Source organism: Schistocerca cancellata, chromosome 2 (assembly GCF_023864275.1).
Source record: "Schistocerca cancellata isolate TAMUIC-IGC-003103 chromosome 2, iqSchCanc2.1, whole genome shotgun sequence".
Taxonomy (NCBI): Eukaryota; Metazoa; Arthropoda; class Insecta; order Orthoptera; family Acrididae; genus Schistocerca; species Schistocerca cancellata.
In genome coordinates this window covers 694,102,257-694,246,435 of record NC_064627.1, presented here as the reverse complement: position 1 = coordinate 694,246,435, position 144,179 = coordinate 694,102,257, and the positions used below count along the sequence as shown (strand labels likewise).

The following is a 144,179-nucleotide window of genomic DNA, read 5'->3' as shown; positions in this document are numbered from 1 at the left end:
GGATTTCCCCATTTGTAGCCCATATCTTCGCTAGGGTAATCCCCTGTCCGTGTCTGCTCCACTTATACACCTCTGTTACAGTGTCACGTGCCCGCAACGCCACCAGGCGGCATGCATCATCGCAGTGGCCAGTGGTCATGATTTTTGGGCTTATCAATGTATATAGACTACCCAACGTACTCCGTATATGTTTTCATTTCAGTCTTCTACTCCTTTCCCCTCTCTCTCCCTCTGTCTGTCAGCTCATCTCTCCTCTCTCAATGTCCTCCACCGCTCTCTCTCCCCTTCTCTCTGTCAATCTCCTCCCTCCCCTCTCTCAGACCACCTCTTTGTCCTCCCTCTCTTTGTCGATCTCCTCCTCTTACCATTCTCGTCCATTTTCTCCTCTCCCCTCTTCTGTCTCTCTCGGCTCCTCTTCCATTTCTGATCATATCCCCTCCCCCTCTTTATATGTCTGTCTCCTCCTCCCCTCTGCTCTCTCCATGTTATCACATTTACCCAATATGTTGTTGGATCTCACTCCCACAGTATTTCTTTCCAAGACAGTAAATAGTATGTTGCACCAAGTTTGGTTGAAATAGATCCAGAGGTTGAAAGGTGGCTACACTGTGTCACAGCGCCAGAGATTGCGCAAAAGATTATTATTCCGCCGCCTCCACTGGTGCAGTAGTAGTTCAGAGGTTGCCGAGGGCAGTACTTGTTGAGAGGATGTCGAGAGCAGTACTAGTTCAGAGGATGTCGTGTGCAGTTGTTGATCTGTTGGGTGAGATAATAGATGCTGTTCGGTTGGTGTAATGTATAGATGGAAGATGTTGCAATGATCACAGTGTATTTTTCGTCAATATATATGAAGGTAAAAAAAAATTTATTTCACATTTCCTTAATGAGAATACCTCTTGGTCACAGGTTCAGTCAACAAAGCATCTGGCTCGTGTTCATGTATTAGAATTGTAATTCTGATTTCTATGTGCAATTATAGTATTTCTGGTTTTTCAATTAGTTCATTGTAAATGGTGTTTAAAATATCTTGTCGTATTGAGGAAGAACCGTGCCAGATACATGTACGTTGAATCATACTTCCACACACAGAACAGTTACACTTGTGCTTTGTTCTTTCGTAGCTTTTATAGTTGCAGGGGACTTAATTAATCAAGTGTGTTAACGGAAATTTCCTTTCATTCTTTATTGTTATTTTATGCAGTCAGATTGCGTACTAATACTAGTCAAGGCCAACCGGTTACGAGACTTTGTAACCGGACACACAGCTACTAAAATTATTGAATAATAATTAAGCCCCCATGCAAGGTTCAAATGTAATTTACACATATTTAACATATTTCACACATGTTTATACACATATTTCACATGTCTCCCTATCGAATGTCGCCCTGCAGTTTCGTTTTCATGGACTTCAGTGTTTATGATGCCATATCTCCTGAACAATGTGTCGCACAATGATACACGTTTGCCGTTACATCTAGCGGTGTATGTGAATACTGTCTGCGAAACATATTCGAATAGAGTTAGTAGTATAGAAGTAATAAATTAAATGGTCATACCTAATGCGGCAGTTTAACTGGATGCACAGCGAAAATGTGGTTAGCGGTAAACTTTTTCCTTTCATCAGCTTGTGGGGGCTTTCAGCGAGAGAAAGTCTCGTAAGTGCTTAAAATTACGTGTAAAGTTAACTGGAAGTCACTAAGTGCTCTCATATAGCGGATGAATGCAGTCTAGCTAATTGCTCGTCGTGAGCTTCGCTTCTTATCACCCCACCCCCTCTCGTCTGATAGGTACATGGTTCTTAATCCCCACCATAGCTTTTTCCAGACAGTTTGGTGGAAATCAATCCAGTGGTTCGGGAGGAGATGTGGAACATAACCACACACTTCCACTTTTTTAAATATAGGATGATAAGAAAGGTTCGATCCATTTTTAAAAAAATAGTACATAACTATAATTCATATTCGTGGCAACGAGTTGTTTGTGCCAGAAACAACAATTCTGAAAGGTTTGGCGTTACTCTAAGGGGAAAAGAGTACCAAATTAAAGTACTTCACAGATTACTCAGTTCGCCAAGCTGTGTGTTACGATTTGAGGGAAGCTGCACACAACGAACACCTCATGGATCACATTTTTCTTTCTGTTGAGGCCCCATTCCACAACTGCAGAAAAGTTAACGAACAAAACTGCCGCATATGTAGTAACGAGCAACGCCACAACTGAATGACAAAGAGACACACAAAAAATAAATACCTCGCTTGGATACACAAAGACTACTGTTTATGGATCCTTCGTTTTTGCGGAAGAGACATTTACCGCAAATATGTACCATGATATGCTGGAGCATTTTCTGAAACCAGGGCTTCAACAAGAAGACATTGCTGACACCATTTTGTACAAACAGGAAGAAACAACTTGTAATTTTGCTCTCGTAGGAAGAGAGTGCCTAAATCGAAGATTCGGTAAAAGATGGATATGCAGAGGTTCAATAAGATTGTGGCCATCATGTATACCTGATTAGACACTCTTGGGTTTCTTCATCTGTGAATACAAGAAGACAAGAATGTACAAAAAAGAGGTAAGAGATATCCAGGATCTAGAAGATCGATGTCGGGATGCAGTATCGGCTATTGCACAAGATATTCTTCGGAATGTATTCAGGTCTGCTCTTCAGCGATGGGAACAATGCTTTGAAGTCAGTGGAGGCCATGTCGAAGTGCGATGAAAATGTATACATAGATTGAAAATAAACATATGTGATATTATATAAATGCATCTATTATTTCGTAAAAATGGATCGGGGCTTTATGACCACTCTGTATGAATGGATTAGCGCTTTCCTACGCTGAGAGGTACTGGATATTCTTCGTGTATTTTAATGTACCTGTATATATATATATATATATATATATATATATATATATATATATATATATATACAGGGTGTTACAAAAAGGTACGGCCAAACTTTCAGGAAACATTCCTCACACACAAAGAAAGAAAATATGTTATGTGGACATGTGTCCGGAAACGCTTACTTTTCATGTTAGAGCTCATTTTTATACTTCTCTTCAAATCATATTAATCATGGAATGGAAACACACAGCAACAGAACGAACCAGCGTGACTCCAAACACTTTGTTACAGGAAATGTTCAAAATGTCCTCCGTTAGCGAGGATACATGCATCCACCCTCCATCGCATAGAATCCCTGATGCGCTGATGCAGCCCTGGAGAATGGCGTATTGTATCACAGCCGTCCAGAATACGAGCACGAAGAGTCTCTACATTTGATACCGGGGTTGCGTAGACAAGAGCTTTCAAATACCCCCATAAATGAAAGTCAAGAGGGCTGAGGTCAGGAGAGCGTGGAGGCCATGGAATTGGTCCGCCTCTACCAATCCATCGGTCACCGAATCTGTTGTTGAGAAGCGCACGAACACTTCGACTGAAATGTGCAGGAGCTCCATCGTGCATGAACCACAAGTTGTGTCGTACTTGTAAAGGCACATGTTCTAGCGGCACAGATAGAGTATCCCGTATGAAATCATGATAACGTGCTCCATTGAGCGTAGGTGGAAGAACGAAACTAAAATAAGCTCTAACATGGAAATTAAGCGTTTCCAGAGACATGTCCACATAACATCTTTTCTTTATTTGTGTGTGAGGAATGTTTCCTGAAAGTTTGGCCGTACCTTTTTGTAACACCCTGTATAGAGCGTGTAGAGGGCGCCACCACTCGTCACGTGTTGTGTGGCGCCCTCTACACGCTCTATATGAACAGGACCTCCACGGCCTAGCAGCCAGTCGTAGACTCACCTCAGATGATGTTTCCCAGCCGGCCGCGGTGGCCGTGCAGTTCTAGGCACTTCAGTCCTTAACCGCGTGACTGCTACGGTCGCAGGTTCGAATCCTGCCTCGGGCATGGATGTGTGTGATGTCCTTAGGTTAGTTAGGTTTAAGTAGTTCTAAGTTCTAGGGGACTGATGACCTCAGATGTTGAGTCCCATAGTGCTCAGAGCCATTTGAACCATTTGATGTTGCGCGCAGCTGGCAACGAAACGTCAGGGAGAAGTATTTCAGGCCTCTTAGCCTGGAAGTTTTTATTACTGAAGACGCCGGCCGTGAAAGCCTACACGCTATGATTACATATTAGTTGTTACTAAGTATAGTATCTCTCGGGTTTCAATACGATTGTTTAATATCAGTGTCTGCGTGAAGTGTTAGTTTGTCATGGTACGCATCGTGAATAAATTTGTTCAGGTGTAGCGAATTTTTGTGCATAATAAGCGAGGAACCCCCGTACCTAGCAATCTAAACTCCACTCATTGTTCTTACATGTAGCCCACTTCAATGATCTTTCCCTGATATATTCAAACGTGATCTTTTGGTTTCTCGTTCCATAATATGCGTCCGGTAATTTGAACCTATCCTTTGTATGGTACTGGCCACCATGTGGTTTTGATTCGGTGTTTTACTTTTATTTTACTAACAGAGTGTACATCTTCCTGAGTATAACAACTCCCTGTATAGATGATTAGAATTATCTGTAAATCGGTTTTGTTGAAATTGATGTTGCTTATTTGACGGAGTAGCTCTGTCTTTCCCTTACCCCTCCATTATCTTCCTCTCTAGTTCCATGGTATTAATTATCCCGAATGTATCGAATCCTTCTATGCATGAAAATTGGTCCCTGGGTCATATTGAATTAATTCTTTTTTGTCAGGTGTGGCGAACTTAGGTTTCTCCTACTCATTGTATAATTCATTATATGGAATGATTCAGCTTTATTTGTTTAAGTCAACTAACATAGCATCAAAGTCAATAACTCTTGCTGGCCAGTTTAGTTAATTAGATATAGACTTCATTGTGTAAGGGACCTTAATGAGCGTATGTTTATTCGTAATGTAGGGATGGCCTTCGATGTGGAGAAAGAATTCTAAGTTATAGATAGTCAGGTTAGTCGATTCACGTTTCTCGCCCTCTCCACCCCTACCGATCTTGCTGTATATGTTAAATGATTATGAGATCACATTCCCAAAGAGACCCCTTAGATAGTAAGAGCATCCGAGTGGCATCTTGGCTCTTAGTATGACAAATTAAGCCACAGAGGAATGCTTGCTACCATATGATCGTACAGAATTCCAAGCGTTTCATCACGATTGCCAAATATTCTCGGCAATCAGTCAAAATCATTTAATAAGGTGAAAGCGGAGCTTCCAATAGCAGGATAGTAGAATGTTACAAAGAGTAGAAGCCACCCCTTTTCGATCCCATGTCTGAGCTTAAGCATATGTTAGTAGGTAGGAGCCACTTCTCCTCAACTTACATTAATGATAGCGGTTTAAAAACAGGAACATACCTTTTTTATCAGTTCTAGAGAAACTGCTATCGCTGCAGTTTATAATTTGTTTAGAGAATTACTGTTAAAACAAATCGTACTTCGTATCACTTGCTTTTAATTCGCATTCGGAAAAAAAAATCGTCCAACTTTTTCTTTTTCATTCAGTTTTTTACTGGCTACGGCTCTCATTTTCTGGAGAGTCGAAACATCATTGTGAAAGTAAAGGTAAAGTCTGTGGCGCAAGCCCAGGCTCGGACACGTCGAGTGCAGCCTTTATATTCGCCGTGGCTTGAGGAAGAGGGAGGGCGGCGAGAAAAATCCAGGGAGAACAGGCTTGGTGGACCTGGGACATTGTGGAAGGACTGGAGAGAGGAGGTCCTGGGTTCCATTTTAGGTAAAAGCAAGTTTTTAAACAAAGGTGCGTGTTCTACGAGCATTCCCGTGAAGCGTAGAATAAAGCACACGAGACTGGTAATCACTAGACCGAGTTTTGTTTCGGTCATTCTCTTTCTGATTTTTTCCGTTCAGTTAAAACATTTAAATATAAAACTCATCAAATATCTGCTAATTAACGCATCTAATATATTATACAGGTCAAACTCTATGCAGGGGTGCAGTGCCATCACGTTGTAAGCTTACCAATAGCAGCTGAATATTTCTATATAGCATTATACACAACAAACCGAGGCTAACTATGGAGCTGTTTAAACAAAATAAACCCCAGCAATACAAATTCCAGGTGAAATAAATTTCTTAAAGAAAGGGCTGTGTTCTAGGCGCATTTCCATGAAGCGTAGATGACACGAAGCACACGAGAGTGATAACAGCTAGATCGAGTCTCGTTTCCGTCATTATTTTTTTGGTTTTTTTCCGTTAAGTTAAAATAGCTACGTCATTTCAATATAAAATTCTTCAAATATATGATAATTAACATATCTAATCATCATTGTTATGAAAAATGCTCATCTTATTATTTTTAATCATATTTCTAATTATGAATTAAGTTTTCATTGCAAACAAAAATTCGCGATTACCAATGTTTTATAAAAGGTTGTTAACCAAGAAGGTGTAATTTAAAAAATTACAAATTGAATTTCTTTCTACCTTTTGTATTTTACGCTTCACGTAAATTTTCTTAGACCACGCACCTTTGTTTAAAATTTGATTCTGCCAGGATTCGAACTGGAGGCCAGCACATATCACCCGAGCACTATACCACACAGCTACACTGCTTTACATTAGCGCGTTAAAATGGTCGGGAAACTACATCCTCGATTTTCTCGGGTATTTATGGGAGTTGCATTAAATTGCTTTGGGAGATGCATATTTGGGTTCTAAATTTCACGTACCATAAATATAAAAAATTACAAAAATCCCATTGCTGCATGGTGCCCTTGTCAGATAAAGTGAAAATTCCAATACTAGCCGTCGGCTTTCAATAGTGATGTGGTGAGCATGGGACAGGAGACATGAACAACGTGGCGACCATAATTGGTCATATTAGTGTTTGTGTTCTGGAACATAAATAACATAGACAGTTATGATAACGAGAATTTACTACTGTGGGGCGGCGGGTGTAATAATTGTTATTATAAAATGTAGAATGTTCCTATTATTTATTTAATGCTGTTGTTTGCCATTCTCAACACTATCTCTCCAACTACAATATTGGTAACCAGAAAGTGATTAGCAAAACGTGAAGCCTGTAATTAGAATTCCTAGTGCCCACTTCATCTGAGAAATACACTTACAGCTACAGCTTATAGCTCTGCGGAATTAGGAGATTGTCTGGGATTCATAATCGGAAACGATTCTCTCTAAAATGTTCACTATATTCTGAAAGTCACAGACCAAAAAAGAATCCACACAATCCAACTACCAGAGCAGTTCAGAGTCTAATGCGCTGATGCAACTATAACTGTTCAAATTAAAGGTTTAAGTGAATGCTCGCCATAATTTGATGATAATGTTCATCAAACGCCACGCTAATATTGTAGAATGTCTGTCCCGCGGCGGCACGTGAAAATACGACATACGCAAACTGAAGATAGATCATTAAAGTCATCCCAGATTTAACACTTCACTCTAAAACGATTTCATGGTTACGCGTATCCCGAGTAACTTATTATGGCATCCGAGGCTGTTTATAGCAATGATACCGATGCGACGCGACTCCCGGCACAGATGGTGCGCTAATCAGCGTCTGGAGAGAACTGCGGCCTCACTCTCTCGCGCAGCGTTCTTATATATAAAACCGCGGTGCGGACGGCTAAGTCAAATATTTTGGGCGAGAGAATTAATTTAATTACACTGCATGCAGTAGACGAGCTCTGAACTTGGCCTTTGGAGATACGCTATCGCTATAGTTTTATAGTTATTCAGTTGAAACTTCTCACATCTTTATGATTATAGCGGATCTCCCTTCTACTTAAATTTAAACATCCTAGCCTTATTATTCACCTACTTAATCTATCTTGCTTCCTTAATTTCTAAGACAAATACCAGAAAATCATGAATTTCAACTAAAATTTTAATTTGTGAGATCCAGAAGACTGTTTCTACTAAATTATTATGAAAAAGGAATCTAAATAAAAAATTTTAAGTTTCTAGCTCTTTTCTGTTGCGCCAATGAATTTTACAGAAAAACGTCCAAATTTCGAAAATGGTTTAAGTTATTGAACTGATATTCAACACATATTGATTTAGTATTACTCCTGACATGCTAGAAACGTTTCAGGTTATTCACTAGATTTTTAAAGTATTGCACAACATTTATGACGTCAGAGCTAGTTACAGCGGACTAGGCTGGCACACAATGGAAAGACTGATGTGAATTTTATACGGCGTGAGTAGGCTGCTTCCCTACATCACCCTCTACTTATTTTTTTTAATGTAAATGGGAAAAAGAAAGGAAAAAAAATTAATTACAAAAAGGGAAGCAAGAGTACAGCTTAACTCCCTATGAAAATTAAAATTTAATTGTAAACATATAGAAATATTAAAAGAAAACTGATTACCTACTTCAATCATTTAAATTTCTGGCATGTTCACTGCTTAATAAGCAACATTATCACTCAAAATTTAAGCAAAATCAATGAAACACTTCGTCATACATATTGCCTTAGACAGACAAACACATAAAATATGTAAAATTATGAATATCTTAAATCCATGAAATACATTTTTACATACACAAATTCAAAGAAAATAACACAGTTGTTCATGATACATAAACAGATAATTATATCTTAGCAGTCTTTTCTAAACCTGAAAGAAAATTTCACAAATCATGACAATTTCATTTTTACACACGTGGTTGTAGCCGCTTTGGCTGGCGTTCTACACTTCCATTCACAAGGGTAGAGGAGGGGAAGTTTTTATGGAGTGCGTCCTTCACGTTCACTCTAAATTACATGGGGAAAGGGGAGGGGTCACTGTGAGTTGTGTCCAAGTCACTCCACGCTTTCACACAGCTACCAGGCTGCCATTATCTGGTTTGCCCTATAGAACAAACAAAAAGAGTGCCTCAGACTCTGTTCACTTAATATCTAAGGGTGGGTCACAATAAAATGGGGATATACACATTTTACCTTTCAGTATGTTACTGGAACAGGACTTTTTCAATTTTGCTCTCGCGGTTACTTAAGTGTCATAAAATCGATAAACAAATGGCTCAAAACGCCGTTAGTCACGTACTAGAGAAAATTTATGCTCAAGGCATACAATCATAAATCCTATTTAATTTCAATTTATTATTTCTGGGCCGGAACACTGAACCAATGCTCGGTACATTCCTGACATCTGTATTTTATTTACTTAGCTGACTCATCTTCGATTACCTTATTCTTAGCGATAGTATGAGTATATTTGATTAGTAGTTGTCTTCTCAGCTTCTTTGTACATGTGAGTAACTTGTGGTAACAGTACAGTTCTGAGTGTTCAAAACACACTACGTTTAGTTGACTACTTAATCCACTTATTGGTCCTCTGCTGCTGTGTCAGTTCCACATCTGCAATTATGTACTTACTTCATCGAAGTGTATTTATGCTAAGCTATAAATAATGTTTCACGTCTGCCATTATGTTACTCAATTATGTTGCTAGTGTATGTACTTATTTACCACTCACTCTATTAACATTTAACGCATAGGATAGCACATTTATTTCATATCTATAGTGTATTGCAGCTGATCAGTTTGCTCACGTGGCAATTCTTTTCCACTCGATAGGACGCTAAAACCACAGGTAGTCTCTCTCGACCTACCACTAAAATGCATTAAGTAATTATGGACGAGCGTAATGCTAAATTCCTTAAACCTATAGGACACCATGAGCTACTCTGTCTCATCTAACATAAAGGTACCTATGGTCGCATTCATGCCTCCAACTCATAACCTCAATACCTGTAGATGTGTCACCGCACACCCAACACCAAAATAATGGCCAGCTCCAACCTTATAAATACTTCAGGGACGTGTCCTTCACGTCTCAACCACAAACACTGTTCGATTCTATTACACTGCCATTCCTTGATACACAAGGTGAGTTCATTTTTACAACTTATCTGCATATTTTTCGTAACACTAAGCAATCTCTTTTACTATTAATTAGTTAGCTCTACAGCATACAATAGGTTTCACTGCCACTTCAGATCCTGCTTGTACACGAATTCGTATATCTTTTTAAATTACTGTTGGTGGACCATTTCCAATAAAACAACAACTTTGTACTTACAATATTACCAGGGTTCTATACATACTTGTTACTCAAATACCTTTGTATCTTAATTACATCATACTTCTCTGTTGTTTATGTCACTGTTAGGTTTGTCACACTAGGATTTTTTTTTCACTAATCGGTGGATAGAATGGTTACAGAACTCATGGCTTGATAGCCATGACGGAAAATTTTTGTATTGCAAAGAAGGAGTCGAAACTTGGGTGGATAGGAAAGATAAAGAATGAGTGTGACTTGAAAAGGAAAGAAGATCTCACACAGCTGGGACTGCACAGCTGCCACACTGTGTAGAGGTTACAGAACAACCTCCTCCCTACAGAATTCATTGGTTTATTATTGGCTTGATAACCATAACGAAAAATTTAATGTGTGGGAAAGAAGAGGTCGAAATTTTAGGTGGATAGGAAAGTTGAAGGATGAGTGAGACCTGAAAAGGAAAGAAGATCTCACACAGCTGGGACTGCACAGCTGCCGCACTGTGTAGAGGTTACAGAACAACCTCCTCCCTACAGAATTCATTCACTACCTATGAACTTCATTAGGTCGATCACGTTCCTGAGACCTAATAGCTTTTTACTCTTGGGGTACGCTAGCCTATATGCATGGGCATGTGTTTTTCCTATGATCCTGAAAGGTCCTTGGTATTTACTAAGATTAACACCTTCGTCCCAATATCTCCTATTTTTCAGAACTCGTATAGGCAGCTCCCAAGTTTCATCATTAGTTACTACATGTTTATCAATAAAAGGTACCGTAATTACTCCGGTTATCGGCAAGACCATTTTTAACTGGCTTCTTTCAAAGTCAACAACACTCTGATATTTCGACAAGAAATCTATGCCAATTAAAACCTCAATACTGAGATTGTTTACAATTAAGCGTGGATGATCAATTATATTACCATTAATATCAAAGGGCAGCAAAGCTTCTTGCTTTACCGTTTTTGACACCTTGCCAGTAGCACCAACTATTCTTAGTCCTGATACCCTCATTACTGTAAGCTTGTCTTTGCCAGGTAATGCATCAAAGAAGGACTGAGATATCGCACTCACTTCACTTCCACTGTCTAAGAGACAACGTACATATTCACTATTATTATAGGGTGGCTTATTCCAGTTTGTACAGGTGGTTCCTCAAACTCATCCAATAGTTCCTTTTGGATTTGTCTCCAACTAAAGTGATCGACATCTGTCTTTATTACATTTAGGTCAAAGTGGGTAAGGGTTTCCTGAATTACATTTTCAGCTGCCTTTTCCAGTCGGTCTATTAATTTCAAATCGAAACACCGCACGACTTCATTACATTTAGTTTGCTGAACATGACCCAAATTGCTGTAGTCTGAGCGATTCTGCACCTCCAGACCGGGCATAACACTAGTTACAGCTAAACCACTTTCACTATTATCGTCGGGTTCCTTCTCAAGTGACACTGGTCACAGCTACTGGGTTCATCGACACCCAACAGGCTATCCTCTACATTCTCACTTACCTCCTGTCCTAAATCTATTAGTACAGTATCAACATCCTGCACAGGCACTTTAGATAAGAGCACATCATCCTCATCGTAAATATAAGCATGAATTTCTTCTGCTTCTTCACCTGACAATTCAGTATTTTGTAGCTCTTTCCTACCGTTACACTGCTGCGCCTTCTCTTTCTCTTCCCACTTAGAAAGCGTCTCTAACACGGTGTCTATCAAATACTGTGAGTGATCTAATATTTCTGCTGTATCCTTAGATGCTACCGACCCCTCATCCACATGTTCAGTCTGAGTATTCTGATCTGTCTTACCAGTTACTGTAACTACTGGCTTAGGAAAAATAACCGCCTGGTGAGCGCCAGTTTCCTCATAGACAGGAACTAGTTTTCCTGCCTCGGCCTACTACTGTTTCCTTTATTTCCATTATAGTTAAGTGGCACAGCATTGCTTTCCGCACTGTTGTTTACCTGCATAACTTTGTTTGGAACAAAATTACTATCATTTGGATGCCATTGTTGGTTCTGATAATTATTTCTCCAATACCCACCTCTCTTAGGATGACGAACACCTACTGTTCTGATGTTTACATTGCCATTCTGCTCGTTCTTGAATTACCACTAGTGTTATTAGCATTTCTGTTATTATGTGCTTGCTCCTCATTGGTAGCAACACGCTCTACACGCTCCAAATATTCAATGAAACGATCCAGATTGTCTCTAGGGGCAGATATAATTCTTGTTTGCCAATACCATGGCAGTTTGGCTTCAAGACCTAGTATTATCATTTCAGGTTTTAGCTTTTCGGCCAAATGTGACAAACGTGAGATCCATGACTTGGAAAACTCTTTAATAGATTCCTTGCCTACATTGAAGCGTTTTCCACTCCACAATTCTCTCAACACTTCATTTTGCTTATTGCTAGACCAATACTCATTAATGAAAGCTGTTTTAAATTCCGCCAATGTTTTACACTTCAACACAACATCAGCTGACCAACGCATGGCGTCACCTGCTAAATGGCTTCTAATAAATGAGATTTTCTCTCGTTCAGACCAAGTTGGTGGAATCACATCTTCAAAATCGTTCCAGAAATCTAGCGGGTGGATATTTTTATCTGGATCGAACCGCAAGAACTGCCGACACCCGATAAAAGAGGCGTTTGCAGCTACAACTTGTTGCACTCTACCATTACCAGAAGTTACTGAAGCTACTTTACTCTCAATGTTAGCAATGTTAGTACTAATATTTTCTACTCTCATTTCAACATTATCTACTCTTTGCACAATATGAGTAGTATCCGTTTTGATTACGTCTACTTCTGCTAGACATATGTTTACTTTTATATTAACATCTTTAAACCTATCTGAGCACAGTTCAGATTCCGCCTCGATCTTTTCTGTTAACTTGTGCTCCAGCTTTGCATCTTCCATTTGGAAGTCTTTGCGAACCTCAGCAACTTCGGATATTACTGTTTTATACATTTCAGAAAATTGTTGAGCAACCTTTTTCTTAATATCCTCATGATTGTAATCAATTTTATAATTCAAACTGTCCAGATCCTCTTTCAACTTATTGCAGCCAGTCTTGAAGGAAGTTTCTAATTCAGCTTTATTGGATTCTAATTTATTGTCCATTGCCTCAAACCGTTTATTAAGATTAGTTTGGCTGGCCACAATCTCATACTTTAATTCAGCTGTAATTTTAGCATTACTGGCTGACATTTTTGCATTACTGGCAGCTATTGTTTGTAATATTACATTTAAATCAATAGCCTCAGTATCTTTGGGTTGCTCACTAGCTGGCTTTTTATCACATTAAGGTGACGAAAAACCAGCTCCAACACCAGAATCATCAAAACGAAATGAAACATCTGATTGATCAGTCATATCAAACTTATCCTTTTTAAACTCTACCACCTCTGTTGACTGTTTCGTTTTGAACTCATCAGGTAAACTATCATCCAATAAATTAACAATTTCTGATTTCTGCTTTACTACAGGGGTCTCTATTACTGAATCATTGCCCCTTTTCACACTACTGTCGGGAGACAATGCTTCATATTTTACTTTAACATTACTATTTTCATGCATATTTACACTTGAATCGTTGTCTGGAATTACAGTTCCATCAACAGACATAGGTTCTGATTTAAGTTTACCCTCGGTTTCTTCTGGCAGTTCCATAGCCCACAGTCTTTTAGTGTAGTTTAGTAAAATTTCACTTAACTTAGTTCATGCTGCACGACGTATGGCGTTGCCGGCGCGGCGTACCAGGATTACTGATGCGACGTGGCGCGTTGAACTGCAGACGGAACTTTGACGGCTGCTGTGTGTTTGCGTGGCGCGCAACTGCAGGCGCGGCTCCGGCTGCTCCGGCGGAAGATGGCGGTGAGGCGAAACTGGCTTCTCGCGATGCCGGCAGCGCCGCTAGACTCAGTGCCAGCTCCGTCAATCCAGATGCGTTGTTAAGCCAATTGCGTCGTCCACATGCACACGTAACACTATCACTGTTCTATTACTCAGTTGCATGTCGCATTTCACTTCCGAATCCGAATATTTAAAAATCACTTTCACTTTTACTCAGTTTGTTTCCCGGCCGATGCACCATATGTGAGGTGGCGGGTGGAATAATTAAATATTAAATGTTCCTATTATTTATTTAATGCTGTTGTTTGCCATTCTCAACACTGGCTCTCTAACTACAATATTGGCAACCAGAAAGTGATTAGCAAAACGTGAAGCCTGTAATTAGAATTCCTAGTGCCCACTTCATCTGAGAAATACACTTACAGCTACAGCTTATAGCTCTGCGGAATTAGGAGATTGTCTGGGATTCATAATCGGAAACGATTCTCTCTAAAATGTTCACTATATTCTGAAAGTCACAGACCAAAAAAGAATCCACACAATCCAACTACCAGAGCAGTTCAGAGTCTAATGCGCTGATGCAACTATAACTGTTCAAATTAAAGGTTTAAGTGAATGCTCGCCATAATTTGATGATAATGTTCATCAAACGCCACGCTAATATTGTAGAATGTCTGTCCCGCGGCGGCACGTGAAAATACGACATACGCAAACTGAAGATAGATCATTAAAGTCATCCCAGATTTAACACTTCACTCTAAAACGATTTCATGGTTACGCGTATCCCGAGTAACTTATTATGGCATCCGAGGCTGTTTATAGCAATGATACCGATGCGACGCGACTCCCGGCACAGATGGTGCGCTAATCAGCGTCTGGAGAGAACTGCGGCCTCACTCTCTCGCGCAGCGTTCTTATATATAAAACCGCGGTGCGGACGGCTAAGTCAAATATTTTGGGCGAGAGAATTAATTTAATTACACTGCATGCAGTAGACGAGCTCTGAACTTGGCCTTTGGAGATACGCTATCGCTATAGTTTTATAGTTATTCAGTTGAAACTTCTCACATCTTTATGATTATAGCGGATCTCCCTTCTACTTAAATTTAAACATCCTAGCCTTATTTATTCGCCTTCTTAATCTATCTTGCTTCCTTAATTTCTAAGACAAATACCAGAAAATCATGAATTTCAACTAAAATTTTAATTTGTGAGATCCAGAAGACTGTTTCTACTAAATTATTATGAAAAAGGAATCTAAATAAAAAATTTTAAGTTTCTAGCTCGTTTCTGTTGCGCCAATGATTTTTACAGAAAAACGTCCAAATTTCGAAAATGGTTTAAGTTATTGAACTGATATTCAACACATATCGATTTAGTATTACTCCTGACATGCTAGAAACGTTTCAAGTTATTCACTTGATTTTTAAAGTATTGCGCAACATTTATGACGTCAGAGCTAGTTACAGCGGACTAGGCTGGCACACAATGGAAAGACTGATGTGAATTTTATACAGCGTGAGTACGCTGCTTCCCTACACTACGTTGGGAAAATATAGTTCGAATTACAACCATTATAACCCAACGATGTGTTAATAAGAGAAACAATTCTTAGGAATAAATCTAATAAAGTTCCACAGCTGTAGTGAAGATAAAACCTAGCACATCGGCTTTGAGCCGTGTCGCACTACTCTTGTGGTGGTAGATGTAATACATCAGTCTGAGATTAAACATTATCTCTGGGGGATCAAGTAATGTTTTGGAAACTGCGTTTTGTTAGTTCTCGCAGTTTTTGGCTGTGTGTACTGGTATCGCTATTGGGCTTTCTATGCTGCTATCGTGGATTTTTTTCTGTATTTCTGTCAGCGTTTTAGGTTGAGCTGTATAGATAAAGTAAAGTTTTCGATACAGCGTTTCGATTAGTTTCCTCAATTTTTGGCGAAATATGTCGGTATCGCCTTATGGGTTTCTGTATTGGTACCTCTTTTGAGCTTTCTGGACTGCTATCAGCCTTGTAAGCTGACATACAGATTAAATGAAAATGTCGATATTACTTTTCGTTAAGTGTCATAATTTTTGGCTAACGGTATTGTTATCGCTTTTTGTATTGCTATAAGTTTTTGGCATTTTATATTCGTATTTGTCTATTAAGCTGAACTACAAAGGTCAAGAGATGTTGTAAGTAGGCTGCTTATATTTTCTTATTGGCAACGTTACGTAGCGCTCTGTATGAAAATCACTGGCTGTGCTGTGTGCAGTCTGTGGCTAGTTTGCATTGTTGTCTGCCATTGTAGTGTTGGGCAGCTGGATGCAAACAGAGCGTAGCGTTGCGCAGTTGGAGGTGAGCCGCCAGCAGTGGTGGATGGGGGGAGAGAGATGGCGGAGTTTTGAAATTTGTAAGACTGGATGTCATGAACTGCTGTGTATATTATGATTTTTCAACACTATTAAGGTAAATACATTGTTTGTTCTCTATCAAAATCTTTCAATTGCTAACTATGCCTATTAGTAGTTAGTGCCTTCAGTAGTTTGAATCTTTTATTTAGCTGGCAGTAGTGGCGCTCGCTGTATTGCAGTAGTTCGAGTAACGAAGATTTTTGTGAGGTAAGTGATTTGTGAAACGCATAGGTTAATGTTAGTCAGGGCCATTCTTTTGTAGGGATTTTTGAAAGTCAGATTGCGTTGTGCAAAAAATATTGTGTGTCACTTTCAGTTTAAGCACAGTCATGTACAATTTTTCAAAGGGGACGTTTCATATGTCGATCCTTAGCCGAGGATACCTCACTGGAATCTTCTGTTTTTTTCCTGTAGTTTGTATAATTAGTGTAGCTATTGTTTATTGCTAGCGCGTAATTGTAGAGAGAATCTCCTTCGTAATTGCAGTCTTTCATTGTTGTACAGTAAAACAGTTGTGGTACGCATGTAGATTTGCACCAAGTATTTCGCAGCTGCGCTTGCAATTAACTAGATATTATTTTCAGTGCTATGTTAATGTGTTCTCTTATTTTTGCTCTTCAAATTGTGCTTTTCTGTGTTATCGTGTGAAATATCGTGACAATAATGGCGTGTGAAAAACGTAACACTAGGCTCCAAAGTAAACTGAGAAATAATAGTGACGACTAGCGTAGCTTATCAGCACCACTGTGTAGTGAATTAACAGACATTCGAAGTAGTAATTTGGTAATTGTGCATAGGGAAATGGAGCGGGCGGCAAATAATGGTGTAGACAGTGAAACAGGTAGTGAACAGGGAAGCATTATCGATCGATCGGTCGGCAACAGCTCGCCTCAGGAATCCGAAATGACAGAACACAATATTGCAAATACTGTAGACTTAGGTTTTGCGTCCTCACCGTTTTCTCAAATGAGTCAAGACACATTTTCTGCTTGTCAAAATGTGAATGTTGCCGGTGAAAATGCACTGCCACAAAGCATAGAGAAACAGATTCCAGACACTAATACATTATTATTGCAATTAATGCAACAAATGAAACAAAATCAGAGACAAACACAGCAAAAGCTTCAAAAGTTAGACACAATGGAACAAAATCAGAGACAAACACAGCAAAAGCTTCAAAAGTTAGACACAATGGAACAAAATCAGAGACAAACGCAGCAAAAGCTTCAAAAGTTAGACGCAATGGAACAAAATCTTCAAAAGTTAGACACAATAGAACAAAATCTTCTTAAGTTAGACACCACACTTGAACAAACACGTGAAGATTTAACTACTGAGTTACATAACATTGAATCGAAATGTCAAAAAGTCTGTAATGACGTAAAAACACAAATTTGTGAGCATTTTCACCCTATTTTTTCGCGGCATGAAAATGCATTACAGAATCACGAAGCAGCCATAAAAGAACTGCAAACCATTGTTCATGAAAATCATGAGACCTTGTTAGCTAAAATTGACTCAGTTGCATCTACCGATTCGGTTACGCAACTTGCAAAAACTCAGGAAAACTTAAAGGACACAGTAGATTCGATTTCAACACAAATGGACACTCTGAAACTTGGTTTAGAAAAACACACTGAGGAAATGTGTTCACTATCGGAGAAAGTAGCCGAATTTTTGGATCAGTTCACTAACTTATCTACAAAGGTAGATGATGATCTGAACGACACAAGACCCGTAGCCTTCACTGATACAGAAGAGTACAAACAAATTAGAAAATTCAAACAAAATCAAAATTAAATCAATACACAATACAAAAGAGAAATCCGGGAGGTACAAGATCAGTTGACGCAGGTAATACAAGAATTACATATTTCAGAGGACACTCGTGCTCCAGTATGGGAAGAGGGACATAGAAATACAGAACAACCACAAAATAATAACACAGGACACTTCGGAAATTATGAAAGAAATTGGCAAGGCACATTGGATTTTGAGATGGGATCGCCGAAACGAAGTAACAATGAGCGATGTGCGACTCGCCGACACGATGATTTCGACTATAAGCTGTTCATTACTACACGTAAATTCAAAACATTTAAGAATTCTGACAACGACATTCATCCACAAGCATGGCTTCATCAATTCTCTCATTGTTTTCCTCCCAACTGGTCATCGGAGCACAGGTTAGAATTTATGTGTGGCTACTTGGAGAATGAACCAGCTGTAAGAATGCAATCGGTCATTCACGATTGTCACAGTGAAGGAGAATTTTATCATGCCTTCCTCTCAGCGTATTGGTCTCAAGATACACAAGACCGAGTAAAACATAGCATCATAATGATGAAACATTTCGAACAGTCTGAATTTTCCAGTCTTATGAAATATTTTGAAGACATGTTGCATAAGAATCAGTATCTTTCAAACCCATACAGCCCCTCAGAACTCATCCGCATTTGCTTAATCAAACTGCCTGAACATTTACGACATATTATTTTAGCAGGACGTTGCAAAGACGACATAGAAGCTTTTCAGGGACTGTTAGAAGAACTGGAAATTGACACAGACTATCGCGGAACGCGAAAACAGGAGCACAACAATTACAGGTAACATCTGTCACAATTCCGCGATGACAGAAATAATACACGACAAGGCTATTCTTACAACGTAAATCGTGACCAAAACAGACACCACCCGTATGACAACCGTTGGCAGAGTAGTAACAATTACAGAGGAAGATCGCATTTCCGTAGTAATGAACATGACAGAGCTAACAATAGAAACAGACAATATGGGAACCAAAACAATTATTATCAAGGGAGACAGAATAACTTCAGACGCAACGGTCCACATCGCAGTAACGATTCCAGGAGAAATTCTCCACCACATGACTGACAAACAAGAAACTATGTAAACTACCGACAAAACGACAGACCTGAATTCCATCAGAACTGGCGAGCTTCAAACAGGGCAGGGCGTTCTCGTCAAGGTGAATTTGTAGAAGTTAGATCTCCTAATCCTAATAACGACGCGCGCCAACAAAGAGACAGACAATGACTCACACGGCAGGCAGCCACGTGCGCCCGCTGACTCAGCGAAAAATAACATAGACGCCAACCTTGAGAAATATTTTAGCATTCTTTACCGATGTATACAACATGATAATTGCTTTGAAGTTGAAACTCTGCGTACTAGGAAGAGTAAAGGATTGCACCACATTTCACTTGTAAAACCGTTTATTGAGAGATAATCTGTTTTTTTAACTTAGTGTTTGCTATAACATTTTTCACTTCACACTACTAGTACAATTTGTCAGACTTAGAATCTGTTAACATGCAACAATGTTTGAAGTTAAATATCCAGTCAAGAACCAAGAGAAATTATTTCAACAGAAATTACGAATGCATTGTTATTGCGAACAGGCGACACAGTATAATTGTGTGTGTACATTCTTGCTTGTTAGTTGCACGATTACATAACGACTATAAGGCTCACATACATAGAACATTTACCAGTACTGCTAATGAGATTTTAATGCAACATTTTGCTTTACTTGAAACTACATTCTGGATTTAAAGAACTTCCTGTGAGATACCAGATGACACAGTGGTTAGTTTATGTGACAGCTACACGATTTTATCACCACGCTACTAATGAGTGACAATTTACAATGTTGCTTTTGCGGTGTTTCTGTTTTATATCTTCACAGTTTTTCTGAATTATTCTGGAAAGTAAAACATGTTTTAGTAGTAACTTTTGTGGTATAGCTACAATGAGACAGCCTTTTCCGTAGCACAACAATATGTTACAGCACAGTACTTTCTACATCACGGCAATAAGCGTAATTACTAAGATATCTATACGCAAAGCATTTCACTTTTGTTCATCATGAGGTAAGTACATTGACTTCTGCAGAACTTAGCTTTCGGAGGACGATAACTACGACACTTCCACAGAAATTATCTTACAACAAGACACACAGTTTAGCACTACAGTACACGTATTTGAGTGATTAATTTTGTTCTTAAAACATTTATTTTCAATGATATTTGAAGTACAATGATACAAAGGTTTTCCGTGATACATTTCATTCCATTACTGTAATCTGTAACACCTGAGGGTATAATTACATTAATCCTCAGGGGGGTACACGCCTACTTTGTGTATCATGTGTTTGGCAAGCACAAGGGGCCCTAGCTAATATGGTATTTGCTTACACAACTTTACACATTGGTACCATATTTCTCTAACACACAATTACACAGCTATCTGATCATTTAACTGAGAGAGACAAACTTATTTTACTACGGCAGTGACAGATGTTTACGTAATTACACCGTTGGATAACTTCACACTTACGAAATTGTATTTTGTCTGTACTTTGCGAACTGTTCATATTTTTTTTCGGACCCATTGTGATATTATGAGAGCTTTGAATGATATATTTGGTAAGGGATCATTATTTTTAAAGTACATTTGAGGCAGATGACACTTTTGACATGAGCAGAGAATTTTTTTTTAAATTATTGAAGGAAGCTACGACGATTTTGAGAGTTGACTGAGGTGTTAAGATGTTATTATTACGATGACTATGTGTATTATGCTGTTGCGGTATGTTTATGATCAATAAGCGGATGCTATATGAGTTATTTGATTATGCTATGTATCTGTTATGATGAAATAGTGAAGAAGTGTCGACGAATAAGGTAAAGAATAATGAGCAGTGGTTAGGGACTCTGGTTTGTGAAAAAGGTTGTTGGAAACCAAGAATCGTACTTTAAGAGTTATGAAATGTATGTAAATGCATGAATGTATTACAATGCCGACGAAAATTTTTTGGACACTGTTATATCGATAGGATTTTGTTTCTACAGCTTTGTAACGCAAATTCTTGACCTGTGAAATATTTTTATATGAGACTGTCACTGTAGCGGAAACTGCTGTCGTAAATATTTCGGTAAGAAAGTTAAGTGACCACCTTCACGTAATGCATCGTGGGCACCCAGCTGCACGACAGACGCCTGGAATAAAGCCATTAGTGTGTGCCTTTCAGAGGCACAGGTGGAGAAGAAAAAAAAAAAAGAGGCCATTATCCTCGCTATTGAGATTCCTTTGTAGAAAGCATTGTAAATACGACACCCTCAAACTTGAAAACATGATTACACTGTAGAGTTCTTAATTTATGATATTTACTGAAATGAAATGATGAGAAACATTTCATGTCTATTGTCTTGCTAGTTGAAAGTTGTTTACTGCATTATGAAATGCCATATGGCTAGTGAATGGCGTTTCATGCCTTGCTTTGCCTATTTTGTTTAATATCTAGTTCCTAGCTGCATTGCAGCATTGGTTAAAATAAAATTTTATAGATGTACTAATATAAATATTTTATGCCTACTGATCCAGTAAATAACCATTTTAAAATCTACTTCAAAAAAAACGAGGGAGTACAAAAACACATTTCCCTTCACAGGAATTGCATACATAATTTTTGTCAATTACTGAGTAACTTATTTAGCAGTGTAATTTAAGGTGATGCATCGCTCTAGTGTTAAGATGTGACATAGATATTAAACATGGCCATTTTTACTGTAATATTTTTTCTGCTTGAGCTTTGTCATGTTTAGAAATAAGTTATTGCATTTGCTGCTGCTGTTTGCCAGGCATAATGTTACTGAATTTGACTTTGTATTACGCTGTTAAGCCAGTTTTACTACGGATTTATTTTTCTTGTTTGCTGCACAGTGCCTTATATTAGTTGTAATATTGCATTTGCTTTGCTAATTTATGCTGCTTGTTTTGCCATTTGTATTTTTTATCATTGCTGTTTGTGTTAATTGTTTTGTGCTGCTGCATTGCCTCTTTCCTTAGTTTAGCATCTGAACTCAGTAGATTTAAGTTAGCTTAAGATGGGGTAGGCTATATGAGAGAACGAGTTGTGATGAATTGGAAGAAATGCATTGAGAAGCTATAAGAAAATGGTTTGGCCAAAAAAAAGTATTTTGAAAGAGGATATGAGCAAAAAAGTAGGGTTTAGGGACAACAGGTTTAGGTAGGATTTTCTTGGAAATAAATAATAGGTAAGATAATGGAAAATAAATAATGAGGTAAGAAATATGTGAACATATACATACAGAAAGCATGCTTGGATAGGATTTTTTTGGTGGAAACAAATGTTGAAATAAGACGAAAGATCTATGGAATGAAGTTTTGGGGTGGACTGCAGTACCAAATGTCACACTGAAAACAAACCCTGTCCTGTAATTTTGTGTTATTACACGATGTGAATTTGTTTTTCCTGTCTTAATGTGTTTAGCTAATAAGAGTTATGTTGTAGAATTTTTCTGATAATATGTTATTTTCTTTGTAAAGATGTTTAGACATTATTTATTCTGTTCTGTTTTAATGCTCATGTGTGAAGTTGATGTTTCGAAAGTTATTCTGATCTTTTATGTATGTACTTATGTCATAATTCCTGTAACACTGATGTATATGTTTATTTCTATTCTTTTGTAAATCCTGTGTTACTACAAATGTTATCTGTACTGTTATGTTCTTTAATGATGTATTTTGTACCTTTATAATTGTATTCTTATGTTATAAAATTGTAATTGACACCGGTTCATCAAATTAAGTAACTTGTAAGTTACATTTCACTGCACACGTTTCTGTTGGTCGTAGTATATGGACAATATGTGAGAAGTATGGACTGATAGTGTTTGCACGTGTGTTAATAATTCAGCAAGGGACTGGATAACACCATTGCTGGTTCGAAGGACATTTCAAAAAAAATTTTGTGAGTGCACAAGTGGTGGTTCATGGATTTATATATTATCCACAAGACACTTCAGAGGTGATTGTGCACCTGCACAGTCAAACAGATGGCTGCTGGCCATCTCTCCAAGGACTACAGTCGGTCTGCATCTTTGATGAGCCACCAATACCATTATTTCTACAAGGACTACAGTGGGTCTACACCTTTGATGACTCACCAGTACCATTATTTCTACAAGGACTGCAGTGGGTCTGCACCTCTGGTGGCCCACCAATAACATAATCTCTACCAGGACTACAGTGGGTCTGCTCTGTGATGACCTACCTACCTATATTCTTCGAAACTTCGACTGACTCTGCTGTGGGTTTGCTCTGTTGTGGCCCATTACATGTCTGCATGTCGAGATTCAGCACTATCTTTCCATTGGAAGGACAACACTACTTCTTCAAGACTGCATGGAAATCCACTACTTCCGTGTGCATTTTCTTTTACTGCTCAGACTTTGAGAAAAAAAACACTGCAATTTTACTGTGATGAATGATCAGGACTGTCTTTATGGACTGTGAGAAAATTTTAGCTTTTGACCAACATTGTATCAATAAGTGTGTGCATTTGATTTCTTTTTTATTGTAATTATGAAAAATTTTATCAAATCATTATTGGCCACTGCCCAAAACAATTTGTAAAACTTTTTGTGGGGAGCATGGGGGCTATGCAAGTAGGCTGTTTATATTTTCTTATTGGCAACGTTACGTAGCGCTCTGTATGAAAATCACTGGCTGTGCTGTGTGCAGTCTGTGGCTAGTTTGCATTGTTGTCTGCCATTGTAGTGTTGGGCAGCTGGATGCAAACAGCGCGTAGCGTTGTGCAGTTGGAGGTGAGCCGCCAGCAGTGGTGGATGTGGGGAGAGAGATGGCGGAGTTTCGAAATTTGTAAGACTGGATGTCATGAACTGCTGTGTATATTATGATTTTTCAACACTATTAAGGTAAATACATTGTTTATTCTCTATCAAAATCTTTCACTTGCTAACTATGCCTATTAGTAGTTAGTGCCTTCAGTAGTTTGAATATTTTATTTAGCTGGCAGTAGTGGCGCTCGCTGTATTGCAGTAGTTCGAGTAACGAAGATTTTTGGTGAGGTAAGTGATTTGTGAAAGCTATAGGTTAATGTTAGTCAGGGCCATTCTTTTGTAGAGATTTTTGAAGGCAGATTGCGTTGCGCTAAAAATATTGTGTGTCACTTTCAGTTTAAGCACAGTCATGTACAATTTTTCTAAGGGGACGTTTCAATGTTTTCCATATCTGCTGGAGTAGAGCGCTCTAATTTTGTGTTTTTGCGTCTTTCAAACCAGCCATTATATCGTACTTTTCTGATTGCTTCGTTTTGTATATTTTACAATTATCTTTAGTTCGTGGTTGTTAGTTTGTTCGCGCCCAAAACCCCCAACTGCCGAAGGTTGCCCCTTTAGCTTCAGAAATTATTCAGCGTTTGTACGATTCTATGTTCGATATGTATTATTCAGCATCATGCGAAGAGGTAATGTTATTGACCGCCATCTTGAAATGATGTTTGCGTTTCATTTTGGGGCTTGTTACGACGTCACTAGTGAAAGTCAACAGAAATTGTACGAATTAAAATAAATCAGAGTTAACGTTGGAAGATACACTTTAGCTATATAGCTCTAGTGACGATCGTGATACAGACTTACGCAGGTATCAGGAGTGAATCGAATCGATTGTGACAAGAAGAAATTTAACTTTTCGTCGGATAGAGCTGAGTAGAGTCAACTGCTGTATGGAGACCACGACACACATATCAATCAAAAAATAGCAGTTATAAAGAAATCGAATTTAGTATCAGAAAACACAATTAAGCAACATACCTCAAGTTGGGACTTGGATACCCACGTTCAGCTACAACGCCGAATTTTACTATATAGCTCACACATGTGACTTAACCAACTGTCATAGATCCAGAATGCAAGGTGAGCCACGGTATGACAGCCTATCATAATCGGTTCAACATTTAACTGAAAGAAACTCAAATGTATTTAATCAGGACAGCACAAAATTGTCAAATATAAAGATACTACAGAAATAAGAATTACAGTCATAGGCTATTCAGCAGATAACTACTCCTACGTACCATTACCGTGCACTATTCAGTGTCCCCTCGACGATCACCAGTGGTGTACGGCCAGTGTAGGAGATCGCTCCCCACACCATGATGCCGGGTGTTGGCCCTGTGTGCCTCGGTCGTATACAGTCCTGATTGTGGCGCTCACCTGCACGGCGCCAAACACGCATACGACCATCACTGGCACCAAGGCAGAAGCGACTCTCAACGCTGAAGACGACACGTCTCCATTCGTCCCTCCATTCACGCCTGTCGCGACACCACTGGAGGCGGGCTGCACGATGTTGGGGCGTGAGCGGAAGACGGCCTAATGGTGTGCGGGACCGTAGCCCAACGTCGTGGAGACGGTTGCGAATGGTCCTCGCCGATACCCCAGGAGCAACAGTGTCCCTAATTTGCTGGGAAGTGGCGGTGCGGTCCCCTACGGCACTGCGTAGGATCCTACGGTCTTGGCGTGCATCCTTGCGTCGCTGCGGTCCGGTCCCAGGTCGACGGGCACGTGCACCTTCCGCCGACCACTGGCGACAACATCGATGTACTGTGGAGACCTCACGCCCCACGTGTTGAGCAATTCGGCGGTACGTCCACGCGGCCTCCCGCATGCCCACTATATGCCCTCGCTCAAAGTCCGTCAACTGCACATACGGTTCACGTCCACGCTGTCGCGGCATGCTACCAGTGTTAAAGACTGCGATGGAGCTCCGTATGCCACGGCAAACTGGCTGACACTGACGGCGGCGGTGCACAAATGCTGCGCAGCTAGCGCCATTCGACGGCCAACACCGCGGTTCCTGGTGTGTCCGCTGTGCCGTGCGTGTGATCAATGCTTGTACAGCCCTCTCGCAGTGTCCGGAGCAAGTATGATGGGTCTGACACACCGGTGTCAATGTGTTCTTTTTTCCATTTCCAGGAGTGTATATGAGAAACAAAAACTTAACATGGTATAGCAGACTTCCGCCTTTCTAAAGGAGTTTGTTATCTAAAGGCAAAATGTTACTCTTGTTGTGCCTCTGGCTGACGTGAAAACAATAGCTGCTGTATCAAATTTAGCAGGGATTGACGGTAATGGCGTTAGAGAGTGGTTAGAAATAATAAGAAATTAGTAGATTTACAGTTAATGTAAAGCATCCTAAAAAGGGGGTTCATTTAAGAGAAGTGTACTCATTCTGTTAGTAGAACGAATCAAGAAAATATCAAGTATTTGCAGTCACTCTGCACTTGGCTGCAAAACTGAGATGATATGACTGTAACTGATTCTCCTAAGATCAGTGGGAAATTCAGCAGAGTAACACTTGCAGCTTCATTACATACCACTGACAAATTGGTTAAAGTTGTGTGAATATTAGCTCAGTCATTTAGGACTGCATTGTGTAATGTTAGGAACAATCCAGACAGATTGTTTAGAACAAAGATTTAGAAAATACGGAAGAATGGGTGGTTATAATGCAGTGTCTCAATTCAGCCAGTTGTAGGATCTGGAAGAAAACTAAAGGTTACAAGTTTGTAAAAGTTGCTGTAGCAGAAGCATTAAAAACTGAAATGGACTCTTGTAATTCAGTAGTTATTAGATTTCCTTCTGAATGTGTGAACTTTAAGATGCATAACAGATTAACATCTGTAACACGTACAGCCCTTTTGACGACAGATTCAGCAGCAGTGAGCAATCTTAACATTTTGAATTGTGCACGTCTGAAATATCCCTCTCGATTCTCAACTGTAATTGGAATCTGTATTTATCAAATATTTCAGACTCTTGTTTCAAACAAATGTGAAACAATATTAGCAAATCGTGTCACGACCAATGTAATTTTGAAGTCATTAATTTTTCATATGTTGGAATTACAGTACCTTCAAATAACCTGTGAATATGGTAAATCTGTAATGGAAGTTTCTGGCAATAGCAAAGACACTTGGGTGAATGTACTATTAAACAACTATTTTAAGATCGAAATCAACTCTTATATTGAGGAAAAAAATCCACAAAACCACAAAAGGACCTCAATCTTATGTAGCTGCAAAAATAATTTTAAGAAAGCTTCAATATTTATGTAACTGTAATGACAAAGGGTATTTAAACACTCGAGCATTGTCAATCATTATTTTTCGATACTATCGCGATAGGTAAAAGACGAACAGGTGAAAACTGCATTAACAAGTAATAAGTGTTTTATTTGCGTCTATAGGTACCTATACCGATTCGAAATGCATCTTACTGACGGAATTCTATGGTTTATCTTTACTTGACGTGCAGGACCACTCTCGGGTAGTTAACGGTAGCTGTGAGCGTATACATATCATGAGTCAACCAAAACATTGGTTGTCGTACCCCCTGTCTGGAGGGTACAAGTATTACAAAAATATAGCTAATCCTCTAGTCTACTAGAGTCATTTCGAATCAATATTGTCAAATGACAATATTCATAAATGCTTATTAGCTTTTCCTGGAGAGTTGCGTTTCTGACTAGTTCATCTCTTACCTGACATCCTATAACCGTTTACTGTTCTGTAAACTGTATTCGATATTTCGTCATATGCATTTTATAATTTCTTTTTTAACGTATGCATCTGTGCAATATTAATTCATATACTGACACGAAAACTAATTAGGAAATATTTTAACGTAATATACATGTATCCTATATATGACAAATAGAGTGCAGTGTAATGACTGTCATTGTACATTTGTTGTTAATTCCCAATGCATACCATTTAAAAGTTCTTTAAAATATTGCGAATTTAAAACCGTATAAGTCGTGATTAATTTTATATTTTATATCTGAAAATACAACCGCACTTGAGTGGAATATGATTGACGTCTGCTTACGAATCTGCCACCTCATCGCTGAATCAAAGCGTGACGTCATCAAATCTGTCATACTAAGTTCTCGAAGGCAGTGAGAGAACTAACGACCGCGATGTCCATACTACGCAACTAAGAGGACGAAATCTTAGAATTTCCGCCGATACGGAAGAGACAATATCTTGTTTCTCAAACACTTTAGGGATTTTAAAAAATAATTTATCTTTAAACCACCGACAGTACGATAGCAAATAATTCTATAAAGGGATCCAGTGCAAAATACGCACAAAGAAGTGACGTCACAGCAGCCATTAACAGTGAAACAAATCTAGTATCGTATGAAGAGCTAGCCACTAACATTACACCACTGGTCAAAGCAGACGACTAATATCACAGAGTCATCTGGACCCTTTTACTCTAAAGCCATATCAGACAGTGTGTATGTAAACGCGTATTTACCAGAAGAGACCATCCCTCGGTTCATGGGTCACCGGTCGCAGCCGATCCGTCGGTTGCTGTTGAGTCGTCGGTGTGGACGCCGCCCCCGACGACGGGAGGCAGCAGCAGGGCTTGCGACTGCAACCACATGGTTGGTCAGCAGAAGCAGGGAGATTTGCCGTTGCCTGGACACGTCTCTCGCTGCCATCGGGAGACGTCTGCAGTGTGCAGTTCAGCGTTAGAGAGATCGGGGGACTGCTGGCCGTGCCGCCTCCTCCACTGGCGGCGCCCTCGTCCCCTGCTGGGACGACAGCGGTGGCCGCCGCGGGGGCGGCGGGGACGCCCGTGAGTTTCACAGGCAGCCGCCTCCCCCTGCATTGTGGCCACATGCCGCTCGCCGCTTCGTTGTCCGGGAGACTGCACACAACGCTGTTCTTCAACTGTTTCCACAGATTAATTTTGTTCCTTTCATGCGACGAGTTAACCAACTGACTGACAAAACTTGAGCAGATAGACAAAACGATTAAAAACCGTAAGCCTACATTACACAAATATACACGATACTGAAATGTAGACAAGTTGTGTATCTACCGCTACGTATTTGCTGTATCTTTCGATAACAGTTTAAGGAAAATAATGCGCAATACCAGATAGCAGTTGGCAACGAGAGACGCTGATACAAAAGACTGCAGAGCCAATAACAGTATTGGGATCGAGAAACATATCATCGTGACGTTACCTTTAGGAAGCTACACGACGGTACAAGACTATAAGTCACGAAACACCCACCGTTTTTCTCGTGGATGTTTTTCTGCACCTTCGCTACTGAAGCGCCGTCAAGCGGCTGACGTGTAGAAGCACTCAGCAAAATAATAGTATATTCTGAATTTTAGGGACGGGCAAATCATTTAGTGTCCGATATCAGTTATCGCGGTTAAGTTATTTTTCGGTAACGGTTCTTTATAGCGGTCATAAATAACTGTCAAAGATAACTTGTACGTACTGTGAAATGATGGAGGTAAAATAAGAAGGGATTTGTCATAACGTCACAAACTCGAAGCCGACGTCCGTCATCTCACATAGTCGAAAGCATTAGGTTCATCGCATCTATACCTCCGTGTTCCACCGCGGTAATACTTCCCTGTGATCTTCTCTGATATCTATCACCTTTCGTGGTCGTATCCAGTGCTTCGATTTTGTGGAGTCGCAGTTATTTCGTAAAAAACGCTAGTTTGCTTCGTTTACGGGTGTCCAAATCGATCCGATCGTAGTCTACAATTTAAAAGAATCACATTTTATTCGTAAGTTTAGCCGTTCAAGCAAACATACATGGTATACATGAATTATGGGTGCGATATTTACGTTTAATCTATCCTTTGTTTCTCATCGCCTTCTAAACTGCAAACGCTCTGACATCCGAGCCACACCGCATCAAAGGTCTCGTCCCCGCAAAACACACGGCTACATGACCGCTCCGGTTGTTGGTGCAGCATCTAATGCCCTAAATTCCTCCCGACGATAATTATGCATTGTTCACATTCCCTCTATCCCTCCCTCACGTGTCTGTGAGTTCTGTGTGTGAATGTATGAATGTGTGTAAGCATGCGTGCTCCTTGCTTCCTTAGCTTTGGCCGAAACCTTACGTGAACGCTCATGCCGTTGTGCCCGCCTGCTGCTCGGGGTGTGAGTAGCAATCTAACCGCTGCACAGTTATTTCCTCGTGAAGTTTGTTTAAGTAATCTACTGCACTTCAACAGAAACAATTTTGTACATAATTACAATACCAGAAGAAAAAAAAGGACATTCATTACGCCAAACTAAGGGTGTCTTAGCACAAACAGGCATTCACAACGCTGCAATGAAAATTTTTATCACTTAGCCAGTGATATAAAATACCTGACATTTGAAACTAAACTGTAAACGTTTCTCTTTGATAACTCATCCTGTTCCGCAAAAAGACTACCTACTATTGTATTATGTAAATGGTGACGACTAGGAATTACTAACGTCTGTCTGTCTTTAATTAAAAAACTAAAAAAACTAATAAATGATCAACATGGAGGTATATTTATAAAAAAATGATGTTAATATAAAATGACTCTTTCGAGATCATTAAGATTTACTGTGCAAATCTTACGTGGAATATGAAAGTAAAGTAACTAACTTTTGGTGTGTCACAAAGGACGATGTAGACTTCTGTACTTTGAAACCTTCAAAACGAAATTTAAGAGCAAAATGAAGGAGATAATCACAGTAGACGTACATTCCAATTGTGATATGTTCGGTTATTCCTGAAAAACTGAGGTTCCGAGAAAAGAAGCAAACAGGCTACTGTTGGATAAGTAGGCCTACATGTTACGCAGGTTAGGCTATCATTGCTAAAAAAAAAGTCTTGAATATATGTTAAAGCAAAATATCCATTTTACGTGGTCTAAGCGTTTGAGACCACTCCCTTCATCACATTTATAGTATTGTTTGATGCTGGAACATGTTTAAAAAATTATATCTTTTTTTTTAACTTGTACATTGCTATTATTGGTCGCACATTGAATGACGCATCATAGGAAAGATTTCAAAATGAGAAGATATGTAAGTTACCGTACAGTGAAACTAACGCACTGACAGTCTAATAAAACAAGAACTTTATTCTGCATGGAGGTACATCTCTATGCAGTTCTGTTTCTTTGACATTTCACTTATCTAGTATAACGGTTACTAGCAACCTGTAGTATTCCTATATCCTTGGAAATAACCAGTTATTCCATCAGTTACTTCCATGGTAGTACGAATATCGGAAGGTCACTGCGATTTATTAATGAACAGATAGTGCGAGACCGAATTACAAGTACATTCATCGGTAAATAGATGGCTAGTACTGGCAATTACTCACCCAGTTATCTCCATGGAAGTACGAACGTCACATTTGCTGGAATCATGCCAACTTCTTTTAATAAATTCTTTGCTGTTGTGTCCGCTATGAACAAAATGTGTTCGTAATTCGTGGTGCGACAGAGCGAGACCAAAAGGGAAGTATTAAGTACGACGTACGCTGAAAGATGGCGGGCGGTATTGGCAATTATTTTGAAATAACAGCCTGATACCTATAACTGCTTATTTCGCTAACTGTGAATACTCAATAACCGGTTATATATTCATGTTAAGTTACTTTTTGCACCTCTAGTTCATATGAAGAAACACACTCAAAATGAATATGACGTCGAGTTTCGGAGCTTATTGTGATGCTATAAATATGGATAGGCAGTTTGACAGAGAGTGCTCTCAGTAGCAGAAAGAGGTGGAAACCTAGGTAAAAACCAGGAGAGGTGGAAACCAAGTTATCCGCCCCATCCTTTGTTGTGCCAGCATCGCTTGGATTTCCGCCCCTCCCCGGTTCTATAAAGCCCTCCAAATCCTCGAACGCCATGCACTCCGCCTCGCCTTCCGCATCCGCCTTCCGTCCCCCACGCGCATCCTCTATGACCTCATCCCCTTCCCCCACCTTCTCCTTTTCCTTGAATGCATCCGCCCACTATGTATTGTCCGCCGCCTTGATCCCCCTCACCCTCTGGTGTCTCCCTTCCTCTCCACTCCCAACCAGTTGCCGCGCCTTTACCGTTGTGTCCCTCCCTCTCTCCATCTCCACACCCTCCATCTCCTTTCCCAACACAACTTCCACCGCCTACCCCTCCTGGAAGATGAGCTTCGCCCTGACATCTACCCTTCCTACCAACTCTAACCCCCTCTTCCTGCCTCCTCCTCAGGGCTCCCTCTCCTCCCCCTCCCTCCTTCTGAGCGGATTTCCCCTCCTACTCCCCCTCCATCTCTTGTGCCTTCTTTCAGTGTCTCTGCGCTCCCTCCTGCCCTGTCTTCCCTTTTCCTCTCCCGCCCCATGTGTCTCCTGCCTCTTTGTGAACCCACGGTTGCCCCTCCTCTCTTCATCCCGCCGCTTCCCCAGCTGCCCCATGCTCTCCCCTCCTTTTCCATCCTCTCTGCCCTTTCCCTCGGCACGTCCCATCTGGTAGTTTTATTCTTCGTCGTGTGTGCTCCAAGTGGGTTTTAAGTGTGTTGTTTCGGAGTGTTTTTCATACTGTGGCCAACTTTTAACCTGTGCATGCGCATCCAGTGTCTTCTCTGTGTTTTAACAATCGCCAACTGTGCTTTTTAACTTTCTGGTGACTTTTTTGACTGTCCCCAATGAACGTCTACATGTCAGTGTATTTTTACCTCCATTTTCTCCCCTTACTCTGTTTTATGTTCCCCTTTTTTGTCTCCTTATGTATGTATTATCTTATGCTTGTTTTAGTTGTCATGTCACTCGGCTGAAGAGCGGCGGATTGTGCTGCTGACAGCCCTCCCCTGCCCATATGGGGCAGGGGAATGAAATCACAATAAAGAAAAAAAAAAAAAAGAAAAGAAACCAAGTTCATTGTCAGCACTTTTATTTGTTCATTGAAAAGGGAATTAGGCAAATAATGGACTATTGTTCTTTGTCAAGGATAGAAAACTAGTAATATACAATTAATAGATGATAAAGCCACGGTAGCCGAAAATCACAGGACCTTGGGTTTGTGCTAGTTGTAATGAAACTTGTGCTAGCTGTAGCTTAAGATGTGCACATAATTAAGACGAAAGCGTCATAAATGGACGTCCTGCAGCCGGGAAAGCAAATCTGGAAGGGATATATACATTTTAGTACCTGGGAAGCTGAACAGATAAGCGTTGTACGGACACGCAAGACATAGAAGCAAGGACAAGGAAAAAAGGTATTTTAAAGGCACGAAGATATACTCATAATCAGTTTTTTTTAACTTAATTAGGACACAATTAATTTATCGCTGTTTGACCTACGTGATTTGAGATCATACGACTAGGACTCGGCTACGGTGAACCGTATATATTACATTGCACTCAGATTTTGTTTATGTGTGTTAACATTGGCAGTTTTCCGTATTATAAAAATTAACGTCCTTTAGTGACTGGGAAATATGGAATTAACAACATTAAAAATAACAGTTTCTCAGTTGATATCGTGTGCCCTTCTGTTATTATATGCCAACCAGTTGGAGGAATAGCATCGTAGCAGCTATGAAAAGTGTAACATTGTTGCTTTAATTTGCTATGTAAGCTGAACTGATAGACAATAAAAGTGGGTTAAAAGCTGTGAGCTGTCTGGGGAAGTTAATCTTACATTACTGAGCAACTGTTTCACCAGGTATCCGGTTTAGCTTACCAAACTCCCAACCAGACTAACATGAATTATAATCTTTTAATAGGCATACGATAACTGGTGATATATATATATATATATATATATATATATATATATATATGAAAGAATTTAAATAAAAAGAAATACATCAGTTTATATTTTGAAATTTATTTTAACATTGATCATTAAAATTTCAGTACATTAAACGTGTGTCATAACTAAGCTGGTGCCTTATTTAGGACTGTGAAAATGTGGGTTTGTAATCTTACGGAACACAGCAAATATGGAGCCAAGATTGGGAGACTGCATACAACACTGCATTCATAAAGTAACACACGAAGAACGTTGAAACATATGCAAGAGGAAATTAACCACAACCAACCGATTCAATTTTCACCCAAAGAAATTACATTCGTAGCACAATCCCGTCCGTCAGGTAATTACCACACACTGGTATACTAAATTCATACTAACTCTCTGTGAAATCTTCCCAAAAAGAATAGCTGAGGGCTACTTTGATGATTACACCACATGCTTCACGTGGTCAACTTGGTTTACACAAAGCGTGTAACTCCACAATAATTTTGATAATTAAAATAAATTAGGTCGAAAAGCAATTTACAAAAGAAAAACCTTGAACTGGTTACTGACGTCTTACTATTAACCTGATGGGTCAAACAATTATATAAGCACGTGGTAGTGGTCTCACAAAGTGCACCCCACGTGGGTTGAACATAAGGTAAAGTTGCTATATTGAAAAATATTGTCAAGACGAGACGTTATAATCTCACGCACATTCGCATTTAAGATTGATGAACTTAGTTAGAGTTACTGATCAACACGTGGTTCCACTTTATTCACAAAGTAGTGACAAAGCAACTACCGGAATATATTCTGAACTTCACACGCAAATTACACTGCGTTGCAATTTAAGATAACATTAGATATTTTAAGGCTAAACCTGAAATAAAGGTGATTAAATTTTCAGTTAGGCTGAACTTAAGAAATCCATTGTGCTACGGACTTAGCAGACACGCGCTTAGCCGGAGATCTTACCACTTCAGACACTCGCCACGGACAGACAGACTTGGTCCCTTCCTGAGGGTGGCTCCCCACTACAAACGGAAGTGGCCTGAGGGGCAGCTTCCTATACCAACATGACAAGGGACAGACAGGACCATACTAAGGATAGAAACCTCTTTGCTTTTAGAAAGCGTAGCTACCTGTTCCGACGTTGGTCCTACTATTCTCTAGCAGACAGGCTTGTCTGCTACCCTCAAGCATGCAACTAGAAATACATTTGCTCATTCATCCTCTCACACAGAAGGGAAGGGGGATGACAGTATCTTATCATATACAGTATATAAAAGAAAGCGGATGTAGGTTCCGTATGAGACTGTGTGACATGAATTACATATAAACTGTGTTTTAAAGTGTAGTAGTGTGACAGATCATTCTTGTTTATGTGTAAAAGTAACACGTTCCACTACTCAGTCTCCTCCCAGATAGTCAGAAACGCCACAGTAAATTTAGAAGAGGAATTTATGCCGTAAATGACAACAGATTTAAGAAATTAACATGAAAGGAATCCAACAGAGACCGTTCATAACTTCAACGCTCCGGGAAAAGACTGTGCAGGGAATTTTCTGGCCATGCTAGGACATTCCCAAGCAGGCTTCTCACACCCTACTTAAACCAAAAATGTAAAGAAAAGGCAAAAGGTCACCAGCTACTTGCTAGAACACAATAATTTCAACACATCTTTAGAATCTACCAATTTCAAAGAGAAAAAAAACAATCTGTGACACCTATTTAAAAGATAGTGTAGACCTAATTCGGTCAGCAAGTAAAAACAATGGTTCCTGTGTCATTAATATGAAAACAATATCTGGTTGTTACCCTTATGGAGTTCACCAGTATTTGCTCATTGCAAGAGCCAATTGATCACAGGAAAATTTATGACTGTTTATTAACAAGTAAATTTTATGAAAATAGCAAAGGTGCCACAGCAATTAAAAAAAACATGAAAACAACATCAGTATTATAAAGCAGAACATTACAATGCACAATCCGCAAAAGCAAAAAAAAGATAAGAGAAAAAACATGTTTTACAAAGTGGTTATCGCAGAAAAAATTCTATATCTTATAAAACTAATAATTTGTAGAATTAAAATAACTATGTGGCACTAATTTAATCACTCTACTATATTTCAATTAGTTAGCAAACAATGAGCACTGTGTCATTATACTGAAACTACAATAATTATGTGATTGTTACCCTTAAGGGATTCCTCACTATAAATATGTCCCATGCAAAGGCTAATCGATCACAGTCCAATGAGAATGAAAAGCTATCTGACTGATAAACGAAGCAATGCCACAGCAATGAATTTACGAAACAAAATATCACAAATGTAATACACCACACAAGAACAAACATTGATCAATAAAATAGTACAATAGTCAACATCTAAAAAAACACCAATAAATAAAACACCTGCAAAATACAAGAGTCAAAGTGTAAAAAAAAAAATAGAACACCTGCAAAATACAAGAGTCAGTCTAATAAACACCAATAAATCGAACCCCTGCAAAACACACGAGTCAAAGTTTCTCTGACAGAAACACACGTATATGCATTGAACTAAGAACCGTATAATCACTGTTCACTGACACACTCAGTAGTTCCACTGTTCCGAGGCACAATATAAGGGGAAGGGGGCGGGGTTTGTCGCCGCAGCTGTCAGTAGGGATTTTTGTCCATCTGTTGCATCCAATCCCGCCATCTCTGCCCTCCCATGAAATTTCTCTTGGTAGCCCGTGTCACATACATCTCGCTTTGGTTCCATGTTTGTGTTGTCAAATTCGTGCGATATCCTCGATTGACACGCCAGGTTGATATTCCTGGGCAAGGATGACACTTAATGGCTCTTCTTTGTGCCACCCTTAGCTACCAGAGAACATCGAACTATGATTTACTGTCGCTTGACAGTGGGCATCCGCCAGGAAATGTTGATAGGCATCGTTGAAGTCTGCCAGTTTTTCTGGACAGTGCGTGTCAAAAGGCTCCACGACCCTTGTGTCGTTACATTCTTGAGTTATCCTCAAATGGCTCGCCGGTATGATATTCCTGGGCAAGGATGACACTTAATGGCTCTTCTTTGTGCCACCCTTAGCGATCAGAGAACATCGAACCATGATTTACTGTCGGTTGACAGTGGGTATCCGTCAGGAAATGTTGATAGGCGTTGTTGAAGTCTGCCAATTTCTCTGGACACTACGTGTCAAAAGGCTCCACGCCCCTTTATCCCCTGTCTTCGGTCGTTTCACCACGCCCGTCTCGCCACGGTCGCGTGCTTGTGGTGCGTTGCCAGCAAATGGATGTCCGCGCGGTGGACCGCTCGCCCATCTCAGTTCATCGCCTCCAGGAAGGGTCGCACGCTGCGGCCGCTCATTAGCTCCAGGTGCAAGGGAAAGTGTTTGTCATGTGCCCTTCTTTTGTTGTCGACCGCACTCCCGAAGTGGCCCAGTTGACAGCGTGTCCTGCTGGGAAACCCGCCTGTTTACAACTAGTCCGGCTGCTCCCGCTGTCTCGTAAGAGTTTAGCCGGTTCACTTTCACGTTCTCAACTGCATTCACAGAAATTTTTCATCATACTTATGTGATTACAAAATGTCATACATAATACCACTTCGTATTGTCTTTCACAATTTTTAAGAATGAAAGTGAGACTTAATTTTTTTTAATAAAAAAAGTTACATGAATTGACAATATAAAAATAAAAGTTAAATGACTTGACAATATAAAAAAATAAAAGTGAAATGACTTGACAGTATAAAAATAAAAATTAAATGAACTGACAATATAATATTTAAAACCACATCACTAATGTGGTTCACTTACGTTTTAATAAATCAAATGCTACTTATTAATTCACTAAAATGAATAGGATTATGCCTTGTGCAAGTATAGGTCAGGACAGCATAGGGTTCACATGTTATTTACACACACCACATGCACACCTGTTGTCTATTCTACAAACTAACTACCCATAAACATGCATTACTCAACATTCTACTTGTATCCACTACTAGTTAATCCAACAAGCTACTTCAATGCTACTTCAACAAAGTGTTTACACCACTACAACATTGTTCTAATTCGTCCTCTTCCTGACGCTCGCCGCATATGTCTTGTCACATAATAAATATGGAGAACTTTCCTTAAACATACACAGTAAAAAGAACAATGGTTATTTGCACGCCACAACATTTATACCAGTTGACACACCTGATAAGAGACTCGCAATTATACATTTATCATACTCATATATTCACACATAAAACAGTAAGAAAATTTCATCTAAAATTACGTTATCACAAGAATTAATCATATAGATGACTCTGAGAACGGTAAAAATATCTGCATCATACAGGTTATACTAACTTTTCTTACCCATTTTGCTGCGATTTCGTTCCTTCTTTAAGTTACCTTTCGCTTCCAAATCAGTTATTTCGCCTGTGGTGGTTATTCTGGATTCATATCTCATGAATGGCAAAATTGTGGTCTCCTCTATTCTGTAAAACAGTTTCATCTTAACATATTGAACTTACAACAGACACAAAAGTTCCGAATCCTCCTGTAGTTTAAATGACAAATGTTTTGCTTCATCCTTATTACCTTAAACCAAGCTTTCCTTCGGTTTAATAATCAAAATTATTTAATCATCCTCTACCTTCAAGAGGGAAATTTCCTCAGTACACATCATATAGGCTGCAGTGCATCCCACACCAGCGGAAACAGTAAGCTGTAATGCTCACAGCATCAGCAAAACACATAAACGTCTCTTTTCTAGGACAAGTATTAACGCAGAATAATTTTTCAGGCTCTGGCTCAACATCAATCAAGACTACAGAAAGGATCCATATTTCTGTTCCATTCTCCATTTGCTGAAAAACTGCTCGTATTTGACTACCACAATAATATTTCAGGGCACGTAAATTACACAAACCACAATTCTTCTTTCACCTTGAAGGGAATCAATATACTGACGAAATCCACAGACAGCACTTTACATACTCATCTATAAAGAACAAAAAAGACATATATCATCAATATTAACATATCATCGCATATTGGGAAGCCATTGGTTAAACAATCGTATTATCACAGCCTGTTTTCAAGATTCTAAACTTACTCATTCCTTTCTCAGAGTTCTCCTACCTTAAAATATTCATACAGCACGCATACAATAGTAAGAGATCCTCATTTATACTGACATATATACACTCCTGGAAATTGAAATAAGAACACCGTGAATTCATTGTCCCAGGAAGGGGAAACTTTATTGACACATTCCTGGGGTCAGATACATCACATGATCACACTGACAGAACCACAGGCACATAGACACAGGCAACAGAGCATGCACAATGTCGGCACTAGTACAGTGTATATCCACCTTTCGCAGCAATGCAGGCTGCTATTCTCCCATGGAGACGATCGTAGAGATGCTGGATGTAGTCCTGTGGAACGGCTTGCCATGCCATTTCCACCTGGCGCCTCAGTTGGACCAGCGTTCGTGCTGGACGTGCAGACCGCGTGAGACGACGCTTCATTCAGTCCCAAACATGCTCAATGGGGGACGGATCCGGAGATCTTGCTGGCCAGGGTAGTTGACTTACACCTTCTAGAGCACGTTGGGTGGCACAGGATACATGCGGACGTGCATTGTCCTGTTGGAACAGCAAGTTCCCTTGCCGGTCTAGGAATGGTAGAACGATGGGTTCGATGACGGTTTGGATGTACCGTGCACTATTCAGTGTCCCATCGACGATCACCAGTGGTGTACGGCCAGTGTAGGAGATCACTCCCAACACCATGATGCCGGGTGTTGGCCCTGTGTGCCTCGGTCGTATGCAGTCCTGATTGTGGCGCTCACCTGCACGGCGCCAAACATGCATACGACCATCATTGGCACCAAGGCAGAAGCGACTCTCATCGCTGAAGACGACACGTCTCCATTCGTTCCTCCATTCACGCATGTCGCGACACCACTGGAGGCGGGCTGCACGATGTTGGGGCGTGAGCGGAAGACGGCCTAACGGTGTGCGGGACCATAGCCCAGCTTCATGGAGACGGTTGCGAATGGTCCTCGCCGATACCCCAGGAGCAACAGTGTCCCTAATTTGCTGGGAAGTGGCGGTGCGGTCCCCTACGGCACTGCGTAGGATCCTACGGTCTTGGCGTGCATCCGTGCGTCGCTGCGGTCCGGTCCCAGGTCGACGGGCACGTGCACCTTCCACCGACCACTGGCGACAACATCGATGTACTGTGGAGACCTCACGCCCCACGTGTTGAGCAATTCGGCGGTACGTCCACCTGGCCTCCCGCATGCCCACTATACGCCCTCGCTCAAAGTCCGTCAACTGCACATACGGTTCACGTCCACGCTGTCGCGGCATGCTACCAGTGTTAAAGACTGCGATGGAGCTCCGTATGCCACGGCAAACTGGCTGACACTGACGGCGGCGGTGCACAAATGCTGCGCAGCTAGCGCCATTCGACGGCCAACACCGCGGTTCCTGGTGTGTCCGCTGTGCCATGCGTGTGATCATTGCTTGTACAGCCCTCTCGCAGTGTCCGGAGCAAGTATGGTGGGTCTGACACACCGGTGTCAATGTGTTCTTTTTTCCATTTCCAGGAGTGTAGAATAGTAATAGATAGATAGTAACACTGAAAGCAGAAAATCGGAAACAAGGCTACTAACAGCTGGGGACCTCGGTTTGCCAGACCCATAATACCCACAGATCGGATATTCCCCTGAGTTTTGCCTTAATTCAATACAGATCTTGCTTCTCTCAGGAGCGATGCTTTTCAATTTACACCAAAAAACCATAAAAAGCATTTCACTCGTTTACAAAGCAACCTTTTATCTTCACATTTGAACCAACCTAAATCCTAATTGCACAAGGAAAAAAAAAACTACAAACATCACTTCAATCAATCACATAGGAACATCTTTATCAGTACTTCTACCAACATATTATTCAAAATGCATTTATCACAAATGTAAACTAATCAATTGTTTCCCTTCATCGTCCTCTCTACTCCTCACTGCCCTTTCTACTCATTTGCCATGTCGCTCATTTGTTCCGATTGGGCGCCTTCTGCGCTGATCGTTTGTCATTGCCGGTTTTGTTCATTTCCATTTGCTGGATTATGTCTAGGGTTAGCCGGCCGAATTTCAACATCATGAGGTGCTCCGCCTACAGTCCTATTCTCAGCGTATTCATCGTAGTATCGATACTGGTTGCCGCACCTGTAGCGTTCACGATTTTGTCCACGTCCTCGATCATTTCCGTTGTTCCACCTGTGTTCGCGACTGTTACCCCAGTTTGTATACGGCCGGTTCCGATTATTGTTCCGTTCGCGTCGCGACGACCAGTCACGCCGTTGATTAGTACTACGGCCACGACTGCGATCGCGCTGCTGTGCCCTGTAATAACTTTGTGCCTGATTAGGCAGGCATTCTGCTGTATTATATTCCAACTCTTGGAGAAGTGTCTTAAACGTTTCCACGTCCTCTTTGCATCGTCCCGCAAGAATGACGTGGCGCAAGTGCATCGGCAATTTGGTGATGCATGTCCTAATTAGTTGCGCAGGTCCGCATGGATTGTATAGAAATTGATTCGCCTGCAGCATGTGGTCGAATAGGCGTGCTGGGCTGCCGAAACCAGACTGGTTCAAATTTGGCAGCATAATTATGCCATGCTTGACCCTACCTTGTGCCGCTTCCGACCAATAGGCGGAGAGAAAGGCTTGTCGAAACTCCCGAGTGGAGTTGCAGTGACGCGCTGCCGACCTCATGCGAATCGCCGGTTCGCCTTCCAAATAGCCACACATATATTCTATCTTATGTGAACTAGCCCAGTCGGGGGGAAGACAGAACTCAAATTGCTCGAGCCATGCTCGTGGATGTATTCCTTTTTGCGAGTTTCGAAATATCTCAAACTTTCTCACCATAAGGAAATGTTTGAAATCAAATCCCCGCATTTCCTCCCGGCGAGGCCCTTGAATGTTTCTATTTTTCTCATGTCTGTCCCTCAAAATACATTCCTCCCTGTCGTCAAAATCTCCCTCGTGGCCGGAGTCCCTCTCTGCACTGTTTGTACGGCTATTTTTAGTGCTATTGGCGATTTCGGAATCACACGCCATGTGGTTTTCCAGATGCGCCACGCGTTCTTGTAATTCGCCTGTTACAGCTTTGTGCCGCCTGTTCACTTCGAACTGTCCCTTCTGAAATCTAAGAAGCGAACGCACTTCTTCGGTCTCTGTGACCGCTACCGGTGTAGTATTGTTCACGCTTTCCGTCACCTTCATCACTAATGCCACAGTCTTATCATGTATTTGTCTGTTGTTCTCCGCCCCAGTCTGCTTCAATTGTTCTACTTGCTGTTCCAGTGCGTAAATCGCTTGACTGTTGTCCGCTACTGTGTTGCTAACGGACATGGGACAATGCGTTTCCGCCTCTTGGACCCTCGAGAGTACCTGCTGGTGTTCTCTTTGGCATTCTTCTCTCAGCGCTTGGAAATTCCTAAGTAGCTGTTCTTCGCTCTCTTTAGATTCCACATCGCGACTCCGTTTGCCCTGTTCTAAGGCTTGCAGATGGTCATCGATTTGTTCAAATGTATGGCCTAATTCTTTCATAATATCACTCTTTATTTCACTTGCCAGATTGTTTATTCTTTGTGAGATATCATCGGACACTCTCTGCATCGACTTGTCAACTTTATTTGTCTGCTGGATTAGTTTTTCGTCTATTTGTTCGCGTAGCTCTCGGATCGATTTTTCTGATTTCTGCGTCATTTGTTCGCCTAGCTCGCGGTTCGATTTTTTGGATGATTCTTTCTGTTCTCGGAACGATTTTTCTGATTTCTGCGTCATTTGTTCGCCTAGCTCGCGGATCGATTTTTCAGATTTCTGTGTCATTTGTTCGCCTAGCTCGTGGATCGATTTTTCAGATTTCTGCGTCATTTGTTCGCCTAGTTCGCAGATAGATTTTTCAGATTTCTGCGTCATTTGTTCACCTAGCTCTCGGATAGATTTTGTGGATGATTCTTTTTGTTCTCGGAACGATTTTTCTGATTTCTCTGCGTTTTCTTTATTTTGTTGCAATAAGGCTTTCATGAGTTCTGCCAAATCAATTTGGTTAGTAGGAGGCAAATTAATTTCTGGCTCTGCTGTGAGCGCGTTCGTCCTGTTTTGCATTTCATCTGAAGTATTTCCCATTGCATTTTCGGAACCGTCCGACGCGTTAATATTCAAAATCAAATTGTCCCCTTGGTCCATGTTGCTTAAGTTGTCGGACCGCTTACTTTTAGCTTGGTTACGTGTATGCATTAGTTCAATTTATACCCGGTACGCGACACACTAATCAAAATAAATGTATCTCCCAAAAATTACGACAGTCACACGAAAGGTACCCAACATAGTACGCACTTTTTCACACGCAAAACAAATTTATATCTTTGATCGAAGTAAATGCAATTTACAAGCGAGAAAAAAAAACACACACTCATATAAAACACACAAATATAGAAAACAAAACAAGACAAACAACACAACGCCGATCAACAACGCCGTGAATCTTTTGAAAGTCTGCTCAGAAACAACGCAGAAGTTGTTTGAGCGCTGTAGGGAAAAAAATTAAGATTATACAACGATCGCAATCTAACGTTTCAGAGATTCAAGAGTCTAGCGGAATCGCAGAACAGGGTCGCCATGTGTAACGTTGTTGCTTCAATTTGCTGTGTAAGCTGAACTGATAGACAATAAAAGCGGGTTAAAAGCTGTGAGCTGTCTGGGGAAGTTAATCTTGCATTACTGAGCAACTGTTTCACCAGGTATCCAGTTTAGCTTACCAAACTCCCAACCAGACTAACATGAATTATAATCTTTTAATAGGCATACGATAACCGGTGATATATATATATATATATATATATATATATATATATATATATATATATATATATATATATATATATATATATATATAAGAATTTAAATAAAAAGAAATACATCAGTTTATATTTTGAAATTTATTTTAACATTGATCATTAAAATTTCAGTACATTAAACGTGAGTCATAACTAACCTGGTGCCTTATTTAGGACTGTGAAAATGTGGGTTTGTAATCTTACGGAACACATCAAATATGGAGCCAAGATTGGGAGACAGCATACAACACTGCATTCATAAAGTAACACACGAAGAACGTTGAAACATATGCAAGAGGAAATTAACCACAACCAACCGATTCAATTTTCACCCAAAGAAATTACGTTCGTAGCACAATCCCGTCCGTCAGGTAATTACCACACATTGGTATACTAAATTCATACTAACTCTCTGTGAAATCTTCCCAAAAAGAATAGCTGAGGGCTACTTTGATCCTTACACCACATGCTTCACGTGGTCAACTTGGTTTACACAAAGCGTGTAACTCCACAATAATTTTGATAATTAAAATAAATTAGGTCGAAAAGCAATTTACAAAAGAAAAACCTTGAACTGGTTACTAACGTCTTACTATTAACCTGATGGGTCAAACAATTATATAAGCACGTGGTAGTGGTCTCACAAAGTGCACCCCACGTGGGTTGAACATAAGGTAAAGTTGCTATATTGAAAAATATTATCAAGACGAGACGTTATAATCTCACGCACATTCGCATTTAAGAGTGATGAACTTAGTTAGAGTTACTGATCAACACGTGGTTCCACTTTATTCACAAAGTAGTGACAAAGCAACTACCGGAATATATTCTGAACTTCACACGCAAATTACACTGCGTTGCAATTTAAGATAACATTAGATATTTTAAGGCTAAACCTGAAATAAAGGTGATTAAATTTTCAGTTAGGCTGAACTTAAGAAATCCATTGTGCTACGGACTTAGCAGACACGCGCTTAGCCGGAGATCTTACCACTTCAGACACTCGCCACGGACAGACAGACTTGGTCCCTTCCTGAGGGTGGCTCCCCACTACAAACGGAAGTGGCCGGATGGGCAGCTTCCTATACCAACATGACAAGGGGCAGACAGGACCATACTAAGGATAGAAACCTCTTTGCTTTTAGAAAGCGTAGCTACCTGTTCCGACGTTTGTCCTACTATTCTCTAGCAGACAGGCTTGTCTGCTACCCTCAAGCATGCAACTAGAAATACATTTGCTCATTCATCCTCTCACACAGAAGGGAAGGGGGATGACAGTATCTTATCATATACAGTATATAAAAGAAAGCGGATGTAGGTTCCGTATGAGACTGTGTGACATGAATTACATATAAACTGTGTTTTAAAGTGTAGTAGTGTGACAGATCGTTCTTGTTTATGTGTAAAAGTAACACGTTCCACTACTCAGTCTCCTCCCAGATAGTCAGAAACGCCACAGTAAATTTAGAAGAGGAATTTATGCCGTAAATGACAACAGATTTAAGAAATTAACATGAAAGGAATCCAACAGAGACCTTTCAAAAGGTTGTATCTCTCTTTGCCTATAGAGTTTCGCAACAGTTTGTCGTAGACAATGGCGGTACAATAAAATATAAAAATGCACAACATGATATAAATTTTCGTATATAAAATATGAGCTGTGCTATTTGGTTCCAACCTAACCGCCAACTCGGAAATCGCTGGATTCCGAAGAAGTTACGCTACGCATCATACACGTCACATATTAATGTCTCACTGCTACTCAATGTTAATCTATTTTTCCACGAAATAATATTCCAACAAATCCCATTGTTCCCACATTTTCCGCAAAAGCCGCTACATCTGGGACTAATCAAAACAATTTCGTATGTTATCTGGAAGAGACCTAATCACAGCCCTCGTTGCCAGCTTCCCTTCCGTCCGGACTAATAATGAATTTTTGCGTACTGACTTGTATGTCTTCAAAAGCGTTCGAGATACGACTACCGAGTTTTGTTTTGTGATTTTCGAGACGGATGCGACTAGGGGACTGTCAAGAGAAAGAGAACTTTTAATTATGCGAACTTCGACGTCAAGAATAGGCTCAATGCAGCGGATCTTTCCTGCTTATGTGTGTAGATTGGTAACGCTATAGTTTCGGCAGCCAATGGGAAGCGAAATGGTCTTCCTTTCATTCGGATGTACGACATTAGTACTTTTCTCTCGAAGAGAACGATTTATGTATTGTTTCATTTGTAGGACAACTGGCTCTCTGCAAGGGCATACCCCAGGCAGCAATCTTTAGCCTCAAGTTACACATAATTTATTCTCATGATCTCTAAGAAATTATTCCTCCAGATGTTCATATACTGGTACTCGTGCGTTGATGATATATGCTTGCACCCATCTACGTAGTTCCACGGAGAATTCCGCAGTCGGAAAGCTTGTGGAGGCAGCAATAGAAAAGGATGGTTGATTATGTGCAAATGGCCTTTAAATTTCTTCTTCGAAGTCTTCAGTTATCATTTTTTCATGAGGACATGTGCATCGTAATAAAATTCATGCAAGTAGTTATTCATACAATTTGAACCGTCAGCCAGCTCTTGGGAATGTGGTTCGATTCCAGATTCAGTCAGATTCCTCATATCATATACACACACCAATAAAGGTTTTGCATCGCCACAGTTCCCAGAACTCCTTCAGACAGACGTTGACTGTGGGTATTGCATCACAGACACAGTCAATTTGACTGTTCAGAGATGTCACTAAACCCGCCCAACGATGTAAACAACCGTGCATGAGCAGCGACTTTTAGATGAAGAGGGTCCGACAGCCGGTAAGTTCCAGTCATTCCACCAGGAAGGAGGTACACGGCTCTTGTTGTCTGTAGTTCAACCATGCCTAGACGGTCAATACCGCGGTTCGATCACGTCCGCATTGTTACTTTGTGCCAGGAAGGGCCCTCAACAAGGTAAGTGTCCAGGCGTCTCGGAGTGAACTAAAGCGATGTTCTAACATGGAGGAGATACAGAGAGACAGGAACTGTCAATGACATGCCTCGCTCAGGCCGCCCAAGGGCTACTACTGCAGTGGACGACCGCTACCTAGGTATTATGGGTCGGAGGAACCCTGACAGTAATGCCACCATGTTCAATAATGCTTTTCGTGCAGCCACAGCACGTAGTGTTACGACTCAAACTGTGCGGAATAGGCTGCATGATGCGCAAATTCACGCCCGACGTCCATGGCGAGGTGCATCTAAGCAACCACGACACCATGCAGCGTGGTACAGATGGGCCCAACAACATGCCGAATGGATCACTCAGGGTTGGTATCACGTTCTCTTCACCGATGAGTGTCGCATGTGCCTTCAATCTATCAGCCGTCTGAGACGAGTTCGCAGGCAACCCGGTCTGGCTGAACGCCTTAGACACACTGTCCAGCGAGTGCAGCAAGGTGGAGGTTCCCCGATGTTTTGGGATGGCATTATGTGGGGCCGAGGGTCGTCGCTGGTGGTCATCGAAGGCGTCGTAACGGCTGTATGATACGTGAATGCCATCCTCCGACTGATAGTGCAACCATATCGTCAGCATATTGGCGAGGCATTCGTCTTCATGGACGACAATTCGCGTCCCCATCGTGCGCACCTTCAAATACTTCCTTCAGGATAACGACATCGCTCGACTAAAGTGGCCATCACGATCTTCAGACATGAACCCTGTCGAACATGCCTGGGATAGATTGAAAAGGGCTGTTTATGGACGACGTGACCCGCCAACCACTCTGATGGATCTACGCCGAGTCGCCGTTGAGGATTGGGACAATCTGGACCAACAGTGCCTTGATGAACTTGTGGATAGTATGCCACGACGAATACAGGCATGCATCAGTGCAAGAGGGCGGGACCCCCATTATTCCGGGGGCGATTGCACGTACCGATAAGCGGTGTTCGGCGAATCATAGCCGACTACGGGACACATACGTTGGTACATGCACAATAATCTCAACGTTTATATTGACCGAGATAATGAGGCAAGTACATGTTTTTTTTAAATGGGAAGCTATACTTTTTTACCATCATTCGAACGCTCTGGAAAAGGCGCGTATAGTGATGTAACGCATGTTGCCATTGTGATTCAAACTTTGACGCTGGGAAATATTGTACAATTGAAGGTCGAGTCTGTCGGAATCGGCTGCAGACTGTAAACACGCCTCGCGCGACACGCAGGCCGAGTTGCCGTGCTCTATGTAGCATGCACGGCCTTGATATGTAGGTAAATCTTCATCCGCCCTCCTCACGATACACCTTAGGTACAAGGATGGCAAGTCGCGTTTAGTATTTATCTGTGGCACATGCTGCTAGCTAGTTGCATATCAAAAGGGGATTATGGGAACTATGCCAAATGCATGGCCATTCCCAGGTTGAAATGAATAGTTATTGTGTGAACATAGCAACCGCTTTGTCACGCAGTTTCTCATTTAATCTTTGCCCCCTTCCTGCCTACATGTCACATCTGACGCACTGTAAGCCGCTGATAATGTTACTGATGGATGCGCCATGGGAAACTCTTCACCGGGTGACGCCTGAGTGTTTCTGTGGGGCAACAAAGCGTCTGCTGTGAAACTATTGTTTCCACAGATAGTATTGGAGATAATAATTAGAGAGAATACACATTTGATACGATAATCATTTTATTCACATTCATATGCTGACCACGTCCCACCAAACCATACGACAGAAGGACAATCTACGTGGTATACGCATTGTCCACACACGTTAAATTTATACTTCAAGGATGTTACTGCTCATTGACACATATCGTTTAATAATACATTGGTACCTACTGATAACCTCCACAATTCATAGTGTTCTTAACAAAACATGACGTTGTACTTTACTTAAGCATGTACTCAAACGGTTTACCCTCGACGTTCCAAGAGAATGCGTAACAGACGATAGGTCAGTGGATGATATGGCGGAGCAAGCTGTGACGATTCGGCGGCGCATGTCATCTGGCGTTGTTGGGGCTTCGCGGTAGACCGCAACTTTCAGTGTTCCCCACAAAAAGAAATCAATTGGAGTCAAATCGGAGGACCTGGCAGGCCACCAGCATTCCATCCAATCCAGCGGTCAGGAAATGTCTCGTTCAATATTTGACTTGCAATACGTGAGGAGTGAGCTGGGCAGCCGTCGTGTTGGAACCACATACACAGGAGCTCATTGAGTGGTATCTCCTCTAGCAGAACGGGTAGAATGTTCCTAAGAAAGTCTCCATACTTATTTCCATTTAATACTCCTGTAATGTAATAAGGTCCTACGATGTAATTTCCTACAATGCCAGACCACACGTTGACGCGCCATGGCCTTTGGTGCTGTACCTGACAGTCAGTGTGGGTTCTCAGCTGCCCAGTAGTGCATGTTACGTAAATTTACATTCCTGCGATTAGTGGATGTTGCTTCGTCGGTGAAGAGCACACGTTTGAAGAATGTACTATCATCTCGCAGGCGTCGCAGAGCAAACCGACAAAATTCCATAAGAAGTTCGAAATCGCGTCCTTCGAGTGTCTGATGGAGTGAAAGGTGATATGGGTGGAACTTATGCCGGTGCAGAATGCGCACGACACTCATCTGGCTGACCCCACATTCCGCGGCAGTACGTCTCGTGCCACAATGAGGATCTATAAACGTCATGGCCAGAACAGCGTCTTCGTGGTCTCTGTCGGTCGCAGTCTTCTTCGTCCTCCTTTTTTTGCTGTTAAAGCTGCATGTTCGCAATAGTGTAGTAATCATTCTTGAAATGGCCTAGCGAGTAGGACACCGACGATCAGGATACATATCCCTGTGCGGCGCACGGTTTCGGCAGCATTCCTACGACATTCGCCGTACAGAAGTAACATGTCTAACTTCTCCTGATTTGTGTACATATCTGGAAGTAATGTTCCAGCAGTAACTACGCCTGGATAGGAGACGCACGTCCTACTGGTTCAACGTCGCACGACCTACTAGTTGTACGACGCGGCCTGCTTTCCGGGTCGCGCGAGGCGTGTTTACAGTCTGCAGCCGATTCCGACCGCCTCGACCTTCACTCGTTCAGTATTTCCCAGCGTCTTTTAAGCAAAGTTTGAATCACAATAGCAACATTCGTTACATCACTATACGCGTCTTTCCCAGAGCATTCGAATGATGGCAAAAAAAGGACAGCGTCCCATTTAAAAAATACATACTTGCCTCATTATCTCGGTCAATATAAACGTTGTGATTATTGTGCATGTACCAACGTATGTGCCCCACAGTCGGCTATGATTCGCCGAAAACCGCATGCAGATACGTGCAATCGCCCTCGCAATACAGGGGATGTTATGTCTTACGCGATTCACCATTGTGAGTGGTCCATGAATATGGAATTTATAGCTAGCGTACTCGAGCAGATTTAATTTCGGTGGATTGCTCACGCGCTGCGTGCGATATGTAAGCTACAATAGAATCGCAGACCAGAGAGCGTACCTGCAGATTTGAAGGAGGAAGATATCCTCGACTGGGGGCGAAGTACTAGCGCGCGAGGCGCTTCACCTTCTGGCATGACGGTTTGGGTAGAAAATTTCATGGCTTATAGTGCTGCTTGACTTTGTGCATTTTTCCCTTTTCTTGTGATTTTTTATTTTTTATTTTTTTTATTTTTTTTATATTAAAATAAAAGAAAGATTAAAGGATAGTGAGTGGGACAGTGAGAGAAATGGAAAACGAACGGCCTAAGTGACTGGCCGGTGGTTTCAGCAAGAGTCTCCGCTACTGTGGTGATGGCCTCGCATGGTTTACGTCACTAAAACTGGGGGCGTTTGTTTTCGCGTTGTTGACGTGCAATGGGTTCCATGGCTTCCTGAGCTTCGGGATCCACCTTCCTCCTACCAGACCGGAACTCTTCCTTCACCCATAGGTCTACAACGTCTACTAGGTCGTCCCATTGAGAGGGCGTGAAGATGGGGTGTGAATTGATCAAGGCTAACTCTTTCTTCGTGAGTGCTTCCATCAACGCGTCATGGTATCTGTATGTACGAAGGGGGATCGGTCGATGGGGGAGGGGAGGTATAGGCTGGTCTGGCGGGGTAAAGGGGTATGGTTGATCTGAGTAGGGGTATGACCCGTTCTTCAGTGACGCGGCAATGTTCTTGAGGGTGACCTGAACGTTACTCACTCCAGGGAATGGTAAGTAAAGCCTCCTCTTCTTCGTTGGCTTCTCAGCTTGCGAGGAGTCAGGAGATGCTGTAGCGCCCTTGCTTGCAGCTGCCACCTTGGAGGGGGGCATCCCAGGTGGCACATCGTCAGTTTCCATTGGCGCCGCCTCCTGCATTGCTGCAAGGGGCGGAGCGGCGGTTGTGTGCGTGGCCGCATCAACCCCCCACCGGTCGACTCACGGGGGGGCCGGCGGCGGGAACTGGCGTCTTCTTCTTGATAGCCCGCAGATCATCGCGCAGCTGCTGGAGCTGGCGATGCACAGCTGCGAGCTCCTCCTTCAGTGCGGCCCTTTCGGCCGCAAAGGCGGCTTGGAAGCCGGCCATAGCATGGTCGGTGGCGGCTTCAAGGCGGTGCGGCTCGCACCCCTCGCTGGAGAGGGGGGGGGGGGCGGGGCGGCCGTCGTGGCGTTTGACACCGCCGCAGGGCGTGGTGCGGCGGGCAGACGGCGTGACTCGCGGAGGTAGCCGCAGCTACGCGAGTTGGCGGCGTGTGGCCCGCCGCAGTTCGCGCAGCTGCTGGCCACCCCACGAAGCTTCGTGCAACTGCGGGTGTCGTGAGCCGCCGCGCACTTCAAGCACGCGACGGCGTTCTTATACCCGCGCGCAGTATGCCCCAGCTGCTGGCAATTCTAGCACTGCAGGCTCTTCCTGTTCCGCTGCGTTCGCTTGCGCTTTGGATGCCGTTGGCGTCCGCCGTCGAACCCCATCGCATGAATGAGGGCTTCCAATGCGGCGGCAATCTGCTTCCCAGCCATGGCGTTGCGTGCGCGGTGACGATGTGAGTCGCGGCGAGTCGAGCAGCGGAATGTGAGACCAGAGAGCAGTGTTGTCAGCAGTAGTAGTTGTAGCTCGGTCAGTAGTGGTAGTGGCTCGCAGTCTGGCGGTTGGGTCGGTCATGGAGAACGATGGCAGTCCCTGAACGATGCAGTATAAGGCAAAAGCAGCCATGCGCATATGTAATTTGTAACAACTGATTTTGTACTATTGTTATATCAAGTCTCATGTAAACTTTTTTTAACAAAATCTTTTAATAATAATCTTTCTTATAAAAATAACTTTTGACAATCATTCATCTGAATTTAAAGATTTTATTAATTTCTCTTATCCATGGTCATCTCGATTATCGTAAAGAAAAATCAGTTGTTTCTTTTTATACATGACAAATCTAGCGGCCATCATTGCACTGGACTGTGCCAGAAAAATTTCTTGCGACTTCATTGAGGTAAGAATTTTCAATTTATTCAGAATGATTTTTCAGGGCCATGACGCAGCATTGTTGACGTCCAGATTTACCAGTTTCGGTTCACAGTCAGTTAATTATTGGCAGGTTATGTAAAAGTCACAATTTTTATTGAGAGGTTAGTCACATTATTATTCCAAGGTTACGGAAATAATTTTATATGTTGGGAGGTTACACTGGATGTGAATGTTATAGTTATTTAAACGGTTGGGAGTTTACACTTGGCGACATCCGGCCAGGATCGTATTTTGTTTGTGAATTTCTGAGAAGTAGTCTGTTACGTATCTGCTCTTAATTACCTAATGTTAAATGTAGTTTGCATCTGGAGCAACGTATTTACTAATTTGTCACTCCTTCTTTCACAGATCATCGGCAATTTATTGCGAATTGTTGTTATTGTATTTGTTCCATTTCGCTTTGTCTTTGTTTGATTTTGTGCTCACTTTTGCCTTGTGAAAATGCCGCGAAAAACTGCTAACAGTATCGCGATGCCTAATGAGTGAAAAAGCGGACTCGAGTAATTTGACTGATAATACTTGCGACGTGTCATAATGATAATCCTCCAATTACAGATAATCAGTGCGTGCCGACCACCAGTAATGATTTTAATCTAAATGTTGAATAAACAAATTCTATTACGTCCACAGTAAATTTAATGACAATTGTGACGCGGCACGTTCCGCTACAATGAACGCTGCCCAGTTTGACACACCTGATTTGCAAAATTTACACAGTGAACAGATAAATGCTTCTCACAAAGATGAACAATGTACTCAAAATACGTCAGATTTATTTGATTCCGATGTAGTGACCAACAGTGCACATCCAATTAGCAAACCTTTTCGTGAATCAGACAATGACCAAATGCTTACACAAAACGTGACAAATGTAGATACACCATCACACAGTACTGAGAATAGAGTCGCTAATTTTGGCATGGATCAAGTTGTGGCATTATTGCTACAACTCAATTAAAAACATGACAACACTTTCCAACAACTTAATGAAAAACAAGACAACAATTATAGACAACTTAATAAAAAACAGGACAGGTCGATCAAACAAATTAATGAGAACTTTAAACAGATTAATGAACAGATTACAGCCGTTGCCGTGCAATGTCATGATACTAAAGAACAATTACGTGAGGAAATTGAGGCTTGTGCTAGGAATAGTAGTGAAGAAATTAGATCCGTTGCACAAGAATTACATAATACACATGCAGCAACAACAAAATTACTTAGAGATGAAATCAGTGCAGTCGCTAAACAATTTTCAGAAAACGCAACACAGTTATGTGTCGAGTTTAATGGCAATAGCCACCAAATGCATGTGAAAGAGTTATATCTGTCTCGAAAAGAACGCGGCGAGTACTGTATGATCTGTCCTTAGTTATTGGAGTAACCAGACAAGTTTTACGAAAATAGGAGATGAAGGGAGAAACGTTCTGTTACATACTCAACATGATTCGTGGTGACATTAAAAGGTAATAATATTACGAACACTTCGCTTTGCTGTATTTATTTGAAGTTGTGTAGAAGTCTTAACAAATCTCTATTTGCAGTGGGAATTGTGTCAGACATAAGGGATATAAAAATGAAAAAAAGCTGACATACTGTGCCAACTTTCATTCCATAATGTCATATGGGATTATTTTTTGTGGTAATTCATCAGCTAAAGTTTTCCGGGCACGAAAACGTGCAGTAAGAGTTATATGTGGTGTGAGCTCAAGAACATCCTGCAGAAGCCTGTTTAGGGAACTAGGGACACTAACTACTGCTTCCCAATATATTTATTCCTTAATGAAATTTGTCATTAAAAATATATCACTTTTTCAAACCAACAGTTCAATTCTTGGAATCAATACTAGAAATAAGAATAATCTTCACAAGGATTTAAATTCACTTACTCTTGTACAAAAAGGTGTGCATTATTCAGGAACACACATTTTCAATAACTTGCCAGCAGCCATAAAAAGCTTAACAAGCAATGAAATTCAGTTTAAGAGAATCCTAAAGGATTTATTAGTGGCCAACTCCATTGATGAAATTCTCAGTAGAACCAGATGATTTATATATAAACTTCTGCACAATTTCAGTGCAGTAATGTAATCATTGTAAATAAGTGTGTGTTTGTGTGTGTATGTGTAAGTACAATCTGACTTCCGCACCATTTCAGTGCAGTAATGTGTCATTGTAAATAAGTATTATAATAAGTACTATTACATGTTTATTACCTTATAAATAAAAAACTTTTTTGTTTTAAATTCAGTGCATGTGCAGTGATTCCTTCATATAGTGTTCATTAAAAAATGACTATCGTTCTACTTGCGACCTGTGGAAGCTACATTAGCTTATTTGTTTCAGTTGTAAATATTTGTCATGTATTATTGTTTTTCTGACATGTTCTACATCGTGGAGGACCTCCTCACTACGGATCAACTGGAATGAAAGTAAATCTAATCTAAAAACGTCAATTAACCTTCACGAATACCTTTCAGCATACGTGTGAAAGACGATTTTTAGAATAAAATACTCTGAACAAATAAAACATTGAAAAGCAGAAACATGTAGACCACATTTGCAAACCACTTCATATAACAGAATTACCACAACAGTAGCATAAAAACGCTAATAAGCAGTAGTATTAATTTGTAGACACCTAATGACACCTACCGCAGCCCTAAAAAGATCAACTTTATTAGCTATATAAGCCACGCTTTTCACTTGAACAAATTATTTTTTGGAGTCATAGAATAAGCCTAAAATTTCCGATTAAGATTTTGCATACTTGTTGTTTCCTGTAAGCCTGTAATTTCAGTCCACAAATTCCGAAAAAAAATCATAATTTTTTTTTTCCTCAGGATGCCAGAAACTCATTCTTGCTTGGACTGAACTTCTCAAGTTCTCATAGCCCATATTCTATATGTGAGAACGTCGACGGATTTGAACGAAGAAAACAAACTGATGTGAATTCCACCTATTGTCGTCCGAAGTCTGTACAATCTGACGATGAGATCGGCTACGGGGTGACCGCGCATGTCGTGGAGTACTGATTTGCAAAAAAACGGCCGTCTTCGGCCGATGGCGGTCGTCGGCGGAATCCCTCGACATCGGTGCCACTGTGTGAACAGCGTTTGCCGACAAGAATCGTATTGTAGCGCCTTAAACTTTGGAGTAGATCTACATTTACAGATGGTCCGCCATTTCATACACTGTAATGCACCTGTTACGTTATCCGTGCCGCAGCAGAACTGTGTCTGGAAAGTGAAAACCCGGAACATTTATTAACGTCTCACAGTGCGCAATTCTTGTGGCGCAATGGTCTTATTGTTAGCGTAGGACGACATGTGTAACTGGCCATTAAAATTGCTACACCACGAAGATGACGTCCTACAGACGCGAAATTTAGCCGACAGGAAGAAGATGCTGTGATATTCAAATGGTTAGCTTTTCAGAGCATTCACACAAGGTTGGCGCCGGTGGCGACACCTACAACGTGCTGACATGAGGAAAGTTTCCAACCGATTCCTCATACACAAACAGCAGTTGACCGGCGTTGCCTGATCAAACGTTGTTGTGATGCCTCGTGTAAGGAGGAGAAATGCGTACCATTACGCTTCAGACTTTGATAAAGGTCGGATTGTAGCCTATCGCGATTGCGGTTTATCGTAAAGCGACATTGCTGCTCGCGTTGGTCGAGATCCAGTGACTGTTAGCAGAATATGGAATCGGTGGGTTCAGGAGGGTAATACGGAACGCCGTGCTGGATCCCAACGGCCTCGTATCACTAGCAGTCAAGATGATAGGCATCTTATCCGCATGGCTGTAACGAATCGTGCAGCCACGTCTCGATTCCTGAGTCAACGGATGGGGACGTTTGCAAGACAACCATCTGCACGAGCAGTTCGACGACGTTTGCAGCAGCATGGACTATCAGCTCGGAGACCATGGGGGCAGTTACCCTTGACGCTGCATCACAGACAGGAGCCAATGCGATGGTGTACTCAACGACGAACCTGGGTGCACGAATGGAAAAACGCCATTTTTTCGGATGAATCCACGTTCTGTTTACAGCATCATGATGATCACATCCGTGTTTGGCGACATCGCGGTATTCGTCATCGCCATACTGGCGTATCACCCGGCGTGATGCTATGGGGTGCCATTGGTTACAGGTCTCGGTCACCTCTTGTTCGCATTGACGGCACTTTGAACAGTGGACGTTACATTTCAGATGTGTTACGACCCGTGGCTCTACCCTTCATTCGATCCCTGCGAAATCCTACATTTCAGCAGGATAATGCACGACCGCATGTTGCAGGTCCAATACGGGCCTTTCTGGATACAGAAAATGTTCGACTGCTGCCCTGGCCAGCACATTCTCCAGATCTCTCACCAATTGAAAACGTCTCGTCAATGGTGGCCGAGCAACTAGCTCGTCACACGACACCAGTCGCTACTCTTGATGAACTGTGGTTTCGTGTTGAAGCTGCAAGGTCAGCTGTAACTGGTCACGCCATCGAAGCTCTGTTTGACTCAACGCCCAGGCGTATCAAGGCCGTTATTACGGCGAGAGTTGTTTGTTCTGGGTACTGATTTCTCAGGATCTATGCACCCAAATTGCGTGATAATGTAATCACATGTCAGTTCTTGTATAATATATTTGTCCAATGAATACCCGTTTATCATCTGCATTTCTTCTTGGTTTAGCAATTTTAATGGCCAGTAGTGTATTTCCTGGAGTTCGTATGTAACTGCAAAATGGTATATTATTTTATAAAAATTAGTATTTCGTGCTCTTTCATTTTTTATGGATAGATCTACATCTTCAGTTATACTGAGCGAGCCAGCGCAAAGTGTGTGGCAGAGGATACTTTTTATTGAAGCATGCCTGAAAGTCTGTTCCTCTTCCGAGCGCAGGTGGAGCGTGCGAAGAATAACTGTTTGTACAGAGCGGGGTAGCTAAAAGTGGCAGGAGAATAGAGTTCCAAGGTACAAAGAAACACCGCAGAGGAAAGGAAATACAGTATTAACATGACTATAGCGCATGTCGAATGTGTCCACCAATCATCTTTTGGCACTTTTGGGCCCTGGTCAGCAAGCTGCCGTAGGTAATTTAAGCTGTACAGCTGAAATTGCTGCAATTTCATCTGAAATATTCAGCTGCAGTTCTTGAAAATCATGAGGGTTGTTGCAATGTACCTTCGACTTGAGTGCTCCCCATACAAAATAATCGCACTCTGAAAGATCAGGTGACCCGGGTGGCCTCTTAGGGTCGCGACCAGACTGACCTCTGCTGACAGCTCTGTCAGGCGGGAAGATTATGTGAATGTGCTCCGAGGTTCGGCCGGCTGTATAGGCGGTTGTTCCATCCTGTTCAAATCAACTCGTGTGATTTTGTGCATACATTCACGTCAAATCGAATCCACTCAGTTCCACTATTATATGCCCCATCCTGTACGTCTCTGTGCGAACTACTGTTTGCCTCATTTTATCAGGGATGGAGACGTGGGCGGCTGAAGAATATTTCTAGTTTCTGCGCAGATAGACGGGTATGGCGAGGTGTGCTGCGTTTTGCTTCGAGTTGCGCTAGCTACAATTTTTTAACATTGCTATTACGCTAGCACACGAGTCGGACAATACCGTAACTTTACTTACAGCCCCTTTCCTACTGATACTATTGTCAGCCCAAATAACCGATAGTGACTGACTGTGAGCGTAGAGTGTAAGTAATGTAAGCAGGCCTATTTTTCAAATGTTTTTAGTTTGAAAAAAAAAGCGCAGCTTTTCTACACCCACAGATTTTGTTACACACTCGTACATCAGAACGGTTGTGCAGACGTGTAACTCGATACCAGCTATGCTCGCACTTCAAATAAAGTGCGAACAGCATCAGCTGAACTGGATGCAGAAGTTAAGTGTCATGAGGAGAGACCAGTGGAGAACTCTCGTACTACATTTTTGTACATCTTCCCTTCATATAATAGAAACAAAAGAGTAAATATTGCTCAGTATGCATCTGTACACCGGCCGCTGTAGCCGAGCGGTTCTAAGCGCTTCAGTCCAGAACCGCGCTGCTGCTACGGTCGCAGGTTCGAATCCTGCCTCGGGCACGGATGTGTATGATGTCCTTAGGTTAGTTAGGTTTAAGTCTAGGGGACTGATAACCTCAGATGTTAAGTCTCATAGTGCTCAGAGTCATTTGAAGCATTTTTTGCATCTGTAACTTACATCATTCACTAAAACTAGGTATTTATTAGCGAATAAATGTTGTCAGTTATCGAGGAAATAAAATGTCATTCTACGTCTAGCTAGAGACTGGTCAGTCTTCATTAGTTTTTCTATTCATTTGTTAGATAATTTACACTCGATGCTTTATCTTTCACAGTTGTTGAAAGTTTCAAGTTTCGTTAAGTAGTTTCTCGAATAATCCTTTCTGACAACTGCGTTACTAACCGGTCATATGCAATTGCAACGTCAATACCCTCAGATTTCGAGGCCTAAGGTACTATGTTGACTCTTTCTAGTACTTTGTAATGAACAACACTTCGTTACATCTCTTGCTAGTCACAATTATGTTTCTCAGAGACTAAAGAACGTCAGTGAATCTCTCGTTAAGTGTGAAGTTGTCATTTCTTCCGCATTGGGTTTATTGTCTTCAGCGTTACAGCGGAAGTACTCAACGTAACAATCCTATCACCTGTTGCCAAAAAATTTATAAACTTTGCCAGTTGTCTCGAACGTTCGAATCCTACTTGACATCGATCTTTGACGTGGCCTGTGGCGTAACTGGGGCCCAGTCCAAACTTCGACTTTGTCCCTCCTATCTCCACCCACACCCTTCGGTCCCACACCTCAAATTTTTGTTATTTTTGATAAATTATCATCATCACTTACACCGTTTATTCGTTGATTCAGATCAATGAAGTAAAGGAAACACATTTCAGTAACTCTATTTTGTACGACGCAATTCAAAACATGTCACCGAGAAAGGTGCCGCAGTGGTTAGCACACTAGACTCGCATTCGGGAGGATGACGATTCAAACCTGCGGCCAGTCATCCTGATTCAGGTTTTCCGTGATTTCCCTAAAACGCTTCTGGCAAATGCTGGGATAGTTCCTTTTAAAGGCCACAACCGATTTTCTTCCCCATCCTTCCCTAATGCGATGGGACTGATGAGCTCGCTGTTTGGTCCCCTCCCCCCCCCCCCCCCCCTCCAAATCAACCAACCAATACACAGACGAAATTTACATTGGTTGCAACAATATCGGACCTCGTTTTTTATTGCCGATCATTGATAAGCCGTAACGAACAAAATTGTTGTTGTTGTTGTTGTTGTGGTCTTCAGTCCTGAGACTGGTTTGATGCAGCTCTCCATGCTACTCTATCCTGTGCAAGCCTCTTCATCTCCCAGTACCTACCGCAGCCTACATCCTTCTGAATCTGCTTAATGTATTCATCTCTTGGTCTCCCTCTACGATTTTTACCATCCACGCTGCCCTCCAGTACTAAATTGATGATCCCTTGATGCCTCAGAACATGTCCTACCAACCGATCGCTTCTTCTAGTCAAGTTGTGCCACAAACTCCTCTTCTCCCCAATTCTATTCAATACCTCCTCATTAGTTATGTGATCTACCCATCTAATCTTCAGCATTCTTCTGTAGCACCACATTTTGAAAGCTTCTATTCTCTTCTTGTCTAAACTATTTATCGTCCACGTTTCACTTCCATACATGGCTACACTCCATACAAATACTTTCAGAAACGACTTCCTGACACTTAAATAAATACTCGATGTTAACAAATTTATCTTCTTCAGAAACGCTTTCCTTGCCATTGCCAGTCTACATTTTATATCCTCTCTACTTCGACCATCATCAGTTATTTTGCTCCCCAAATAGCAAAACTCCTTTACTACTTTAAGTGTCTCATTTCCTAATCTAATTCCCGCAGCATCACCCGACTTAATTCGACTACGTTCCATTATCCTCGTTTTACTTTTGTTGATGTTCATCTTATACCCTCGTTTCAAGACACTGTCCATTCCGTTCAACTGCTCTTCCAAGTCCTTTGCTGTCTTTGACAGAATTACAATGTCTTCGGCGAACCTCAAAGTTTTTATTTCTTCTCCATGGATTTTAATACCGACTCCGAATTTTTCTTTTGTTTCCTTTACTGCTTGCTCAATATACAGATTGAATAGCATCGGGGAGAGGCTACAGCCCTGTCTCACTCCCTTCCCAACCACTGCTTCCCTTTCATGTCCCTCGAGTCTTATAACTGCCATCTGCTTTCTGTACAAATTGTAAATAACAAACACAAAATAAACTCTTCATACTTTCGTTGCTTTGGGTTATTGGAATGAGGTGAATATCTCCATCAAAGAAACAAGGGTGACGTAACAATGAAAGTATGCTTTGTGAAACTACTGCTCACACTTCTTCTTCTTCTTCTTCTTCTTCTTCTTCTCCTTCCTCTGCTCTCACTACTGTTACTACTACTACTATTATCACCACTACTAGTATTATCACGACTACTAGTTCTTACCCCTCTTGCTTCACCTTCCCGCTTCGACTGTAGTTTTACTCTTCTCCATTTCTTTCGTCTGTCACAAAACTGCTCCAACAACCCCTCACAGAAAAAGGAGCCATTGCACGTGCCCAGGCTGCCACACACTAGTTACAGCACTGCTCTGCACAAAAGATGCTAATGATTTCCAGAACCATCTTTGATTTTTTAGAATAGCGAAATATTGCGATTGACTGATCAATTTTCCTATTTTTCCAATTGTCCTGTTTCTTTAAAGTTTTCCTTTCTTTTCTTCGCGCACTGTGGACCCCCTGTCGTTGGCAATCTTGCAGCATTGCCTCAAGTGTCACAGCTAACCTACATCCCGCTGTTACAAAACACAGTGGCTGGACAAAAATACGGAGACACCGTGACATAAGCATGCTTGAACATATCTACATCTACATCTATACTCTGCAAACCACTGTGAGGTGCATGGCAGAGATTACGTCCCATTGCACAAGTTATTAGGGTTTCTTCCCGTTCCATTCACGTATGGAGCGCGGGAAGAATGATTGTTTGAATACGTGCAGTATTTATTCTAATCTTATCCTCACGATTTCTATGTGAGTGATACGTAGTGGAATGCAGCATATTCCTAGATTCACCATTTGACTTTGTTAATAGATTTTCTCGGGATAGTTTAAGTCTGTCTCCAAGACTCTTCCAGTTCAGTTCCTTCAGTATCTCTGTGATACTCTCCCACGGATTAAACAGTCCTTTGATCATTCGTGGTGCCCTTCTCTGTATATGTTCAATGTCCGTTGTTAGTCCTATTTACTATGGGTTCCACACACTCGAGCAATATTCTAGCATGGGTTAGACAAGTGATTTGTAAGCAGTCCTCTTTGTAGATTGATTCCACTTTCCAGTATTCTACCAATAAGTTGAAGTCTGCTGTCTGCTTTACCCGCGAGTGAGCGTATGTGATCATTCCACTGTATATCCCTACAGAGTGTTGCACCCAGGTATTTGTATGAGTTGGCCGATCCCCACAGTGATTCATTGACATTATAGTCATAGCATATTGCTTTTTTGCGTTTTTTGAATTGCATAATTTTACATTTCTGAACATTTAAAGCAATTTGCCAATCCCAGCACCCCTTTGAAATCTTATGAATACCTGACTGAATATTTGTGCATCTTCTTTCATTATAGATCACTGGATCATCCGTAAATGAACCTGATGTTACTATTAATGTAGTCTGCAAGGTAATTAATTTATAACATGAACAGCAAGGGGCCCAACACAGTTCCCTGGGGTATACCCGAAGCTACTTCCCCATCTGCCGACGACTCTCCATCTAAGGTGATGTACTCGCTTCGGCGGTACATATACTAAAATTGGAACAACAACAACTCTAAGGTGATATGTTGAGTCCTCCCTACCAAGGAATCCTCGATCCAGTCACAAATTTCACTTGATACCCCATATGATAGTACTTTTTGTGGTACCGATTAAAATGTTTTTCGGAAACGAAGAAATACTGCGTCTACCTGACTGCCTTGATCCAAAGCTTCCAGTATGTCACGTGAGAAAAGTGTGAGTTGGGTTTTACATGATCAATGTTTTTGGAAACCATGCTAGTTGGCACTGAGGAGGTCATTCTGTTCAAGATATCTCATTATGGTTGAGCTCAGAATGTGTTCTAAGATTCTACAACAAATCGATGTCAAGGATATTGCACGGTAGTTTTGTGCATCACTTCTACTACCCTTCTTGTAGACGGGTGTGTCCTCTGCTTTTTTTCCAAGAACTGGTCACGGTTTTTGTCCGCGGGATCTACGATAGATTATAGTTAGAAGAGGGACCTACTCAGCTGCAAATTCGGTTTAGAGGCTGATAAGGATCCCATCCGGCCCTGGAGCTTTGTTCAGTTTTAACGATTTCAGCTGTTTTTCAACAGCACCTACACTAATACTTATTTCATTCATCTTTTCAGTGTACGAGGATTAAACTGGGACAATTCTCCTCGGTTTTCCTTTGTAAAGCAACATTTAAAAACAGAGTTCAGCATTTCAGCTTTTGCTTTGCTACCCTCAGTTTCAGCTCCTGTCCCTTCACCAGGGACTGGTCACTAAATTTGGTGCCACTAACAGCCTTTACATTAGACCAGCATTTCTTAGGGTTCTGTGAGAGATCATTTGACAATATTCTGCTTTGGTAGTCACTGAAGGCTTCACGCCTTGCTCCCTTGACAGCCAAACACGTTTCATTCAGCATATCTCCATCTGTAGCTCTGTGCTTTGTTTTACATCTATTACGCAGTAATCTCCATTTCTTTAGAAGTTTCCTTACAGTGACTGCACAGCATGGAGGGTCCCTCCCATTGTGGACTGTTCTACTAGGTACATTCTATCAAGTGCATGATCATTTATTCTTTTAAACTTGAGCTATAGTTCCTCTACATGCTCCTACCCTGTGCTGAAAGTTTCAATTTCCTCATTGAGATATAACACTACTGATTTTTTATCTAGTTTACTGAAATATATATCTTTCTTCTTGTTTACATTCCTTTGCTCTTTGGTAGTGATTGTTGCCACAACCGTGTCATAGTCACTGATACCAGGTTCGATGTGGACAACCTCAAAGAGGTCAGGTCTATGTGTTGCCATTACATCCAATATATTTTCACCATGAGTAGGTAGTTTTGAGAGGAGGCATTTAGTAATGTCTCGCAGGATGTCTTATCACACCTACCACTAACAAAACTGTACTTTTCCGAGTTAATTGTTGGATGAGTAAAGTCTGCACCAGTGATTACAGTATAATTGAGTACTTACGTACAAGTAAACTGAGATTTTCTCTTAAGTTTTCGGTTACATCAGTAGACAAATCTGTTGGGCGATAGAAGGATCCAGTTATCATTTTATGCTCACCCCTGATACTGAGTCTTGCGCAAACAATCTCACATGCAGCTTCAATCTCTATCTCATTGGATTTGAGTTTCTTGTCTACTGCGACAAATACACCACTTCCATATTCCATTTACCTATCCTTTCGAAATACACTTAAATTTTTCCCAAAAATCTCAGTGCTATCAAGGTTTCAACCAGCGCTCTGTACCTAGTGTTATGTGAGCTTCACTGCTTTTCTGCGCGCTTCAAACTCCGGCCCTCTGTTGCGAGTGCTTTGGCAGTTTACCATTAGGATTTTAGTACTCCCACCTGTGGGATGCATTTCTTTCGGTCTTGCGCTGATACTTCTCGCTTTCTTACAACTATCGTTATCTAGATTGGATGGAGAATCGCCTAATCTAAAAAAGCTTTGTATACCTCCAACACACAGTCAGCTACGTGAGTAGCAGCCTCTGGTGTGTAGTTCACACCTGACCTGTTTAGGGGGACCCTACAGTTCTCACCCTATCGCTCAAGTCCAGTACGTCACAGCCTAGCTTGACACAGAACATTCAAAGTCTCTGGTTCAGTCCTTCCACTCAACTCAGGGCCAAAGGGCCACTATCAGTTATGGGAACAATGCTGAAAATTGTGAGTTTCGTTGAAACGCCTTGCACAAGGCTGGTCTTCTTAATCTTCTCTGCCAGTTGCTGGAATGACTGGAATGAGTAAAGTCTGCACCAGTGATTACAGTATAATTGAGTACTTACGTACAAGTGAACTGAGATTTTCTCTAAAGTTTTCGGTTACATCAGCAGACAAATCTGTTGATCTACCTCAGAGCCCAGTTGACAGGCTTCATTTGTTCCAATGTGCGCCACAATCAGCTGTTGGTTGCAACCTGTTCCCTCAGAGTTGAATGAGACCCCCAGGCACACACACACTGAGTGCACTTGGTGTCCTTTCCTGTACCTTGCTGCCATTTTCCTAAGGGGTATCGTCATTCACCACACATTTGAACTGTTGAGATTAACGGACCCCTACCCTTTTGTGTTTGCTTCCTCTTCACCCTGGACAAAATAGGTTGCCCCAAAGCAGGTGAAGTGAGTCCCACTGGCTGAGTTTCAGTTTCAGTGAGAGACAGCACCTCAAACTTGTTCGTTAGAGAGATCATAACTACACCCTTAGTCCTCCCTGCTTCTCATTGATCCTGTACAGGACATCTAGATCTACCATTAACACATCATTTGAAGTCAGTCAGGTGAATAATGACAGATCCTGTACTTTCTGTAGAGGAGATAGGATCCACAGGTGAGGAAAGTAATTGAGGTGTCTCTGGTACAGGTATCACATTACGCGAGTCTCCAGAGCTCTTCAACTCACTGCTTCGCAGCAGCTGCCAATCGTTTGACAGTAGTCAGGGCGATTTACAGCTGCTTACAAAAGTCAGCCAATTCACCTCGTGTTCGAAAACAGCATTCACAGTAGGGCTGCATTTGGCAGCGAAAAATACCTTTCAATTAAGCCCGCTCGTTATCGTTTAATCTTCTGAGCCAAAAAGTTACTAATTCCCGATAAGAATTGAAGCAAATACACAAAACGACATTTCTATTAAGATAACACAAAAACCTGTGGTAAAAGTTACTAGTTTCCCAAAACCTTTTTAGGTTAATTATAATTGTTTGCAAACTCGAATACAGAGTTAACTTACGATAAACGCAGATAATATAGTGGGCTACTTCTCTTTAAGGGAAAACTAGACGTAACACGACATGTTAGAACATCTGCTACAGTAACTAAATAAAAAACGCCAATCTACTACTGATTGCTCGTATATTATGCAAAGGACAATGGCAACTTCTGAAAATTCTCAAAAACGCATGTTTATTTGCGCTGATATACAATGAAATTCCGGGATTATGTATTCGCTGGCAGAACTGTGAACCACAAACTCCGATTTGCTACGAAATAAATTACATATCCAAAACACACGTACCAGTAACTTACGAAAATATAGTTTTTTAACTGTCCCAAAATTCTCAAAATTAACCTATTTCTCATGTAATTGTTCAATAAAATTAGAGAACTATTGTTTTCAACGAGGATAGGTCTAGTGTTCTAAAAAATTTTGGTAGAGCATAGGTAAGTTAAAGACTGTAATTGACGATAATGGTACGAGTTTATCGGTGCACTTGTAAATGTTCAAAATGTCACAATACGTCATAATACAAACGGGTACTGATACAATCAATGAAATATTGTGTTTGTACATGTACACTTGGTCCCACGCAGAAGAAGATTCCGAAGCTGGCTTTTATACGAGGGTGGGAACTTAAATAGCGGCAACTATTTCTTCACAATCGATACAAAAGAGTTACATGTTTGCACCTATTACTGTCCTTCAAAGAGTCACCCGCGTTGTGTAGAACCCGTTGCCAGCGATGTGGAAGGCGTACTATACCGTTAGCAGAGTCTGTTCTGTTGATGGTGCGAATGGAGCGCATTGTCGTGCAAAATGATGGGTGGGTTGCACAGAAAGTGTCGCCGCTTCTTTCGCAAAGCTGGTCACAGGTGATGCTCCAAAAACGAACAGTAATACTGTGCATTGACGGTCTGTCGTGGAGGAACGTAAAGGATAACACCATCACATTAGTACACGAGAATAACCATAACTTTCACCATACTGGGGCTCTGACGTACTTTCGACTCTTGCAGCGACCCATAATGACGCCATTCGTTAGATTGGCGTTTCAGTTTTGGCTCGTACGATGTGACCCACGTCCCATCCAAAGTTACGATACGGCGTAAGAAAGCCTCTCCTTCGTGCTCGTAGCGCTCCAAGTGCGTCTGAGCAGCGTCGCAACGCATCCATTTCTGCATTTCCGTCAAGTCACGCGGAACCCATCGTGACGCAATTTTTCGCATGCCCAGGCGTTCCTTCAGGATGCGAAGCACAGTCGTATGCGCTAATCCGGTTTCGTGGGAGAGCTCACAAATCGTATGGCGTCGATCACTGTCCACCAACGCGGCAACAACATGCACTTCTTCTTCAGAGACGCTACGACGACCTGCCCGATGCCTGTCTGCCACAGTTTGCCGACCTTCGTTGAAGGCTTTTACCCAACGTGCCACTGTTCTATATGGCAATGCCGATTTTCCACACGCCTCTTGAAGTCCCTGATGACACTGTCGTGCTGTACAACCTCTGGCACATTCAATCTTGATCCAACTCCGTTGTTCCTGTTTCGAAAACATAGTGACACCGTTACTTTAGACCGCTCGCTCACAAGTGACTGTGTTCCCCTCGATTGAGCGCACGCCGGTGACGTGGAACGGGCGAGTCCATTTGCTCGGAGGTAAGGTAGGTATGTCAACAACATGTGCTATCAGAAACAATAGTAGATTCCATTGCTTAGTGTCTCAACAGCAGTGTTGCCCACTATTTAAGTTCCAAGCTACGTGTATAAATAACCAGGGTATTGCACGGATTTTTCAATTGGCTGAGTCTGTGCAAACTTCAACACTGCTGCGCCGAAGAAGAACACAGCAGCATGAGTTTGGGCAATTCATTGCTCCTCTTATGGTGGTAGCCGAAGTGTTTGGTGGGAAGCGAAAAACCATCGTCTTCTAAGTTACAACGCGGACGAAAGTGAGTGGTGCGAGACTGTGACAGACAGTCAGTGAAGGTTGTGGCGGAAAATAAGAGAACGACAGCTACAGAAGTCGCAGCAGAACTGAATGTCACATTTGCGAATCCTGTCAGCACCAAAACAACAAGAAGGGAGCTCCATAAGCTAGAAATTGCAGGGCGAGCTGGAATTCTAAAACCACTCATCAGCGATGCATCTACATCGACATCTACATCCTTGAGTACCTCTATCGGTTCTCCGTTCTATTCCAGTCTCGTATTGTTCGTGCACAGAAGGATTGTCGGTATGCCTCTGTGTGGGCTCTAATCTCTCTGATTTTATCCTTATGGTCTCTTCGCGAGATATACGTAGGAGGGAGCAATATACTGCTTGACTCCTCGGTGAAGGTATGTTCTCGAAACGTCAACAAAGGCCGGTACCGAACTACTGAGCGTCTCTCCTGCAGACTCTTCCACTGGAGTTTATCTATCATCTCCGTAACGCTTTCGCGATTACTAAATGGTCCTGTAACGAAGCGCGCTGCTCTCCGTTGGATCTTCTCTATCTCTTCTATCAACCCTATCTGGTACGGATCCCACACTGCTGAGCAGTATTCAAGCAGTGGGCGAATAAGCGTACTGTAACCTACTTCCTTTGTTTTAGGATTGCATTTCCTTAGTATTCTTCCAATGAATCTCAGTCTGGCATCTGCTTTACCGACGATCAACTTTATATGATCATTCCATTTGAAATCACTCCTAATGCGTAGTCCCAGATAATTTATGGAATTAACTGCTTCCAGTTGCTGATCCGCTAAATTGTAGCTAAATGATAAGGGATCTTTCTTTCTATGTATTCGCAGCACATTACACTTGTCTACATTGAGATTCAATTGCCATTCCCTGCACCAGGCGTCAATTCGCTGCAGATCCTCCTGCATTTCAGTACAATTTTCCATTGTTACAACCTCTCGATATACCACAGCATCATCCGCAAAAAGCCTCAGTGAGCTTCCGACGTCGTCCACAAGGTCATTTATGTATATTGTGAATAGCAACGGTCCTACGACACTCCCCTGCGGCACACCTGAAATCACTCTTACTTCGGAAGACTTCTCTCCATTGAGAATGACATGCTGCGTTCTGTTATCTAGGAACTCTTCAATCCAGTCACACAATTGGTCTGATAGCCCATGTGCTCTTACTTTCTTCATTAAAAGACTGTGGAGAACTGTATCGAACGCCTTGCGGAAGTCAAGAAACACGGCATCTACCTGGGAACCCGTGTCTATCGTCCTCTGAGTCTCGTGGACGAATGCGTACATGCCAGTAATAGGAAAACTGTGTACTGAAACCATAAAACCCGGTCTATTGACCAATGGAAGAAAGTCGTTTGGCTGCATGAGTCTTTTTTCACACTGTTTCCAACTTCTGGCCCAATTTATGTCTCAAGAATAAAATATGAAGAGGATTCGGTGATGATTTGGGCAGCCGTATCTTGGTATTCCACGGGCCCCATTGTTATTCTGCAACAACGTTACACCAGCAAGGATTATATTGCCATTTTGAATTGTCGGGTCCATCCCACAGTACAATGTGAGTGCCCCAATGGTAATGCCGTGTGCCAAGACAACAGAATTCCTGTTCAAACAGCACACATCGTTCAGGACTGGTTTTGTGAGCAAAAGGTTGTATTGTCGCATCTCCCCTGGCTACCACAGTCACCAGATGTCAATATTTTGTGGCCTATTTGGGGCCGTGCTTGATTAGCCGAGAGGTCTAAGGCGCTGCAGTCGTGGACTGTGCGGCTGGTCCCGGCGGAGGTTCGAGTCCTCCCTCGGGCATGGGTATGTGTGTTTGTCCTTAGGATAATTTAGGTTAAGTAGTGTGTAAGCGTTGGGACTGATCATAAGATTCCACACACATTTGAACATTTGAGCCTATTTGGGAAAGAACAGTATGTGTCGCTGTCCTCCATCATCGTAAGCTGAACTTGCCACTATTTTGCTGGAAGAATGGTATAATATTTCCTTGAAAACCATACAGGAGCTATATGTATACATCTAGAGGCGACGGGAAGCTTTTTCGAACGCTAACGTAGGCCTAGTAGGCATGGTAATGTGCTGTATTTTTTGTGTTCTCATATTTTTTCCGTCCCTTGTAGTTTCATTAATTGAACTGATTATTTTCCGTTTATCCTCTAAGGGTAAATAACAAATCACTATGAGATGAAGTCTCGACAATACAATGGTCCGTGCAGCGCCCCACGCCGTTGCTCAGCATCAGTTCGAGACGAGAAATCCGCGAATGGAGGAAGAGCACAGAGCGCCGACAGCAATCAGAAGGTGAGCCATCAACAGACATCTGAGTTCTGCTAATCCACTTACCCAAAACACAGACATCAAATCTATTTCATCTTTCGGGTCTAGTGCAGCAGGGGATACAACCCGTCGGCTTTGAACAATGACGTCATTCCTTAGTCATAGATCGTAATGTCTTCACTTCGAGGCATAGATAATAAAGCAGTTGTGTTCTAATAAGCACTATCATTAAAATAATTGAATGTAAATCTAAAAGCGATCGCTTGATATTGGGTGCATCATTAAACGTGTGACTTCATTAACTTAATTATTTGTTTTTTATTCGGACGGTACTTAATATTTTTCGTAATGATATTGAGGTAATGTGGATTATTAATTTTTTGTTATAGAAAGCTGTTATGTTTCAGTTTCGTTTCTTTACTGATTGCTTAATGAAGTAGGATCAGTTTATTCTATCTCGTGAGATTTTTTTTTTATAAAAAAGCCAAAACACTCTTATTACGTACTGAAGGGAGCTAGAACACTAAGAAGAATCGCTTCTCGGCTTTTGACAAGATATTGCTTAATAAAGTAGGATCAGTTTATTCTATCTCGTGAGATTTTTTTTAAAAAAAAGCCAAAAAACACTTATTACGTACTGAAGGGAGCTGCTTAATAAAGTAGGATCAGTTTATTCTATCTCGTGAGATTTTTTTTTTAAGTCAAAAAACACTTATTACGTACTGAAGGGAGCTAGAACATTAAGAAGAATCGCTTCTCGGCTTTTGACAAGATATTGCTTAATAAAGTAGGATCAGTTTATTCTATCTCGTGAGATTTTTTTTTAAAAAAAGCCAAAAAACACTTATTACGTACTGAAGGGAGCTGCTTAATAAAGTAGGATCAGTTTATTCTATCTCGTGAGATTTTTTTTTTAAAGTCAAAAAACACTTATTACGTACTGAAGGGAGCTAGAACATTAAGAAGAATCGCTTCTCGGCTTTTGACAAGATATTGCTTAATAAAGTAGGATCAGTTTATTCTATCTCGTGAGATTTTTTTTTAAGTCAAAAAACACTTATGCTTTTGACAAGATCAATGTTTATCTCTCTCGCATTCCTTTGTTTCTCAACATTCTCCTCAGCTCTTTCATCTCTAATACATAGTCTCTGGCGACTTGTGACGTCATTGTTCAAAGCCGACGGGTTGTATCCCCTGCTGCACTAGTCCCCATCTTTCCGTGGACGCGCAAATCTTACAAGCATGTGTGTTTTATGAATATGAAGACTTTCGAAACAACAGTTATATTCAAAGTAACTTCATTTTGTGAAACCAGTCATCCAGAGTGTTTGTCACAGATTGTCTAAAGCACCTCGTGTTGGAGAAGCCTAAATTTTTAAAAAAATTCTAATTACAGGAAAACCGGAATATTACAAATGATTTATTCTTCTCTGAAGTTTCTGTTCTAAGTGCCCTTCTGCATTCACTAGTACAAATAACGTTCGACAAGTCGAGTGTATCACGGTGGGACTGGCCCCCGCCAAGGCTGCAGGCGAATAGTGCGCACGAAACCGACCAGAAAAAATTCAGTATAGGAAATGGCTTAAGAATTTATCAGAAGAGGTACGTTATTCACCTGTCTCTCTTGCTACCATCTTCTGCGTACGAGAAAGCCCTAACTGCGGCTCAAGGTTGTAAACTAGTATTTTGTGACCATTGCCTTTTCTACAGTGTCTTTTCGCCAAAATAGTATCATCTATCGCTATCAGAATTCAAGTGGCAACTGTGCGCGTGTTTCATATGACAGCCGCCTAAACAGTTTGCTCATGCGCAACAGTGGAGTTTTTGTTACTAGTTCGACACAGTATTTTATGATTCCAAAGGCCGACGCGTAGGTGCCGAAGCGTATACGCTATATTTCGGAAGGTTTCCATTTTTTCTAGATTTCTGCTGGTTGATGAGTGAAGCCTGAAAGTAGGCAGAAAAGGTGGAGAGTATTTGTAGTTTACTGGCCCCTTTGAAAATTGATCTTCTTCTGTAACTAATGTTCATATGACTTACGAGAATGCAGTCGAGGAAAGTGTTCGGGAAACGCCAATATTCCGACAAGTGGATAGCGTCATTATGGAGGCAAATTGAAACGCAAGTTCGCTGTACATGGTAACTTATTCCGACAACATTTTTCAATAATGTTTCATTTTCATTAAACTTATTTACAAACTCTGCTAAATCTGTAGAAAAAATTACCGAAAGTTGGTTGAGTTTTACAGGATTGGGGAAGGGGAGTAGCTTTGGTAGGTGGCTGCCAATGGCACAGGATCACCTTGGTACGGCTCTTATCACCGTGGTTCACCATTCATATATCATTAGAAATAACATATTTTCATAAGAATTTATAAGGCATTGTATGTGGGTTTTATGCATTAAGCTTCCTATTTGTATGTGGGTTTTATGCATTAAGCTTCCTGTTTTTGTTAGGAAGCTAATTTGCCGTTTAAATCTAGGAGTGTTAAAAGGCTAAACTTTAATGAATTGAAATGTGATTTCAAATTTTTATTGGTTCAAAATGGTTCAAATGGCTCTGAGCACTATGGGACTCAACATCTTAGGTCATAAGTCCCCTAGAACTTAGAACTACTTAAACCTAACTAACCTAAGGACATCACACACACCCATGCCCGAGGCAGGATTCGAACCTGCGACCGTAGCAGCCCCGCGGTTCCGGACTGCAGCGCCAGAACCGCTAGACCACCGCGGCCGGCAAAAATTTTTATTTCTGAGACCCGTAACTAAATAAGGTGGACCAGCTTTAACGCTTTTGTGCCAGTGCATTTCGTATCCTCAGTCCCAATACAACTCTAACGTATGCAACTTACTTGCCTTCTCGTCTCCCTAACATTGAGTCAATAGAGATGTGTCTTTAGGGAAGAACCGACTCGTGGCGATAACATATTAGACCTTCTGGTGACAAACAGACCCGAACTATTTGAGACAGTTAACGCAGAACAGGGAATCAACGATCATAGAGCGGTTACTGCATCGATGATTTCAGCCGTATATAGAAATATGAAAAAAGGTAGGAAGATTTTTCTGTTTAGCAAAAGTGACAAAAAGCAGATTACAGAGTACCTGACGGCTCAACACAAAAGTTTTGTCTCAAGGACAGATAATGTTGAGGATCAGTGGACAAAGTTCATAACCATCGTACAATATGCGTTAGATGAGTATGTGCCAAGCAAGATCGTAAAAGATGGAAAGGAGCCACAGTGGTACAACAACCGAGTTAGAAAACTGCTGCGGAAGCAAAGGGAACTTCACAGCAAACATAAACATAGCCAAAGCCTTGCAGACAAACAAAAATTAAGCGAAGCGAAATGTAGTGTGAGGAGGGCTATGCGAGAGGCGTTCAATGAATTCGAAAGTAAAGTTATATGTACTGACTTGGCAGAAAATCCTAAGAAATTTTGGTCTTATGTCAAAGCGGTAGGTGGATCAAAACAAAATGTCCAGACACTTTGTGACCAAAATGGTTCTGAAACAGAGGACGACAGACTAAAGGCCGAAATACTAAATGTTTTTTTCCAAAGCTTTTTCACAGAGGAAGACTGCACTGTAGTTCCTTCTCTAGATTGTCGCACAGATGACAAAATGGTAGATATCGAAATAGACGACAGAGGGATAGAGAAACAATTAAAATCGCTCGAAAGAGGAAAGGCCGCTGGACCTGATGGGATACCAGTTCGATTTTACACAGAGTACGCGAAGGAACTTGCCCCCCCTTCTTGCAGCGGTGTACCGTAGGTCTCTAGAAGAGCGTAGCGTTCCAAAGGATTGGAAAAGGGCACAGGTCATCCCCGTTTTCAAGAAGGGACGTCGAACAGATGTGCAGAACTATAGACCTATATCTCTAACGTCGATCAGTTGTAGAATTTTGGAACACGTATTATGTTCGAGTATAATGACTTTTCTGGAGACTAGAAATCTACTCTGTAGGAATCAGCATGGGTTTCGTAAAAGACGGTCGTGTGAAACCCAGCTCGCACTATTCGTCCACGAGACTCAGAGGGCCATAGACACGGGTTCACAGGTAGATGCCGTGTTTCTTGACTTCCACAAGGCGATCGGTACAGTTCCCCACAGTCGTTTAATGAACAAAGTAAGAGCACATGGGCTATCAGACCAATTGTGTGGTTGGATTGAAGAGTTCCTAGATAACAGAACGCAGCATGTCATTCTCAATAGAGAGAAGTCTTCCGAAGTAAGAGTGATTTCAGGTGTGCTGCAGGGGAGTGTCGTAGGACCGTTGCTATTCACAATATACATAAATGACCTTGTGGGTGAAATCGGAAGTTCACTGAGGATTTTTGCGGATGATGCTGTGGTATATCGAGAGGTTGTAACATTGGAAAATTGTACTGAAATGCAGGAGGATCTGCAGCGAATTGACGCCTGGTGCAGGGAATGGCAATTGAATCTCAATGTAGACAAGTGTAATGTGCTGCGACTACATAGAAAGATAGATCCCTTATCATTTAGCTACAATATAGCAGGTCAGCAACTGGAAGCAGTTAATTCCATAAATTATCTGGGACTACGCATTAGGAGTGATTTCAAATGGAATGATCATATAAAGTTGATCGTTGGTAAAGCAGATGCCAGACTCAGATTCATCGGAAGAATCTTAAGGAAATGCAATCCTAAAACAAAGGAAGTAGGTTACAGTACGCTTGTTTGCCCACTGCTTGAATACTGCTCAGCATTGTGGGATCCGTACCAGATAGGGTTGATAGAAGAGATAGAGAAGATCTTACGGAGAGCAGCGCGCTTCGTTACAGGATCATTTAGTAATCGCGAAAGCGTTACGGAGATGATAGATAAACTCCAGTGGAAGACTGCAGGAGAGACGCTCAGTAGCTCGGTACGGGCTTTTGTTGAAGTTTCGGGAACATACTTTCACCGAAGAGTCAAGCAGTATATTGCTCCCTCCTACGTATATCTCGCGAAGAGACCACGAGGATAAAATCAGAGAGATTAGAGCCCACACAGAGGCATACCGACAATCCTTCTTTCCACGAACAATACGAGACTGGAATAGAAGGGAGAACCGATAGAGGTACTCAAGATACCCTCCGCCACACACCGTCGGGTGGCTTGCGGAGTATGGATGTAGATGTAGATATCTAGCTTGGGCCTCGTCGGGATACTCTCAGATGGTAGTGTAAAAATAAAGTTAAAAATTGATTTAATATAATTACTTTCTGATTAGAACACAATCACAGGGCACTTGTTGCGGCAGAAGTAGCTGGTACAATCCATCGCAGCAATCGATTTTTTCCATCTGTTCACTAGGCCAACATCAGCGAAAATACCCTTTCCACAGTGACGTTGTGTGCGGAAATAGAAAATAAATACTTGAATAATTTTTGCACTATTTTATAAAATCTGGACATAACTCGGTCTGGTCGGGACAAGAAGGTCCATAACGGTGAAGGTCTCTATGTATTGGGACGGATGGCAATCCTACTCAAGGTGTAACTTCGAACAGCTCACAGAACAAGTTTTAAATCCTGTCGCATACTGTGGACAAAAAATCTTAAAATATTGTCCGGAAGTGAACCCGCACCCCAAAGTAAAGTTGTTCCTGACTCGGTACGGGGATCAATGATTTTCACAGCCATTCATGATTATTTTAACATAGTAAAGCACTTCACTTGGCTAATTAATTTTACTGTTCTAGGTAGAGATCATTGGTTTAATATCACTTCGACGCAAACATCTTTAGAGATGGAATTTGTTTCTAAGTACCGGTAAATGCTCAGCTTTCCGGTTTCACCGCATACTACATGTTCTAGGCTAACAGTACACATCAGAGATCTACCTAATAACTTATAGAGAGGAAAAATAACGACCCGACCCATGAGATAGTTTTACGGACTCCAATACAGAAAAGCAGTCATCATTTATGATGGCGTCGTCTTTTCAATTTCTTTTTTGCTCCACTTTTTAGTCCACTCGTCGTTAGAGAGGTATTAGAGCGCACCTATTCACTATGGTCCTTGGACAAGCTAACGAATGTGGCCGCAGAAGTGACACCAAAACGCTTGTCCTAAGCAATAACGGCTTGAATAGACAGAACTACTGAAACACAGTCAACGCTTCTCTTGTGTCGGTAAGAATGGAATGAAAGTCAACAAACAAGAGCTAAAAGCTATGCATATATACAGACAGTCATACCAAAAAAGCCATGGTTGCCGAGGTTCAAACACTCAAGGAAAATTATAACATCCATTGTGAGAATGCGACTCACTTGTGTATCTTTCCCTACCCATTGACATAAAATCGAAGTATCGGAGACACCCTAGTGTCAGTGTGAAGAAGAAGGGATTGGTAATACAAATGACATCTTATTTCAATGTAGATGCTTTTAAAGGAGCTCTTCAGACTTGGGTACTGCCAACCACTTTGCACGATCCCATTTGTCAGACACAAGCAGGAGAACATACGATACGACGCCATATCCAGATTTATAGCAAAAGAAGACATAAAGATTTAAACGGAATTGTGATCAGTGAACTTAACTAACGAATTTAAATGGCAACTAGGCGGTTGGCTGTCAATTGTGTCTTCGAATATAAGCCCAACAATCTCGATCTGAAGGCATACATGAATGAAGAACAAATTATATCTTGCTTTGTGTATGACTGTGTATCAACCATTTAAATGGCGATGGCTAAAAAGTTTGTGTGCTATAACCCAATAAAATAAAAAATAATGAAACACGGTCTCGGGAAAGTTTACGAATGGCGCCAGTAAGAACACTTGTCACTTTGGCACCACTGTTGGTTCAGTATTACCCCGTTGCGTTTAGCGCAACAATAAACGTAGGTCAGAGGCGCCGTAACAGTTGATTGTTCCGTTTCACAGCTTGGAGAAGTGCTAGTTGTTTGGAGACCACTTTGGATTTCGTCACTATGATAGATTTGGTCCGCAATCTGTCGGCTTTCCTGAAGCTCGAAAATGCTTGCACAGACAATAATGTGTTTCGCTTGCATTACAAGTTAACGTCGTTAATGTTAATAGCTTTTTCACTGCTTGTGACATCGAAACAATATTTCGGTGAACCAGTTGACTGTATACCTGGAGCTCCGGACATTAACCGCGAGACTTTAAACACTTTTTGTTGGATCCATGCGACTTTCACGGTGGAGCGCCATTTCAAAGGTGTGCATAGTTTAAGATTTTTGCATTTTTAGTCCTACTTATCAATATGAGCGCACATTATTATTATTATCATTATTCTTTATCACTTCGCAAGTTGTGATTACTTAATTTATTGTATTATTGGGTACCCGTTCCACAGTATCCTTTTTTTCCGACATTATTCGCTAAGATACTTTTCACGTATTCTGCTTTTCTAGTAAATGCAGTGACTAGCTTTATCGTCCGAAATAACTCGTTTTAAATGTTGCAGTTTTTTTCTGGTCACCCTGATATGGAACTCACACCCGTTTTCATTGTTTCGTGTTCTTATTTCAAGCATAGGGTATGGAGATACTGAATTTCATTATTTTCGGTACAGGGTAACTGCGCGCAGCTTGCTTCGGTAACATGGACGCATCAAACCTAGCCATTGTACTCTAAACGTTTCAAAATATCCGTGTCTGTACATTTCAGCTGTCATAGTGCTATTTATTATGATTACTATTGCATGATAATAAATATGATTATTGTTGCGAAATTTTGCTATGAGAATTATTTCAATGATGTAGTTCGAAATTAAAGTATTTTCCCATTTGCATATATGTTTGCTACCCCTGTACCCACAGTCACAGATGGAAAGTGAGCTGCATTTATACGCATTCTTTTCCTGTACCCACAGCCACAGATTGGAACTGAGCAGCATTCATACGTATTCTTTTATGTCTCCTATATGTAACACATAGAAGTAGTTAGTCGTAGTGTATTTACATCTAGGCCTGCCTGTTACTATCTGTAGGTGGTGGAATACTTCTTTGTGTCAGTAATCTGTTGACAGTTGTCTGTGAACCATTCCATTTGTACTTGCAGATGGATTTGGAATTTCAAAGTCTCGTAATAGTGCACGCATACCGTTCTGTATTTCTACAATACACAAGAACTGTTGTATGATGTGTGGTACCGTGAGAAATGAGACCAAATGACAGAAACACATACTGCTACTACTGAATAACTGGCATGCTGGTGTACCATGATAGCGACTTTAGCAAGATGAGGTGTACAAGTCATGAAACCAGCTAGTGTCAGGAAATTCGTTCACAAATAAATAACAGTAAATCTTTCACACACAAAACAAAAAATAAATAGAAAGGCCCATGCTAATGTTTTATATCTATATATGACATACATATGTTGTCTAGCATACACAATGTAAATATGTGCTCATTTAGGGTCCGTCTAAAAAGGGACGTTTAATTTAGTGTCCACATACATTTTCTCTATTTCTACTGATGTCCACATTTTTTTAGTTTCGGAAATTAAGAACTTCCAATTGTTGCTTTCATCTCATATCTTAAAGAAGTTATATTCTCTGCGTTTGTTATTGAATTATATCATTATCAAGGACTTACATGGAAGAATCTATAAAAATTTTGTTAGATAAAAATATTTAAATTTATCGTAAAAGATTTTTGCTAAGTTTGCATGTTCATAAAGTTATATAATGTGATGGAAAATCAGAACAAAGGTACAGTTAGGGGAAGTCCAGTTAAAATGACATACCATTTTGTTTTATAGGTCACTATTGCCTTATAAACCATGATGTTAAATAAAATTTTTATCAGAACCATGCCATATTCACTTGTAGGTTTCACAGTTTTAGTGCTGTGTTTTTAAATTAATGTACCGTAAACCATACGTTTTTGACACACTTGTAAAAAGGCATAATATGTCATTTTAGACTGATGTCAGGACAAAATGACATAGGCATAAGAAATGCAGATAAACATTATATGCTTCATATATTTAATAGATTTGTACATAACAAATAAAAAGCCACTCCTGAAACAATTCTTCAACAGTATCAATTAAGGTTTCTCAGTTAAATCTTACAAAAAGTCAAGACTGAAAGTAGAATTATGAATGTTAATCCACGAAGAAACAAAATTAGTTCCATTTTTAAAAATATAATTTTCACCAGTCATATCTATTTGAATACATACATAACCAATAAAGTCTTTTTGTGGCTTACTCCAGCACATTCAGTGTGTGCTCACAAATTACATTGATGACAACTTAACTGGAGTTCTCTTGGTTTTAAAACCAAGTATAGTTGTAAGCAGTACAGAGACAATCTTTGGAAGCATCACTGGGGACTAGTGCAGCAGGGGATACAACCCGTCGGCTTTGAACAATGACGTCACAAGTCGCCAGAGAGCCTGTATTACAGAGATGAAAGAGCTGAGGAGAATGTTGAGAAACAAAGGAATGCGAGAGAGATAAACATTGATCTTGTCAAAAGCATAAGTGTTTTTTGACTTTTTAAAAAAAAAAATCTCACGAGATAGAATAAACTGATCCTACTTTATTAAGCAATATCTTGTCAAAAGCCGAGAAGCGATTGTTCTTAATGTTCTAGATCCCTTCAGTACGTAATAAGCGTTTTTTGACTTAGAAAAAAATCTCACGAGATAGAATAAACTGATCCTACTTTATTAAGCAGCTCCCTTCAGTACCTAATAAGTGTTTTTTGGCTTTTTAAGAAAAAAAATCTCACGAGATAGAATAAACTGATCCTACTTTATTAAGCAATATCTTGTCAAAAGCCGAGAAGCGATTCTTCTTAGTGTTCTAGCTCCCTTCAGTACGTAATAAGAGTTTTTGGCCTTTTTAAAAAAAAAATCTCACGAGATAGAATAAACTGATCCTACTTCATTAAGCAATCAGTAAAATGATGCACCCAATATCAAGCGATCGCTTTTAGATTTACATTCAATTATTTTAATGATAGTGCTTATTAGAACACAGAACTGCTTTATTATCTATGCCTCGAAGTGAAGACATTACCATCTATGACTAAGGAATGACGTCATTGTTCAAAGCCGACGGGTTGTATCCCCTGCTGCACTAGACCCCATCACTGTTATCGCCAAAAAAGGCCATTTTTGTACAATATTTCTTTCCCAAAACTAAGTTACCTCTTTGCTTTTCTCAGCTATTTGGAATGGAAGTTGACCCACATCCTTCATAGTCATACCAACATGTGTGATTCCAACAGTTTCAGGAGTTGTACCAGTTCACACTCCAATACAGTGTTGAAATTTGGTTGGAAACGCCAGCAGCCATCCCATCTCGCCTCTGGTAACAGCATCTATAGCCTGCTGCATCTGTGCAGCATCCCAAGACTATCATGATGTGAAATTTTGCTGGAAACGCCAGCAGCCATCCCATCTCGCCGCTGGTAACAGCATCTGTAGCCTGCTGCATCTGTGCAGCATCCCAAGACTATTGTGACGATTTCCTTACTTTATTGCCTGCCATCTGAAAGGGGAAATTCATGTTACATTTGGCCTACATAAATTCATTGCATTTGTATATCATTGCACATTTATCAGTTCATTTTTAATGTTTTGTTCAACTTATTTTATTACAGTATGACCTAATGCTATTGTTGTTAAATTTAAACTTATACTTACAGAGTCTTAAAAATAGATTGCAGTGGTAAAATCAATTTGTGTAAAATTTTGTTTGTGTCAATTAAAGTAACATTTAATCCGATTCAGTAAAGTGAAAAATACATGTGGGACGTGGGTTGTAAAGTAATGTAGGTATGTGTGATGTGTGTAACATTTTGTTTATTTGTTTCATTTGTAATATAGTTATTTGACAACCAAAGATTGAACTAATTATGTTTAATTTGGTAGTCGTAAAGGGATTAGTCCAGATCTCTGTAGGAACATTAATTTGGTAGTCCTAAAGGGATTTGTCCAGATTTTGATAGGAGCGTAACACCCACTGTTTTGTGGCAATCATACTTCCTTATTTAAAGCCAAAAAACATCCAGACCTAATACTTATTACCTAGGCTATGCTCAGATAAGATATACTGAAATCATATATTGTTATTAAAAAAGATTCTAGCATTGCCATATGTGATATGATGTCAGCAATATTTACACTATTATACCATCCTTCCAAGATCTAGACTACAACCATCCTAAAAGCATGTTAATCAATCCCTTTGAGGGTTTCCCCATTTTGGGGGTTTCATAATACGGTAATCTCATGCTCATTAGACTGTTCGTTCTACTAAAGGGATTAACATAATGGGTAATTTCACATTTTGGAAGATTTACACATATTCCCACAATGTATTACAGAAATAAAATCTCCAAAAATTGTGTTTTTGACTTTCAGGCTCTGCGGGAGTGGACATTGTGAAACCAGGTGTTGCAACACAGCAAGAGGGTAAGGACAAGCTGACATCTCAGCATTATTACCAGTGGGTGTGCTTTGTTCTGTTTCTTGAAGCTCTGTTATTTGCCACACCTGGTTACCTCTGGAAAGCATGGGAAGGAGGTTGTATTCATATGCTTGCTGTTGATTTAGGTATGTAAACAATTTTGTACTGAATTATTATTTGTCAAGGTGAATTAAATTTTTGTACATTTTATCCCTTTTTGATGATGCTAAAAAAATTATGTCCAAAAGGTCAAGTAGTAATAAAGCTCTAGTAACACACCACAGTTGCTCCTGAGCAGTGTGTGTGTATTGAGCCAACCATTTAGTAATAGTTTTATGAATTCTGAGCTGCTTTCCACATTTGATTTTCGATTATTGTTTATTATTTTATGTGCACTAATTGCCAAATATAGTCTATTTGGTATAAGCTCTGACCTCATCCGCAAGTAGGAAACTTATGGGATGAAAGTCCCTTTAGTTTGTGTGATGTTATGTGAGAGAATCAGATACCACCTTATGTGAGAGAATCAGATGCCACCATATATGATGTGAGTTCATCGCGTAACAAAATAATATATTAGATCCATACTATACATATTTTTTTAAAGTTAAGGTAGTCTCTTGATTTTTTTAAAAAAATATTATTTACATCCTGTCAGTCTGAGATACAGTTTTCCTGATGATTCATGATGTGTCATTAGAAAATGTTAAAGCTGTAGCAGAGTTCAAATCAGTAAGGAAGTATAGTGAAAATATTAAACTAGTAGTGGCAAAAGTTATATATGTTTGTAATTATTTCACAAGAATACTTATTTATTTATTGTTTATTTAGCCTGACCAGATTAGGGCCTGAAGACCTCTCACATTTGACCATGAACGCATACCAAGTATATTACAAAATATTCCCAATAATAATACTAATGTCAATAATAATTAACAATAATCATGGTAATGGGCATTTAGAACTATATGGATTGACTTAGCACATTTGAAGCTGTAGCACATTTGAAGCTGTAAAGAGAGGAAAAGGAGCAGATTGAAGTAACAATGACACTGGTTGTTAGGAAATGACAGAATGTAAACACAGAATTGCTGACCAGGGGGCAAAGAAAAGTTATGGATGGGGGACTGATTAGAGGGATTGCTATGTGACAGGAAGTGGGTCATTAGCTGCCTTCTGAAGTTTGCAAGGAATTTAATGTATCTGATAGTTTGAGGCAGATTGTTCCAAAGCTGTGTTCCTGATACAGAAAATAATTTAGAGAACATATCAGTGTCAAGTGATGGTACAGAGAGAATTTTACTTTGTTTAGAACAAGATTCCTGTTGTGCTGTTCAGATAATAGTGATGCTGACACCTTCTTATAGACTGCAGTTGTGTGTTCAGTGTAAGTTATGATCCACAATTATCACCAAGTTCTTTTTGCAGAACAAGAAAATGTTATTTCTGTGTCATTTAGGATTAATGGTGGAAGAGATTTTCTGAACTTTGGGGTGGCAGGTTTTTGTGAGCAACTAAGATGGCTTCCGTTGTAGATCGGTTAAGTTTCATACCTGTGCCCTGTGCTCACCCTGATAGTGGCAGGAAATCGGCATTTACATGCTGGATGAATGTGCACAGGTTTGTTGGATTTGCACTTAGATATAAGTGGATGTCACTAGTGTGTAGGTGCTATTTGCTGTGGGAAAGAATATTTGACACATCACTAGAAAGAATATTTGACTTATCACTAACATATAATGTGATGGGTAATGGGTCCAGTATTGATTTTCGTAGGGACCCTGGTATTGCACCCCTCCATTGTGACTTTTCTGTTCCATTTATGACATACCATTGATGAAATGTAAGGTATGAGTGGAACCACTTTACGGCAGTTGAAGAGAGAAATATTTTCTTGTGAGTTTAGCTAGTAGTATGTCTAAGTCAGCAGTGTCAACAGCTTTGCTGAAATCCGAAAAGCACATAGTGTAGTCTCCTGTTGTTTGTCCATAGCTTGTTTCACTCTTGTCGGTCACTTTTAAAAGAGCAGTCATCATGCTGTGATTGTGCCAGAAACTAGGCTGGTATTAGTTTTAAAGGTTATTTGATGTTAAATAATTAGTGAGCTGTTCATGAACTGTGTATTCTAAAGCCCTGGATAATGCTGGTAGATTGCAAATGGGCATATAGTCACAAGGTTGTTTGGCTGATTCCTTCATGGGTAGTGGTTTTATGAGTTACTGCTTCCAGGCTGTTGGGAAGATGCTGGAGGTCAGAGAATCGTTAAAAATGTCCATTATTTTGGGTAGTAGCAGATCAGTGAGAAAACTGACATTTGCTCTCACTGTTAAATCATCATGAAAAATTTCTGTTTGTACCAGCCACTGATACCGTAAGGGAATTGATGGTTTCTGTGCATTGGTCAGGTAAAGATATCAGCATGATGAAACACTCATTTAGATCATCAATAGGAACTAGAGCATATTTAAGTTGCCCATGGCTAGACCTTGCGGATTTTTCGACAGAACGGCAGGTCTTTGAAAGTCCTTATTTAACTAGTGGGTATTCCTTAGTTTTTCATTTCTCACAGACTGATTAACTTGGTTGTGTAGTGCGTAGTTGCTTGTAGATGAGGTGATTATCAGAGGTTGTATGCCATTTGTGTTCCGCGTGCTGCATCCCTAACACTTGTAAGGTGTTTGTGATGGTCTGTAAACCATGGTGCAGGTTTTCTCCTTACTCTTACTGTTTCTAGAGAAGTGTGTTCATCATAGAATTTATTGAGTCTTTCATTATTAATGTTAAAGTCATTTCCTGCCATAGTCTGCCATGAAATATTGTAGGTGTCAGCTATAAGCTCAAACACATTTATGTGCATCTTCCTTTTATGAGCACATCTTGCTCCACAAACCTTTCAGCATGATTTACCTTGTATGAAACAGTGGTGTGTAGATGAAGATAATATCAATGAATTGAAACCAAAATCAGATTATGTTGGAAAATGAATTTGAAAGGAATTTTCATTAAGTGTGTTACAAAGACAATGTAGTTGCTTATTGTGTGGAGCTACATGCATATTTGTTAAACAAAGCAGTGGAGACAAAAAGAGGATACCATTTGTTGTGTTTTGCAGTATCTCTGTGCTGCTATTTGATGAAGGGTTGATTTGGCTGATGCACTAAAGTACTCCAAATTTTTTTTTAGGAAACGATATGTCTGGTAATGGTGTTGATGGAGTATGGAACAATGAAAATCATTACCCTAGATTGTCTTTGATAGAAAGCTCTGTTGTTTTGTTACCTTCGATTGTATGGTCAGTATCATACAGATTCTGAACTGCGGTTAATGATTTAAAGAACACAGAAAAAATAAAGGCTGGATTGCATCTGACAGTACACAACAGTGGTCTCTCACAGAGCCTGAGCACCTCTTTATGCTTGCCATTGAAACCTTGCATCTAGTGTCACACAGCTCATGCGCTGCAAGTATGTAGGTGCCTTTACCAATGGGAAGATACTCGAAGATACTCTAGGTGATTGGAGTTGCTGGCATTTAATTACATCTGTATAATTAACCCTTTGACTGCTGTTGGTGAATTTACTGTTCACACTTCACCACTCCGCAAGTGCTGTTGATAAGTTTAAGCATGGCCTTGGGGATTTCCCTCAATGCTGTTGATAAAAAAATGTCGTGCCTCCTTGACTCCTTAGTTCTAAATGTGAATATCATCACCATTCAGGAGCTTTGCGTATTGCTGATGACTTTCAGCATACAACAGAATCTCCACCCCATAAGTAACAGCGAGGATGAATTATTTGATGTCGACATAAGTGATAACTTCTCCACAAATTCTGGAAGTAACTGTCCTAAGCCATCTACTTAAGCAGGTGTAACATTAGAGTCTCATAATGTAATTCATAGTTCTTTCTAATCTTAAAATGATAGCAAGGTTTTGAATGTGTTTTTAAAAATGGATCAGACACTGTTGAAAGAAATGCTATCGTTACATTTCTGCAGATTTGTAACAACCACAAATTTGCAGAGAAGTTTGAGTGAGCAACTATTTTTTGCATGTACAATAATGTTCATCTGAGTGGGGAAAAACCATTCAGAGACAGAAGGAGAAGAAATATTCAGCACAGGATGAGATAGGCCACTCATGTAACTGCAGTCGAGTTAGAAACACAAATGCAGGCTACTTAGGACAGGTGGCCCACTTTGGTGGTAATGACTTTGTGTTAAGCTCAGCATGTCTGTAGCATCCAAACGGTTAAGATAATAATTATTCATTATTTTATTTCAGGATCTCCAGTACTGGGAAATGAATGGAATCCAGAACGAAAGAACACTATTGTGGAGTACCTTGCTGACACAAAACTGCGCCCTTTTACTGTCTACGTCTTAAGATTTACTTTCTGTGAAATTCTAAACTTCATCAATGTGGTGAGTTCTGTATTTATATCTGCACAATAAAAAATGAAAGGATGTGTGTCCTATGCAGGCAGGTAAATTTTGCCCCTCACCAATTGCTCAAAGACAGACTGATTGTCAGAAGCATTTCCATTCAAATTACCACTTTTTTGTAGAAGTTGTGAATTGTAAATGAATCTAGATAGTCTTCGTCTGTTTCTAAATTATAAGATCCAATTTATCAATGAAAATGATCAATTTTTTTGAAAATATAATGTAACAGCATAGATAAAAACATCTATTTCCCAAGTGACAGCAAGAGAAAACATATATAAAGGTTAGTAAATGTGCAAGTGTTCAGAGACAGTGGCTCCTTCCTCTGTCAGAAGGATTAAATGGTAAGGTAGAGGGTTGAAGGAAAACTACTGGTGAGGTTTAGGAAATGATGACCACACCAAACAAGATTTGAAAACCTGAGATCTTAAAGGTGAAAAATAGGGTAATAAGCAAGATGGAGATTACTGACAAAGCATTACACAAGAGTTAATAAGAGCTTAAAGCTAAGTGAACTGTATGTGGTAGAGGAGAAAAATAGACAGGCCAGAAAATAAAAGATATAGAAAGCTAGTCTGCCTGCTTAGCTGAATGGTATGCGATGGGCCTGGGTTTGATTCCCAGCCAGGTTGGAGATTTTATCCACTTGTGGACTGGGTGTTGTGTTGCCCTCATCGTCATTGACATGCAAGTCACCCAATGTGTCATCATCTGAAATAAGACTTGCAAACCGGCGGCCAGACTTCGCCAGATGGGGCCTCCCGGTCAACAATACCATACGATCATTTCATTACATTTCATAGACAGCTAAAAGTGTGTGAAGGAAGGAATAGTTACTGAAAAGATTAATTGCTGAGACTGAAGGAATTGATGTAAATTAAGGCCAGGTGGGTGGCAAGAATGAAGGACATGTTGTAATGCCAGTTCCCATCTGCGGAGTTCTTGAAAACTGGTATCAGGGGGAAGAGTCCAGATAGCATGTGTGGTGAAATAGGCACTGATGTCATGATTGTCATGTTGCAGCACATTCTCTGCAACTCACTCTGTCTATGCCCATTCATGGTAACTGATAACTTGGTGGTTCTCATGTCAATGTAAAAGGCGAAACAGTATTTACATAGCAGCTGTTACATGACATGTTGTTTCACAGATGGTTCTCAGTTTGATAGTGTGTCTTTTGCCAGTTACAGGGCCATTATTGGTGGTGGAGGAGGGTGCATGGGGCAAGTGTTATAGCAGGCGTGGTTGCCAGAGTAGGAGCCATAGTGCTGGGAAATGGGTGCAGAAGTAGTGTAGGTCCCCACCAGGATAGTGCAGAGATTTTGATTGGGAGGGGGGGGGGGTTACCTATTCTATGTGTGGTGGACAAAAGGGTCAGACAGAATTTTGGGGCACAATTTTAGGAAGTCATAGCCTTGTCAAAGTACTTAATTGATACATTCAAGACCAGGTTAATAGCGACAAGAGGTGTGCTCCTAAGCTGATTTTTGAAAAGGTCAGTAGTACCAGGATTGGGTGTGATGGTGTGGGAAATCTGCTTTTGAACTAGGTGTGTGGGATAATTATGTCCACTGAAGGTAGAGGTGAGAACAGTGCTGTATTACAGTAAAGAGTCTTCATCTGAACAAATAAATTTTCCTCAAATGCCAAGGATGTATGGGAGGGAATGTTAGACATGGAAAGGATGACAACTCAAAATGTAAGTACTGTTGTTAATATGTTTAATGTAAACAGAAGTATGTAGTGAGGATGAGGTCAACATCAAGGACGGTGGCTTGGAATTTGGAATAGAACTTCATGACATTCTTCCAATTAAATTTCACATGAACTTGGTGCCTTATTCATCACACATGCCATCTAGTTTCTTCCCCAGACACCTGTTTCTCAGAACTCTGTAGGTGGGAATTGATGTCACAGCATGTCCTTGGTTCTCGCTACCCATCTGGCCTTAATTTACATTATTTTCTTTGGTCACAGCATTTCTTTTCATTAACCATTTCTTGCTTCACATGCTTTTAGTTTCCTATATCTTTTACTTTCTAAACTGTCTATGTTTCCCCATCCTTCACCTCTGCCACTTACGATATGCTTAGCTCTCCGCTCTTATTAATCCCTGGATGATGTTTTTTCAGCAATCTATGTCTCGCTTATTATCCCATCTTCTACATTTAAGCTCTTAGGTTTCCAATCTCATCCGGTGAAGTCCCCAACATCCCACTTGGTAAGTCTCCCCTGATCCAGGGTTCTGGGTGACTTTCCCACAACCTCCCTATTTTTTAAATCTTGCCAGTCTGTTTCCTTCATCCTTCTTCCTTACCCCTTCAACCCTTCCACCAGGAGCCACTGGCTCCAAAAGCTTGCACATTTACTTAACCTTTATACAAGTTTTCTCCTACTGCCACTTGGTGAGCAGATTTTTTATCTATCCAGTTAAACTTTTATTTTTTAAATTAGAAGAGCTAGATGGCAGTAATTTGAAGAATCTCATTAACATAAATGGCTTGAGTAATAAGTTACCACTAAAAAGTACAGTGTTTTATAGTTTCTGAAACAGTACAATGTTATGTAGCACCAGCTAAACTGGTTTCCCTCAGTGTCACTGCTTGGAAGTGGAAAGTTGTATTTCGGCATATCTATAACGCACAGGTAGTCAGAGGACCTAAGTCTGCAGTAGGGAATGGAGGGGGAAGCCTCATGTTTGTTTCATGGTAAACAACAAAATAGTTCTGAGATTTCATTACAAATGGTTCTAAGTACAGTTGATACTTGTCAGAGACATTTTATGTTCTGGCTTTCTTCAAACTGATATCCCTGTTTGGCTGGGCAGGATGTGAGTGAGACAGGTCCAAGAACATTTTTCCACACAATTGACTTTTCTTTTGGCACACACCCCACCCCTCACTCCTTTTCCCGGACACATTTTCGCCCGTGTCTCTTTTTGCTACTAATTGTGATATGTGATGTATACAGCTCTTGTACTTGAATGCCCATGTCACCCATATCAGCTCAGCACCTGAATTCAGCAACTGAATATTGTGATACATCATGTATAGAAATGTTATAGTTGTGGTACCTGTAGCACACCAAGCGAAGGCTTTGTCGCTTGGACCTTAAGCTGGCCCTGAAATAGTGTACAGCTTCTGAAGACTTTTTTCTGTGGGGGAGGAGCAGGTGGCAGCTACCCTCCCCTGATCCTCTTTGTGTATGTCCTTGGGGGAATGCTTCAACAACCAAATTTACTATACATGTTAACAAATCATACAATTTGATATCAGTCATGTAAATTCATCACTGGTGTTAGTATCTGGATCTCAGGCATAAAAATATAAATTTCACAATCCACATGGTTATGGCTGCTAATGTGTCAATAATATTCATGTTTTTTTAGCCACATAACAAACACAAAACTTTTTATCTATGAGAAAGTTTTTTCTCTGTTCCTTATGTGAGTCGTCAGCACAAAATTACTTATTTCACATTGAAAAGTAGGGAGTCTCTAACCACATAATACAATCTGATTTTGTGGCTTTGCAGACAACATTACAGCTCAAATAGGAATTGTAGAAACAAACTGCCTGAACTTCCATGTATCTTGTTGTTTGTTGCAGATTATCCTTTGTCTTTCCTTGTATAATTTGCAGTTATTTTCCTGTCAATTTCTCCTGGATCATTCTCAGTCATTTCTGAAAACTTTTCATAGCTTTATTTGTAGCATTTCCTCTATCCCAGCTGTTAGAAATACACATTAATTTTGTAAAACATATATTTGTACATTCCTCCATAAATGTGGTTATCATTACCTTCACATTTTATTATGAATTTATTGTGGGCTACTTTATTGCTGTCCACACTGTCATTAAAAACATTCCAGAGTGGTTTCATTTAGTTACTTCCTTCTATCTCATTTGCTAACTTATTTATTGTTACTATAACTTTTCTGTACACCTTCCTGTAACTTCTTAACATACTATAACAGGACTTACCAAACTTTTTAGCTTGCGGGCTCCTTTTTCAGGTGAAAATGCACAGTGGGCCCCTCGTCAGTCAAGCACGAAAGCGCTGGCAGGTCGATACACACACAAACAAACACAAACATACACACAAAATTCAATCTTTCGCAACCAACAGTTGCTTCATCAGGAAAGAGGGAAGGAGAGGGAAAGATGAGAGGATGTGGGTTTTTAAGGGAGAGGGTAAGGAGTCATTCCAATCCCGGGAGCGGAAAGACTTACCTTAGGGGGAAAAAAGGACAGGTATACACCGCACACACACACAGCAGACATGCTTGTGTATGTGTGGATGGATATCTCCCTTAAAACCCACATCCTTTCATCTTTCCCTCTCCTTCCCTCTTTCCTGACGAAGCAACCGGGGGTTGCGAAAGCTCGAAATTTTGTGTGTGTGTTGTGTGTGTGTTTTTTATTGTGCCTACCTACCAGCACTTTCCTGTTTGGCAAGTCATGGAATCTTTGTTTTTAATATGTTTTTAATATATATTTTTCCCATGTGGAATGTTTCTTTCTATTCTATTTATATATAATAGAGGGAAACATTCCACGTGGGAAAATACATATCTAAAAAGAAAGATGATGAGACTTACCAAACAAAAGCGCTGGCTGGTCGATAGACACACAAACAGACACACAAAATTCAATCTTTCGCAACCAACGGTTGCCTCATCAGGAAAGAGGGAAGGTGAGGGAAAGACGAAAGGATTTGGGTTTTAAGGGAGAGGGTAAGGAGTCATTCCAATCCTGAGAACGGAAAGACTTACCTTAGGGGAAAAAAGGACAGGTATACACTCGCGCACACACACACATATCCATCCGCATATACACAGACACAAGCAGACATTTGTAAAGGCAAAGAGTTTGGGCCCCTCTTTCCTGATGAGGCAACCGTTGGTTGCGAAAGCTTGAATTTTGTGTGTATGTTTGTGTGCCTATCGACCTGCCAGCGCTTTTGTTTGGTAAGTCTCATCATCTTTCTTTATATATATATATATAATAGAGGGAAACATTCCACGTGGGAAAAATATATTTAAAAAGAAAGATGATGAGACTTACCAAACAAAAGCGCTGGCAGGTCGATAGACACACAAACAAACACAAACATACACACAAAAATCTAGCTTTCGCAACCCACGGTTGCCTCGTCAGGAAAGAGGGAAGGAGAGGGAAAGACAAAAGGATTTGGGTTTTAAGGGAGAGGGTAAGGAGTCATTCCAATCCCGGGAGCGGAAAGACTTACCTTAGGGGAAAAAAAGGATAGGTATACACTCGCACACACACACATATCCATCCTCATATACACAGACACAAGCAGACATTTGTAAAGGCAAAGAGTTTGGGCAGAGATGTCAGTCGGGGCGGATGTACAAAGGCAAAGATGATGTTGAAAGACAGGTGAGGTACGAGCGGCGGCAAATTGAAATTAGAAATTAGCGGAGATTGAGGCCTGGCGGATAGCGAGAAGAGAGGATATGCTCAAGGGCAAGTTCCCATCTCCGGAGTTCTGACAGGTTGGTGTTAGTGGGAAGTATCCAGATAACCCGGACGGTGTAACACTGTGCCAAGATGTGCTGGCCGTGCACCAAGGCATGTTTAGCCACAGGGTGATCCTCATTACCAACAAACACTGTCTGCCTGTGTCCATTCATGCGAATGGACAGTTTGTTGCTGGTCATTCCCACATAGAACGCTTCACAGTGTAGGCAGGTCAGTTGGTAAATCACGTGGGTGCTTTCACACGTGGCTTTGCCTTTGATCGTGTACACCTTCCGGGTTACAGGACTGGAATAGGTGGTGGTGGGAGGGTGCATGGGACAGGTTTTACACCGGGGGCGGTTACAGGGGTAGGAGCCAGAGGGTAGGGAAGGTGGTCTGGGGATTTCATAGGGATGAACTAAGAGGTTGCGAAGGTTAGGTGGACGGCGGAAAGACACTCTTGGTGGAGTGGGGAGGATTTCATGAAGGATGGATCTCATTTCAGGGCAGGATTTGAGGAAGTCGTATCCCTGCTGGAGAGACACATTCAGAATCTGATCCAGTCCCGGAAAGTATCCTGTCACAAGTGGGGCACTTTTGGGGTTCTTCTGTGGAAGGTTCCGGGTTTGAGGAGATGAGGAAGTGGCTCTGGTTATTTGCTTCTGTACCAGGTCAGGAGGGTAGTTACGGGATGCAAAAGCGGTTTTCAGGTTGTTGGTGTAATGGTTCAAGGATTCCAGACTGGAGCAGATTCGTTTGCCACGAAGACCTAGGCTGTAGGGAAGGGACCGTTTGATGTGGAATGGGTGGCAGCTGTCATAATGGAGGTACTGTTGCTTGTTGGTGGGTTTGATGTGGACGGACGTGTGAAGCTGGCCATTGGACAGGTGGAGGTCAACGTCAAGGAAAGTGGCATGGGATTTGGAGTAGGACCAGGTGAATCTGATGGAACCAAAGGAGTTGAGGTTGGAGAGGAAATTCTGGAGTTCTTCTTCACTGTGAGTCCAGATCATGAAAATGTCATCAATAAATCTGTACCAAACTTTGGGTTGGCAGGCCTGGGTAACCAAGAAGGCTTCCTCTAAGCGACCCATGAATAGGTTGGCATACGAGGGGGCCATCCTGGTACCCATGGCTGTTCCCTTTAATTGTTGGTATGTCTGGCCTTCAAAAGTGAAGAAGTTGTGGGTCAGGATGAAGCTGGCTAAGGTAATGAGGAAAGAGGTTTTAGGTAGGGCGGCAGGTGATCGGCGTGAAAGGAAGTGCTCCATCGCAGCGAGGCCCTGGACATGCGGAATATTTGTGTATAAGGAAGTGGCATCAATGGTTACAGGATGGTTTCCGGGGGTAACAGACTGGGTAGGGATTCCAGGCGTTCGAGAAAGTGGTTGGTGTCTTTGATGAAGGATGGGAGACTGCATGTAATGGGTTGAAGGTGTTGATCTACGTAGGCAGAGATGCGTTCGGTGGGGGCTTGGTAACCAGCTACAATGGGACGGCCGGGATGATTGGGTTTGTGAATTTTGGGAAGAAGGTAGAAGGTAGGGGTGCGGGGTGTTGGTGGGGTCAGGAGGTTGATGGAGTCGGGTGAAAGGTTTTCTAGGGGGCCTAAGGTTCTGAGGATTCCTTGAAGCTCCGCCTGGACATCAGGAATGGGATTGCCTTGGCAAACTTTGTAAGTAGTGTTGTCTGAAAGCTGACGCAGTCCCTCAGTCACATACTCCCGACGATCAAGTACCACAGTTGTGGAACCCTTGTCCGCCGGAAGAATGACAATGGATCGGTCAGCCTTCAGATCACGGATAGCCTGGGCTTCAGCAGTGGTGATGTTGGGAGTAGGATTAAGGTTTTTTAAGAAGGATTGAGAGGCAAGGCTGGAAGTCAGAAATTCCTGGAAGGTTAGGAGAGGGTGATTTTGAGGAAGAGGAGGTGGGTCCCGCTGTGACGGAGGACGGAACTGTTCCAGGCATGGTTCAATTTGGATAGTGTCTTGGGGAGTTGGATCATTAGGAGTAGGATTAGGATCATTTTTCTTCGTGGCAAAGTGATATTTCCAGCAGAGAGTACGGGTGTAGGACAGTAAATCTTTGACGAGGGCTGTTTGGTTAAATCTGGGAGTGGGGCTGAAGGTGAGGCCTTTGGATAGGACAGAGATTTCGGATTGGGAGAGAGGTTTGGAGGAAAGGTTAACTACTGAATTGGGGTGTTGTGGTTCCAGATTGCGTTGATTGGAATTTTGAGGTTTTGGAGGGAGTGGAGCTGGAAGTGGGAGATTGAGTAGATGGGAGAGACTGGGTTTGTGTGCAATGAGAGGAGGTTGAGGTTTGCTGGAAAGGTTGTGAAGGGTGAGTGAGTTGCCTTTCCGGAGGTGGGAAACCAGGAGATTGGATAGTTTTTTAAGGTGGAGGGTGGCATGCTTTTCTAATTTGCGGTTGGCCTGTAGGAGGATGCTCTGAACAACCGGTGTGGATGTGGGAGAGGAAAGATTGAGGACTTTTATCAGGGACAGGAGTTGATGGGTGTGTTGATTGGCTGAGTGGATGTGTAGGTGAAGGATTAGGTGGGTGAGGGCAATGGATTGTTCGGTTTGGAACTGGTATAGGGACTGATGGAAAGAAGGGTTGCAGCCAGAGATGGGAACTTCAAGTGTGAGGCCTTTGGGGGTGATGCCAAGTGTCAGACAAGCCTGAGAAAATAAAATATGGGAGTGTAATCTAGCTAAGGCGAAGGCATGTTTGCGGAGGGAATGTAAATAAAACTTAATGGGGTCGTTGTGGAGGTGTTGTGAGGGTGACATGGTACTAGAAGGTGGAAAGTGGAACACGAGGCTGAAATGAAAATGAAAATAAATATAGAAATATATGGGGAGAGATAAAGGTAAAACTAGAAAGCAAATGGAGATCTGGTGTGAAAAAAGGCGAAAAAAGGGTTGGTTAGAGCTGGGTTGTTGATCCTGTGGTGAACTTGTGTAGGTAGATAATGATGTGCATAAAGGTTAGGTGGTTGTGTTGCCGCCAAAACACGTTAAAGGGTGGAGAAATACGGGAGAATTTCGAAAAAACTACGTGAGGATGTATTAAAAGGGTGGTTTGGTGGTGACAGATTATGGAAATGAAGCTAACAATTGTCTGATGAAGAAATAATGACGTTAAAACCTGTGGGAAGCGGCTAAAAATGATCGATGCTGTGAGAAAAACGGAAATGGAAATAAAGCAAAAGATATTAAAATTAGCCGAAAAGGTTGTTTAATAGCTGAAAGGAACTGTTTGTGAACTGGAAACGGTGGATTTTATAGCGGCGGTAGTGTTGAAAGCGGGGAAAAAAAAAAAAATTTTTGGTTTGGAAGTGGGTTACGTATTATTACGTATTATTGAGTATATATCGGCGGGATAAAATTGTATACTGGATTACGGTAAAAAAGGAGAAGGTGAATAGAAAGTAAAACTGCTGGCAAAAACAGAAGGAGGAAATAAGATGACAGAAAAGACTACGAAATGTAACAGTGACAATAACAATAACAAACGTGATTGTTGGGTTCAAATTAATGATATGAATATAATAGAGGGAAACATTCCACGTGGGAAAAATATATTTAAAAAGAAAGATGATGAGACTTACCAAACAAAAGCGCTGGCAGGTCGATAGACACACAAACAAACACAAACATACACACAAAAATCTAGCTTTCGCAACCCACGGTTGCCTCGTCAGGAAAGAGGGAAGGAGAGGGAAAGACAAAAGGATTTGGGTTTTAAGGGAGAGGGTAAGGAGTCATTCCAATCCCGGGAGCGGAAAGACTTACCTTAGGGGAAAAAAAGGATAGGTATACACTCGCACACACACACATATCCATCCTCATATACACAGACACAAGCAGACATTTGTAAAGGCAAAGAGTTTGGGCAGAGATGTCAGTCGGGGCGGATGTACAAAGGCAAAGATGATGTTGAAAGACAGGTGAGGTACGAGCGGCGGCAAATTGAAATTAGAAATTAGCGGAGATTGAGGCCTGGCGGATAGTGAGAAGAGAGGATATGCTCAAGGGCAAGTTCCCATCTCCGGAGTTCTGACAGGTTGGTGTTAGTGGGAAGTATCCAGATAACCCGGACGGTGTAACACTGTGCCAAGATGTGCTGGCCGTGCACCAAGGCATGTTTAGCCACAGGGTGATCCTCATTACCAACAAACACTGTCTGCCTGTGTCCATTCATGCGAATGGACAGTTTGTTGCTGGTCATTCCCACATAGAACGCTTCACAGTGTAGGCAGGTCAGTTGGTAAATCACGTGGGTGCTTTCACACGTGGCTCTGCCTTTGATCGTGTACACCTTCCGGGTTACAGGACTGGAATAGGTGGTGGTGGGAGGGTGCATGGGACAGGTTTTACACCGGGGGCGGTTACAGGGGTAGGAGCCAGAGGGTAGGGAAGGTGGTCTGGGGATTTCATAGGGATGAACTAAGAGGTTGCGAAGGTTAGGTGGACGGCGGAAAGACACTCTTGGTGGAGTGGGGAGGATTTCATGAAGGATGGATCTCATTTCAGGGCAGGATTTGAGGAAGTCGTATCCCTGCTGGAGAGACACATTCAGAATCTGATCCAGTCCCGGAAAGTATCCTGTCACAAGTGGGGCACTTTTGGGGTTCTTCTGTGGAAGGTTCCGGGTTTGAGGAGATGAGGAAGTGGCTCTGGTTATTTGCTTCTGTACCAGGTCAGGAGGGTAGTTACGGGATGCAAAAGCGGTTTTCAGGTTGTTGGTGTAATGGTTCAAGGATTCCGGACTGGAGCAGATTCGTTTGCCACGAAGACCTAGGCTGTAGGGAAGGGACCGTTTGATGTGGAATGGGTGGCAGCTGTCATAATGGAGGTACTGTTGCTTGTTGGTGGGTTTGATGTGGACGGACGTGTGAAGCTGGCCATTGGACAGGTGGAGGTCAACGTCAAGGAAAGTGGCATGGGATTTGGAGTAGGACCAGGTGAATCTGATGGAACCAAAGGAGTTGAGGTTGGAGAGGAAATTCTGGAGTTCTTCTTCACTGTGAGTCCAGATCATGAAAATGTCATCAATAAATCTGTACCAAACTTTGGGTTGGCAGGCCTGGGTAACCAAGAAGGCTTCCTCTAAGCGACCCATGAATAGGTTGGCATACGAGGGGGCCATCCTGGTACCCATGGCTGTTCCCTTTAATTGTTGGTATGTCTGGCCTTCAAAAGTGAAGAAGTTGTGGGTCAGGATGAAGCTGGCTAAGGTAATGAGGAAAGAGGTTTTAGGTAGGGCGGCAGGTGATCGGCGTGAAAGGAAGTGCTCCATCGCAGCGAGGCCCTGGACATGCGGAATATTTGTGTATAAGGAAGTGGCATCAATGGTTACAGGGATGGTTTCCGGGGGTAACAGACTGGGTAGGGATTCCAGGCGTTCGAGAAAGTGGTTGGTGTCTTTGATGAAGGATGGGAGACTGCATGTAATGGGTTGAAGGTGTTGATCTACGTAGGCAGAGATGCGTTCGGTGGGGGCTTGGTAACCAGCTACATTTATACTCCGTAAGCCACCCGACGGTGTGTGGCGGAGGGCACTTTATGTGCCACTGTCATTACCTCCCTTTCCTGTTCCAGTCTCGTATAGTTCGCGGGAAGAACGACTGCTGGAAAGCCTCCATGCGCGCTCGAATCTCTCTAATTTTACATTCATGATCTCCTTGGGAGGTATAAGTAGGGGGAAGCAATATATTCAATACCTCATCCAGAAATGCACCCTCTTGATATCTGGACAGCAAGCTACACTGCGGTGCAGAGTGCCTCTCTTGCAGAGTCTGCCACTTGAGTTTGCTAAACATCTCTGTAACGCTATCACGCTTACCAAATAACTCTGTAACAAAATGTGCTGCTCTTCTTCTTTTCTCTCTCTCTCTCTCTCTCTCTCTCTCTCTCTCTCTCTCTCTCTCTCTCTCCTCCCCCCCCCCCCCTCTCTGTAAACCCGACCTGGTACAGATCCCACACTGATGAGCAATACTCAAGTATAGGTCAAACGAGTGTTTTGTAAGCCACCTCCTTTGTTGATGGACTAGATTTTCTAAGGTCTCTCCCAATGAATGTCAGCCTGGCACCTGCCTTACCAACAATTAATTTTATATGATCATTCCACTTCAAATCATTCCATACGCATACTCCCAGATATTTTACAGAAGTAACTGCTACCAGTGTTTATTCTGCTATCATATAATCATACAATAAAGGATCCTTCTTTCTATGTATTTGCAATACATTAAATTTGTCTATGTTAAGGGTCAGTTGCCACTCCCTGCACCATGTGCCTATCAGCTGCAGATCTTCCTGCATTTCGCTGCAGTTTTCTAGTGCTGAAACTTCTCTGTATACTACAGCATCATCCGCGATAAGCCGCATGGAACTTCCGACACTATCTACTAGGTCATTTATAAATATTGTGAAAAGCAATGGTCCCACAACACTCCCCTGTGGCATGCCAGAGGTTACTTTAATGTCTGTAGACGTCTCTCCATTGAGAACAACATGCTGTGTTCTGTTTGCTAAAATCTCTTCAGTCCAGCTCCACAGCTGGTCTGATATTCAATAGGCTCTTACTTTGTTTATCAGGCGACAATGCAGAACTGTATCGAACGCCTTCCGGAAGTAAAGTAAAATGGCATCTACCTGGGAGCCTGTATCTAATATTTTTTGGGTCTCATGAACAAATAAGCGAATTGGGTCTCACACGATCGCTGTTTCCGGAATCCATATTGATTCCTACAGAGTAGATTCTGGGTTTCCAGAAATGACATGATACGCAAGCAGAAAACATGTTCTAAAATTCTACTACAGATCGATGTCAGAGATATAGGCCTATAGTTTTGCGCATCTGCTCGACGACCCTTCTTGAAAGCTGGAACTACTTGTGCTCTTTTCCAATCATTTGGAACCTTCAGTTCCTCTGGAGACACGTGTACATGGCTGTTAGAAGTGGGGCAAGCACACACTTTTTACTTGATTAGAAACAATATTTCTTTTCTATCTTCATATTGTCCAGCTAGGATCCTTATTGCTTGACCACCTGAAATTTTGTCATCTTACATAAGATGAACTTAAATCTGCTTAAGGCACTGACATTAGTTTACACTCACAAACAGCAGTGCCCTTACATTTGTGTTACCTGTATGTTGTATGTGCTTTATATCTCAATATTATGAAAAGAAAAGTTGCCACTCACCATACTGCAGAGATGCTGAGTCGCAGATACCCACACTAAAAAGACTGTCACAAGTACAGCTTTTGGCCAGTAAGCCTTCATCAAAATTAGATGACAGACAGACACATACACACACACCAATGCAACTCACACATACAGTCTTTTTAATGCGCCTATCTGTGACTCAGCATTTCTGGTATATGGTGAGTAGCAACTTTCCTTTTCATAGTATTGTTGGATCTCACTCTGGATTTTCCATTGTGTGCTTTATATTTCTCCACATACAAAACCTCATCAGCATACAACTCATTGTTCTGTGGGAGTATGGTGATATTTTATATATTCAACTATAGTGGGTGGTGACTTTAATTTACCCTCGATATGTTGGCGAAAGCAAATGTACACATAAAACATCATCTGAAATTGTGCTAAATGTATTCTATGAAAGTTACTTCAAGCAGTTAGTTTATGAGCCCTCACAAATAGTAAACAGTTGTGAGAACACACTCGACCTCTTAGCAACAAATAATCCTGAGCTAATAATAAGCACCAAAATGGGTACAGGGATTAGTAAACATGGGGTGGTTGTAGTGAGATTGAATATAACAGCCCCCAAATCATCGAAAAGTAAACAAAAAATATACTTATTCTAAAAAGCAGATAAAAATTCACTTGTAACCTTCCTGAGAAACAATCTCTACTTTTTCCAAATTATCAATGCAAGTGTAGACCATATGTGGCTTGAATTCAAAGAAGTAGTATTGGCAGCAATTCAGAGATTTATACCACACAAATTAACAAATTATGGAGCTGATTCTCTTTGGTACACAAAACAGGTTAGAACACTGTTGCAAAAACAATGAAAAAACATGCCAAATTTAAATGGGCACAATATCACCAAGATTAATGATCTTTTACAGACGCTCAAAATTTAATGCGGCCTTCAATGTGAGATGCTTATAATAGTTTCCACAATGAAACTCTCTCTTGAAACCTGGCTGAAAATCAAAAGGGATTCTGGTCATATGTGAAGTATGCTAGTGGCAAGACACAGTCAGTGCCATCTCTGCATGATAGCAATGGAAATACTGCCAACAACAGTGCTGCCAAAGCAGAGTTACTAAATACAGCCTTCTGAAATTCCTACACCAAAGAAGACAAAGTAAATATTCCAGAATTTCAATCAAGAAAAGCTGCCAATATCAGTAATGTAGAAACAGATATCCTCAGAGTAGTGAATCAACTTAAGTCACTTAACAAAAGATTTTATATCAGGTAGGTTCCTTTCAGAGTATGCTGATACAACAGCCCTGTACGTAACAATCAAATATACTGGAAAGGTGCAGAAAATTGTCAACAAAGGTAGTGGGAGTAATCCACTGTATTACAGGCCCATATCATTAACATCAAAATGCAGCAGGATTTTGAAACATATATTGTGTTCAGCACTATGCTTTACCTCAAAGAGAATGGTCTGTTGACACAAAGTCAATATGGATTTATAAAACGTCTTTCTTGTGAAACACAATTAGTTCTTTACTCATGTTGAGTGCTATTCACAAAGGATTTAAAATTGATTCCTTATTTTTAGATTTCCAGAAGATTTTTGACACTCTACCATACAAGCGGCTTGTAGTGAAATTGCATGCTTATGGAATATCGTCTCAGTTATGTGACTGGATTCGTGATTTCCTTTCAGAGAGGTCACACTTCATAGTAACAGATGGGAAGTCATTGAGTAAAACAGAAGTGATATCTGTTGTTCACCAGGGTAGTGTTATAGGCCCTTTGCTGTTCTTTATCTATATAGATGATTTAGAAGACAATCTAAACAGTTATCTTAGGTTGTTTTGCAGATGATGCTGTTGTTTATCAACTAGTAAAGTCATCAGAAGATCAAAACAAATTGCAAAGTTATTTAGAAAGGATATCTGTATGGTGGAGAAATTGGGAATTCACTCAATGAAAAGTGTGAGGTCATCCACATGAGTGATGATAAATCAGTCAAATCTAAAGACCATATATTCAGCTAAATACCTAGCAATTACAATTACAAACAACTTAACTTTGTAGGAACACACAGAAAATGTTGTGGGGAAGGCTAACCAAAGACTGTGTTTTATTGGCAGAACACTCAGGAAATGTAGCAGATACACTATATTTCTCCTTCCTCTTTCAGAATACTGCTGCACTGCTTAGCAGATATGACTGATGCAGTACATCAAGAAAGTTCAAAGAAGGACAGCACAATTTGTATTGCCGCTAAATAGGCGAGAGAGTGTCACTGAAATGATACAGGGCTTAGGGTGGACATCAGTAAACAAAGGCATTTTTCGTTGCAGCGAAATCTTCTCATGAAATTTCAATCACCAACTTTCTCCTCTGAATGCAAAAATATTTTGTTGATGTCGGCCTACATAGGGCAAAACGATAATCATAATAAAATAAGGGAAATGAGAGCTTACACGGAAAGCTGTTTGTTGTTTCTGCACACTGCACAAGATTGGTATAATAGAGAATTATTGTGAAGGTGGTTCGAAAAACCCCTGACATGTACATGAATGTAATTTGTGTGGAGTATCCATGTAGATGTAGATAAATGCATCAATTTTTGTAAGGTTTACAGTATCAACGTTTACAAAATTCCTTTCTATTGTTACTCAAAAGTTGTAAATGCATTTTCCATCACCAAATAGCTAAGCTCTTAGTAGAAAACATACATAAAAACCTAGTAACTTCGGTTAACACTCCTGTAACACATGTATAGCTTCATCTTACTCTTAGCCTGATGTCACCAGAGTTTCAGCCAATAACAGAGCGTTTTTGATCACGTAACTAAATTTTGATATTTAATTATTTTTAAGCTTTAATTACATAAAAATAAGAGATATTTTGTGAGAAAACTGACTGTAAATGAGATCTGAATGCTTTAATCACTCCAAACAACAATCCTAACCATATTTTTAACTTAGTAAAATAGCCTATTCAACCATGAAATTTCGTTGGTCTTCAACTAATCATCCAATAAATGGAATATTTCACCATCTGTTATATTGGCAAGTAACAGCTTCTTCAATAAGGGGTCCTCCTCGAAACATCCCAAGTGTTCATAATAGACAAAAGCTAATAAAATCACTAGTCCCACAAGCCAGTAGATTCATTTATTTGGAGAGAGAATGACTTGTGTTGGATGCGAGAAACCAGAGATTCTTTCACATCACATGACATATCAACTACCCGTCTCTTGACAGTATTGTTTGACAGTGGCACCAAAGATACTAATTTTACTGCCTTTTTGTCTAACATTCAAGAAACAATATCACTAACACATGGTTTTATGAGCTTTGCCTGTCTTTGCCACTCGGTAACTGACCAAGAAAAGCTTTTAATGAGTTTTCATTAATTGTTTTTGCATACATTTTCATTCAGTGTTGAGAAGCAGCTAATTCAGTGCTCTTCCTTTTGAAAAACTCAATCTCTTTAGTCTGTAAATCGCATGAGTACCCTCAAAATGATGGTGCAGTTTAACTGGAATCATTGAACTGTTTGGAAGGACTCATGCACAAATTACACCACTGAGCTTTATCCTCTTCTGTCTTGATAAAGCCCATTAAGAAATACCTTTCAGTGCATTAACACGTTTTAATTATTCCACTTCTGTATGGTATTGCAACTGGAGGAGCACTTGCAGAGTTTTTGAGTAATAAATCTGAGATTCCCAAAGTCCCTCTGTTCAGCCAGAGATTAGCATTCTCCTCGTAACTCAATACCGCTCAGGACTGGAGCAACTGAATTACATTCTCCACCAAAATTTTGACTACCTTTCGTCGTGCCCTGAAATGAGAATGCCCTGCCCACTCTCCTTCCCACCCCTCCAGTAGTATTCCACCATCCACTGATCCTGCTAAATATACTTGTCCATCCCTACACAATCCCTGCTTCCAATCTCTTACCTCATGGCTCACACCCCTGTAATAGACCTAGATGCAAAATCTGTCTCATACATCCTCCCACGCACCACCACCTACTCCAGTCTGGGCCACAAACATCACCTATCCCATCAAATGCAGGAGGCAGGGCTACCTGTGAAACCAGTCAAGTGATTTACAAGCTAAGCTGCAACCACTGTGTTGCATTCTATGTGAGCGTGACAACCAACAAGTTGTCTGTCCACATAAACGACCGCCAACAAACTGTGGCCCAGACACAAGTGGACCACCCAGTTGCTGAGCATGCTGCCTAACTTGACATCCTTCATTTCAATGATTACTTCACAGCCTGTGCCATAAGGATCCTTCCCACCAACGCCAGCTTTTCTGAATTGCGTAAGTGAGAACTTTCATTGCAATATACCCTCCTGGCCTCAACCTTTGTTAGTCACTGTTCTCCCATACCCAGCCTCCATGTTCCAGCACCAAGCAGCTCTCATTTCACCATCACAACAAGGCTTTTTACTTCTCTTCTGTTCCGCCACCTGCCCCCCCCCCCCCCACCCCCCCCCACCCCACCCCTCTCCGCCCTCTGTCTAACCTCCTGATTGTGCATATAGCTGCCCTATCCTCTCTCCATCTCATCTCTGCGTGCTCCCCAGCAGCGCTGAACACTGCACTGTCCATGACTCCTACCATACTATCCCTCCCCCTCTCCTCCCCTGCCTCCTCCTTATCCCCACCCAGTCGCCACTCCTATCATGCACTGGTGCTGCTGCTCGCAGTGTGGCTACAGTTGCCTGAGACTGCATTCGTGTGTGTGTGTGTGTGTGTGTGTGTGTGTGTGTGTGTGTGTGTGTGTGTGTGTGTCTTGACGAAGGCCTTATGTGCTGAACGCTTTATTTGTTAATAGTCTTTTTGTTGTGCCTATCTGTGACTCAGCATCTCTGCTATATGGTGAGTGGCAACTTTCCTTTTCATAATATCGTTACATTCTATCCCAGCTTTTCTATTTTTGATTTTAAATGTATTTCATTTTTAAATTTTCTTTATATCTCATCTTGTGTGAAAAGATGTTCTAAAACATTTGTGGGCTCAGAAGTGAAAATTGTCAAAAATTACTTTTTATTTTGTGTAAAAATCTGATGCAATAGACAAAAATGGTAGTGCTTTCCAGAATCAGCATTAAGAATTCATTCAAGAACACCTACTTTCAACAAATTAGCCAACAAAAAGTTTTAAAATGCAAACTAGTGTTGTCGATGTAGAGTTTTGTTCATTACCGGTATTCTTCGTATTTATGTTGGTTACAATTCGGTGTGTTTATTGAGTAATATTGTGTCCACAATTCATAAGGAAATTATTTCTTGTTAAATTACACATAATGGTGACCCTGACATGATTCCTTAAAGAGAAAATTCAGGACTGAGACGGATGTGACATCAAAATCACCAGAGACCGAAGTTAAAGTGGAAGAAACCACATCTCCAGCAGTGCCACAACATGCAGTCACTGACATAAATCAGCAGGATATGTATTCCTCAACCCATTCTGGTCATGACAAACATCTACCAATCTGGTCTAATCACCCGCTGATGTGCTTTGTGCACATAAAGTGCATCTTTCAACAACTCAAAGAGTGCTCACCAATAATGACAAGTATATTGTTGTGGTTGCATATTTAGGAGTACCAGAGACAGGGAAAGTAGATGTTCCACCGCAATACTGCTACATGTAATGAAAGGAGACACTTGTGGACATTATACACTATCACTGGAGTTTCAGCTGCAGGAAGTTTGTAATGACAAGCTGCTAGGTTAACAGATTCCTACCTCAGATGATGTGAGCTTTACATGCTTTAGACGGCCTTGATCTGTTGCCTGAAATGTTGCCACACATGCTGTGGCTTTGTAATCTCCCAGCTGCTATTTGCACAGTCAAAGCAATACAGTGAGATCTGTCGCTGCAGGTATCAGCAGTGAAAGCTGATGTATTAGTGAGTATCCTGTCTGAACTGCCATTATGCATTAAAATTGAGAGTGTGACTGACAACAGTCATGGGAAGCACTGAGTACTGCTCCTAGTACCAAAATGCATGTGTTAAGTCCAGATGTGTCAACTAAGAGCAAGGAATGGAATGGCAAGATGATCAGATTTTGCACCTGAACCTCACGCTATCAGCACAACACAAATTCTGAGCTGCTTTGAGCATACTTCTGAGCTGTGGACAGGGCACTGGAAAGATGATTGGTGTGTACTTGATATGAATACTGACCAATGATGCTGGTAACGCGGGTGTTTTAGAGATGCAGCTTGCTATTGCACCAGCCCTCTCTGTTACCCAAATATTGCAAATTGACATTAGAGGACACATGTTTAATATCAACAATGCATGCATCTGCAAGTGAAGGGTGAAAGGCAGCATGAAAACACAACACTGTCAGCATTGCACCTGTCACAGAAGATAGTCATGTACACTCTCACCTCTGGTAAAAATCTTCTTGTATATTATGGTTCTGAAGTAAGTATCTTTCACTGGATTTTGTCAAATGCCATTTAATTACAGCGACCCACAGTGTCAATCACCAACTATTTATGCTGGTAAATGAGGAGTTAATTGTGTGCATACAACAGTATGGAAACCACCTGGGTGTGGCTCACATGATGTTGACCGTGGGCCCGAATGTTTTTTTGGCCAACGGAAAACGCTGTTACAGTAAATGATGACAATCTTTTTGGCCATGTACTTCAAAAATATAGCAGCTTTTTCAGTGCCTACAGTATGGCACAGAGATTAACAAGGCAAAGAGTGTTTTTGGTAAATGAGAGGTGCAATTTTTGGAATGTGTAGTCTCAACAGTTAGTTTGCCACTGCTTCCTGGATATGGAGCAGTAGTGCAAGACATGACTTTATCAACAACCTATTAAGGACCACACAGATTTTTTTGGAATGTTAAATTACTACCGGCGACACCATCCAACCCTGACAATACAGCAGGAACCACTTACCACACTATTCTCAGGCAAGTATACAACTGGTAATTGGAAGGTACAATAAACTTCAGTGAGTGAAGCTGCACAGCTAGTTCACCCACACATTAGGGACCCACTGATGGTAATGATCGATGTGAGCCAAAATGCAATCAGCGCAGCACTGCAACAGAGAGTGGATGGTTGATTGCAACCACTTGCCTTTTACTCACAGAATCGTACAACACATCAGAAGAAATGGAGAGCTATTGATCATGATATGCTGGCAATCTACATGGACATTAAATATTTTCAGTCATCTATTGAGGGAAGACATTCAACACGTCATATTTTAGGTAGAAACAACACTGTTGCAGATTGCCTGTTGCGAAATTACACTAGCCTACAGGCAGTTCTATGGATTGAGATAGCAGCTAGGCAAAAAGAGAACACAGTGCTGCACAACTTGCTCCAAAATGAACACATAGCTCTGCAGCTTTGATGTATTTCTGTTCCATTCCTGCAGAATTTCAGCAGATATGTAGTTTTCTGAGCACTACATAAGCTGACTCATGAAGGCAACAGCAATGTTAGTTGCACACAAGGTGGTGTGGCCAGGAATCCAGAAGCACTGCCAAGAACAGGCACGCTCCTGCCTAAATTGCTAGACAGCAAAGTTGACCAACATACCCTTGCATTGGTTGCACATTTTCCAATGCCAAAAGCAAGATTTTAACACATACATGTGGGCATAGTATGACCGTTACCCTTCTCTGATGGTGGCTGCTGTCTAGTTATTGTGGTGACTCATTTTATGAGGTGGCCTGCTGTTATTCTCAGGACTTTACCATATTTACTCGAATCTAAGCCGCACCTGAAAAATGAGACTCGAAATCAAGGAGAAAAAAAAAAAAAAATTCCCGAATCCAAGCTGCACCTGAAATTTGAGACTCGAAATTCAAGGGGAGAGAAAAGTTTTAGGCCGCATCTCCAAATCGAAACAAAGTTGGTCCATTGTAATATGATACACAATTTAGGTCGAATGAATGACAATACAGCTACAGTAGTTTGTTCGAGTCGTAAGCTTAGCAGTTAAGCTTTACTAGGTAGCCATTGCTATGCGTCAGGCATTCCGTCCGTATTTATATGAGTGCTTCGTCTGGTTTGTATTGATTGCTTATTTTTCTTTGAACTGATACGTGCTGTTTTCTTTGTTATAGGTGTTTACGTCACTCTAAGCTGAAAATTCATTACTGTACTGTGACATGCATTGTTTGTCGCATTCTGATGGTGCGTGTTTACGGCCTGTCGCCGCTCGCGGCATGGCTTGCTTTTGTGCGCGCTACTGCCGCATTTTTTTTTTTTTTTTTTTTTTTTTTTTTTTTTTTTTTTTTTTTTTTTTTTTTTTTTTTTAAAGGTGAGAGAGAGGGAGGGAGGAATCGTCTCATTAGTGAAACAATGGCAAGAGACTGCTATTTGTTGTTACTTACACTGCTGCTTTCTTTGATAATGATCAACAAGAACCAAATAATAGACTGTGTATGATAGAAGATGTTCTGAACGAGAGTTTAGCGAAAATTTTTCTCCGTTTGAGTATCTTTGCAGGCACTCTTTAGTACATTACATTCTGCACAGAAATTAGAGTCATCTTAGATTTAAAAATCTAGTCAATTGCTGTGCTTAATTTCTGACTGTATCACTATTAGGCATAAGAATAATACGAATATAAACGTGACACGATATGTACGTTCTTCCACGTTTGCTGTTTGTCCCACTCTAGTTTCTTAGTTTATTAGGCAGACAGGATTTAAATGAGATAGCAGCAAACACGAAACAATACAAGGCAAAATGTTTATATTCATATTATTCTTATGGTGAAGAGAATACTGCATGTGATTCACAATTCATAAATGTTCCTATTAGCAACCATCTCTTCTCACAGGTAGGAAAAAATTCAGAATGTAGAGTTGGCCATATTGACAAACATTCCAAACAGTCTTGCCAGTTGGATTTTCGTAGTACATTGAAATGCTGCTACATTCAAAGATGAACAATACCGAATTTGTATTTACTTCGTTGGGTAATGTATGAAAATGCAATGGTCGCAAAAAACTCGTCTTCCACCTTTTTTTTTTTTTTTTAATTTATGTACTGATGCAGAGGATTTGGTGCCAGTATTTATCTTTGTGCCTACAAAACATGCCTGTGTAGCACTACATATATTCGACGGCAGAAGTTAGTTGTGGTGCCACCCACCAACATTTTTCAGAACTTCCGCTTGCTTTGCACTCGATTCCAAGTCGCAGGCGGTTTTTTGGATTACAAAAACCGGAAAAAAAGTGCAGCTTAGATTTGAGTAAATACGGTAGTCATCAGTAATGGTGGATCTGTGATGTCCACCACCCCAACTGGTCTACAATGAGCAGCTGAAAATGCCAAGCGAACTCACTGTACCAACACATCATCACCACCCACTCAGTAAACAGAGACAGATTCGTACTACATTTCAGCTCCAAGATGAGATGTTTGCACAAAGACCCACCTGCCATATATGGAGAAAGAAAGGTTCTTATCAATAAAGATCTGCTTGCAGCATCACATCTCTGGCTCAGATATGATACTGTGCTCACACCATATACTGATCACCACAGAGTGCTGTCAAAAGAGAGCTCCATAGGCTGTTTACCTCTACACGGAGGAACTTCCACAGCACTAACCTGTCAGTTTTCCACTAACCTACACTGAGCCTAAAGTGTGGAGCGACAATGCAGCTACTCCCCCCCCCCCCCCCCACACAAGGAGTCTCAGGACACCTACACTATTCCCACAGCAATATCACCCCACACCCTCCCAGCTTATCAACATGAGGGCTGCATGACAGGTATATCACCAGTACCCCAATAGGACTGAAGCGCTCAGCTTTAAAGAGAGTGGGGGGGACTGGGGTGTGACATCATCACTATCTACTATCTGTGCAAGAGTAGTCAGTGTAAGAGCAAAAGATGAATTGCTGATTTAGCAGAGAGTATTTATTATTGATGTAGGGTTTTGTTCATTATTATTTATATTTTGATTGGTGATGATATGGGGTGTAATAAAGTTACATATTGAGTAATCACCATATCTGCTATTTATATGGTAATATTTCTTGTCATCTAATTACCCATAAATTAATTATGTAAAGTTAACATTGATAAAGTGTTTGTCTCATATTTCTGTAATTATAAATATGACTGTGAAGTAGAAGTCCTAATTTGAAAAATAAAAGTTAAGGTTAAATCAATATATAGATCAGGGCTTTCCAACGTGTGGTCCCCGGACCCCTTAGTGGCCTGCCAGCTCTTTCTAGAGGACCTGTGGCCACCTTTGATCTAAATCTGTAGAAAAATGAGCAAAATTATAACTTAAAAAATGTAAATTCATCAATATCATCTTTCTTTCATTTGAAAAATATGTTTATGTCAGGTTGTCTTTCCAAGCAGCAGCTGCAGCTGCAGTTTAGTGCCGATGAATGTGGCCTCCCTGCTCGACTGTTTCTGTAACCCTCCATGGGTCAAGTGTGTTCAAGCTCGTGGCGCTTGATGCACAGAAACCATTTATCCCATGTGACACGAGCTCAGTCAACCAGTCAGAGCGTTCTCTGACACATATGTGTTCATTCAACGTTAAACTTCCTTTGTGAGTATGCTGCCTGTTTCATCATTCGCTTTTTGACTAGTGTATTACTTTGAACATGGATCAATGGCTTAAGTCAGGATCACTGACAAAGCGAGCAGTTTCTCCATCACCTTCACAGCAAGTAAACTCCCGGTTGAAATCGAGGAGGGAGGACAGCCAAATGAAGAAACGATAAGGCACAGGCATCATAGGTGGTTGGGTAGTGCGTCGAGTGGTAGAGAGGTTCTGGAATAGGCCTAAGGATTTGGGGAGTGACTGGAGATCCTGCTGGATTTCTGGAATGGAGCTGTGGCAAGGTTTGCAGGTGGATGTATCTGACAGCTGGCGGAATCCTTTTGGCAGGTAATCCTTGTCGTTCAAAACAACAGTGGTGGAGCCTTTGTCTGCAGGTAGGATCAGTTTTAGATGGTGGACTACAGTTCTTTCTGCAGATGTAAGATTAGTTTGCATGTTGAGGGAATTGGGGAATGATGGTGAGGTAAGATTCGAAGTTAAGGTATTTTGGAAAGTTGATTTGGGGGCAGTGAATAATGGTTGGATGGAGGAGTGAACTGAGTTAGGTAGGGTTCAACATTGGTCTTTGGGTGATTCTGATTGGTAGGGTTGGTGGCAAAAACGAGTTTCCCCTGTAGGGACCAGGAGAAGGAGAGAAGGTCTGTAACAGGTCCTGCATGATTGAATTTGGGAATGGGGCAAAAGATGAGGCCTTTGGAAAGGACTGATATACCTGTGGGGCTAACTCTTCTGTAGGAAAGGTTCATGACAGTGGTTCAGGTCTGTTTGTGTACTGAATTCTGTGTGGTGGTGGGAGGGAGTTTTGGAGGTTGGGATAAATGTAGGAGGTCTGTGAGATAGGACTTGTCAGTTATGAGGGGACATGGGGGAGGTTTGGAGGTTGTTGAAGAGGTGGTGGACAGTGGTACTCCAAGGTGGGAGAAGTAGGGAGTGAGCAGGGTGAAGAGCTTTTTGAGGTGCCGTTGTGCATTTTGCTTTAGTTCATGGAGGGCAAGAGTTTCAATGTGTGTAATGGGTTTCTGGAATTTGGGATTGCATGGCAGGAGTATTTTGCAGATGGAGAGAAGGTACTGCAAGGAAGTTTGGGCTTGGTTGATGTGGTTTTGCAGGACTGTATTGGTGAGCACTAAGGATTGGCAGGATCTGAACAGGAGGAGTGAATAGGTGACAAGAATGGACCTGTACATGTTTCCATTATGCAGTAACACACCTTTCAGGCTCCTCGTTGAAGAGTCTATAAAAGTCTCTAATGTATTGGATCTTTTTCAATGCCATAGAAGTGCATTATCTCATTTATGTTATTGCAGTAAATCAAGGATTCGTTCTGTTAAATAAATGAACTAATTATTTCTCTCTGTGCCTATACTGTGAGTAATGTGTTCCTGGTTCTAGAAGATTCTTGCTTTTTACCTGGGAGCCAGATAGTTCCTCAGATTTCTTATGCAACCTCAGATCTCATGTGAGAGCATTAAGTTCACTCTGGGAAAAGTTATGGAGTAAATTCATATTCATGGACATCACTATCGTCTTTGGTAATTGCATCAACTCATTTTCTTCATCATCTTCTGCCACATTCTCTACAGCAGCTGGAAGAAGAGTAGAAATCAAATTTTCTTTATGTGCAAACTGGCGTAATGACTGAATCAATGCTTGGATTCACAATTTGTCTCTTATTTTTTCAACTTTACCCCTGAACATTAATGAAGCAGAAGTAACAGTCATTAAGGTGACTTTTAGGCTTCCTGCACACCACTGAAATCAGAAATGGCATGAATGTTTTCTTTCCCTTTGTCCACAATCTTAAGCTTTCCACACAATAGTTGCAACCTTATCTGGTGCCCATATCAAGTTCTGGTCACTAAGATTCATTTTAAAATAAGGGTGGTAAGCTTGTTACAAAAGATCTGCTTAGCCACTGCATAATTCCCAAAAAAGTAACCGAATATGTTTAGGTTCTGCACACACTTGCCTGTTGACATTGTAGTGACTATCAATACTAGGCAAAGTGTTTTACTGGTACTGTCTTAAATATACAGAATAGTCTCAATATAGCACTGGTAATCCAAGCCTGTGTGATAAGTAGCGCTTTCACCATCACACAATCACAACTAGCATCAACAGGTGTAACGATCTAAAGATATACAGGGCTGTATTCAGAAATTTCCCTTCAACAATAAGCATAACCTATTGGCACAGCAGAATTGCAGCAAAACTGTGATAGGAAAAAAAAACTGAAAACAGATTTGGAATCTGCAGAAAAAAGTTGAGGTAGTATCACATATTAGTTTTCAGTCATCTGATACCATGCAGACTAGTGTAATCAATACTCACTGATAAAACAGTGATTCATCTTATGTGTCTTGCACCAACAACATGCACAGTAACTGAGATCATCGCAAATTCATACATTCACACGAGATCTGTCAGTCCCTTCTTGAAGGAGAGTCTTCAGGGATGTGAAACAAGCAAAATAGTAATCATTCATTAATATGAGGTTCATTCAAATGAAACCTGGTCAGTGCATCTACCCTTGCCTTACATGTAAGGTGGCACCACATAACTGTGGTTATGGTGGCACCATTTATTGGTAGAGAGATTGACACGTGTGCACCGTTTGATATTGCATGGTGGCAGTGTGTTTCACGCTGAAGAGAAGGTGGTCACACAAGTTATCATCCACTACTGAAAATGCAGAGGAGTAAGCAGGAACAATGAGGAATAATACAATTTTTGGCTGTGAGGGAGGCCATGAAATGTATCAACAGATGAAGACTGTATACGGTGAGTACAGTCTGAGCCATTCAAGTGTTGGGGAATGGCGCATACGATTCCTTGTGGGAAATGAGTCACTGGAAGACAATGCTCGTCCTGGACAGGCTCATCGCGTCATCGCATCAGAAATGGTTGCAGAAGTGAATGCTTTAGTCTTGGACAATCACAGAATCACCATGGACAATATCCATCAGTTACTGGGTATTAGCGTGGCCACCACCCACACAACAATGTGTCAACACTTGTACTTTTGAAAAATCTGTGTGCAGTGGGTTCCCCACCAACTGACTGCCGAACAGCGCAACACTTGAATGGCACTGTCTTTGAGTCATCCGCAACATTGTCATGAGGAGGAATACAGCTTTCTGTCGCATACCGTCACAGGTGACGAAACGTGGTGTCACCATTTTGAACCAGAAAGCAAGTGTCAGAGCAAGCAGTGGAAACATGCGACTTCACCGCCTTCAAAGAAATCAAAGGCCGTGCACACCAGTTCTGGTTTTTGACCACAAGGACCTAATGCTTGTCAAGTTCCTGGAATGGGGAATCACCATCAATGTCCAGCATTATTAAGCCACTTTACAGAACCTTAGACAAACCATGAAGTCGAAATGCCGAGGCGTGTTGTTCAGTGGTGTTATCCTCCTAATGCCTGCCCACAAATGGCCAATGCGTTCAAGATGACATTGCAGCATTGTCAGTGGGAAATGCTGGAACATCCACCCTACAGTCCCAACCTTTCGCCGTATGACTTTCAAGTGTTTGGAACTCCAAAACAAGCTATTCACGGACATCGATTCGCAGTGGACAACGAAGTGTGTGACTAGGTCCAGGCCTGGATCTGATAGCAGCGTACTAGCTTTTTCAAGGATGGAATGGACCGACTAGTGTTGGAATGGGATAAATGTGCCAACAATTTTAGTGACTATTTTTGAGTATGTGTACTGTGTATAACTACATTTTTGAGTTAATAAAATCATTACCATTACTTTACACTAGTGACAGAGTTTCATTTGAATGCCCCTTATAAATGGAAGAAACAATTGCTGGCTACTTCTGTAAAGTATACTAACAACAGATTATGATTAGCAATTACTTCTAGATAATATTGTATGTGTATGTTAGGGAAAAACAGCTACTTTCAAAATAGCCACTTGTCCTCCTATACTGCCATAAACAAAACATTTTAAGTTGCACAACCTGCTGTTAGCTGTCTACATATTGGCCAAATCAGAATTCTGTCTAATACACTGAGCAACACAATTAGAGAGTAACTTTCTTGAAACCTCATAGTTAACTTCCAATGTAATACAGAAATTTGACTCAGAGGTGCCTCCAAACTTCCTCAGTAATTGTGCAAAAGTGCGTCACTCTTTGCCGTCCCCTTCAGGCTTAGCAACAATTCAAACAGCAAGGTGTCAACATATGTGAAAAAAAGGCCAGAGATCAGAAGTTTATGTGAAGTGTAAGGTAGATTATGGATGTCACATTGGCACCAGATTTTGGCATAGTTTTGCCCACCACCACCACCACAGATGTGCCACATTATTCGAAGGTCATCACACCCTGACTCACATTACACACCTTTCTATGACTCTCCAATGGAGGTCAGAACTGCAACACCCTATGTTGAAACCACAATTTTCTTATGGGTGGCCAAGGATGATATTTCAGACACAATTGTGCTCAGAACAGACACAAAAAGGCTTCAGGAGTTGATATAAAAGGAGTCAATGAAACCACTCCTTCACTTTGGGTGTTGATTCCCACATGTTTGTTGAAAACAACAGTTCACAGTGTAGTGAGCAACAAGACAACCTTTGACACTGTGACAGCCCCAGATGATTCAACCTGGCTGTAAGCTCATCATGGGCCTGCAACCCCATTAAACTTTAATCACACTTCTTTGGAGTGCAATTCAACTGTAATTTTTGTTCTGGTGTGAACAGTGGAAGCACTAGGGACCATTTAAAACCATTCAACAGAATTTGAATGTGATCTGAAGCTGCAAAAGGTGTCTGTGCTTTTCCAGTCTTCTTGTTTTATTCTCTCATGTGGTATGATCAGAGATGGTCTGGGGGTGGGGACATTAACATATGCATGGATCCCCCCGGGTTCCTCCAATTTAGCAATACCCTCTGTGCCACCTGTGCATATTCATTGAGCACTTTAAAAATGTTGCTGTACAGATACAGCCATTCACTGATTTCTAAGCACCATCATGACAGGCATCCCTTTTCACAGCCCTTAGATTTTGCATGCAGGTAGAAGGCGATAGTTCAGTGATGTAACCCCACTCAGCTGATGTGTGTTGAAATGATTGACTGTCACGTCAGTGCCTATGAATCAGTGAATGGCTGTCTCCATACAGGGTCATTTTTAAGGTTCCCAAACAGATGTGCTTGGGCCCTGAGGGTGTTGTTGGACTGGGGAGTCATAGAGGGATGGGCACCAAACGAGAAGTCACTTGTGTGGAAAAATGTACTTGAATCGACCCTGCTCACATCTTGCCCTGCTAAAAAGACACACATCAGTTCAGTATCAATTTGAAGAAAGCTAGAACATGAATGGACATTGACAAGTCTCAAGTGTACTTAGAACCATTTGTAATGAAATCTGAAAAGTATTTTGTCATTCATACATGTCAGTGTTCCACCCTCCGCCCCCATTTTATCATGCCACAGTATGGCTAAAAAAACATAAACACTGTTGCTGCTTCAAATCATGCTTAAATTTTGTCACATGGTGTTTAATAGTCCCTAATAGTTCCATCTTGCACATCAGGGCAAAGATGTGATTGTCCTATACTCCAAAGGAGTGTAATCACATTCAGTGGGGTTGCAGGACTACAGTGTCCTTAGAAAAAGGATGAATTGTCTATGGGAGGGGAGGAGGGGGGCCCGTCATCGGTGTCACAGGTTGTCAAGAATGTCATCCTGTTGCTCATCTAACTATCGTTTTTGGTGTGGGAATCAATGCTCCAATACAAGAGGTGGTTTCATTGATACTCATTATGCCAACTCCTGAGGCCTTTTCATATCAGTTCTAAGAAAAATTGTGTTGGAACTGATTTTCTTGGCCAACCAGAAGAAAACCTTGTGATTTCAGTGCTGGGTGTTACAGTTCTGATCTACATTGCAGAGATATCAAGAGAGGAAGTGAAATGAGGGTAAGAGCAGGTGTGATGACCTTCCCATCGTATGACATGCCCATGGCAGCAAAGATCAGAATTGTGGTGAAATTTAGTGCTATTGTGGCATCACTGATCCACCTAACACGTCACATGAACTTCCGATCTCTGGCCTCTTTTTCACGTGTCAGCTCCTTGCTGTAAGAAGCATCACCTAGTCTGAGGGTGACATCGCAGAGCACTACGCTTTTGCACAATTACAGAGGAAGGTTGTAGGCATCCTTGAGCCAAATTCCAAACTTTGGTATCACAATGGGAGACATTTAACTATTTTCCTATTTGAAAATATAGTTCAGATTGTTATCTGAATGATTGCAACATGTAAATAGCATTTTAGGTCAATATTCCAAGAATATATCTGTTATTTTTATGTAATTAAAGCTTAAAAATCATTAAGTTTCAAGAAGTGCTCACCTAACTGAAAACATACTCATGTTGGGTGAAGCTCTGGCGATGTTGCTGGCTAGGGGTAAGAGAAAACCATATGAGTATTATAGAAGTGTTAGCCTCAGTTATGAGGATTTTTCTGCAAACAATTTATTTATTTATTGATAGAAAATGTTTTTACAGCTTTCATGTAACTACGTAAAGGAATTGTATGAAGGATGATTGTGGAAACCTTCTGAAAGATAATATGTTTATGGTCATTTTGTTCTTCAAAAACAATCCTGATTTTTATGTTCCTCGAATGAGAAACATGAAAACTGCACTGAATGATGACCAGAATAGGAATACTGTGACACAGCATTGTCACAAAAACTGAAGGAATCTGGAACTACACTCCTGGAAATTGAAATAAGAACACCGTGAATTCATTGTCCCAGGAAGGGGAAACTTTATTGACACATTCCTGGGGTCAGATACATCACATGATCACACTGACAGAACCACAGGCACATAGACACAGGCAACAGAGCATGCACAATGTCGGCACTAGTACAGTGTATATCCACCTTTCGCAGCAATGCAGGCTGCTATTCTCCCATGGAGACGATGGTACAGATGCTGGATGTAGTCCTGTGGAACGGCTTGCCATGCCATTTCCACCTGGTGCCTCAGTTGGACCAGCGTTCGTGCTGGACGTGCAGACCGCGTGAGATGACGCTTCATCCAGTCCCAAACATGCTCAATGGGGGACAGATCCGGAGATCTTGCTGGCCAGGGTAGTTGACTTACACCTTCTAGAGCACGTTGGGTGGCACGGGATACATGCGGACGTGCATTGTCCTGTTGGAACAGCAAGTTCCCTTGCCGGTCTAGGAATGGTAGAACGATGGGTTCGATGATGGTTTGGATGTACCGTGCACTATTCAGTGTCCCCTCGACGATCACCAGTGGTGTACGGCCAGTGTAGGAGATCGCTTCCCACACCATGATGCCGGGTGTTGGCCCTGTGTGCCTCAGTCGTATGCAGTCCTGATTGTGGCGCTCACCTGCACGGCGCCAAACACGCATACGACCATCATTGGCACCAAGGCAGAAGCAACTCTCATCGCTGAAGACGACACGTCTCCATTCGTCCCTCCATTCACGCCTGTCGCGACACCACTGGAGGCGGGCTGCACGATGTTGGGGCATGAGCGGAAGATGGCCTAACGGTGTGCAGGACCGTAGCCCAGCTTCATGGAGATGGTTGCGAATGGTCCTCGCCGATACCCCAGGAGCAACAGTGTCCCTAATTTGCTGGGAAGTGGCGGTGCGGTCCCCTACGGCACTGCGTAGGATCCTACGGTCTTGGCGTGCATCTGTGCGTCGCTGCGGTCCGGTCCCAGGTCGACGGGCACGTGCACCTTCCGCCGACCACTGGCGACAACATCGATGTACTGTGGAGACCTCACGTCCCACGTGTTGAGCAATTCGGCGGTACGTCCACCCGGCCTCCCGCATGCCCACTATACGCCCTCGCTCAAAGTCCGTCAACTGCACATACGGTTCACGTCCACGCTGTCGCGGCATGCTACCAGTGTTAAAGACTGCGATGGAGCTCCGTATGCCACGGCAAACTGGCTGACACTGACGGCGGTGGTGCACAAATGCTGCGCAGCTAGCGCCATTCGACGGCCAACACCGCGGTTCCTGGTGTGTCCGCTGTGCCGTGCGTGTGATCATTGCTTGTACAGCCCTCTCGCAGTGTCCGGAGCAAGTATGGTGGGTCTGACACACCGGTGTCAATGTGTTCTTTTTTCCATTTCCAGGAGTGTAGATCATTTGTTCAGACCACGCTGAAAACGTTTTCCAGGGTAACTTGCAAAATTGTGCACAATAAAACGAAGAGGAAACATTTTGGATCAGAATATAGTTCTGATTGTCATTTGCTGTGTTTGTTGTCAGAACTGCTATTATTTTCCAGGCCCCATTTTTCTCAGTTTTAAAATTTTGAGACAGTGCAATAACACACGGGGCACTGAGAGATTCATCGTGATTGCCTTCAACAGCTTTGCACATAGCAATGTTTCTTTTCCCCCACATTCTTAGTTTAAACCATTAGCAAATTACGTCTACACAATATGCAGTTGACACAGCATAACCTCAAAGTATCCATAGTACTACTGCATACTGAGCTGCTGCTGAAACACTTTGGTTTAAAAGTGTTTAAGCAGGGCCAGGTTTAGTTTTATCATAATGTCCTGGTCTTATTGTATTTTCTTGTAGGTTCCAAGCAGCCTTCAGTGTTCCTTGTAGATTCCAAGCAGCCTTCAGTGTTTCTCTTTGTCAAAATCACTCAACTTTACAACAGGTTCAATGGAGACAGTTGGAAATGGCAAATTATTATCTTCAGTGACTTAACATCAGGTATATAATACAATTTCATAACACCATCCTTGAGATTCCTCTCATATTGATCAGGTGCAGGATGAAGCTAGTAACTGAAAATAAATATTTAAATGTAATATGACATGAACCATGGACCTTCCCGTTTGTGGGGAGGCATGCATGCCTCAGCGATACAGATGGCCGTACCATAGGTGCAACCACAACAGAGGGGTATCTGTTGAGAGGCCAGACCAATGTATGGTTCCTGAAGAGGCGCAGCAGCCTTTTCAGTAGTTGTAAGAGCAACAGTCTGGATGATTGACTGATCTGGCCTTGTAACACTAACCAAAACGGCCTTGCTGTGCTGGTATTGTGAACGGCTGAAAGCAAGGGGAAACGACAGCCGTAATTTTTCCTGAGGGCATGCAGCTTTACTGTATGGTTAAATGATGATGGCGTCCTCTTGGATAAAATATTCCGGTGATAAAATAGTCCCCCATTCGGATCTCCAGGCGGGGACTACTCAAGAGGACGTCGGTATCAGGAGAAAGGAAACTGGCGTTCTACGGATCGGAGCGTGGAATGTCAGAGCTCTTAATCGGACAGGTAGTTTAGAAAATTTAAAAAGGGAAATGGATAGGTTAAAGTTAGATATAGTGCGAATTAGTGAGGTTCAGTGACAGGAGGAACAACACTTTTGGTCAAGTGAATACAGGGTTGTAAATGCAAAATCAAATAGGGGTAATGCAGGAGTAGCTTTAATAATGAATAAAAAAATAGGAGTGCGGGTAAGCTACTACAAACAGCATAGTGAACGTATTATTGTGGCCAAGATAGACATGAAGCCCATGCCTACTACCCGTAGTACAAGTTTATATGTCAACTAGCTCTGCAGATAATGAAGAAATTGATGAAATATATGATGAAATAAAAGAAATTATTCAGGTAGTGAAGGGAGATGAAAATTTAATAGTCATGGGTGACTGGAATTCGAGAGTAGGAAAAGGGAGAGAAGGAAACATAGTAGATGAATATGGATTGGGGGTAAGAAATGAAAGAGGAAGCCGTCTGGTAGAATTTTGCACAAAGCATAACTTAATCATAGCTAACACTTGGTTCAAGAATCATAATCGAAGGCTGTATACATCGAAGAATCCTGGAGATACTAGAAGGTATCAGATAGATTATATAATGGTAAGGCAGAGATTTAAAAACCAGGTTTTAAATTGTAAGACATTTCCAGGGGCAGATGTGGACTCTGACCACAATCTATTGGTTATGAACTGTAGATTAAAACTGAAGAAGCTGCAAAAAGGTAGGAATTTAAGGAGCTGGGACCTGGATAAACTGACTAAACCAGAGGTTGTAGAGAGTTTCAAGGAGAGCATAAGGGAACAATTGACAGGAATGGAGGAAAGAAATACAGTAGAAGAAGAATGGGTAGCTCTGAGGGATGAAATAGTGAAGGCAGCAGAGTATCAAGTAGATAAAAAGATGAGGGCTAGTAGAAATCCTTGAGTAACAGAAGAAACATTGCATTTAATTGATGAAAGGAGATAATATAAAAATGCAGTAAATGAAGCAAACAAAAAGGAATACAAATGTCTCAAAAATGAGATCGACAGGAAGTGCAAAATGGCTAAGCAGGGATGTCTAGAGGACAAATGTAAGGATGTAGAGGCTTATCTAACTAGGGGTAATACAGATACTGCCCACAGTCAAATTAAAGAGACCTTTGGAGAAAAGAGGACCACTTGTATGAACATCAAGAGCTCAGATGGAAACCCAGTTCTAAGCAAAGAAGGGAAAGCAGAAAGGTGGAAGGAGTATATAGAGGGTCTATACAAGGGAGATGTACTTGAGGACAGTATTGTGGAAATGGAAGAGAGTGTAGATGAAGATGAAATGGGAGATACGATACTGCATGAAGTGTTTGACAGAGCACTGAAAGACCTGAGTCGAAACAAGGCCCCGGGAGTAGACAACATTCCATTAGAACTACTGATGGCCTTGGGAGAGCCAGTCCTGACAAAACTCTACCATCTGGTGAGAAAAATGTATGAGACAGGCGAAATACCCTCAGACTTCAAGAAGAATATAATAATTCCAATCCCAAAGAAAGCAGGTGTTGACAGATGTGAAAATTACCGAACTATCAGTTTAATAAGTCATAGCTGCAAAATACTGACACAAATTCTTTACAGACGAATGGAAAAACTGGTAGAAGCTGACCTCGGGGAAGATCAGTTTGGATTACGTAGAAATATTGGAACACGTGAGGCAATACTAACCTTACGACATATCTTAGAAGAAAGCTTAAGGAAAGACAAACCTACATTTCTAGCATTTGTAGACTTAAAGAAAGCTTTTGACAATGTTGAAGCCGGCCGCGGTGGTCTAGCGGTTCTAGGCGCTCAGTCCGGAATCGCGCGACTGCTACGGTCGCAGTTTCTCGCAGGTTCGAATCCTGCCTCGGGCATGGATGTGTGTGATGTCCTTAGGTTAGTTAGGTTTAAGTAATTCTAAGTTCTAGGGGACTGATGACCCCAGATGTTAAGTCCCATAGTGCTCAGAGCCATCTGAACCATTTGACAGTGTTGACTGGAATACACTCTTTCAAATTCTAAAGGTGGCAGGGGTAAAATACAGGGAGCGAAAGGCTATTTACAATTTGTACAGAAAACAGATGGTAGTTATAAGAGTTGAGGGGCATGAAAGGGAAGCCGTGGTCGGGAAGGGAGTGGGACAGGGTTGTAGCCTCTCCCCAATGTTATTCAATCTGTATATTGAACAAGCAGTAAAGGAAACAAAAGAAAAATTTGGAGTAGGTATTAAAATCCATGGAGAAGAAATAAAAACTTTGTGGTTCGCCGATGACATTATTACAACAGCAAAGGGCTTGGAAGAGCAGTTAAACGGAATGGACAGTGTCTTGAAACGAGGATATAAGATGAACATCAACAAAATCAAAACGAGGATAATGGAATGTAGTCCTATTAAATCGGGTGATGCTGAGGGTATTAGATTAGGAAATGAGACACTTAAAGTAGTAAATGAGTTTTGCTATTTGGGGAGCAAAATAACTGATGGTGGTTGAAGTATAGAAGATATAAAATGTAGACTGGCAATGGCAAGGAAAGCGTTTCTGAAGAAGAGAAATTTGTTAACATCGAGTATAGGTTTAAGTGTCAGGAAGTTGTTTCTGAAAGTATTTGTATGTAGTGTAGCCATGTATGGAAGTGAAACATGGACGATAAATAGTTTGGACAAGAAGAGAATAGAAGCTTTCGAAATGTGGTGCTACAGAAGAATGCTGAAGATTAGATGGGTAGATCACATAACTAATGAGGAGGTATTGAATAGAAATTGGGGAGGAGTTTGTGCACAACTTGGCAAGAAGGAGGGACCGGTTGGTAGGACATGTTCTTAGGCTTCAAGGGATCACAAATTTAGCATTGGAGGGCAGTGTGGAGGGTAAAAATTGTAGAGGGAGACCAAGAGATGAATACACTAAGCAGATTCAGAAGGATGTAGGTTGCAGTAAGTACTGGGAAATGAAGAAGCCTGCACAGGATAGGGTAGCATGGAGAGCTGTATCAAACCAGTCTCGGGACTGAAGCCCACAGCAACAACATGACATACAAGCTAAAGCACTTACATAACTATATTATGTATAAAGAAATCTTAAGAAGATAGTAGCTTTGAGAGAAGAGAATAATTTGGTGGGGTAGGATGGGATTGGAAGGGGCGGGGAGGGGGGGGAGGCAGCTTGCTCTAAATGAGGATTGATCTTGTGTACACTGCATGGATTTATTTTGCGAACATTGCATCAGAAGTCCAGCATGCTACCTATTATGCTGCAAGTGTCATCATCTTCATGGAGAGTGTTTACTTACGTCAAAATTATCCTCACAAAGATACATTTGTACAGTGTAGTACTACACATAATTTGTAATTCATTTTCTGAAACATAAATTCCAAAACAAGAAATTGCTGTGAATGAACTTTGCATCAGTAAGAGGAACTTGCTAACCAGTGACATCACAGGCATCACATGATACAAACTAAGCATTTTAGCAGGCTCTTGAGGGGGAAAGACATGTTTGAGCATAAAATAACATAATTAACCCCATTAAGATTATTTCCAGTAAACAGTCAAATACCATGTCATTGGGTTTTTAAAAAAGTGACCCTTTAATTGTGTTGATCAGTGTACATATATTAGAGTTAGACAGAATTTACACTCCTGAGTCCAGTTCCAGTATTCAGATGTATTGTAGAAGGGATGGCTGCTGAGATATTCTTGTCTTTGTGGTTTAAATATTTGTGGACTTCCAATTTCCTGTCTGGTGTCCACTGGCAGCCTATTAAAGACTTTGCTCCAGAATATAAAACTCCATTCTGAACTCTACTGAGGGATGCTTAATCTATATAGAGATTATTTCTACTTCTAATATTGTGCTGGGAAGTGCTGAGTTCATTCTGAATTCATTCTTGTTATTAACCACAAATAACATTCAGGAATATGTGTAAAGATCCCTACATCCCTGAAGAGGCTTCTGGAAAATATTTGGTCATTAACTTTACACACATTTTTATTTCTTGTGTAGGAAGAATAAATACTTAGTAAATATTTTTTCACCTTAGGTGCAATGCCTCAGGAGATTATTCCATGGGACAGAAGTGAGTTAAAGTAGTCAAAGTATGCTAACAATAGTCTTTGCAGGTTAGCACAGTGAGTGCAGATCAGGCAGAACTAAGTTTTTTTGTTTGAATTATCCACATGCTGATGGCACCTCAGTTTATTATGTCTCTGGATACCCAGGAACTTTACACATGGGGCCTCATCCAGTGTATGCCAATTAATTTAGTATTGCATAATATTAGTTTTTGTAAGATATAAGTGTTCTGGTGTTGGCTGAAAGTAAGTTGTAAGTCTGTTCAATTATTCTCCTGGCCATGTCTCATATGGATGTGCCTGAATCTTTTATCAATATACTTGTGACAATACAAAAACTTAACAGTTTTTGAAGAGCTTTCCAGTGCCATCAGCAAATTTATTAATGCAGAACAAGAACACGAGTAAGCAAACCACGAAACCTTGTGGCACATGATATTTAATGTTTCCCATGATTTCTGTTACATCATTTGATGATGTGGTACTCTGTTTTCTGTTGTTGAGCTATGATTATCTATGGAAAGGGAAGACATTTAATGTCATCCATTTTAGTTGCCATAGAAGAGTAGTATGATCGACAAGTTTTTCCCAGACTGCTTTTTGCAACATGCAATTGAAAATCCTATTGTTGCCTTCATTAGTGATTTTGCTTTTTACATAGTTGTCATTTATCATGCAACTCTTATATTACTCATGTTAACTTAGCACAGCTTTTTCCTGAGCTACATTTTGTAGCATAAAATTGAAAATCTTGTTGTTGTCTGTGATATAGTTGTAATTTAACCAGAAATTCTTCCTAAACATATTTTGAGCACAAGTTTCTAATTGCCTTGTGACCTGAAAAATTATTGTGAGGTACACATTTGTTTGCCACTAAACATCAGGTAAATTGAAGATTCACTGCTCTAACCACATCTAGTTGTCTCTTACAACAAATTGTAAGAGGTTAATAAGTTGATCAGTTGATCCCTTTTAGTACTTGCAGTTCTTAATTTTACACTGGAGTCTAAAATAAAATCGTTCATTTTTATTGACTTTTAAGTTTTCCTAAAAACAATTAATAATTACCTGTTGTTGATCTGTACGTTGTAACATGCCTTTACAATAGTGAGTAACTACCATGATGCATATGTTTTATGGACTCTTGTCATTTTTAAGTGTAATCAAATGGTGTCACCACTATTATAAAGTAAAAGTTTTGTTATTTTGCTGAGTCTGTTGCTGTCTTCTTCACAGGGCTGTGATGGTCAGAGATACAGTAGATAAGAATAAATATACTATTTCCAGGTTTGTCGTGTTAACAGTTTGCCAACTACCAAATAAAACAGTTTATTCATTGAATCTTTTGTATTCAAAACTTATGGTTGGTTCGCAATAGATTTCTCACAATGGGTTCTACAATACTAACACTAAACATGACTACTCTTTACAGCTGTCTTTCCTACACTCCCATCATCCAACAACTTTTCCCACCAAGTGTTAGCAAACGAGCAGGATGTAGATTCTTTTGTACATGTTACTGAAAGAAGTGAGTGATTGTCACAATTAGTCAGTAGAAATGTTTTTGAAATTGTTTTCTCATGAAATGACATTTAAATATTATAAAAGTTTGCATAAATATTTATGCAATTGCTTTTACAAAATTAGAATTTGTAGGTTTTAGTAAAATTTAATTTTACACAAACATTAAATGTGTATTCAATAGAGTGGTAGTTCACAATCTTTATAAAGTTCAATTTTTACACAAATTTGGTATTTAAATTTATCTGAAGTGATTGGTTTCTGATGCTTTTGTAGATTTCATAATAAGTATTAGACTTTAGGACATCACAGTATGCATAGAATAATAGCTTCCTTTTGTGTTCTCCCAACGAGAGGCCAGCTTGTTGATATCGTCACTTAGAATGTTTGATTTTGTTGACTGAGCCACAACGTCATCTCTGTTTGCACCACTTCATCACTATCAAAGTAAAGTACTTGAAGATGTTTTTTAAGTTTTGGAAATGGATGAAAAGTGGATGGGGGCAAGTGGGAACGGTTTAGAGGATGATCAGTTACAGTAAACCCAAGGCATTGGATTGTTGCATATGTTGCAGTGCTTGTGTGTGGTCTGGCATATTTGTGCTAAATGGGATGGTGCTCCATGTGTGGATAAAATCTTCGACTTTGTGCTCTCAGTTTTCCAAGGGTCTCGCAGTATCTTGCAGAAGTTATGGTGGTGCCTTAGATGTGAATTCCAAATGCACCAGCATGATTTGCCTGTTGATGGCACGGTCTTGAACTTATTTGGTTTCAGTGATCCTTTTTGGCTCTCTTGTTTTTGGGATCAAACTGGTGAATCCAGCTTTCATCACCTGACACAAAGTTGTTGAGTAACCCATTACCCATGCACTCAAAACACAAAAGAAATTGTTGACAGATATCCAGTCTTCTCTGTTTCATGTCAGGAGTGAGCATTTGAGACACCCACTGTGCACGCAGTTTTCTGCCACACCTAAGAGCTGTGTCTGCATTATCCAAGAATTTTCTCTGATGAGTTCATCAATCCAACTCCAATGAGTCTCGTTGGTTTCCATGTGTGGTTGTCCACTCTGGTCTCTGACACACATTTTGAGGGTATCATCACCGTTTCCTTCATTACAATTATAAACAACCCAACATTGCATGTTATTGCCATCAAAAGAGTGGTCGCCAGGATGACAATTCTTCTGGAAAGCTTTGAATTTTTGGGAGATTACCTTTTACCCAGAAAAATTGGGAATTTCAGGATTTTCATAAAATCTCAAGGAACCCTGTGTTATTAATGTAGCATTGGCATTTAATTTTATTGACCATTACAAATCACAAATTTTAAAATACTTATATGAACATTATTCCACATAAATTATCAATGTTCAAGAAATGTGGTTATTATAGCTTAGCCCACCATCCTAACCCATCCACCATGCTCACCATTAACTCATCAGGAGCTTTTGACACCATCTTCACCCTCACACCTGGAATTCTCAGCAAATTTATTTATTTATTTATTTATTTATTTTTCATTTTATCTCGGACCCGCCAGGTTAGCCAAGAGTGCTAATGTACTGCTTCCTGGACTCTAGGGTGGGCGTGCTGGTCCCAGATTGCATCCAGTGGGCTGATTAACAATGAGGGCCCATGTGCCAGACAGCCTGGATGTGGTTTTTAGGTGGTTTTCCACATCCCACTAGCTGAATACTGGGCTGGTCCCCACATCCCACCTCAGTTACATGACTTGCAGACATTTGAAACACATTCACACTATTTCATGATTTACACTAGACGCAGACAGCTGGGGTACACTGATTCCATCCCGGGAGGTACGAGGTGGCGGCAGGAAGGGCATCTGGCCACCCCTTGAAATTAACCTTGCCAAATGCGATTGTAACCACGCCGACCCTGTGCAAACTGTGGGACAAAGGCATCAGCAAAAGAAGAAGAAGAATTTTTCTTTTTATCTCCTAAGTTTGAGTAGGCACCCTGCAGGCATTACATTTTAGCATGTCATCACAGTACAACTTCATACACCAGTAATCAAAGGGAGTAATAGGCCCTAGAAGGAGAAAATATGTTGTATTTTTGCACAAGTCTTATCGCATCAGCTTAATGTGACAAGTATGATCAGTTATGTATCTTTTGTTGAAATAGAATATGGCTGGATCAGATTCAAAAGAAATGGAGGGCTGTATAAATGGACAGGTCCAAGGTTCCACATATATGATGTGTGGTGTGACTTACATTGAGGAAATTGTTATATATGATCCACAATTGCCTTTCACTTAATATTGAAATGCTTATTTCTAAATACAGTCCTTTTCCTTTCGTTGCAATATATGATGTCAGTACGCTTGAATTTCTGTTGGCAGATACCTGCGTTATAAGTATCATGAAATGATCATGTGCTGATACAGAATCGTTCTACATTTTTGCATAAATAAAATACTTGTGCCAGTATCTAGAATGTCTCATTGTATAATTCATGTGCTAATACAGGATCATTTAACACTTTTGCAGAAATAAAATATGTAGAATATCTCATTGCGTAGTTCATGTACTAATACAAAATCATTTTACATTTTTGCAGAAATATAATACTTGTGCCAAGTCATTGTGTAGGTGCTGTGTTCTTCTTGATATTTTGGGCACCTCTAAGTCAACAAGAGCAATGTTGCAATGTACTTTCCTGCCATGATATCCTACAACCCAAAATTAATGAAAAAATTAACCCCACTTCCTAGTAAATATTTTTAAAGGTAATCTTTGCACTTCAAATGACACATTTTAACAGGTTTCCAAGCTCTTGCTTTCACTATTTTAATTTAGCAATGGTACATACTTGATCTAAGATCCATTCTATAATATGGTTAAAATTACGTGATAGTTCATGTCTGTCACTTGCAGCTACAATGTTCACCCATCTCCTGCCAGCTACCTTTTGGTTAGAGGAGACACACAAACATGGTGGATTGCTTCACAAATGCTGTTGACCTGTAATGTGAAGCAATGTTGGAAGCAGCCACCATGAAGTGTGGCAGAAATGGGAGGTGCTCAGTTGACGTTATTTTAAGTGTCCAGTGTCTGAACTGAGGCAATCGACATATTTTGTAGCCCTGAATTGAAACTTATGTCCTAACTAACTACAAGCTCACAATGTGCAATGTGTCTGAGAAAATGGTGAGCAACAATCTGTGGCCGAACTGAAATCACAATTTCTTTGTTCATGCTGTTTACTGCTAACCTCTATGAGCAAACTCAAAACAGAAAAATTACAGTTTTAGTGGTAAAAGCAAACTAATTTCTTGCTGCCATTGGTTACCTAAAAATATCCTCATACTTGTTACGTAGGCTGCCACATTACCAACTGATGAGCAGGTGACAGAAATAGATTTTGGGGGGGGGGGGGGGGGGAGGATGGTAAGAAGAAAAATAAGAGCAAATAAAAAAGTCAATATGAAAATAGTAATAAGTCTTTGATTAGATTTAGAAAAATATTCATTGCAGTTGATAAGATTTGAACCTATGACCTTCCATACGTCAGGTTTATGTGCTAACCATTGCCTTTTAAATCATTTAATTGAATGTAAATGTGTGGCCGTGCAGTTCTAGGCGCTTCAGTCTGGAACCGCATGACCGCTACGGTCGCAGGTTCAAATACTGCCTTGGGCATGGATGTGTGTGATGTCCTTAGGTTAGCTAGGTTTAAGTAGTTCTAAGTTCTAGGGGACTGATGACCACAGATGTTAAGTCCCATAGTGCTCAGAGCCATTTGAACCTTTTTTTTTTTAAATGACTGACAAGATATGAACCTACAGCCTTTTACACATCAATTCTATACACTAACCATTACACTGTGGAACGTCATTGTTTTTGTGGCTCTGGTGATCCAGTTGCCATGATTAATCGCAGCCTTCAAAAATTGAGCTTCACGCAATGTCATACGTAGCATATCTAAGGTAAGCCAATCTCTGGGATTGAGATTGTAATTACTGTATATGTGATGCTGTATCACAACTTGTACAGAAGGATCTAGTAGTGTTTGGTTAGTGCTATGTATGAAACTTGTGTATTTTGTGCGCAGGTCATTCTGCAAAATCTTACTATTTTCTAGCATTGCTACTTTGGTATAGACAACTGCATCATCTGCGAATAGCCTTAAAGAGCATCCAACGCTTTCTACTAGATCATTTATATATATTGTAAACAGCAACGGTCCTATAACATTTCCCTGTGGTATTCCGAATATTACCTTTACATTTGTTGGTTTTGTTCCGTTAAGGGCGACATGTTGAGTTCTATCTGCAAGAAAGTCTTGAATCCAATCCCAAGTCTGCTCTGATACTCCGTAAGCTTGCATTTTTTTCATTAAATGGCAATGGAGGACAGTGTCAAATGCTACACTGAAATCAAGGAACATAACATCAACCTGAGCATCTTTGTCCACTGTGCTGTGGATCTCATGGTGGAACAGTAGGAGCTGAGTTCCACAGGATCTCTATTTGCAGAATAATGTTGATTTTTATAGAAGAGTTGTTGATTTTCTGAAAATGTCATAATTGTTGAGCATAAAACATGTTCCGTAATTGTACAACAGATTGACGTCAATAATATGGGTCTATAATTGTGTGGATATGTCTTTCACATAATCCTTATAGAATCTTATAGGTATATCATCTGGTTCTGACACCTTTCCACTACTAAGGGATTGTAGCTGCTTTTCAATTCCGCTATCAGTTATCTCAACATCCACCATTTTGAAGTTTGTTGAACAATTGAAAGGAGGGACAGTGCTACGATTTTCCACTGTGAAACAACTTCAGAAGACCGAATTCAGTATTTTGGTCTTCTCTCTGTTATCTTCAGTTTCGGTGCTGGTGTGGTCACTGAGTGAATGAATAGATGATTTTGACCCATTTACTGATTTTACATACGACCAAAATCTATTAGGTTTTTTACTCTTTACGCTTCTCTTATTGCTTTCCTTACTCATTTTTGCTTCTTTCAGCCTTTGTTTATCAGGTACGTTTTCACTTCTGTTGAATCTGAGATGAAGTGCTCTTTATTTAGATAGTGCTTTTCTAACATGACTATTAAACCAAGGTGGATCTTTCCCATCCCTAGAACTGCAGAGTTTCTGACATTCCTAAAATAGCGGAAAGGGGTCATTTTGACCCATATAAAATATTTTCATATTTGACTTAAACAAGTACTTTTTTTAGTGTTTGTTGATCCATACTTTATTTCTAGTAATCACAATAATTATTTACAACTATAAATAATACTTACTAATTTCGTTGAACAACAATATACCATACAAATTTATTGTTACTACTGCTAACAAGTTTCTTAACTAAAATTTTAATTTATTAACTATTCATACACTCTTCAAGACACATTTAGTATATTTGGTCCATTTTACTCTAACATGTGTTTTACAAAAAGCTCTGTATTAATTTTCACTCAAGTCATTTGAAGCTGCTAGACGCTCTTAGCACAGGTGATTTGTGTGTTATGCACACATTTTCCGCACGCAGCTTTGTGGCACTTTACACAGTTTTCGCTGGTCTGTTTGCCTTTGCAGAGCCTGATTTGGCACTTCCTTGGCTTTCTAGGTGATTTCAGTCCCATATCCTCTTCCTTTGACTGACGTTCTTGCTCTTTCGTTCCCTTGAGTTCATTTGTCAATTACAGTATGAACTTCTTCCTTTCCATTTTCTTGTTCATTACTATGTTATAGATGACCCATGCATTTATTGCCACCATGTACAGTATGTTGTAGAAGACATGCATTGGCCATCTCTGACATGCAACCTTCATAATATATTTACGAGTCATTTGATCAACCGCATCCACCTAGTACTTTGGTGAATTGTAGAATGTTACAGTTTCAGCTTTTTTTCTTTCCTTCCTCCTTTTTGCTATTTCATACACAGAAGAATGACATTTTCATTCTTCTTTCCTTGGTATACAGTCAAGGTGCAGTCTGTGTTACCACTATTGTGCAGTATTGTGGCGGAGTGTATTTCAGCATTCGGTTTCGTTACTTCATCGAGGATTCCACCGTGGAACTTGTTCATTGTACCAACTGATTAAGTTTTCTTTTCTTTGAGATTTTTAGCAAGTTGAAGAGGTGTAAAGAAATTGCCTGTGGTCACATTTCTTCCATGATTTACAAGTGGCTCCATGAGACGCAGAACGACGTACTCTCCCAAGTGCTTGTTTCTCTCTTCGCATGTCCTCTTTGTCAAGGTATGGGAAAGCATTAATTATATACTTTGTCGTTAATTCAACAGCCAAGCAAAATTTGAGACCATATTTGTCTGGTTTGGAGATCATATTTGTCTGGTTTGTTGGACACCTGCATCTTGCTTTGCTTGGTAACAGTTGCTCGCCAATGGTTATATTTTCTCTTGGGTGGTAAGTGCAAATAGTGTTTTCAATGAAATTTCCCCAAATTTCAGATAAGAGAGCGAATTTGTTGGCTGCCAGGCATTCAGCCCAGGTTGATTTTTCATGAAAATGGAGAAATCTAAGAACCTCCTGAAATCTGTCCCTTGGCATAACGTCCTTGATACAAGCAGGCCCCCAAGATTGCGACCAGAGATCATCCACAGGCATACATTTTATGCACAATACACCCCAAACGTACATGATGGCTCTCAGTTTCTGAAGTGAAACAGTCCAGTCATTGTTTTTTAGTACTTTGTGAGTATTTGATTCTGTGTATTTCTTCATGAGACATAGCATTGCTTCTGCAAAATTAAGACGGAAGGCACTGGTGACAAAACTGTCTACTTGTTGCAAGCATAAGCAGTGGAACCTCCTCTCTCCTTCAGAACAATCACAGCGAACTGCCTTCCAGAAGATGAATAATTTCCAATCTCCCACATGGTTCCATCCCTTGCAATCATCTTTGTAGACACTTACAACCGTACCTGCTGTTGTGAAAGAGGTGATGATTGATATATATCAGCATCTGAATCCTCTTCCATTAATCGCCCCTCATTCACAGTGTCTTCATCTTCAATTGTGTCAGGTACATAACCATCATCTTCATCAGAGAAGTCAATTTCTGATTCAACTTTGGAATTCTCTAAGAGGTGTGACACTTCTTCATCAGAAATTCCACACTGACATACAGGTTTGAAAATGTGTTTCACAGACAAAGACTGCCTGAATGACATAAAGTAAGCTGTGGCAGATTGGACAGTACATGCGCCAAGTTGCAACATTGAGGAGGAACTGCTCTGCGTTACTACTCACTGTTGCCACTATTGTTGGATAATTTACTTACATTTAGAAGAGATTACAGTGCGGTCAAATTGACCCCTTCCACCGTTCTAGGTATACTGAATGAAATGGTGAGGAAAAGTAAAATATTTTGTAAATGCTAAAATATCTTCAGAAAGAGGAGAAAAAATCAGAAAAAGTCATAATTTCATTAACAAAGTAAATAAATTGGATATGACAATGAACAAAAAACATGTGACAGGGGTCATTTTGACCCCGTCCACCATTCTAGTTATAACCTTACTTGGAACATACTTGTCTAGGGTATACTGAACGATGCCTTTCAATTTTTTCTGTTTGTCCTCCACATCTTCATCCTCATCACCAAATATTTGATGCTGACTGCTGAGATATTCTGAAATTTGTATCCTGTCACCCTTGCTGAGTAAATATATCTTTCTACTTTTCTTAACATTCCTTGTAGAACGAGTCATCATAGATGCTGTCACAGCCTTATGATCACTGATACCTTCCTCTACATTGACTAATTCGATAGATTATAGATGCCGTCACAGCCTTATGGTCTCTGATTCCTTCCTCTACGTTAACTGATTTGATAAGTTTTGCCAGGAGGTCTAAGATGTTACCGTCATGAGTTGATTTTCAAACTATCTGCTCAAGTAATTTTCAGACAAGACACCCAGAATAATGCCCCAAACCCTGTCTCTGGCACCATCTATACCTGGTAAGTTGAAGTCATCCCTATTACAACAGTGTGATCAGGTAAATTACTAGTTATATTCTGCAAGTTCTGTCTGAAGTGCTCTACAACTACAGATCCTGACCCAGGTGATCTGTAAAAGAAGCATCTGTTCACCATTTTTGACTGTTCTTTGATACTCAATTTCACCCTGATTAATTCACATTCGGAATCCGTGATAACCTCACTAGATTTTACACTGTGCTCATTCGATTCAGTAGTTGAATGAGTACAATGTAGGGAGACAAGTGTGCGCATGTGAGTGAGTGTGTGTTTGTGTGGATGTTTCTCCTACAGCTTTAGAAAGGAATTCCATTCTGAAAGCTAGCAAAGTAAAGCTCTGTACCTTTTGTGTGTGTATCTGTCGACGACGCAGTGCTTCTGTCTTTAAGTGAGTCGTGTCCTTTACTCCTAAATAATTCGTTATTCTCAACCAGAATGTTCCATACATTAATAAATCTTACATTTATTTCTTCAACAAGTGCAGGCATTCTCATAAATAACCTTGCATTTGCACCTGAAATAGAGGCAGACTTTCAGTAATTGTCTTCATGCATATGAAATGAGCAAATGTTTTAGTCTCAAATTATTTCTGGAAGAGTCTTAATTTGTTATGAAAGATGACACAGGCTGCACTAAATCACAAATAAATTTCACTCTTCATTGTAACTTTGTGTTTAGTGTTAGTAAATGCTGAAAATCATCAGTAATAAGGGCCAATGTAAACCACTGTGGCTCATCAAGTTGAGGGAAAGATTTTCCTTTTTCTTGCAAAAATAGCTTTATTGGATCCAATAATTTGAAAAATATGTCTGGAACATTACCTTCACTAAGCAATGCCAAGACACGTCAGTAGAAGGGTCATCTGTACACATTTCTTCTATGAAAGATTTGACCTGTCAGTGAGTTCTGGAATTTGAAGGAATGTAGCTTACAAATTTTAGCACCACCTGCATAACAAGTCAATATTGGAAATATTTATATGCTTAATGTTGTCTGTGAATAGTAACAGTGGACACGATATGAAGTGTCTGCATTTAAAAGCCCCACAGGGTCATGATTTTTATTTGTAATATACTGGCAATCTTCCCAGTAGGCAGTGCATATTTCACTGAAACACCTCCAGGGCTTCTTCAGTGTCACAACATAGAGCAGTATTGTTCAATGTAAAAAGGTCTAAGAGCTGTTCCACCAAATCCAAGTAATTCAATACATATCTTACAAATATGGAAACTTGGAGTTTTATCTTGTATATCTGTAAACTCATCCAAAGCCAGACTCATTGCTGAGCAGTCACTTTTTATATATTTTTTATATTTGCACATTACTTACAATATCATCACTAATACCAGAATCATGTCTCCCTGTTGTCCTGTTGTATGTCTAGAAGTTGGTATTTTATGTAGTTTCTTATTTTTGAGGTCTAAAATAGAAACATCATGTGCAATATCATTCTTTACAAACTCACCCTTTGTGTAAGGTTCTTGAATCTGCATCTCTGGTAAACATAGTCATAAACCTACTCTGCCCTTGAAGTTTTTCCTATAGTGATGTCAGATTAATTTTTCTCAACTGAGAACCAACAAGAAAGTCCCTGAAACCACTGTGGTTAGTGTCAAGGTGATGTTTCAGATTATTGGCCATGTACCATGACAATATCATTTGACACAAAACACATATTGGTTTACCATTCCTCTCTATAAAAAATGTTAAACACTGTGTTCTCTTCTTCATATTTACACTTCTTAGATAACATAGCTACTGTTAGGACACCAGCAATAATCACAAGTTAACTTAAACAGCGATACTGCACGGAGAAAAGTAATCGCATTATTATCTGTAAATGTAACTAGCCACTGTCTGAACTTCGATCTCTGCTGTTGCAAGGCCGGTGCAATGCAGTGACAAGAAGGTTGCTCAGTTGTGAATCGATGCAAGGAGTATCATTTGTATCATATATATGGGCATTACTTTTTACTTCGTACAATTTTAAATGTTTATTATTACTTCATGAGCCCCACTACATTGAAGCAAGAGCTGCATGCAGCTTGTGAGCCTTCTTGTGACCACTCTAGCCATACAGCATTATTTAGCATTCAGTGTAATTTGATTCACCCAGAGTCTTGATAAAATGTTATGTATCCTGTTTAGACCTACCTGAACACAAAAGGAAAACATATTTTTATATGGTTATACAAAACTCACAATATGGTCAGTGTGTGCTTTTTTCATGTAATGGAAAACTGGCTGATATTCTACCACATGTAATTTTACCTGAGGCTATTAAAACAACTGCCAAGAGTAACGTGTTGATATTCCAAAGTCACAGTGTACAATGTTGTGATTGTATGACTCAGCACAATGAACTTCTGAAATTATATGTAAAGTGTGACCTAAAATTTTATGACAGAGAAAAATTGTCATATCTTATTAAGTATTATATCTTGAGCCTTACAGAGTTCACATCTAAAATTATGTCTCCCTGCAGTGGTGTATTTCTACATTTTCTCATTTCTAACATAACTACAAAAAAATGTTCTTCTTTCAAATTTTATGCAAATGGTTGTCGTTTTGGAGGAAGTGTGTATGCAGCTCAACGAAAATCTATATTCATTAGTTATGTGTTCCTCATGTAACTAAAAACATTTTGACGTTATTTTCTTAATTTCAGGTATTGCAGATCATCTTGCTGGATAGGTTTCTTGGTGGAGAATTTGCATTTCTTGGGCCAAATTTTATCAAATATGCATCATCAACAGATTTTGGTCTAAAAAATCAAACAATGCCATCTCCTCTGGATCACATGTTTCCCAAAGTAGCCAAATGCAGGATGTACTATTTTGGTACATCTGGGGGACTGACCAAGATGGATTCCCTGTGTATTCTACCTCTGAACAATATCAACGATAAGGTACTAACTGTCTGTGTTGCCAAGCAATGATAACTAAAACATCTATTCATTTGATTTAATGTGGAAGTGCATTCCTTCTAGCCACTTTAGTAGCAGGACCATAAGTAAGCATATTAAGTCATTATAGAACCTAAATCTCATAATTTCAGTTAGAGTAGGATTGCACAGAGGTTAAAATATTAGACTCAACTTCAGCAGAAGTGGAATTAAAAGTCCTTTCCCGATATAGTAATTTTGCGGTGCCACTAGATAAGTAAAGATGAAAACTATCTTCCTTTTCTTTCAAATTTCAGCATTATACTCCTTAACAACACTTCCATTATTGAGGTATGCCTGTTTGTGAATAGGCAACTGATTCAGAAGTCTATGAAGATATTAATACTTAATTTGCCAAATGCTGGTGATTTGAAGTGGTGAATGACAGTATTACAAAGAAAGGAAATAATGATTAACAGAAAATGTTCAAGGTGCCCGGGCCAACAATAAAAGTCCAGCAAGATTACAGAATTGGGAAAAAAAACTGGAGTGAAATATTTCATTATAGAAAGAGCAAGTAACATAGACAGTAAAAAAAGTAAAAGAAAATCACTAACTTTTTAATTTTGGACAAATTAATGGAGATATTCTTGGCAAGTTTAGGTATACAGCCCTTTAAGCATAAATGTTGTGTATGTGAACTTGTGATAATTTCAAATTTCAGTAGCAGGTAAGTATTGCGTCATGCAAGGAAAATTGTAGTTTATATATATTTTTTAATTTACCCATAATTTGCAATGTTAGTGGTACAAGTAGCACAGGATGTAAGAAAATGTTATGTATTGTGATAATACCCTCTGTGTAATACTAGAAGAAAGAAGTAGACAGTGTTCTTTGTTTCATCTTGTCTCATTTTTAAACTAAACCTAAGTTTGGTGGAAAATATAAAACTTAAATCTTTTATGAAATAGTTTCCTAGAAAAAGCCCTAAGTTGTGGTTCATCAGAACTGTTGTACCAGCTAGGAGAAGCAAGTGAACATCATAAAAAATGTTAATTCTGACTGATTTGATATGTCTTACCTGACTTCACTCCTATGCCAACCTCTTCATCTCAGAATAACACATCAGTATCCATAATTATTTGTATGTTTTCCAGTCTGTCTTACCCTACAGTTTTTGCACTCTACAGGTTCCTTTTGTGCCACTGAAGTTATTTCTTAGCATATGTTGTAACATTTGTCTCATCATTTAGCCATTGTTTCTACGTATTCTTTCCTTGCTTATTCTGCAAATAATCTTCTCATCCCTTATGTCTTAGGTCTACTTAATTTTCATCACCCCCACTGTAGCATCACATCTCAACTGATGCTTTTTCCTATAGTCCATGATTCTGGCATACATTCTAAGAAATTTTCCCTTCAGATTTAGTTATATATGAACCTGAACTTACCATGCAAGATTAAAACATGTTCTTGGGCGCTATGAATAATATAAATTGTCATGTTCTAGAGTACAGGTGGGCATGTAGTGGCCCAAAGGCTGGATTCAGCCCACGATTGGTTTCCATATAGCCTGCCCGAGAAATTTGTGAGGGAGAGCGCAAGCAAGGCCCTCACATTGTGCTTCGCTCAGAACATATTTTTGGATATTTCATATTTACATTAGTAAATAATTCTTCTTTGCTGTAGACACATTAGAACATAACAGTGTTGAAATTTAAGCTAATTTATAATGAATTAGTTGCAGCCAGTTTCTCTTTAAGTGTTTATTTTTCCATGATGACATTTCAAGGTACCTGACATCCCACTCCAGATGTTATATTATTGACATCTCATGAACATTGTTCCTTTACTAATGGCATAGTGAAATTTTTAAGACACCTATTGACAAACATCCTAAGGGGAAAAAAAAAGAAAAACCCATTCACAGCACGTAAGCAAATGTAAACATCTGAAGATGGGGTGAACATAAAATGAATGTACTCTCAAAAATGGTGGTAAACATCTGAAGATGGGGTGAACATAAAATGAATGTACTCTCAAAAATGGTGTTTTGAGGCATAATGTGATGGCCTGGCATGTTGGGAAAGAAGTGCCATTCATATTGGTGCATTACCCCATAAACATAAACGACATGTACACTATACTTTGACTTTATGCATTGGGAGTGCTACTGTTCTGTCATGTGATGAAGCAGACCACAAGTTTAAGAAAGTATGTAAATCAGGCCTTAGGGGTCACCATAGGTTGCCCTGCCTGTTGTAAAGTGTTAACAACATTTATATTGTTGAATTTCTGCAATTATTGGACATAGCAACAGTACATGTGAAGGAATTGCATATATATTTTACAAATTTAGACCAGTTTTTTTAACCTACAGTTCTGTTCTTCCTCCATAATACTTTCATATCACATGTGATTAAAATTGTATTTGATTACCCAAAATGCTGTTCCAGGTATTCCTATTCTTATGGTTCTGGTTTGTGGCATTGGCTGTGGTGTCTGCAGTGGCACTAGTTTACCGTGCAATCATCTTGCTGAGTGTTAATACCCGAGTCTATTTACTGTGGGCAAAAGCTCGCCTGCTTCCAAGGAATGTTGCTGAACATCTGGGACATTCTCTGCCTGTTGGAAACTGGTTTTTGCTCACTCAGCTTAGCAAGAATGTCAACCCTTTTGTTTTTGTAGAACTGCTCATAGAACTTGATAGATATCTGACTAAGAAGACATCTATCTCAGCGTAATTCGCATGCTAGTTCATGTTATGACAAAGTATCATTTGATTTTCATACTGAGTAGCTTCTACCTTGTGCCTAATGTATATGATGTAACTTTAATTTCTGTTATTATAGTTTTTAGATTTCTTATGTATTTCAGTAGCCTAGATGTCAGACGTATGTAATAGTTGAACTTTAAAAGAGAAAAGCAGTAAGCAAAATTCCAGTGCATTGTAAGTCTTAGATCTAAATGTTTGGTTATCTCTGAGACAGCATCTGTTCAAGTGTACTAAACCTTTTCATTCCTTCTGTGAAAACAACAACATTTGCCCATAATGAACTAATTATAAAAAGATATTTTGATGTAATAAAATGAAATTTAGAATATGTAAATACAATTTGCAAGGTCTCAGTTAAGATTATTTTGGTTTGGACCTTTTCATACTCTGAAACAAGAAGGGCTGTTGGACATTAAGGCCTTTTTACAAAACAGCATAACAACTTGTGCAGCATTTTGAGGACATAGTGGTGTTGTGTCCATTCGTTCAGACAGGGTATCCCTATAACTGCTTTCAGGGGTTGGTAACAAGGCAAGTTACATATCAACATATAGAATAAGCAACTGAATGTTACTTAAGTATACTACCAAACCATTATTAGTGGTTGAAGGTAATATCTTCTTAGTAGTAAGTTATCATGTTCCTCTTCAGTTTCTTCTTGAACAATTGTTGTTTTGACCCCTCTGTTGGGATATTTTTCAGGATCTTTGTGTGTTCCTGGTGAGCTGAACACTGTGACCAGTATAATCTATTCATATTACTGATCACAAGAATTACTTGCATTCCTTTTTTTTATTTTTATTTTTTTAATAGAAAAGCAACTATTTTGAAATAGGCAGTGTCTTCTTTTTACTCTACCAAGCTTCTGTTTTTATCCAGCTCTTCTAAATGTGCTGATTTTATTGGATGCTATCCTAAGATCTCCCTTGGAAATTCTTGTTGTATTACCATTCCCTGTCATTTGGTGATCAATCTTTTAAGGTAGATGTCTTACAACAGATAATAGTACACACAGAAAATAAACCTGTACAGGATTGTTTGTGACATGTCTATAGCTAAGGGCACTAACTTAGAAATTACACATGTTAAGGATCTACTATAACAGAGAACACAATGTACGTAAGTTTGGTTTATTGGTTCCAAACAATGAAAGTTCCTAACTATGCCATCCACATCCTCACTTTTTGCAGTCCATACTGTCAAATTCTCACTCTACAGAAGTCACTATTTACCTGATCTTAAATTATTTCAGTGACACCAGTTTGTGCTTGTGCTATTGTTTCCTATAGCTTATTAAATTAAGTCAGTTCTAATTGGTCACTTCAGTTCTGTTCACATTAGAAAGACTTAACACACACTCCTTGTGCTAAACTCCAAATTATTTTATTATATATGAATAACCACTTGACTTCTTAGTACAAATCTCCATCTCAACATTGTTGTTAACTTTTACCGTGATTGGAGCCAATTTTTTGGGGTCTCATCAACTCCCCTTCATTTACATACTCACATTGTCACACATTACATACTGAAAGAATGCTGGTGTGTGTAGTGTTCCAGAATGTCAGACTCGCTAGCTAGCTCATGCAAATCAAAAAGTATGAGTGTAGAAGATTCCCACCATAAATTGTTTTAAAAATTCAGGAAGTGAATTATGAGAATAAAGAGAAGACTCCTTCTATGCATATATAGGTGATAGTATTGTACTTTGGAGCACTTTTCGGGCTTTTGCCTCTTAGTGAGTCCATTTTGAAGTGATAGCATTCACTTTGTTGTTATTGTGCCTCTCCATCCCCAAGTAACTGCTGGACCTTACATCCTTCTGAGTCTGCTTACTGTATTCATCTCTTGGTCTCCCTCTACAATTTTTACCCTCCACACTAAACTGGTGATCCCTTGATGCCTCAGATTGTGTCCTATCAACCAGTCCCGTCTTCTAGTCAAGTTGTGCAACAAATTCATCTTCTCCCCAATTGTAAAAGAATTCACTTTTTGTGTGCTGAAATATTTTTCTCAAATTGCAAAAATTACTCTCGAAAAAAATAGGATTTCCCTAATATGAGAACTTTTTCCATGGTTCATGTATTTAGGAACAAAGATTTTGTTCAAATTTAAAGGTGCTGCCATTGATAAAATTTTGACAAAACTGCATTTAATAGTCTCTGTATTAAATTATACTCTGCTACTTGCCAACAGTCAGTGAGAGAGATCAAATTATAAAGAAGGGTTATCAAAAAGCAATTATGAGTTAAAAACATTTTGGAGTAGTAGCTGTTGAGACAACTAACACAAATTTGTATTTTCAAAATAGAGAAAATTGTTAAGGCATTAAAGATGCTCAGTTAATTTGCAGAATATACTCCACAGTAGAAAACTTGACATTTTAAGGTACAAGATGGTGCATTACTGATAAACTGTGGCTTAACCACCCATGCATTATGTAACGAGTATTAAAAATATATAGAGGATTACTCATTATAAAACCCTGTAATTGAAGAATCAAAAGTATCACTCACACAGATTTTATACATTGCACAGAACTTAAGTATGTAGGACTCATAATATTTATAAGTGCTGCACAAAACAGAACCTAATGTATCATGATGTCGAAAACAGTAGAAGATGCCGGAAGGTCCAATATGCATTTCTTCATGTGATACAAAAATTGCTGCTAGACTGGAACACCAACTAGGAAACCTCACGTTTTCCTAAGTACACTATTGTTCATGTAGAAAAGAAAAAAGATAATGTGATGAAATCGAAATAAATAAAGATGCTAAATACCCAGTCTTAAATTATATCCACATTGAACAGTGAAATTGTTCCATCAAATCAAAAATTCTGTTAATACAAGTGGGTATCTCACCTCCTATAATTTTATTACTATTAATAAGCAGCAGTCCAGTTTTTTCTACGTTGTTTTGTTAAGATGACGACAAATGAAAAAAACAGAGTATATATGCCCAGTTCAAAGGAGGTATTAACAAGACAAAGTGCAATTTAAGAAATGACATTCATTTACATAAGAGATATGTTGGTCTGTTGTAAGAAAATACTTCACACTTTTTTTTATTTTAGGAAAAAAAGTAACACTGGTCTTTGCTTGCATTTGCCACACTCGCTCATGCTTACAGTTCTCATAGCTCAGGCTACAATGTAGCATGCCCCCTGCTGGACTCTCAGTGATTGTTGACCATCAGGCCCATCTAATACATTCACATCAGGTAGCGGTGTAACCTTATGACATGGTGGGTCACTCTCTGAGGATCTTCATTTATGCTGCTTTGTTGATAGATGTGGGACTGTGTCCCAGATCGTGCACCTCCATTAATGCACTCAATCAGTTGCAATAGTGAGTACCTGTGGCAACCACTCAACTATCTCAGTTTCTTGGAGACCGAGGCTTGTGCCCAAGACTGTGCAGCCACTGAAGTATGTTGGAGTGGCATCGTGAGTCCTTTGTTGGTGAATGAATAGGAAGTTGCTGCCTTCCCCTGGATTACTGTTTGTTTCGACAGTGCCAGGTGTAGTCCCCCACCATTTTTTTGCCATCTGATAGTTCACTGTGCATCTTCTGTACGACATCATTTTGCCCCCTCCACCAAACTTCTGTACAAACATCATGGTACCATATGTTACGTTGTCAAGAGCTCTTCTCCAGAATATATGCTGCACTGCTGCTTGCAGCCATCATTGGTGATCATGTGGTGCCCACATGGAACACTCAGACATGAAGCCCACAGCATTACTTGACCTTGGCACCTACATTGCAGCATTTAATTAACCTAATCACAGTGCCGATTTTGCAATGTTTGAAACAATAGCCCAATATGCCTCAATCCAACCACTGCATACTATGTATTTTGATGTCCTACACTAGCCTCAAAGTAGCTCAGTTCAGCCACTGCATACTGTTGTTCTGGTCACAAAAGTATATTAACATTATTATACTGGCTTCAGCTGGGCATTGTTGCTGCCTAGTCTTAACTTACCATATCGGTCACAGTTTGTATGAGCAGGGTGTATACGACCCGGGACAACTGGGAGATCTGGGAAAAACCTGGAAATTTTTTCATCCGGGAGAAAACCGGGAAAAATTTGTGATTTTTTTAGAATTCCGGGAATTTTTCATTATTTTTGTTTTCAGTTGAATTTTTCTAATTTTGACTTGTAAGAACCGATACCCTATCAAAGGGTATTACTGCATCCCGCTACTGCAACAATAAAACATGAATGAGAGAAAAAAACGAAAATAAAACTTAAACTGCAAAGGAAATGCGCCATATACAGCAACAAAACACAGTGTTCATACAAGCGTCTGCCAACAGCAAAATGTGTCAAAGGCTTTAGGTAGAATGTGCAATCCGTCGTAACAACAAGTTGCCTCCGATGAGCATGACGTCACGACTGTTTATATTAGATTCGTTTTAGCAGTTAGCGGGATCATGCGCATGCGCAGTTGAGTAGTACCTTCTCCCGCGTCTGGCCACAGAAATGTGGTTGATAGCTATGTAAGTAGTCGCAGCAAACAGCTAGATCCTAACGGGAAAAATTTTACTGGAGCGCCCAAGCTGCCATATTTATGCATGTGCAGCAGGCCCAGATCATGGGGGAGGGAGGGGGGGGGGGGCAAATCCATTTTCTTGAGGGAAAAAACCTTGTTTCACAAAGTGCATAGCATCTAGCGCACGTTAGTCTAGCGAATGTTCATATTACTTTGAAACTGTTTTTGAACGCATTCGAAGTTGACTTCTGAATGGATCGTAAGTTGATTTGTGAATGCGTGCATAGTGTACATGATATCCCTGTCAGGGGAATCCTCCTCGTTTGTAGAAAAACTTTCCTACGGACAAAAGGGGCTATACGAGCTGAGCGGAGTAAGGCCGGACGGATGAATGCCAATCACTGTCTGATTGTGTTGTTGACTGGTTTTGCGAATGATGAGCGTTGTTATAATTCCAAGTGAAATCGATAGATTCACACTACCAGAGTGGAAATAAATGAATAACAGGTAAGGAAGATTACGTATTACCTTCTCGGTGTATCCAAGAAAATGAAATTTTTACACAAAATTTTTGGCCAGATCGCTATACTAGTAAGGGTCAGTAGTACAGTCCCCGGCTAGCAGCCGCTTTAAGTTCTATTCTGGAAGTAGCGCGGAAAACACGTTGTACAAACATGTAATCACGCGTAACGGGGGAATAATCGCGGGATAACTAAACCGGAGATTCTGACAGTTAGTGAAGTTAATCGCCGAATAAGTTTTGACATTGGCGGGAATAGTTACAGAATTAGCAGTAACAAGACTGTTTGTTAGAACGAGGAAGGAGAAGAAATGGGGACATCACACAAATATGGAACAATATGACTATTCCAAGTTTGTATAAAAATTTCGTACTATTACTTTTCGATCTCATGCTTGAGAAACTGGAGCGTATGAATGAAGTGTGAAACTGTTTCCTAACGTAAAGCTTTATGCTTTTAGTAGACCTAATAGGCATTTGATATTGTTACTCTGTGAATTATATAGTGTCGTTATAAAAATGACCGTTTGTGCCAAAACAGCCTCGTTTATTTGGTGTGTGTAACAATTGTTGCAATATTAGAATGGCCTATTTTGTTTTATCTAGCAGACAGTGCCAAAATAGACGTAATCAGATCGAGAAACCACACCAGTCTTGGGTCCTATTTGTATAACAGCTTTTTCAGTATTAAACAACGGCATTTGGATTTGACGAACTTTGATGAGGTAATAGATTCTTTCGCAGAAAGGAAAGCAAGCCATGTAAAGCTTTAGCAAGATTAGAGAAAAAAATTCTAGGAGCTAAGGATTGAAGAAATATGTATTGTCTTGCTTGTCTCATGTCTCTACTTGTTTTGTGTAACCTATATTTAATTTTATGTCACACAAAGCAGCAAGTTGTTAGCTGATAGGGAATAAAGAGTGCAAATTTTCTGAAGAGTTCTTTTTTTAAAAAAGGGGGGGGGGGCACTGTAAGCAGGAGAGGCACCACAGGACATTTTAATTTCCACTGTCCTGAATATAGTTTGATGGCATCCATTATAAAATATACATGTTTCAACTCATCGTGACATGCGTTAGAATGCTGTGTGAAGAGGTGTGGCACTGCACTTTGGCACACTCATATCCAAGTGTGATTTGAAATACACGCACAGGCGTCTGTCGCAACCTACAGCGATGATAATGTAATGTAGCACTTTCAATTCTGAATGTTGCTTTTGGAACGCCACATATATTTTGAGCATGAGTAAATGCTTCTTAAATATATGTGGCGTGACTTAATATCAATATACAGGCAGAAAGTTATTTATCATTAATAGAGGTGTTACACATTCTTTCAATGAATAACAACGTAACGTAACCTGCAACTATCGTATTTACTCGAATCTAAGCCGCAATTTTTTTGCTGTTTTTGTAATTCAAAAAACCGCTTGCGGCTTAGAATCGAGTGCAAAGTTAGTGGAAGTTCTGAAAACTGTTGGCAGGTGCCGCAACAACTAATTTATGCCGTCGAATATATGTAGTGCTAAACTGGTGCCAAAACCTCTGCATCAGTAAATAAATTTTAAAAATAGGCAGCAGACGAGCTTTTTTCTAAGCCCGAATTTCGACCACTGCATTTTCATACATTATCCAATGAAGTAAATAAAAATTCTGTATTATTCATCTTAGAATGTAGCAGCCTTTCAAATATTCGTAGAAACAAAAATAAATTTCATTACACAAAAACACCAACAATGCACAAGGCTTTAGGACTGTTGCAGGAGTTGATACGCTGAAGCTTATTAAGATTTCACGTAGCAGCACCTATTGCTTCGTGGAATTCTGTGAAGTGGTCGTTGTTGTTAGAGAACCATAATGAACCGCTTTCATTATAGGGCCAAATTGCAGAGGGGAGTTATTTCTTTTGCGGAACAAAGTTCTAATCGTGGTGCAGGTCTGCGATACGGGTTTGACGAAA

At 40.6% G+C, this 144,179-nt stretch overlaps 1 protein-coding gene across 1 annotated transcript; it reads left to right on the top strand.

The window, feature by feature from the left end:
- The first annotated feature begins 76,446 nt into the window (after nucleotides 1-76,446).
- LOC126157640 (innexin inx2-like) lies at nucleotides 76,447-137,164 on the top strand. The gene is made up of 5 exons (XM_049916389.1): nucleotides 76,447-76,696; nucleotides 80,866-81,057; nucleotides 85,194-85,333; nucleotides 134,205-134,444; nucleotides 136,877-137,164. Exons 1-5 carry the CDS (start codon nucleotides 76,447-76,449, stop codon nucleotides 137,162-137,164), a joined length of 1,110 nt encoding a protein of 369 aa, XP_049772346.1.
- The last annotated feature ends 7,015 nt before the right edge of the window (nucleotides 137,165-144,179 follow it).

What these genes read in the sequence shown, in the direction of transcription:
- LOC126157640 (XM_049916389.1), top strand. Translation starts at nt 76,447, where the DNA reads ATGATAGATTTGGTCCGCAATCTGTCGGCTTTCCTGAAGCTCGAAAAT. An exon ending in TTCTAAACTTCATCAATGTG is followed by an intron (nt 85,334 to 134,204) that starts GTGAGTTCTGTA and finishes TCTTAATTTCAG; the next exon opens with GTATTGCAGATCATCTTGCT. An exon ending in TGAACAATATCAACGATAAG is followed by an intron (nt 134,445 to 136,876) that starts GTACTAACTGTC and finishes ATGCTGTTCCAG; the next exon opens with GTATTCCTATTCTTATGGTT.